This window comes from Lampris incognitus, chromosome 9 (genome assembly GCF_029633865.1).
Source record: "Lampris incognitus isolate fLamInc1 chromosome 9, fLamInc1.hap2, whole genome shotgun sequence".
NCBI classification, from domain to species: Eukaryota; Metazoa; Chordata; class Actinopteri; order Lampriformes; family Lampridae; genus Lampris; species Lampris incognitus.
Window position 1 is genome coordinate 14,376,294 of NC_079219.1, and position 144,179 is coordinate 14,520,472.

At 44.6% G+C, this 144,179-nt stretch overlaps 3 protein-coding genes across 8 annotated transcripts; all 3 read left to right on the forward strand.

The window, feature by feature from the left end:
• Window positions 1–1,883: 1,883 nt before the first annotated feature.
• LOC130117745 (endothelin-2) lies at window positions 1,884–5,721 on the forward strand. Its single transcript, XM_056285941.1, has 5 exons — window positions 1,884–2,014; window positions 3,197–3,356; window positions 3,855–3,968; window positions 4,705–4,770; window positions 4,911–5,721. Exons 1-5 carry the CDS (start codon window positions 1,960–1,962, stop codon window positions 4,984–4,986), a joined length of 471 nt encoding a protein of 156 aa, XP_056141916.1. The 5' UTR covers window positions 1,884–1,959; the 3' UTR covers window positions 4,987–5,721.
• A 29,683-nt stretch (window positions 5,722–35,404) lies between these two features.
• phactr4b (phosphatase and actin regulator 4b) lies at window positions 35,405–61,919 on the forward strand. 4 transcript variants are annotated; one of them, XM_056285936.1, is made up of 15 exons: window positions 35,405–35,474; window positions 42,556–42,687; window positions 43,704–43,748; window positions 49,473–49,643; window positions 51,470–51,550; window positions 52,221–52,727; window positions 54,290–54,634; window positions 57,077–57,611; window positions 57,755–58,053; window positions 58,189–58,387; window positions 58,603–58,658; window positions 59,722–59,783; window positions 59,900–60,037; window positions 60,198–60,274; window positions 60,364–61,919. In XM_056285936.1, the coding sequence occupies exons 3-15, from the start codon at window positions 43,736–43,738 to the stop codon at window positions 60,377–60,379; spliced, it is 2,499 nt and encodes an 832-aa protein (XP_056141911.1). In that variant the 5' UTR covers window positions 35,405–35,474; window positions 42,556–42,687; window positions 43,704–43,735; the 3' UTR covers window positions 60,380–61,919. The 4 variants fall into 4 exon arrangements, with proteins under 4 accessions (XP_056141911.1, XP_056141910.1, XP_056141912.1 ...); XM_056285935.1 differs by lacking the exons at window positions 35,405–35,474; window positions 42,556–42,687; window positions 43,704–43,748 and adding an exon at window positions 47,511–48,302; XM_056285934.1 differs by lacking the exons at window positions 35,405–35,474; window positions 42,556–42,687; window positions 43,704–43,748 and having other exon boundaries at window positions 49,362–49,643.
• Window positions 61,920–76,324: 14,405 nt separating this feature from the next.
• On the forward strand, window positions 76,325–93,895 carry rcc1 (regulator of chromosome condensation 1). Of its 3 annotated transcripts, none has more exons than XM_056286595.1 (10): window positions 76,325–76,658; window positions 77,428–77,519; window positions 77,657–77,844; window positions 81,207–81,386; window positions 81,717–81,813; window positions 81,915–82,037; window positions 82,220–82,360; window positions 86,756–86,875; window positions 92,481–92,633; window positions 92,921–93,895. In XM_056286595.1, exons 2-10 carry the CDS (start codon window positions 77,441–77,443, stop codon window positions 93,094–93,096), a joined length of 1,257 nt encoding a protein of 418 aa, XP_056142570.1. In that variant the 5' UTR covers window positions 76,325–76,658; window positions 77,428–77,440; the 3' UTR covers window positions 93,097–93,895. The 3 variants fall into 3 exon arrangements, with proteins under 3 accessions (XP_056142570.1, XP_056142568.1, XP_056142569.1); XM_056286593.1 differs by having other exon boundaries at window positions 76,325–76,654; XM_056286594.1 differs by having other exon boundaries at window positions 76,325–76,597.
• The last annotated feature ends 50,284 nt before the right edge of the window (window positions 93,896–144,179 follow it).

Sequence of the window (144,179 nt, forward strand, 5' to 3'; positions counted from 1 at the left end):
GATAAGCGGTTTGGGTAATGGATGGATGGATGGATAAAAACTGCTCAGAACTGATTTCACCTTCTATTGTGCCACAAATTATTTTATTGTTAATAGTAATAATAATAATTATTATTATTACTATTATTTATATTATTATTCATGGGCGGCACAGTGGCACATCGGTTAGCGTGGTTGCCTCACAGCAAGAAGGTCCTGGGTTCCAGCCCTGGAGTAATCCAACCTTGGTGGGTCATCCTGGGTCATCCTCTGTGTGGAGTTTGCATGTTCTCCCCGTGTCTGTGTGGGTTTCCTCCGGGGGCTCCGGTTTTCCTCCCACAGTCCAAAGACATGTAAGTGAGGTGAATTGGCTGTACTAAATTGTCCGTATGAATGATTGTGTGTGTGTGTGTGTGTGTGGGGGGGGGGGAGCTGTGATGGTCTGGCAGCCTGTCCAGGGTTTCTCCCCGCCTGCCGCCCAATGACTGCTGGGATAGGCTCCAGCATCCCCACGACACTGAGAGCAGGATAAGCAGTTCAGATAATGGATGGATGGATGGATTATTATTTATATTATTATGTATATTGTTTATTGTTTTCTTTTATTCTTATTTGTTATTTACTTTTCTTTTTGATTATTTGGTATTTTAAGCCTGTTCAGCATTTTGGTCAACTGTGGTGGTTTTAAATGTGCTATACAAATAGATTTTTGGCTTGACTTGACTTATCTAACAATATACATTTTCCTTTATGTTCATGAAAGCTGCAGATAAAGTTATAATCTAATCATGAATATATGATATCCAAATGATGACTGCATCTTTCGAACCCCCATGCCACAAACCCCAAAGCAAGATAGGAACCTACCAGTCTTGTATAAATTTTTAGAGGCTATTACTTACTAAAGGGATTACGATAGGGCAATATTCTGGTTCAAGTTCCTTGTAATGTGAAAATTTGCTTGGCAAATAAAAAACAGATTGTGAACCCTTAATGCAGCTGTTGCAGCTTTATAACCCAATTATAACTCAAAACCAGCTCCATTTTACGGAGTACAAAATACACTATAAACATTCTGATGCATCAAAGTACATTTGAAATTCGTGATTGTCTGTCAAACTGAGTCAGTCCTTGAATCAATTATTCTGTCAGTCACTATATAGAGAACATCTTCTCTGCCGTGACTTGGTTTTCTATGGCAAGGCTGTTCAATTTCATTTTGTTCAAATTAAAGAATGTCCTTTGAAAAACAGTTTATTGTTGCACATGTTTCCATTGTGTATTGGACTGCAACCAAATCATGCTCTCTCCGATCATTGTTTCCAGTGCATCCTGTTCCATGTGCTTTCCCTGTCGCATTTAATCAGGCCCATATTCAAATCAAGCAATTGACAGCTATCTCACTCCCTTTCCTTATTGGAGTCTCCCCCTGGTCACTGTCCTTATCTATGCTTCCTCCAGAGGAAATAACCACAACATCTCATAACAAAAAGAACTGATTGCAGACACAAAACTCCTTAAGGAAGACTGCATCTTTAATGTCCGGGTAACATGTCATAGGCAATAAGTGAACTACTCAGTTGTCTCCCCTCCCTCCAGCAGCCTGTGTTTGATGTTGTGGGGGGTGGGGGGTGGGATTGGGGTTGGTGGGCAGCAGTGAGGACAGTAGGAGGTGAATAGGGCAAAAGGGGAAGAGGTGCCTGCAGTGGGTTTTAAAGAGACCATGTTAAACAGCAGAGATTCCTGGAATGTTAAGATAGCTTTGACCGCCCCTGGGTTGTATAACTGGAGACCAGGCAGCCATGGGCAGGGCTTCATCCGTGACGTCATGGGAAGGAAAGGAGAGAGTTATAAAGTGGTGGTGACATAGCTCAGACACCTGCAGAAAAAGGAGGCCAGTGGCAAATAAAACACAGCTATAACTGTCCCTTGCAGTCCTGCAGATAATATAGAGCTCGTTTGGCTGTCATCCACTACAACATGTCTTCTCATACAGGCCTTCTGCTTATCATCACTGTCTGGGCTTCCATGGAAGGTGAGTCAGCTTGTTCATTTTTATGATAGAACAGATAAAAGCAATATGTGAGCACAATATAACTTGTTATATTATGTACACAGCATGTAACTGTATTTTGTTGAAATACTTACCTGTGTAATTTGTAAAAATTCATTGTGGATAAATTGTGCTTTACAGTATCTGATTGACACAATTGGTTCATGACTATTCAATCAATTTAAGGCGTTTCTCAGCTGAAAAAGGGGACAGAGTTTAATAAACACCTTGATAATAATAGTTTTTTTGTCTACAGAGCAATGTACACAATGACTCACTTTTGCACAGTAGCGTTAGTCTCCGTCAGCTATGCACAGAGCAGCAACAGTCATCCTTGCATGATGGTTGAGGCACATGTTTCAGCAAGTCTTTTTCTTAAAACCAGCCCTTGTCTAGTGAGTCCATAATATCAGACGTTTCCAGAGCCAGTTGCTCACCACCTTCATCAGTCATCATTTCATCTTAAAATTGTTCTTTTTTTCTATTCATCCAAGTTTTTTTTTAATTCAATTAATATTAAACATTGACATATGTATAGAATTGCTTTTCAAGGAAATCCAAGCCTAATCTTGCAGGAGCATGACAGCGTTTGCTCTTTAGTTGTGTAGACCATATATTTCAAACAAGAATAAGATGTCCATCTTTATTTTCTTTCTTAGCATATCAACCATTTGACTGGCCAGCAAAAATTCCATTATGACGTCAAAGAAGGTTGAATCGGTTCATCTGGATACAATGTTTATTGACAGATACGTTTCATCACTCAACTCAGTTGGGTGATAAAACGTATCTGTCAATAAACATTGTATCCAGATGAACTGATTCGCCCTTCTTTGGGTTTTTTACCTGGATTATTGAGCATGCACTAAGACATCTTTTATGACTTTGGCATGACTGTGCTCAAAGCAAACAAATTCTGCCATCCAGTGAATAAAGTCACTCAGTCACTGACCAAGAGCTCTCAGAGAAAACGAAAACGCTGTCTTGTGTGATAAATACTTGTACCCACTCTACAGAAGTCTTCAACTTATTTTAACACATCAATACTATAAATGATAGTGAGGGAGTTCACTTACTGAAAATTCTATGATGATGACAATGGGCTTTGACAGTATGTTTACCGGACTGGTTTGTACAGATAGCTGAGCAGTCTTTTGTCTCCAGGTTGGGGTTTCCCATTGACGAATGAGGAGAATCTGGAGGCCAGTGATCCGGTGGGCCCTGTGCACAGAGTGAGGACCAAGCGCTGTGCCTGTAGCAACCGACTGGACACTGAGTGTCATTACTTCTGCCATCTAGACATCATATGGATCAATACACCAAGGTGAGCGCTGACAAACACAACACACAGGTATATTCCTAGACCCACACAACCACAGATATCGAAACACAAATACATATGCACACACACACACATACATATACATACACATATGCATATATACAGTGCATGCATGCATCAGTGCAAACACACACACTCGGACAAAACACAGTTGTTATGATGACGCATGCAATCAATGGCATATGGTCCTATGAAATATATAGAGCATTAAGAAGGGAAAGTAAATATCAACTGTCCTACATGCAAAAAGCCATATAAATATCACAGTGATTGCAACAAACTAGCAATATCACCAAGCCCAGTTTCTGTGTGATTCATTTCATACTATCTATTGTTATTACGATGATTAATCTGGCAGTGATTGTACCAAAGAGCAAAGTCTAAAAATCTGTTGTCCCCCCCCCCCCATCAGAAAGCTGATTGATAATGGGTATCTCTCTTTCTCTGCTGCTCTCTCCACCTCTTCTTCTGTATTTACAGCAAGACAACAGTTTATGGCTTGGGCAGCCCTCTATCACGACGCCGCAGATCCACCGGCCGCTGTGCCTGCGCCAACCCTGACGATGACACCTGTACCAGCTTTTGCCGCCAAAGGTGAGTTCGGGAAAAGAACGTCTTGGAAACAACCAAAAACATGCACCAACTGCAGAATACCTTTACAAAGGTTCAAACGCAAGGGCACGAGGTGATACTGAGCACCGTTTTTGAGGGCAAGCATTCTTGTCCTTTATGAAGCACAAGGTGTGGTGCAGTGTCAGGGAGTAGTTCATTTCTCTCTGTTGCTATTATTAGCCGAAGATGTTGTTGTTGTGCACCTTAAGGCAAACCTGCCCTCTTTGGGAGTCATCATCAGCACAACGCAGCCAAAGCCTGAGGGAGTATAATAATCCCATACCAGTGCGTTAAATTAGGACAGCTTGTTTTGGCTGGGCCAAGAGGGCAGAGGAGTGAAGTATGCAGGAGTTTAAAAGCAAAGTCAGGGATTAATAGCTCCGAGAGATGACAGAGAAACAAATAATGTTACCACCTAGAGACGCTGACAGACTGACACACCACAAGGCAAACGTTGTGTTTAAACAGCGACATTATGTAGCTCATAGAAAAACTTCACTGGTATCAATAAAACGCTTAGTGAGTCAGTAAAGATAAGACCTTTGTAGGTTGCTGACTGTGCAAGAAAATATTACAGTGTTCTTTCTTGATGGGAATTTCTCTTATCAAGGCAATAGAAACATAATTTGAAGAATCATAAATCTGAATTTTTTATTTTATTTTTTTTTCATTTTAATGCCATTGGTTATCTGTATTGATTTTATGATTTTCTGTTTAGCCTTGAGATCGCTTCTCCAAAGAGCACCATGAGGAGACCTCGGATCAAGCTGTTCGATATCCTCAGGTAAGTTTTGAGGGAATTCCAATTTGCCTCGAGCGCTGACTGACTGAGTAACGCATAACCAGCGGCGGCTGTGTTAACCTGCTGGCTGTGGATATTTTCCAGCTATGTGCTTCATCGGGTCTTTTTTTTTCCTTTCACAGGGCTTTGAGCAGCCTAAACCCGGCTAGTTCAGGGAGAGAGGAGGGCCCTGTGGCCCGGGGGAAGGATGCACGCTAAACCGTGCAGCTCTCCAGGCCCGGAGAGCGAGAGGAGCGCGAGCACCTGAACAAAGGACACTCTTTTTGACAGAGAGGAGGAAAAACAAAGAGCCGCTAAAAGACGTGTCCCATACAGGAAGGCCACAGCGTCGCAAGGCTGTCTGTAGGCACCCTGGAATAGATGGGTGGAAAACATGACAGAGTTCTGCAGACAGGTCTGGAAACCAGATGTTGAGGATTAGCTTTGAGAAGGCCGACTATCACATTTGGAGACTGGTATGGCCGTGGTTTTTTGTTGACTCTGGCCCTTTGGTCTGCAGCAGTTGGCATGATAGTGTGTGTGTGTATGTGTGCATTGTCACTACACACTTCCTTATCTGACTGATTATCATCTACAAGAAGAATGTAGCAGGGGAAATAATGTACACAACTAGAAGTTTTGGCAGGATGTCTGATGTAATTGTTGTGTTCCAATTATTCTTTTGCAAAACTTGAGATGTTCTTTCTTTTGTGCGATAGTTCGACTGCTATGGATAATACAGTTTTACAACTTGAGATGACAAAGTCATTGGAGATCTACTGTACTTTTGATTTTTTTGGGATTATGATGCTTGTAAATCATTTACAATAGAAAAATTCATCCAATAGACTTAACATCAATGATTGACGGATTTTGATTAGAGCGCTTCTGCACTGGGTGTTAGTATGTAAAAAGTGGTGTCATAAAATGGGATAAATAAACTGAACTTCAAATCTAAATAATGCCAATCTTTGTCTCTTGTCTCATTCCCGTGCACAGTGGCAAACCACACCACATTTTTCAACCCTGAGTAAACACAATTCCGAGTTCAAATGGAGGTCAGTGATTAAAAAAAAGAAAAAAAGATCCAAGAACAGACGCCCAAATCAATGATAAATTAACCTGCCATTCAAAGGCAAGACAGCTCACGCTATTGTAAAGATCTGTGGCGTGCTGAAAAAGGATGCAAAGTTTTGTAACTTTCCTTAAATGAATGGGGGAGAGGAGGTGCCGCTCCGCACTGCAGGTACAAGGATGACCCGTCACCCCTTGTTCTTTCCCGATAGCTTGTACATACTCTCCGTTCAACCCTCCAACATGCAACCAGACAGACATGCTGTGGGCTGTAAAACCCAGTCATAATAACAGTGGGAATTTATCTCCATTGTAGTTTTCGTTTCACCGAATGAATCATAGTGGCAGCGAACTGACCTCACCGTGTAATAAGGCATCTGAGTTGCTCCGATGACTAACCCTGATCATTTTAAGCTGCTACTGTGGTTTTTATTGTGGGAAAGGACTATTGGAGGATCTTCTGCCCAATAAAACTCATTCCATTCCTAACATATTTCTTGGTTTACATCTCCTGGCAGGACGCCCTGTGGCCATGCTTTCTAGACAAGCCTGGGTACAGTCATGGGCCTACTTCAGTCAGTTTCAGGGATGGGCGGAATTACTAATTCGTCACTAGTCTACAATAGACTGACTGACAGTGTGGCCGCCTATCACACATATTCAGTCACACCTGACTCAATCCTGACATGTCCTTGTAAACACAATATTGAAACTAGACAATGCCTTCACAACAAGATCACCGAAACCAAAACGGCAAAGTGTAAAAGGTCATCAAAACAGACACAAACCTCACTGCTATTTTAAGATTTATGTCTTCTGCCAGTCTTAAAGTCATGCTTCATCTTTTCTAACTTACACACCTGAAACTCCCCCATTTCCTGCCTGGGTCACAAATTCTCACATCTGCAGCTTGTGCAGCGTGCAACTGCCAGGATTTTAAGTGGTGTAAAAGTTAGCTATAGAATTGATTCCCATAGTTCTTGTTTGTTTGTTTTTTTTTTGCTTTCCCCCCCTTTTTTCTCCAATTATATCCTGCCAATTACCCCACTCTTCCGAGCTGTCCTGGTCGCTGCTCCACCCCCTCTGCCGATCCGGGGAGGGCTGCAGACTACCACATGCCTCCTCCCATACATGTGGAGTCGCCAGCCACTTCTTTTCACCTGACACGTAGCACAAGGGAGGATCGCGCTATTCCCCCCAGTTCCCCGTCCCTCCTGAACAGGTGCCCCGAATGACCGGGGGAGGTGCTAGTGCAGTGACCAGGACACATACCCACATCCAACTTCCCACCCGCAGACGCGGCCAATTGTGTTTGTAGGGACCCCCGACCAAGCCGGAGGTAACATGGGGATTCGAACCGGTGTTGGTGGGCAATGTAATAGACCGCCATGCTACCCGGATGCCCCTGTTCTGCCAATCTTAAAGTCATGCTTCGTCTTTTCTAACTTGCACAACTGAAACTCTCTCATTTCCTGCCTGGGCCACAAATTCTCACATCTGCTGCTTGTGCAGCGTGCAACTGCCAGGAGTGGTGGAAAAGTTAGTGGTAGAATCGATTCCCATAGTTTACTAATCGCTTACAGACAATGTCATCTGACAGGCAGTTCCAACGTCTTGTCTATGGACAAAAGGTGATGCTCTTTTTGTAAATCAGGGGACCCGGACTGTGCATCGCCTGAGAACAAAGACTGACAAACTCGGCGTGTTATTTCATCACTCCTCTAAACTTGCTTTCATAGGCATGTATTTAGGCAAATTCCTCACTGTTGCTGCCAGCAGCAACATGTTTCTGATTCCTTTAATTCTTATGACGAACACAATGTACACTACGTAAAAGAAAAAGTTGAGTACTGTTTTCATCATACTCCAGGACATTTGCATGGGGCATGCTTAACACCTCTCGCACAATATATGTCACATTCTCTTTTCTATAATCTCTTTTAACTAGATCCAAACCAGGTTTGAATAGAGAGGTCCACTATGAAAAACAGGATACAGTTTCCACATTCCTGTCTGTCTACATACAGAAGGGATTAATAGCAGGATGTGGCAGGCTAGTTGCTGGTCAATCACAGGAAATGATATGAAGTAGTGGAGGGTAGATAATGGGGTGATTAATCTTAATCTGAGACATTTTATTCCTTGGTTGCCAAGTAGCACCTCAACAACAACAGAAAAAAAACAATCACTGCTATGCTGTACAAACCTTAATGAGCCAACGGGCCCTTTTACTCTCCACGTGAATATAATATGGAAAGTAAAAATTCTTTCGCCAATTTTAACACGGGAAAATGTGAACAATGCACCACCAGTCCAGAAAACAGCCATTTACAAAATACCTGGTGGTTTTGGATTTGGCACTCTCCTCCCTGGCATTACTCTGTCCATGGTGCTGGAACAGATGAGACATCAACCATCAACGTAAGATGCAGAGCCAAATACATGACCAAGCTCAGTAGTTTACTGCGAGCTTTTAGGTGTACCTCAAGTACCCCGTAAAAGCATTAATAATCTGCTCATCAAAATAAATCCAAATCAAGCGAACGTTTGGCCTACATCATGACAGCATAGTGGGTTTTCTTCCAAACACTAAGTTGTAACTTAGTGTATCAAGTAAAACTATGAATAGGAGTCCTAAGCCGGGGTCGCAAAAACGCTGTGCTTTCTGACACCAAGATTATACAAAATGCCAATAGCACCAGCAATAATATTAATAATGCTGATATTAGCAATACTGATCTTGCTAATGACTTAACAATCATTTTATCTCCGTAAGTGAAAATCTTTCCAACAAAATTAGCCAGCCACAGGGTGCCACTTTCAGTCAATATCTACAAAAAAAAAAAACCCATTTGAACTCATTTTTCTTGAAGCCAACTGACAAAAATGAAGTTTCTAAAATCATCATGACTATGAAAAGTTCACATACAGCTGGTGCAGATTAAATCTCTTGCAAAATTCTTAAAGCAATTGTGAACGAAATTGTGGAGCCACTTGTCTACTCTATTAACCTCTCATTACTTTGTGGGGTTGTGCCTAATATGGCAAAGATTGCTAGAATTGTTCCAGTCTTTAAATCTGGGGATAAAAATGATATGCACAACTACTGGCCACAATGTGCCTACAATATCCAAAGTACTAGAGATAGTTGTGTATAGCAGATTAAGTGACTGCCTAGAAAAATCTAATATTCTTGTTCCGTCTCAGTATGGCTTCAGGAAAAACAGCACCACATGCATAGCGATTTTGGAACTTCTTGAAAAAAATCAATGATGCTATTGATAAAGGAGACTGCGGCATTGGTATTTTTCTGGATTTGTCAAAGGCATTTGACACTATTGATTTTGAGATTCTTTTAAATAAATTGTATCATTATGGGGTCAGAGGTATAGCGCTTAACTGGTTTAGAAGCTATATCTATGGGAGAAAGCAAAATGTACTTATAAATGGCTACAAATCTTTATGTAAATCCATCAAGTATGGATTCCCCCAGGGTTCCATTTCAGGGCCGCTCCTCTTTATCCTGTATATAAATGACTTTGTAAATTCCTCTTACATTTACATAAAATATTGTTTGCTGATGATACAAATTTGTTCCTGTCACATAAGAGTCCAAATGATCTTCAAAAAATTGTAAATGAGGAGCTGGTGAAGGTGGACACTTAGTTCAGATGTAATAAATTATCCCTAAATATCAGCAAGACAAGCTACATTGTGTTCGGTTCCAACAAAAATCAAAATAATGCTGAGCATGTTTGTCTCAAAATTAATGGTCAGGATATTGAAAGAGTCAAATCCACATAATTCCTAGGGGTCCGTATTGACGAATCCTTAAATTTTACGTGTCATGTCGATGCTTTAACAAAAAAGATTATCTATATATGTTGGTCTGTTTTTAAGATAAGACCTTTTCTCCCACACGCAGCACTTCTTACATTGTACAAGTCTTTATTTGAGCCCCGTATTAATTACTGCAATGTTATTTGGTGCAACACTTTTCCCACTCATCTAAAAAAACTACAGATTCTGCAAAAGAAAGTTATACGTGCCATATCGTGGTCTGGGGTCTGTGCTCCCACGGACCCTCTTTTCCACAATTATTGTCTTTTAAGGCTTGCTGAATGTAAAGTTTTTCATAATGCTTGTTTGATGTACCATGTTATCTATGGGATCAATGACAGACTGTGTGGCCTCATTCACATTTGCCTCCCTCCGCATGCATTTAGCACCAGAAATAAGAACCTTATAGTGGGCAAGTGGCACAGGCTTAGATGCACGAGCCTTGGTGTGGCAGGTAAAGGCCCACAGGTGTGGAACAAGTTAAGTGACGATTTGAAAATGTCATCAACCATACATGTCTTTAAAAAGAAATTAAAACATAAATTAATTCAGAAATATACTGCTGACTGATAAACTAAAAACTTGCTAATCATAGGGCTAGGACTTTAGATTTATTTTTATTTTATTTTTCTTTGTAGGTTTTATTTCTTTTATTTTTCTTTCCTTTTATATCTGTTATTCTTTATGTAAATTACTTTGCTTAAAGTATGGGCCCCCATGCATAAGCTCTGCTGAGCTTCCTTGGGGTGTCCCTTTTCACACCATTTTGTGTATTATATATGTATAAATTGTGGGGGGGGGGTCATTTTTGTGTGAAATAAAGTTGAAAGTTGAAGTTGAAAGTAGGATGTAGACATGGCCAACTGTCTGGCTTAATTAGTTTTAACTTGACTGGGAAATGGAAAAGACAAACAGCTACTTTTGCATTCAATAAAAAATAAATGGTCAAAAATGTATACAACCAATCTTTGTGTGCCAAGTACCGCAGAGCAGAAGTCATTGACCAAGTCCGAATATTTTGCGCCAATTTCAAATAATTAACCAGTCTGGCAAAACATGAGTTTTACAAGGTGTGTGATGTCAGAGCAAGTCATTTTCTCTGCTCATTAATCTCAGCAAACGCAACGTCCACGTTCTGCCTATGGCACAGTAGGTCACGCAACGAAGGATGCTGTCACATCACAACTCACTGGGGCATTGCACAGACAACATGCCTCTAATCTCAGTGCTTTAAAAAACTATTGTTGCGCCGCTCTGGTGGCCGAGCGGAATAAACCGCCGTTCTTGCAACCCGCTCGTCATGTGGCTGGGAGGTTCGTAGCACACACACACACACACACACACACACACACACACACACACACACACAGACCCAGACTCGCCGTAACCGGTCACGGCCAGAGCGTCCACGGGGTAAGGCATTCATTAGGACACCCTTACCCGAGGGATAGTGGGTGTAGATCGGTGTAGATCGGTGTGGATCGGTGTACTGTTCGGGGACTCGTCGTTCTCCAGCGACCCCTCTGGCCCACCCGGGCGCCTGCAGCCAAGCAACTGACAGCATTCTCCCTACGCCTCCTTCGCGCCCTGAAGGTGATGCAATCCACGCGAGGCTTCAGCGTGTAAAACAGCGAGAGCAGCCGACACGAGTTTGAAGAAAGCTGGTGTTACGACTGTCTCCTTCCTGTGGAGACGTGAGCCAGGGGAGTTATTCGACAAGCGTTCCGGCCATATGCCATTGGGTTAATCGGGTGGGATAAGGGGAAAAACTAGAGATACATTTATAAAAAAGAAAAGAAAAACTATTGTTATGTACTGTCATGACTAGTTTATGGCAAGGCTTGAGTCCCTGAGCTATCCAGAATTCACGAGTCTGTCTGAGTACTAACCAAACCACCGTCCAGTCGACATCAGCTTCGATGCAGTGACATCCACAACAGGAAGGTCCACTTCCTCGACAACACAAACAAATAAACTCTCACATTTGCTCCTGGCCCCCATCTTAATCAGCCCACCTTTCTCCCATTGTCCTCGGTTTGGCTGCCATACAAACGACCCCTGTTACCCCAAGGAAGTCTCTTGAGGCCTTGCCGCACGCTCTTGAGTTGTGTCTGCAATTGTACCTTTTTGGCTCCATTTGTTGTTTCAATATACATGTAACGTGACTCCAGAGGGCATCTCTGGGGGACTGAGAGGTCTGCTGTATATAAGAAAGTAAGGGAGGAAAAGTTTGATACTTAAGAACAGCAAGTTTTATGGTCAAATTGATTTATATCAAATAGCATAATAAAGAAAACAATGCTATAATGGGGCAGCTTTATACTGTTTTTATTCAAATTAATGCGTATCGTATGGTTTATGTAAAAAAAATAAAAATATATATACACATACACACACACACACACACACACACACACACACACACACACACACACACACACACACACACACACACACACACACACAGACACTATATGGACACGCCTCTTAATCATTCAGACCCATTGCCACAGGTGTATAAAATCAAGCAGTTAGCAATGCAGTCTGCATTTACAAACATTTGTGAAAGAGTGGGTCGTTCTGAAGAGGTCAGTGAATTCAAGCATGGTACTGTCATGGGATGCCACCTTTGCAGTAAGTCAGTTCATGAAATGTCTTCCCTGCTAGATATTCCACGGTCAACTGTGAGTGGTATTATTGAAAAGTGGAAGCGTTTAGGAACAACAGCATCTCAGCCACGAAGTGGCAGACCACGTAAAGTCACACAGTGGGGTCAACGAGTGCAGAGGCACATAGTGCGTAAAAGTTGCCAACGCTCTGTTGACTCAATAACTGCAGCGTTCCAAACTTCCTCTGGCATTAACGTCAGCACAAAAACTGTGCGCCGGGAGCTTCATGGAATGGGTTTCCATGGCCAAGCAGCTGCATGCAAGCCTTACACACCAAGCACAATGCCAAGCGTCGGATGGAGTGGTGTAAAGCACGCTGCCACTGGACTCTGGAGCAGTGGAAATGTGTTTTTGTGTTTTGTGGAGTGATGAATCATGCTTCTCTGTCTGGCAGTCTAATGGATGAGCCTGGGTTTGGCAGATGCCAGGAAAACGTTACCTGCCTGACTGCACTGTGCCAACTGTATTGTTTGGTGGAGGAGGGATAATGGTATGGGCTTGTTTTTCAGGGGTTGGGCTCAGCCCCTTAGTTCCAGTGAAGGGAAATCTTAATGCTTCAGCATCCCAAAACATGTTGGACAATCCTATGCTCCCAACTTTGTGGGAACAGTTTGGGGGGAGGGCCCTTTACTGTTCTAGCATGACTGTGCCCCAGTGCACAAAGCAAGGTCCATTAAGACATGGTTTGGTGAGTTTGGTGTGGAAGAACTTGACTGGCCCACACCGAGCCCTGACCTCAACCCCATCGAACACCTTTGGGATGAACTAGAACGGGAATTGCAAGCCAGGTCTCCTTGTCCAACATCAGTGCCTGACCTCATAAATGCTCTTCTGGATGAATGGGCAAAACTTCCCACAGACACACCCCAAAATCTTGCGGAAAGCCGTCCCAGAAGAGTGGAAGCTGTTATAGCTGCAACAAAAAAAAAAAAAAGGGGGGGCCAACTCCATATGCTTATGGATTTAGAATGGGATGTCATAAAAGCTCATGTAGATGTAATGGCCAAGTGTCCCAATACTTTTTCCATATAGTGTATATATGCATGTTAGCTGGTATTCACAGATGCACTGAACTAAGGACTAAGCGTGTTCATAGAGTCTGTTTTCAACCAGGGCTTATCAAATAATCGGCTTAAGCAGTTAACATGTAAAAATTAAACATTTAGACAAACACCTGGAGAATTTAAATCACAAACAATTCCGAACAACAGTCTAGACACATGCATTTACAGAATGTATAGAGGCTTGGGCTAGATGGGAAAACAGATGTGCCCAAGGCCCCCATTGTCGCCAGCTTTTAATCCATTCTATGAATATCAATCACAGTGCGAGCCAATATTTAAGCTATACCCGAGGAAAAGGGTTCTGGAAACACTCCAAACACTGGTTATGTAACTGAAAGATATGTATACATTGTGTTCATGAGTCTGTGCCTCTGAAATACCAAAGAGAGCACTCTCCCACTCAGCCTTTAAGCAAAGCAGGCAGACCTCGACCCAAAATAGTCTGGATGAATGAATGCAGGTGCAGGATGAATACCATCTGGTTCTGATTTGAGATATATCATGCCTGGAGATTTTGGGGGAAAGCTGTGTGTGTGTGTGTGTGTGTGTGTGTGTGTGTGTGTGTGTGTGTGTGTGTGTGTGTGTGTGTGTGTGTGTGTGTGTGTGTGTGTGTGTGTGTGTGTGTGTGTTTTCCCATTAAGAGCTCACGATAGTCAGATACAATATGTTCCCCAAATTCCCAATGGATAGTTTTCTGATGTTGTGAATGACCATTGAAGGCTGTTGAAAGTTTCCTGCGTTGAGGGAGTATGGCTGAGTGGTGATCACATGCTTGGAATGCGAATCCTGAGTCATTAATATTGGGAGTACAATCTGTTGAAACAGTAATGACCCCACAACCCGACACATAAACTTTTGTATTGGCCCCTGTCGTGTATTTAGCCTGACATAATCACATTACATCAGATAGGCCTATAGTTCTTGCATATTTCACATACTCGGTACACTTTCAGTGACTTAGCTCTCCATGCTCAGATGTGCTGAACTTTTTGGGTCATGCATGTAAGGGATTATGCCCAATGAGGTGTCCATTATCAAGCATTAATGGACGGCCTCGAAGGGCATTATCCCGCTCATACCATGGTCACTTGCAAAAGTAATTAATTAATTAATTAATCAATTAATTAATTATTTAACACCATTAATTTATATTTTCATGAGTTTCGCTGTAAAAATCTAAAGTTTTTCGCAAGCCATAACCCGGTTTCCCTGGTGACGCCTGAGGGTTTGACTAATACCTGGAACAATCATTACAATCCCATGATGTTCTGATGCAATGGAAACGTTGTTCATACTCCAGTAAACAGGACAAACCTTAGCTACGACTTGGCAATGAGAAATATTTCTAGTCCGCTCCCCTCATAGAACCTTTTGCCTCAGCTATGAGTCAGAAAGCGAACGTTATGCAACAACATTGCATACGGTTGACGAACAATAAATATAATTTGACAGTATGTTTAATAGCAAGACTAGTCAGCTATCCACCCATGTCATTGTCCCCAAATCAATATCAAGATTTCCACAATCAAATGAATGATAAGCCAGGCGGCACAGTGGATCAGTGGTTGAGGCGGTTGCCTCATAGCAAGAAAGTCCTGGACTCGATCCCTGGGTTCGAGCAACCTTGGGGGTCATCCCGGGTCGTCCTCTGTGTGGAGTTTGCATGTTTTCCCCGTGTCTGCGTGGGTTTTCTCCAAGTGCCCCGGTTTCCTCCCACAGTCCAAAGACATGTAGGTCAGGTGAATCAGCAGTACTCAATTGTCCCTAGATGTGAATGTGTGTGTGTGTGTGTGTGTGTGTGTGTGTGTGTGTGTGTGTGTGTGTGTGTGTGTGTGTGTGTGTGTGTGTGTGTGTGTGTGTCAGCTCTTTGTGATGGCCTGGTGGCCTGTCCATGGTGTCTCCCCGCCTGCTGCCCAGTGACTGTTGGGACAGGCTCCAGCATCGCTGCGACCCTGAGTAGAATAAGCGGTTTGGAGAATGAATGGATGGATGGATGAATGATAAGCCACGTGTACTGTCGGCCACAGCCTGAAGTAGCGAGTTGAATAGTGAACGGGATGTGGGAAGCATCGTGCGTTTTCATGTTGTAGCCATGGGCTTATCAAAAATGTTGTTTTAAATAATACCCATTATAATACCTGTAATTCCATCTTGGCTTGTTGACATATTGCAATAACTTGTAAACCGAGGGTTTGACTGCGTCCCTGCTGCTATGGTTACTGATTTTAGCCAGCGTCACTGGAGCTACTTAGTAGGGCAGCCAGTCAGAATCGAGCATTCACCCAGACCATGGTATAAGTACAGGTATTGGTCTTGAGTGGTAGCAGCATGTACGTACTGACAAAACTGACTGGAATGGCTCAGCGAGACCAATATCAAGACAACAACGCCTAGCGGGCTGTTTACGTCAGCAGATAAAATCTATTAAATATGTGGCCATAAGCAAACAATTCATCCTGCTTCTCAGCTAATGAGGAACATGTAGAAGGTGAATGATAAGGACTGCTGTCTGCTATCGCACTAGTTCTGATGAAGTGAGACATTCAGAAATGAGAGTAGCTGCAAGAGCGTGCCGTACCACACACGAGCAAGTTGATCCTACAGCAAAACTATATTAATGCGACACAACCAGTGTGCGTCTGACGCTTCACCGCACATCACAATGCCTCTGTAACCCCAGGGCACAAGAACGTGTTTTCTCGGTCGTGTTCCAAAGTTATACCCACACTATGCTAACAATGTACGGTGTCCTCCGGTTGCTGTTGAGACTTTGACAATTGGGGTGTGACTGACATGGCGCAGAGCAAAGGGCAGAGGTTCATCTTGAGGAAGAACAAATAAAATCTGCGACTGTTTTATAAGCGCTTGGTAAATGAAAAATCATCATAGCAAAATCAGAATCAAAGAACGCTTTTCATCTCAGACTGCTTCTTATTGTCAGCGGTGAGCTGTTAAAAGGGAACGTCATGGTTGAATGGAAGATATAACTTAACTTTTGTAACTTTTGTTTTTTATTTTGTTTTTATTATTATTCAGTGGGTTTTATTTTCCATCATATGTTATGCATTCTATGTATTCTATTTTCATCTTTATTTTATCTTAATTTTATTATTATTTTTATTAAGATTATCAAGTGGGTTTTATTTTCCATTTTATTTCCCGTTAATTATGGCATTCTATGCCTGTTTTTATGTCCATTCTATGTCTATTTTTATGTGAAGCACCCGGCACATGTAATTTCTTTATTGTAGCGCACTTTGAGCTGTATTTCTTCTATGAAAGGTGCTATGCAAATAAAGTTTATTATTGTTGTTGTTGTGGTTAAACGTTTCAGAAGTCAAAATGTGAAAGGGCATTTATAGGTGCAGTTTGAAGCTGGGCATACCAAGTATGGTAAGGGCTTATGTACAATATTATGTAGTGTCTTTATGCCTGTGTAACCCATGATACAGATCAGAATCAGAATTATAATCCTTCAAATCCGCCATGTAAGTTTTCAAATACTGGGAATTTGAATTGATGTGCAGTTCATTGTGACACTAAGACCCAACACAAACTTGAAGAAAAGTTATATAAAAAGCAACAATGTACATAACATGTTAAAAGTAATACAACAATGTATATAAAGCAGATGTTCTATATTTATTACAATGCTAGAGATCTCTGTGTGTGCAAATACTAGCAAGACAAGTACAAGACAATGTCGATAAAGTCTACAGCATGCAGACAAGTAGATGCTATATCCAGATATGCCAAAGCTATTTTGATAAGCTTACATAAAATACAAATAATATTATACGTATAGTATAATGTGTTGCACTGCCTTGTATGCAAATCAAACTAAAACTAGTTAAATTTCAACTCGTCTTGGCAGATAGTGTTTACTCATTTCAGCAGGATCTTTATTAGTCAGTTATGGCAGTGGTTTTCAGATTGAGGTCCCTATAGCCAGGGGTCCGTGAAATAATGAGCTATAAATTATAAAATTGTGCTGTATCATTAAAAAAGTACATATCTACAGATGATATGTAGTTACACTACATGGACAAAAGTATTGGGACACACCTTTTAATCATTGAATTCAGGTGTTTCATTCAGACCCATTGCCACAGGTGTATAAAATCAAGCAGTTAGCCATGCAGTCTACGTTTACAAACGTTTGTGAAAGAATGGGTCGTTCTGAAGAGGTCTGTGAATTCAGGCAGGGTACTGTGATAGGATGCCATGCCGCCTTTGCAATAAGTCAGTTCGTGAAATGTCTTCCTTGCTAAATAGTCCACGGTCAACTGTAAGTGGTATTATTGAAAAGGAACAACAGCAACTCAGCTACGAAGTTGCAGACCACGTAAAGTCACACAGCGGGGTCAACGAGTGCAGAGGCGCATAGTGCGTAAAAGTCGCCAACGCTCTGTTGACTCAATAACTGCAGAGTTCCAAACTTCCTCTGGCATTAACATCAGCACAAAAACTGTGCGCCGGGAGCTTCATGGAATGGGTTTCCATGGCCAAGCAGCTGCATGCAAGCCTTACATCACCAAGCACAATGCCAAGCGTCGGATGGAGTGGTGTAAAGCACGCTGCCACTGGACTCTGGAGCAGTGGAAACGTGTTCTGTGGAGTGACGAATCACGTTTCTCTGTCTGGCAATCTGATGGACAAGTCTGGGTTTGCGGATGCAAGGAAAACGTTACCTGCCTGACTGCATTGTGCCAACTGTATTGCTTGGTGGAGGAGGGATAATGGTATGGGCTTGTTTTTCAGGGGTTGGGCTCGACCCCTTAGTTCCAGAGAAGGGAAATCTTAATGCTTCAGCATACCAAAACATTTTGGGCAGTTCTATGATTCCAACTTGGTGGGGACGGTTTGGGGGGGGGGGGGGGGCTTTTCTGTTCCAGCATGACTGTGCCCCAGTGCACAAAGCAAGGTCCATTAAGACATGGTTGGGTGAGTTTGGTGTGGAAGAACTTGACTGGCCCGCACAGAGCCCTGACCTCAACCCCATCGAACACCTTTGGGATGAACTAGAACGGAGATTGCGAGCCAGGTCTTCTCGTCCAACATCAGTGCCTGACCTCACAAATGCTCTTCTGGATGAATGGGCAAAACTTCCCACAGACACACCCCAAAATCTTGTGGAAAGCCTTCCCAGAAGACTGGAAGCTGTTATAGCTGCAAAAGGGGGACCAACTCCATATTAATGTCTATGGATTTAGAATGGGATGTCATAAAAGCTCATGTAGGTGTAATGGCCAAGTGTCCCAATGCTTTTGTCCGTGTAGTGTAGCTACACATTTGCGCCCATAAAACCAGCCTGCTGTGCCCATTACTGCCACCCGGTGGAAGTAAGTGGTATGTGTTTCTCTTTACTATGAAACAGGTCTGAAGTATTTAGGCTGAGAAGTTTAAGAAAACAAATAGCTCCAATAGCATCTAAGAATATAAATGGTAGGAAGCATATGCTTAACCTGTGTTATGATTATGAGGGGGTTCTTAGAAAATTTTCTCCCCTGTAAGGGGTCCCTGGCCCCCAAAGTTTGAGAACCCCTGAGTTAGAGAGCAATCATTCTAACCCATTACATCATTCATCTAATGCTTGGATTAAATTGAGCCTTAACGATCAATTAAGAAATAAACGTGTGTTATAAAACATTGAAAAGATTGAAAAATAAGTTATACATAATAACGTGTTTCCTCTTCTCACCCCAAACCTCCCCAAATTTACCAACATTTTTATCTGTAAATTAATACAACAATAAATGGCTCAGCCCCTGACTAGATTATAAAAAAATTCTCTTTAAGCAGAGTGTATTTTCTTTTTCAATAACAACACAAAACATAGCATTTTATAACTGGAAGGTTTTGCTGTGTTGGGTTAGTTTCGTTGATAACAATAGTTTTTATGTCGCACTGCACGCCTTTTCCACTCTTGATAAAAGTAAACGCCACATGCTATTACAAGCCTTTTAAGAGATAAAGTACCATGCCTGATGAATTTCATCATGGCAAATACCAACCTATTGTTTGACACAGGGCAATCTCAGGGCTATCTCAGGCATTGAGGAAATCATTGCAGGGAATTATGTCAGATAAGACATGGCTATGTTCGTCATTTGAGTTCATGGCACCATAAATCACAGCAAAAAAAAATATATAGAATTTGTCAGTAGCAGTATAACGTTTTTGTTATTGTTTTGACTTTTTAAAAGATTTGAAGTTTTTAGTTTTAAGCCCAAGGGGTTTCTGTGCCAACGTTTGTGTTTCCTTACTTACATTATGTGTGGTGATTATGTGACACTGCAGCTGATGTTTAAAATTGGCGACCTAATGAACGGCATATATTTAAAATATAAGCCATGCTTTTTTATGACAGATATAAACCTGTATTATTACATTGTAGTGACTTGCAGGTTAGATAGTCACCATGCGGGCCAGAAACGGTCCCTTTAAGACAGCGGGCGGGGTTAGCAAGGGGGGTAGACACGAGGCTGAGGTTTTGAGTATAATGAACTGCGTACTTGGAGTTAGGAGGAAATAAACGATCCTTCGGCTGTGTGCGCAAAAGGAGAAGTGGTCTCGTCTCCTTTCTTTCATCCTCCACATTGGTGACCCCGACGTGCGCCATGGAGAACGCAGCGAGCAGTGCAGCGGCAGTGGCTAACGCCGCCTCGCTCAAACTGCCCGACTTCTGCGGCAGCATGGCTCGCTCACATCGAAGCCCAGTTCGAGATTCGGAACATCACCGTGGATGAGACCAAGTACCACTACGTCGTGGCGGCACTCGGAACATCTACGGCGTCCCGGATATTGGGCCTGCTGCAAGCCCCGCCGCCCGCGGATAAGTACGGCACGATTAAGAGACACTTGCTGCAGGCTTCTGAGCCAGCAGAGGTGGCGCGGGCGGACTGGTTGTTTCCGCTGCAGGGCTTGGGACACGGCGAGCCATCGGAGCTAATGGACACGATGCTGAGTATGCTGGGTTCGTGCGACCCCGCCTTCCTTTTCGGCCAGCTGTTCCCCATCAGCTCCCCTCGCACGCCCGTGCTGCCTTGGCCAGCTCCAAGTTGTCCGCCACCTGCAACTTTCGGGAGTTGGCCGCGGAGGCTGACAGGATTTCTCTCGCCAGCCGACAGCAGCGTGCGGCCGCTCTGCTGCCTGCCCACGCTGTGCCACCACCGCCCGGCAGCAGGACTCAGGGGACTGTACATCTACCATGCTAGGTTTGGAACCAAAGCCAAGCAATGCCGTGCACCATGCACTTTCAGCAGGGCGGGGAAAGCCAGGGCCGGCGCTCAGTAGTAGCCCTGAGCATTGGCCAGGAAGGCAGGCTGCTGTTTATTCAGGACACCCTCTCCGGCCGGCGGTTGCTAGTTGATTCGGGCGCGCAGCGGAGCATCATGCCTGCGACACCACTGGACGCGATGGGCGGCGGATTCGCCCCCCCCCCCCCCGCTATGGATGCTGCTAACGGCACCCCCGTACGCACCTATGGCACGAGGTATGTGGAGATGGTTTTTGGTGGTCGGCGGTTCGGCTGGGACTTTGTAATGGCGAAGGTGTCCATTGCCCTCCTGGGTGCGGATTTCCTGCGCGCTTATGGGCTGTTGGTAGACGTTAAAAACCGCCGCTTGATTGATGCCGTCTCTTTCTGCTCCTACCCATGTACGCTGGGGGAGGCGGGTCCCATCGGCTTGTCCAACATGATTGCCACCGGGGGTGGATTTCAGCGTCTGCTCGCTGAGTTTCCGGACCTGACAACGCCCATCTTCTCATCAGCAGTCACCACCACGGGCCCCCCAGTCTACGCCCGTGCACGGCGCCTCGACCCAGCCAAGCTCGCCATCGCCAAGCAGGAGTTTGCCAACATGGAGCGCCTCGGCATCGTGCGCCGCTCCGACAGTCCTTGGGCCTCCCCCCTGCATAGGTCACGAAGGCTAACGATGGCTGGCGCCCATGTGGTGATTACCGCCGCCTCAACAATGCCACGACGCCAGACTGCTACCCCGTCCCGCACATTGAGGACTTCTCCATGCACTTGGTGGGGGCGGTCATCTTCTCCAAGGTGGACCTCGTGCGCGGATACCACGCGCGGATACCGTTTGGCCTGTTCGAGTTCCTGAGGATGCCGTTTGGGTTCAAGAGGGCTGCACAGACCTTTCAGCGTCTCATGGACTCTGTGCTAAGAGATATGCCGTTCCTGTTTGTTTACCTGGGCGACATTCTCGTGGCCAGTACGTCCGCAGCGGAGCACCTGGTCCACCTCCGGCAGCCGTTCAAACGGCTCAGCCAGCATGGGCTCGTCGTCAATCTGGCAAAGTGCCAGTTGGGCCTGCCAGCCATTGATTTCCTCAGGCACCGGGTTACAAAGGACGGAGCAACCCCCTTCGCGATAAGGTGGACGTCGTCGCCAGGTTCCCATGCCCGAACACAATGAAGTCCCTGCAGGAGTTCCTGGGCATGGTGAACTTTTACAACCGGTTCATTCCACGGGCGGCTCATCTCATGTGCCCCCTGTATGAGGCTCTGAAGGGTAAGGACCCCAAGGGCCCAGTGGACTGGTCGGAAGAGAGGAACCGGGCGTTTGAGGACACTAAGGCTGCGCTTGCTGACGCCGCCTTGTTGGCGCACCCATCACCAACTGCCCCAGTAGCACTCACCACGGATACCTCAGATTACGCCATGGGGGCAGTGTATTGGCAGTGGGTGGGTGAAGCCTGGCAGCTGCTTGCTTTGTTCAGCCGGCAGCAGTGAGAGGAAATGCAGTACCTTCGATCGGGAGCTTCTTGGCCTGTTTCTCACCATCTGCCGCTTCCGGTTCCTGCTGGAAGGCCGCCGGTTCTCTGTGTTTGTGGACCACAAGCCGCTGACATTCGCCATGGCCAAAGCCACAGAGCCGTGGTCTAGGCGCCAGCAGCATCAGCTCTCTTACATCTCAGAGTTCACCACTGACATCTGGCACGTTGCCAGCAAGGACAACTTCGTCGCCGACTGCCTCTCCCGGGTGATGTTGGTGGCCGTCCACTTGGGACTCGACTACGCAGCCATTGCTGCAGACCAGGCTGCTGACACAGAAGTGCAGGCCTACCAGACTGCTGACACCAGGCTGCAGTTGAAGGATGTGGTGTTGTTCGACAATGCCGGGGCCACACTTCTCTGTGACATCTCCACGGGTCAGCCCTGGCCCATGGTGCCCACAGGCTGGCGGTGACGGGTTTTCGACGCCATCCATGGCCTTTCACACCCAGGCATGAAGGCATCAATGAAGTTGGTGGGGGCCAAGTTCGTGTGGCATGGCCTCAGGAAGGACGTCAAGGACTGGGCAGGCACCGGCATGGCGTGTCAGCGCTCCAAGGTTCACCGCCACACCAAGGCACCCCTGGTGCTGTTCCCAGTGCCTGGGAGGCGTTTCAACCATGTCAATGTTGACTGAGTAGGAGCCCTTCCCTCCTCCCGTGTTTTCACTCATCTCCTTACCATAGTGGACAGGACCACTAGGTGGCCAGAGGCTATTCCGGTGTCAACCACCACGTCTGCTGAGGTGGCCTGGATATTCATCGGGTCCTGGGTAGCCCGGTTTGGCATGCCATCTGACCTCACTTCTGACCAGGGCCTGCAATTCACATCCAAGCTCTGGACTGCAGTCGCTGAAAGCCTAGGAATGAAGCTGCACCGCACCACAGCGTACAACCCGCAGGGCAACGGTTTATGTGAGCGGTTTCATCGCTCTATGAAGGCCGCTCTTCGGGCCAGCCTCACAGACAGTAGCTGGGTTGACCGGCTCCCATGGGTCATGCTTGGCCTGCGGACCGCCCCTAAGGAAGACCTCCAGTCCTCGTCGGCCAAGCTGGTTTACGGCCAGCCACTGCAGGTCCCGGGGGAATTTCTCCCAGACGGCGCGGCAACCTGGTCTGCTGCCCACCAACGGGCTGTGTTCCAGGACGCTGCCGGCGTTTTCACGCCAGTCCCAACTTCGTGGCACGGCCTCCCTAAGTCTTACATCCCCAAGGACCTGCAGTCGGCTGGGTACACCCCTGCGGCCCCCTTACGATGGCCCCTTCCATGTCCTGGCAGCAGGGGCTAAGAACTTTGTTGTGGATGTCGGTGGTAAGCAGGAGCGGGTTTCGCTGGACCACCTCAAGCCGGCTCACCTGGACTTGGACAGGCCGGTTCAACTGGCCCAGCCCCCTTGGCGTGGACGCCCCCCCTGCCCCTACACCTGTCAAGAGGAGCCGTTTTGGCCGCATTATTCGTCCCCCACCACGTTGATTTTTTTTTTGTCATGTGTAGTGACCTACTTGCAGGTGACGTATTCACCATGTGGGCCAGAGACGGTCCCTTTAAGACAGTGGGCGGGAGTTAGCAAGGGGTATTGTGGGAAGACACGATGCTGAGGTTTTTGGTATAATGAACTTTGGACTTAGAGTTAGTTGGAGGAAATAAACGACCCCACGGCTGTGTGGTCAAAGGATAAGTGGTCTCGTCTCCTTTCTTCCATCCTCCCCAATATTTTGTTTCATGGTTAACACCTTGAAATCTGTGCAGCAGAATGCTTACAATATATTGGCCACTAGATGGCCATATGTCTACCACTACTACTATTACTTCTACTACTACTACTATCAGCTGCTCCTGTTAGGGCTCGCCACAGCGGATCATCCGTTTCCATCTCTTCCTGTCCTCTGCATCTTCCTCTGTCACACCAGCCACCTGCATGTCCTCCGCATGTCCTCTCTCACCACAGCCATAAACCTCCTCTTTGGCCTTCCTCTTTTCCTCTTCCCTGGCAGCTCCATATTCAGCATCCTTCCCCCAATATACCCAGAATCTCTCCTCCACACATGTCCAAACCATCTCAATCTTGCCTCTCTTGCTTTGTCTCGAAACTGTCCAACCTGAACTGCCCCTCTAATATACTCGTTCCTAATCCTGTCCTTCGTCACTCCCAGTGAAAATCTTTGCATCTTCAACTCTGCCACCTCCAGCTCTACCTCCTGTCTTTTCATCAGTGCCACTGTCTCCAAACCATATAACATAGCTGGTCTCACAACCATCTTATAAACCTTCCCTTTCACTCTTGCTGGTACCCTTCTGTCACAAATCACTCCTGACACTCTTTTCCACCCACTCCACCCTGCCTGCACTCTCTTCTTCACCTCTCTTCTGCACTCCCCGTTACTTTGGACAGTTGATCCCAAGTATTTAAACTCATATGCCTTCGTTGCCTCTACTCCTTGCATCCTCACCATTCCACTGTCCTCCCTCTCATTCACACATGGGTATTCTGTCTCTCTCCTATTGACTTTCATTCCTCTTCTCTCCAGTGCATACCTCCATCTCTCCAGGCTCTCCTCAACCTGCTCCCTACTCTCACTACAGATCACAATGTCATCCGCGAACATCATAGTCCATGGGTACTCCTCCTGATCTCGTCCGTTAATCTGCCCATCACCACTGCAAACAAGAAAGGGCTCAGAGCCGATCCTTGATGTAATCCCACATCTACCTTGAACCCATCTGTCATTCCAACTACACACCTCACCACTGTCACAATTCCCTCATACATATCCTGCACCACTCTTCCATACTTCTCTGCAACTCCTGACTTCCTAATACAATACCACACCTCTACCATACACACGTCTACCACCTTTGCAATACTTGTAAAGTTTATGAGGGGAAAAGGTGATTGCTTGGTTGCCTAGAGATACTTTGAAAAGAATAAGGCCCCAAAGTTTCAGTGAAAATTATCCCCAAGCAACGTGCATCATACTAAAATATTTGTACAAAGGCCAAAGGATCTAAGGAAACAATCACAAACATACAGTAACTACAAACATTATAACACCTGCAAAGTCCTATATTGTATAGCCCCCAATGGTTATGTGATGTTTGTATCAAAATTGTTCAGTGGAAGGGCCAGTGATACTTTTATCACAAAAAACAGTGGTGTTGTCGACCACCTGATTCCAGGTGATCAAATTTTAGCTGATCATGGATTCCCCATCACAGATGTATTGCCTCCAGGAGTTACTCTGGCTCTTCTAGCATTTACACGTATGTGGTTGTAAAGAACTGTCTCAGCATGACGTTACAGAAACGCGTCGCTTAGCAAATGTCCGAATTCATGTTGAGCGTGCAATTTAAAGGTTGAAAGGCTTTAAAATGTTGAGTAATGTAATCCCTGGTACGGTAAAAAACGTTGCTGACATTGTAGGTATTTGTGCGGGGCTATGTAGCTGGCAACCTCAGTTAATTCGAAAGAAAACATGAAGAAGAAGCATCTGAAATGGATGAAGGTGAAGACATAGATGAGCAAGAAGGAGATTAATATGTATGGGACATTTCAGAGGACATTGAGGAAAACTATTAATGTTTTGGTGGTGACTATGATTGTGTACTCCATAAGTCCTTAGGAGAAAAGATGTGCACAAATTAGTCGTAGTTTTAATTCATTTTCCATTGTAGATTTGATCATTCTTGGAAAAGTACAGCAAAGCACTAACAAATGATGTTCAACTAAGCAACTTTGTTACAGATTTGTTCAACGTGAGGCATAAAAACTGATGTTATTCTGAGAATGCAAAAAAAGCAGTGACATTAATGTTTGTATAAAGCGCACAAAGACTTGGGGTATTAAAAAAATTACTGTTTCAGAACAGTAGAACTAAGGTTGTCAAACCAACAAGTCTGCTACATGTGAATGTAAAATGACAAGCTTTTGTGCTTGCAGTTAATTTATCATTGTAAAAACTAATTTTTCAAACACCATTTCAAGTGAATTTCGATGATTTTTTTAAGTCGACCCTCATTAAAGTCAGAAGAGAACTATTTGAGTCCACAAACTTTCATTACTCCACATGCTATTCTGGTAGCTGTTGCTGGTAGCAGATGCTCAGAGCAAACCTTTTTCAGGTGGCAGATTTTCTCCATTGTCCACTCTTGGTTGTATGGCACATCCATGATAATGTGTTCATTTGGGGACCATACCAGGAACTCACAACTTGTTTTGTTTACACAAGTAGTGGCCTAATCCTGATGCAGTTTCTCTAAGAACATATCTTAGGGAATATGTTCTTAGGGAAACTGTTTTAGTGTTGTCGTGTGGAGTGCGGGGAGGTGTGTCGAAGGTGTCTGGCTGGGAGAGCGGTGTTGGATCGACTGAGGGAGCTTGGTCTGCTGTGTCCGGTGGGCCCAGGGACCACGGCCCTGCCTGGAGCTGCACCCGAAGAGGAAGCACCGAGGGTGGGCGGTGCGCCCTCGACAGCGGTGCAGGCTAAGCTAACTGCTAGCCTATGCAGACCAGCAGTTCCGACAGTCATCCTGGCTGGCGTTCGCTCTCTGGACAGTGATTTTAAAAAAAAAAGGTTGTTTTTTTTGGACTGTGTTGCACTGAGTGGACTGTGTTGCGTGATGCTGTTTTTTGCTTTGTTCTCTTGTTTTTGTATGTTTTTGGTGGTGTCGTTTTTTTGAAGTTTTGGACGAGTGTTCTTATCCTTTGTGTCGCACTGCTGTAGGCTGGGTGAAACGAAAATTCGTTTCTTTTGTGTACGCAAGTACGCGAAAGAAATGACAATAAATTGTTCCTGATTCCTGATCCTGATTGATATCTTCCATTTATGTTTTACATATTTGTTTGATTCAATCATTTTTAGCAGACTGTCATCGTGTGCCTCAAGCTTCTTCGGTGTAAGACACTTAATCTGAAGGATGGTATCTGTGTCAGTGATTACATCAAGGCTAGCACCGAGCCAGTTTTCTTTCTCATGCATGAGACATGTAGTCTCCACTGTTTGCCCTGTGGTCTCCTCAAAACATTTTCTAGCCAAAGGCTCAGATGTTTAACCGTACCTAGGGGCTGTGCTTCCAGCAAACTTGCAGTTCAGTTTTCTTTCCACCCAGTTTCTTGGGTCTGCTTGTTTTGGCACTTGAGATGCATCGCTGCTGGTTATTCTAATTTTTCTCTGGTCTAGCCAAAATTGATAATTCTGCCCCTTTGCTTTTGTTTCTATTTGCTCTCATCTTTCCTATATTTGACATCTTTCCAAAACTACATGCCAGAGTTCACATTTGTGTTCAGCACACTGTGCATGACCTTTGGGAAGTTCATTAATATTTGCATTGTTCTGTGGCCGTGCAGTCAACACATGATGTAAAATGGTTCCAGGTATCATGGCTAAAGCAGCCATCTCAGGGGATGAAAAGTGTTGAATGACATCTGTATCCGTCTCGAATGCTGTAGCTGTACCCTTGTACATTTCCAAGGTCCATGGTCTGGCCCTTGAATGTTCTCAACTGTGTCTGGAACTCTATTCTTCCAGCTGGACTGGTTCCAGGCACACACTTTTGTCAGTGCACGCCATCCCTGTGAAGCCTTAGGTCACAGCATCTTTCACCTTGTGAAGTAGTGCCGCTGTATGACTGCAACACTTCCCTCTGTTGGCCATACAGTCAAAGTTCACACCTACAACTGTAGCCATCCTTCCTCTGCAGAGTTAATTCAACATTAAGCTAGTGGTTAATAGACTGTGAGCATTGGACAGGTCTTTTTAGAATGCCGTGCTCATCATCTAGTAGAGTGTCTGGCTAATTCTGTTTTTTTTGGGGTTTTTTTTGTTTTTTTTTCATTGTTCTTTCCATGACACCGAGTGGATTTTTTGGTTGTACGTAGCCTTTAGATCTGTTTGTTCTTGGTACATGACATTAGGATGTGTTTTTCTTGTTCTTTTTTTTTCTTTTTCTTTTTGCTTTCTCGTGTGTTTTTGATGTGTTTTTTTTTCTTTTTTCTCTTATTGTTCACAGTAGTTGAGTTCGCATTGTGCAACACAACTTGCATTGAATTTGAACTACACAGTACAGTGGGAATTGAGTTTAAAATGTATAGTAGCTGAATTAACTTAAGCATAAGTGAGAAGGGGTAGGAAAAATATTAAGTGTATACTTCCTCCTACTCCTTTTCCAACAAATAATCCGTAACAAATAATTTGATGTATATGGAGATTTGTTCGCTGAGTTTGATGTGTGGATTTGTCGATCACTTCAAATTATTGACAGTGGTTTATCTGTGTGTTATATCCTGCTGATTTACATGTTCGAAATAAATCATCATTCATTCATTCATTCATTCATTCATTCATTCATTCATTCATTCATTCATTCACTCATTCATTCATTCATTCATTCTCATTTCCAATTTCGCTCTCTGTCTCTGATGCAATTTCTGCCCTTACGAAAACATCCCAAGGACTGGGCAAGACTCCTACCAAGGTTCTCATCAATACAAGGACTTTAGTTAGATCCATTGTGCGCCTTTTTCCTTCTTCTTCTCCTTCTTTTTGATTTTTCTTTTTTTGATTTTGATTTTGATATATTCTATTGATCCCCGTAGGGAAATTATGCTCTGCATTTAACCCATCTTAGCTGTGTAGCTAGGAGCAGTGGGCAGCCACCATGCAGCACGCGGGGACCAACTCCAGCTCGCCTTGCCATGCCTCAGTCAGGGGCACAGACAGGAGTATTAACCCTAACATGCATGTCTGTTGATGGTGGGGGAAACTGGAGCACCTGGAGAAAACCCACTGCAGACACAGGTAGAACAGGCAAACTCCACACAGAGGACGACCTGAGATGACCCCCAAGGTTGGACAACCCCGGGGTTCAGAATCAGAATCAGAATACTTTATTCATCCCGAGGGGAAATTGGGTTCTATTACAGACACTCACACTCTAATAACTAAAAACTAACAAGATACAAGATAAGAAAATAGAAACAAATAGAAACAAGAAAAACAGAAACAAATAGAAATAGAACAAATAGAAATAAGGACAAAATATAGCAACAAGCATGGTACACATAACACCCTATCTACACTGCACTACCGCAGCACAAAACAAGCAGCACAAACAAATCCCGACAGGGCCAGTCCAATGACCATTAACTCCGAGTGTCTGACAGTCTGAGTCTGAGGGAGGAGTTGTAAAGTTTGATGGCCCCACACAGGCAGGAATGACCTCCTGTGGCGCTCTGTGGTGCTTTCCAGCAGAATGAGTCTATTACTGAACCCAGGACCTTCTTACAGTGAGGCGACAGCACTAACCACTGCGTCAGTGTTGTTGTTGTTGTCTTCTTCTTCTTCTTCTTCTTCTTCTTCTTCTTCTAGTTCTGCTGTGTATACTGATACCCTGTTTGAAATTCTCTTACCAACTCCTTTGTCATATTCTGAAATATATATATGCCAACTCCTACATGCTCATTATTTGAGTCTTCCTCTACTTCTTCTTCTTTCAGCTTGTTCCCTGTTTCCCAGGGGTCGCCACAGCGGATTTGATAGTTTCCATCGGTACCCTGTGAGGGCACAGCACCGATGGCGGTCTTGTCAATCCGTATAATGATTTGGCAAAATTTTATGTCGGCTGCCCTTCCTGACACAACCACTAACCCTATGGACCCATGCTCATTATTTGAGTAAAACAGTTTATATGTCCAGGGAGAGGGTAAAGGTCAAGTGTAGATCTGGGCCTTGCTGTCATGACTGCCACTCACACACAAACCTCAGACTGGGCACATGAGCGCACACACACACACGACACACACACACACACACACACACACACACACACACACACACACACACACACACACACACACACACACACACACACACGTCATTATAGTGGTTGAAATATAAAATATTCAGTACTTACACATCATCATTTTATCCTAGAAAACAAAACAGGGGGACAGCGAGTTATGGAGTTGATCATGCTCTCTACAACAGCACACATCTTGTAACTCTTCTCCATCTCTAACATTTCCATTCCACAGCATGCGAGCGTCCTGCTTCAAGAGCTTTCATAGGCGCCTCGGGATTTGGATGTTTACCACCCCATTTTCAGAACTATTCCATTTTATTTTATTCTATTTCATTTTATCTAATTGCTGGATTCATTTTCTATTCTACTGTTAGATTCACCGTTATTATCCTGTATTTATCTAATTGTTGGCGTCGCTCGAGCTAGGAATTTCACTATACGTTATACCGTGTGTGATTGTGTATGTGACAATAAAACATGAATTGATTTGATTTGATTTGAATATCGAACATGGCTCCTACACAAATGGTAAGTTGCTATAGTTCACATTCAACATGAATTATGCACTAACAGTATTAAGTGCTTTAAAATTGAAATGAAATCATTTGTGAAAATGATTTTCTGAGTAATTTCGGATAATAACATTCCACCATATTTAGTACTACAGCCTCTCCATCTCGCCACCAGCCTCGCCATTCCTATATTTTACAGGATTTTTATAAACAGAAATTGTGTCCGTGTCTAACTGTATCTTCAAACATCTTCAACCCTTTAAGTGGCATTGGCATTCAGTTTTTGGATGCTACAGATATAACTGACAATTACATACCTTGTTGCTTTTTTGGATCCTTTATGGATAGTTGGCTTGCTAGGTTATCAAAGTTAGTCTCCCATGCTTTCACATGTCAGCTCTTCAACAGAAAAATAAGTCAAGTAATTAGCCACCTTCAGTTATACTTTCTTTTTACTGTGATCATCCACATTTATCGTATCACTTGTCAGTGATGCACTGCCTAACAAACAATGTGTGTAATGACTGAATTAACCAGGGAACAACTTTGCTAGATACAAGCTAGCCACGTTATCTCGTGCTTGGGATACACTGAAAATGAATGGGTTTCAACGCTGGAACCATACACTGTTTGGAACTATTGGTCGGCCCACAACACGCATTACGTCAGTATTCTCCAATTACAACAGAGGTCTATGAGAGTGTCGCAACTCTCTTTCAACGGGTCTGGGTTGGACTGAAACAGGTACTCTTAACCAGCTGCCTGTCTTCTGGATTGTTACTGCCTCCTTTTAAGAGTAACTAAACTCCAGACCTTTTTTTTATTTTAGTTTGCTGACATCTACAGGTTAAAAACCATTTAAAGGTTTAAAACATGGCAGGCTGATACTCTGTGATGTAAACATAGCAAGGAAAACACAACTGTAGCTAATAAAATTATTCATGGGTCTGTTTGATTTAGGTGTGTCAGCACATCTATCAGCACTGACCTACAGACAGACAGAGCCAGCATTAACAAATGCCAATAGTACATTAATGCTGGTTCTTTGGCACACCTGAATCGAACAGACCCATTTTTAATGTAAATGACCCAGGGTTAATTTTAATGACCTGGGACTAAACACTTCCATCTGTGGTTGGATCTTGGACTTCCTGATGGGAAGAGCCCAGGTGGTGAGAATCTGCAACCACAACTTCCCCACACTGACTTGAATATGGGTGCCCCCCAGGGCTGTGTAATTAGCCCCCTCCTGAACCCCCTGTTCACCCACGATTGTGCTACACAAAAGCTCAAACTCCATCACGGAGTTTGCTGATGACACAATGATCCTGGGTTTCATCACAAAACGGTGGCGAGACGGCCTACAGGAAGGAGATCAGAACAGGATGGTGCCAGGACAACAACATGTCCATTATGCTCAACAAGCTTAAGGAGCTGATTGTGGACTACAGGAAGCAGCAGTGGGGTGGGCACACCCCAATATATATGGACAAGAGCTGAACTGGAAAGAGACAGCTGCTTTAAGTTCCTCTGTGTGCACATCACAGAAGATGTAACGCGGACTTTACGTACCAACACTGGTAAAATCGGCCCACCAGCGCATCTACTTCCTGAGGAGACTAAAGAAGTTTGGAGTGGCTCCTAACATCCTCACAAACTTTTACAGATGCATTATAGACAGCATCCTGACTGGTTTCATTACTGTATGGTATGGCAGCTACTCCGCCTGCTACTATAAGGCTCTCCAGAAAGTGAGGACAGACAAGAACACCATTGGCAGTGAGTGAGCTACCAACCTTACAGAACACTTTCCACACAAGAAAGCCTTAAGATGGCTCATAAAATCATAATGGACCTCAGCCGCTTACCATACAGACTCTTTTCCTTGTTGCTGTCTGGCAGGCAAAACTGGAACATCTGGTGCTAGACCTGTAGACTTATGAACAGTTTCTACATCCGCTCCATCAGGCTATTGAACAGTTAATAATATGACTATACCATGTCTCTATTCCTACATGTATCTACTGCTACCTTGCACCATACTGCTGCTGGTGTTGACTGCGCTCATTAGATTTTGCACTGTATTGCATTGAGATCTCCCTGTAGATCTGCACTGTATTGCATTCTGCACTGGGAATGGAACATAGCTTTTCAGCCCTGTAAACCCTCTAAATCACTGATCTTTGTAAATAACTTTATCTTTATTATTGCCTTACTTCAATACTTTTATCTTCTATTAATGCCTTTTTATTAATGTTATTACTTACTTGTCCAAACGTGGCTGATCTGTCCCCTCATCACAAGCGTTTCATTGTTAAGAATGACTCAGATATTTGCCCCAAATGTGAACTCCGACTGTTATTAGCTGTAGCTGTTCATCCTGTTTTGCTAACGTCACAGAGCACTAAGACCAGCCTGGTATGTTTTAAACCTTTAGATGGTTTTTAACCTATAGATGTAAGAAAACTCACTAAGATTATATAAGGTTTAGTTACTTGTTAAAAGCTCAATTACTGTGGCAGTCCACTAAAAGCCAAGTATCAATATGACAATATGATTTCAAGATGACAATAGACCTGTCATCCTCACCTCAATGGTCATGAAGACCTTCGAAAGACCCGCACCTCGCAGCCCACCTCAAAGCCATCACTCACACCCACAGGTCCACAGACTCAGGCTACAGGGCCACATGGACTTGCATTTTACCTGGTAAAATCTAAACAGTCCTGGAACCAAAGCAAAATCTCTATTTATTGATTTAAACTCTGCCTTTATTAATTTGAGGGCTATATCGGGGTATGTTGGTTAGCACTGTTGCCTTACAGGGAGAGGGATGTTGTTTCAGCCAAACCCTTCTGTGTGGACTTTATGTTTACTTGTTTTTGTTTGGGTTTCTTCTAGAAGCCCAGTTTTCCCCCCCTCAATTTTCTCCCCAATTTTATCTGGCCAATTACCCCACTCTTCCAAGCCATCCCGGTCGCTGCTCCACACCCTCCGCTGATCGGGGGAGGGCTGCAGACTGTCACATGCTTCTTCTGATACACGTGGCGTCGCCAGCCGCTTCTTCTCACCTGACAGAGAGGAGTTTCACCAGAGGGATGTAGCGTGTGGGAGGATCACGCTATTCCCCCCCAGTTCCCCCTCTGCCCTGAACAGGCGCCCTGACCGATCAGAGGAGGCGCTAGTGCAGCGGCCAGGACACATACTCACATCTGGCTTCCCACCTGCAGACACGGCCAGTTGTGTCTGTAGGGATGCCCGACCAAGCCGTCGGTAACACGGGGATTCGAACCGCCGTCCCCGTGTTGGTAGGCAACAGAATAGACCACTACACTACCCGGACATGCATCTTTTAGATGAATTTGAAATCTTGTGTTTTGGTCCTCTGATAGACTGGCAACCTGTCTAGGGTGTCTTTCTGCCTTCTGCTTAAAGTATGCTGCGATTGGCTCCTGCCTCCCTGTCGCCTTGAAAAGGAGTAAGCATGTAAATAGATATGGATTAATCAATGCAACACCATCACACTAGAGGTCGAACAAGCTAAACTTCCCAAGATGACCATGTATGATCCCATCTGTCAGTGAATCACTGGCTTTCGGACATACAGTTAACAGCAATGTATAACTGGGCAAATACACATTGGACACGCAAACCCTCAGCATAGGGTTGCATGCTCTAAAATTATACAGTCAAATCTCCAAGACTGCACTTAAGGAACCCTCTGTAAACCTCCTCAAATGTTTGTTTGGACAATACAATGCTTGTGGGCCTCATTAGAGTCAGCATTCAGACACAAGGTCGAGCAGCTGGTGTCCTCATGCAATCTGGAGACGTGATAATGGTGGAGGTGATTTTGGATTTCAGCCCCCCACTCTGTTTCTCCATAAGATCAGCAGCCCAATAGCTCCCACCGTGGAGTCATTCAAGTTCCTACATATCCCAGGACTTTAAGTAGAAGTAGAACATTGACTCCCTCACTGAAGCTGTAAGGCTCGGCAGAGGATGTACTTCCTCTAAAGGAATTCAGTGTACAATAGACTATAAAGACCAAATTCTACCGTCATCACCGAGTCATTCCTCTCCCCTTCTATTACTTTGCAGTTTGTGTCAACCACAACACAGCACAAGACTAGACTATGATCATTTACTTGTTTCTTTTACTCTATCTCAGGTAGTTTTTTTATTTCCTTTGCCATGTTTCATACACTAAATACTCTGTGAATTAATGACCTGTATACATATCTGTTCATGGTTTTTGTTTGCTGGCACCCTTGGTTCTTATCGTACCATCTCTCATGCTGAGACCATGTAGTACATACTGTGTAGAGGAGACCCTTTCTCTTTTTTCCCCCCTTCAAATTTCTCAGTTCTCACTCACATCATTTTTAATATTAACGTCAGTTTCACTATTTTGGCGTTGAGTTACGTGAAATAGAAATTCCTTGCATATGCAGATTTACTTGTCAATCTTTTAACTCTTAATTCTACCACTGTTTGACCATCTATCATGTTTCAATAGCTGCTAAATGTGCAGCCAACCATATGTTCACGTATGCTGTTATGACAGACGGTTGAGTTTAATATGTTATAGTTTACCTGACGGCATAAAAGGCAATGGTGAGAAAATATAACGGTATGCGACCCTAGACGAGTGTGTCGCAGTGCCTAGTGGGTATTGAAGTCAAACAAAACAAGGACCGGTTCTGTTCGCTCCGATCAATGCGCGGCTGCAGTTTCCGCTAAAAAACTACAAGTACCGAAATGCACTACCAACGGTTTCCGGTAAGTGCCTAAAAGTTTGGACCGGGGATGGGGGAAAAAGTGTTGGGATGAGAGGATGACTGGGCTGCTAATTTTAATCGGCTGTTACTATTTTCAATGCAGGTAGTGGAGGAGGGCAAACCCAGAGTCAGGAGGAGAAGAGGCACGCGAGCGCGTCCGCGTGGGAGCGGAGAGACTAGGTGATGCAATGGAAGACAGATTTCACTGTAGACAATGAAAGTTGTCTCCCAACTTCTTTGAGAGACGCACGGTTTCACTAACCAGAAATGGCACGGTATTGATCACTTGCACAGCCGCGGCGTTAAGGTTTTTGTTGTAGCCCAGCGTCACTACAGCCGGGGTTGTTTTTTTTTTTGAATTATTATTTATTTTTACCGCTGGAAGCCGCTGCTGGTGGTATTGTTCGCGTCCTGAAACTCCATTTTTCCCCACTGATGCTCTCCACAGACGTCCGGAGAAGGCAGACACAAAGGATACGCGTGATCTGCTTGCAGGTTTTTCCTCTCCTTTTGAGCATGGGTCTGTTTGCAGGGCGGAACAACAGCTCTGCTTTCTGGCTGTAGAAATACTCAAACGTTTCCTTTACGAAGCATCACGTAAAAAAAAAAATCAATCATCACAAGATGCACGTATTGCACATATGGTCTTTGCTGACTAGATGTCAGTGTGCATGGCAAGCCCATTGGGCAGCGTTGCTGTTATTAATTTGTAGCATAATTTCTTTTTTTTTATCGTCGAAGTTTATTCGGTGAAGAATACACACACGGGGGGGAGGGGGGGTCATTACGAACGCATCATGTGTTAAGGGGCAATGTTTCATGTAGCATATTAATAGGTTATGGTTGTGATAAAGGTGTTGCCAAACGTTGCCCTCTAGCGGAAACTGTAGCTTACTGCAACATTGTGTGTAACCCCCCCCCCCGGAACACACACACACACACACACACACACACCATCCCAAATCTCGACTGGCGCGAAATACACACGAAGAGAGAGGGTGAATGAGGGGACGTCTACACACCGCTGTCATGTCTCTTGTTTCTTCTTCCGGTGGATTTATTAGCCGTTGCATTCAATATTTGTGAGACGTTTTTTTTTGTTTTTGTTTTGTTTTTATTTTTTTTTTGTTTTTTTGAGGCGATAGGTTAAGATGATCTCCCAGGTAAATTTTTTTCGTTTATCGACACGGTTATTTCCTTTAAGTGATACGGGAGGAAGATCCCGTCGCTCCGTTTACGTCTAATTAGGGCCGTGAATTATGCTTCGAGGGCAAACATGGAAGGCGTTGTATACTCGCCTGTTCGTCTCTTTAAGAAAATGCTCTTTATATATATGTATATATATACATATATACATACATGCATACATACATACGTGTGTATGTGTGTGTGTATGAACAGTAGTTTGTGTGATCATAGCTTGCATTAATTGGAGATGGAGTAGCTGTTATTGCTAAATGCTCTTCCCAGTTTCGTTTTCAGCTTTCATTCCATTTATCCTGACGAGGGGGACTTGATTTTTTCAAGGGCATGAAGGTTTATTTGTAAAGGCTACATACAGCAAGTGTGGTTGATAGGGTGGAAATGCTCATTTATTGAGATGGGTTGCATCAAACCAAGGATAACGAACCTCTCACAGTGGTTATTTATGGGAGATCTGACATTTTATTCTGGGTGAAGGGTAGTGTTTTCAACACGGTGTGAAAAGATTGTGTGTGTGTGTGTGTGTGTGCGCGCGCATGTAAACCGCTCTTAATTACAACGATCTTGCAGGTACGGTGTTTATTTTCATTGCATACTCTGGGATGTGGTCATACAAACCCCGTGGATAGAACGTTTCTTCCTGGTTTCTTTGATCCTTGTGTCCCCTCTGTGCCTCTCACACAACTTTTTTTTTTAATCTCTTTCCTGAATCTGCATTTCTTCTGATTCTGTTAATCTCACTTAAGGAAGCTTAAGAACTTTTGAAGGCAATATGCTGTTCAGAGAAACTGCTGCGTCAGTGCTCTTCTAGCTCTTTCCTCTTCCTATTGAAAGTCCTGTAATAGGCCATTAAGAACCAGCTGAGACGGTTAAGCCATCCGCTAGGCCTGATTCAGTTAGACAACAGATGAGACTGATCTCTGCCTGAGAGTCCACTATAACTGAGTTGATGTCTCTACTCGCACCCCATCACTATTCCACCCCAATCCTCACTTTTCAGACTTGCTCCATTGGCAAGGGGACAGACGCCGACAGCTTGGCTTCAAATTGTAAAACCTCAGACGTACGTGTGATCAACACAGTGATAGGCATTACGTGCATGACATCTTATTTCTTTCTTCATTTTTAACAAATACGCAGTGTCGAAGGACAGTGAGATGCCAAGGTCCAGCGTTCTGTAGCACATTCTTGCAGAGGCACTGAAGAAATAAAAGTTTTGCAAAGGAGACAAGCATTTTGGGCTCCTTGTAAAAGTGGGCCATTGGTCCCTGCGGTGAGTGATGCTTTTCTGGGGCAGGCTTGGCAATGACGCTTAACCAGCCCGGATTGGGAACACACACCCCAGTCCATCCATTTTGGAGTTGGGCGGGGTAACCGTTCTGATTGAAGACAGAAAAAAAGGGCCAAGGCAGAGAGACTGCAGGGCTGCTACTGCATTTCCTGATGCTGGAGACCTTTTGTGGGAGTTGAAATCTAGCATTGAGGCTCTTCTGGCTCAGCCCTGTGAGTATGTTTCAGCTAAGTCCACCTGTTTCAAGATGTATTTACAAAATCTTCCATCATGGTGAGGTGTGAGAATTGTAGTTATTCACCCTTTGTGCTTGCGAATGGGTTATGAGTTAGGCTAGGCTGTTCTGTTTTAGGCCGAGGTCAGCTTTAGCAAACTAAGCGTGGAGATAATGATTTTCTTTCACTGAGTTGGCGGTTGTTTGTGCCCAAACCCAAGCCCTCCAGTGAGAAGCGAGCTGCTATTTAAAGATGGCATAACCAAGCCAGCTGCTCTCGTTTCCGCTCCCGTCGTAATTGAATCATCGCTAGGAGAGTGCGCCAGTTAGGGTGTGTGTACGTCGCAGTAGATTATACCACTGGAACTTCAGGCGGACTGCAAGGGCTTCTTTTGCATACCGGATTGATGGTCCCTGACTCCTGTTCCTGGTGAGTGTGTCTGGGATGAAGGATGGGAGCACTGGTTAGGGCAAGGGTGGGTTGGAGGTAAAAAGACAGCGTCAACGCAGGTGTCACAAAACTGTCAATGATGCAAAGTATGGGGGTTAATGACGTGAGCTGTTAAAAAAAGAAAAGAAAAGGTGGTTTGCATGGATTGAATAGCCTTTTTGTGCCAAATGATACTGATGGAAATGTAAATAGCAGGTGGGATGGTAAGTCAACAAGGATTGTTTTTTTTAGAAATAATTAATTCTAATGATGGAGTCAAGCTGCTCACACCTCGGTTGAAATATTTGTGCTGTAATTGTTGAGCTATCTAATATCATCGAAGGTGTCGCTTGTGCTTTCTGCTGTCGACTTGAAGCTGAGATCATCTCTTGGTTGTTGATGCGGTGACAGCTGTCAAAGGCTTCTGAAATGTAGTGAAGATATAATAAAGAGCAGGGAGAGGGTTAATGATTTAAAAGGGAACTGGGCCTTCCATATCCCTTTTTCACGGGCACCATCCTGAGTTAGGGTGGGCTGTGGGGACGTGACAAAGAGCCAACCACACAGCCATATTTGAACGCTCAAGTATGTTCGTTTAGAGACCCGTGTTGCAAATAACATACAGCAATGCACACAAGTGTTATGCATACGTAATAGACTGTGGCTGATGTTGTTGAAGATCCCCCCCATGTAGGCATCTAGACCCTATCCGTGTTTCACAGCCTCTCCTTCAAACACCATACAGATACTTCCTTCCTGAGCTAGAGAAAATGCTCACCGCTCAACTTGTTTATTTTGTGAGTCTTTTGGTCAGGGAAAGAGTGTAGCATACTTTATCACCAACCTCAGATGCAGCGACGCTTCTCAGTGGTGTTGGGATTCTTCTCAAGTCACCGTGTTAGAAAAAATACTTAAATTGACTTTTTTTTTGTTGGAAGTACTCAAGGGAGGGCTTCGGTTTAGGCAGAGTTATAGGTAGTATATTTTATACTGTTTTAGGTCTGTATTTGTAGTCTCGTCACTCAAGCTTCTTCTTTTGACTGGGAAGTTCACATTTGACCCTGCCAGTAGATGGGCTCTGCAAGAGGAACATAGTGGGCAGACAACAAAAGAATGTAAAATGGAACAATACTCAGGTGGTTGCCACTTGCCAATCTAGGGCAGTCAAAAAAATGTTGGCATCGACGTTTGACACATAACATGGTACAACTGCTCCCGCCCTTGGCAGATTGGTTCTTTTCGGTAGGACATTCATTAAATGATATATTAATAGTCTTGTCAGTGTTTCTTGGGGTCATTGGCCTGAATACCGTCACATGGTCGAAAATGACTTTTGCCTTTTTCCCCGGGACAGCCCATGAAACACAACTTAGTACATAGACATAACTAAAACGCAACATATGAAGAAGGGCTATTAGGTCAGAATACAACAAGAATATGCACTTTAACTCGTCAGTAATTACAGATCGGTGCTGGCTGTTTTCTCAGTTATTGCGTTGCGTGTCGGTTTATCGCCTACTGTTCACTCCGCGGTCAGCTTATCGGATGTGAGGTCATTTTTGTCCTCTTTATTTTCCTTATTTGGTTCTCAGTCTGTTGTTTAGTGTCCTGGGGTTTCATTGTTTCGTTTTTGCTGTTATCTCTTACTATTAGAGAATGAACAGAGTATCCGGGGACTGTGCATAACAATTAGGGCTGGGATGATATGCTTATCTCCCGATTCGATGCTATCACCATACTTGGGTGCCGATTCGATATATATATATGTTGTGATTCTACAAGTATTGTGATTCAATATTAGAGTTTATTGTGAGTTTCATTTGCTTTTTTTAACACTAGAGCACGGGAAAAATGTTGAATCGTACACTTCTAGAGACTGTCTCCCATCCATAGGGCTAGTGGTTGTGTCAGGAAAGGCATCCGAGGCAAAATTTTGCCAAATCGGTATGTGGATTGACAATACCATACCGGATCGGTCAAGACCCACATTAACAACGGCCAGCATTGGTATCCTGATGGAAACTGTCAAATCTGCTGCGGCGACCCCTGAAAAACAGGGGAAAAGCTGAAAGAAGAAGACTTCTAGAGACTTTATATCATGAGTCATATTTCCAAAAGCAATGCACATCACACGTCAGTCAGTCTTTCTGAGTTTTGTTGCAGCTGCATCAGTGCTGTACTGCATGTGAAAGTGGTTAATAAAACACGTTTTGAAGTAAAGCGCTACATTTAGCCACTCCTGCTCATCAAGCTAGCGCCATAAAACAACAAGCCCTTACATTAACAGCTTTCACATAGGAAATTGAACTTGAAAACTGTCCTTTCAGGAATTTAAAAAAAATCACAAAAAAAGAAACGCAATACTTAAGTGAATCGAATCGACCCCCCCCCCCCCCCGCAATACCAATTGAGTTTAGCCTAGTAAATGGATGCTGCATTCTGGACCAGACATATAAAGATATCGGACAGCTCAACTCACCCAAATTCTCTGTACCATCCTAAAGTGCAATGCCAAATGCGCAGCAAGAATTTGTGTCTTTTCTTCTTTCATGAATGAAAGGGCAAGAATAAGAGGTTATTTTTAAAGGAAAGTTTCATTAAGTTGAAATAGTTTGGAATTGCACGGACAAAAATGTCGGCGTTCAGTGTTGGGAAGCCACTGTGGCCGTCATTTAAGCGTTCCAAAACCACAATCCTTCTGGAAAACAGGGAGCTCACAGCACAGTCTTAAAATCAATTAAATAAAAAATTTATGGAGATTTTATTTTTGCACATCCACAAATACAATTTTCCTTGCTCCGTCCATGTTTTTGGAAGAACATGACTATGTTGTTCGAGATAAAATCCAGTTTTGCTCCTATTCAAAACATATCCAAACCTAAAATGAGTCGATCTACATGTGACTTGACTGTGAGCTTCCCATTTTAGAAACGGACAAACGCCACGGTTTTTGAGAGCTTAAACGACTGGCCATTCGACTGCGTCGAAACCCCAGCTGGAAGACTCGGCAAACGGGTGAGTTTCTTAACACTGAAGCGACCGGGGAAGTTTTTGTTTGTGTGACTCTAAATAGGCTCGGTAGGAGTGGTACGCCTAAGCATTCCCCCATAGTTTAATCGGAGATAAACATTTTCCAGTTCAGCGGATGAAGCGACGCATGAGGCACATAGCATCTGGAATATGCAAAGCCTAGCCTCCTCTCTGATTTGAGCCATCACTTTGTGTAATTGACTCTTGCTTTTTTTTCCTCATTACGATGCTCTCTTACCCCGGGCTCCAAGTCTGCTCTTTTTGACCCTATGCTCCAATCCGACTCCAAAAACATGACTTTGTGTCTCACTCCTAGTCCAAATGCTGAGCTATCAATAGAGTTACACGTATGTGAAGACTAGACGGTGTGTTACTTAGACCTTGGACTTATTCTGTTATTGTATTCCTGTTTCCTGCTTTATCACCTCACTTTCTCTCACTAGCGCGCGTTCACATTCACCCAGTTTCACATCAGCACCCAGGGAGTGGTACATGGGCATTCATCTCAACATGCACCCTCCCTCCCTCGGTATCTCTTTCTCTGCACACACATTAAACACTTTGCCTTTGCGCATGTCCTTCCTTGTCCCTGCAAGAAATACCCTGTTACAGCAGATCTGCTGGTGTCACCAAAAATAAGATGCAATCATGTTTGTGCTCTCTTCATTGTTGCCCCCCTCCGCCTCCCTTTGGCCATGGCATGTCTACACCTTTAGTTAGAAGTAGTAGTAGAGGAGACTGGAGGCTACACGTATGCAGTGTGTGCTGTTAAGACCTCGCAGTAACCCCGTGTTCTTGATGAAATGGCTGCAAGTCACTACATGACAGGCTGAGAACGTGAAACGCTCCCATCGCACCGGCTGTGAAAATCATTAAGCAAAATTGAAGCGTGAATGTCCTCTTTTCCGCCGTGGTTCCTACTTCCCCTACTCCAGACACGCTTATGTAAATATTTAATGGTGCTGTTTGTGGTTGGCTCTCCAGCGTGTTTCTGAGCCCATTGCTTCCCATTAATCTTTGATGGACTTGCTGTAGCCGTTGTGTGTGAGTGACTGTTTTTGTTTTCGCTCTTCCTTTTTTCCTTTTTATACAGGGGGATTAAGATGGGAGAGGTTGAAATCTTCACCCTGCTCGAGACCTGAAAACTCACACAAGACCCAAAAACCCACAAGATCCACTGTTGCTCATGACTTCGACCCTCCCTACCCCAATGACTTTCTACAGCGTATGTCTCCACCTTTTATAGACATGTTAAACATTAATGATGCAGCTCACTGTAAAACAAAGGCAATCTGTCGTCACTGTGATTTCACATATATCCCGAATCTGTGCCATATTGCATACCTTGGAAAATACAGAAAAATAACTGAGCGCCCTTTAAGAACCCTGGACCATACTTTAATGTTTAAACGACAATGTTTCTGCTGTTACAGCCTTCAGTAACAGGACTGCATGCTGTGCAGGTTTAGAATATCCTCTAAAGATCTCTAATGGACCGATACAATGCCAGCATTTACAATCGCTATCACTTCACTTTGATAAAAGACAACTAACATGGCGTCCAGGTGGCGTGGCTGTCTATTCCGTTGCCTACCTACATGGGGATCGCCAGTTCGAATCCCCGTGTTACTGCCATCTTGGTCGGGCGTCCCTACAGACACAATTGGCCGTGTCTGCGGGTGGGAAGCCGTAAGTGGGTATCTGTCTTACTCGCTGCACTAGCGCCTCTTCTGGTCGGTCGGGGCGCCTGTTCGGGGGGAAGGGGGGAAGTGGGGGGAATAGCGTGATCCTCCCACGCGCTACGTCCCCCTGGTGAAACTCCTCACTGTCAGGTGAAAAGAAGCGGCTGGCGACTCCACATGTATGGGAGGAGGCATGTGGTAGTCTGCAGCCCTCCCCGGATCGGCAGAGGGGGTGGAGCCGCGACCAGGACAGCTCGGAAAATAGGGTAATTGGCCAAGTACAGTTGGGGAGAAAAAGAGGGGGGGGAAAGCCACCAAAAAAAAGACAACTAACATATTTTAAATTTTGATTCCATGTGTTTGATTTAATGAGTGTGTCTTGAGCATATCTTTTTAGGACTTACTCTTTCAGAATTTTAACCTTTTTTTTTGTAACTTCAGATGACTTTTTTATGGCATTTTCCCCTGTTCTGTTTTCTCTTCTACCTTAAACTAAACTTTTGTCTTAGCATGTCTTCAAGCTCAAATCCTTGTTAACTATCGAAATGTTGTTTTTCAGGAAGAGTCGATCGGTGTGCCTGAAACTCTGTAATGGAAAATCGTGGTGAGTTTTAAGTCCCTCGTTGTGGTTTTGTTAAGTGCAGTGTTTAGTGTAATGGGCCAGGATGTGTTTATGGGGTCTGTCTAGATTCAGGGGTTTTATTGGTCATTCAGGAATACAGCCATAGCTCCTCTAGGAACTTGACGCTTGATTTAAGGGTCACTTCACCGTCCCGAACCCTCGCCTTTATCGGTCGGTGTGAAAACTGAGCTTTCATTAGCATGTGAAAACATGCTGCGCTCTCATCTGCCATGAATGCTTGCAGCAGTGACTCAAAGCTTCATAAGGTGACAGGCCTTGTAGAATGGGGCTGTGTGTGTGTGTGTGTGTGTGTGTGTGTGTGTGTGTGTGTGTGTGTGTGTGTGTGTGTGTGTGTGTGTGTGTGTGTGTGTGTGTGTGCGTGCCTGTCTCTCACAGTCTGCCTGCTTGCCTTCCAAAGCGGCCTGGCCCAGTCTGTTATCCAGGTCAGGCCAACAGGTTCTGGGCTCATGCGGATTGGCCCAGCTCTCTCTGGAAGCCAGCCCGGTGTGGAGAATATATATGGGGCACGCGGAGAGAAAAGGAACGCTGTGTAACGCTCGAGCGCCATCTGTAGAGGCAGCGGAGAGGCGGCTGAACGCTGAGGAAAAACTCTTGCCTGTCAAGGCATAATGACACAGCTCGGTGCTCCAGTTTCCTCTGAGGCGCGGCACACAGCTCTGAAAAACACTCAGGACCCCTTGAAGAAATTAAAACGCGGATTCTTTGGGACCAGACCCGGCCCCTGCTTCATTTCAGTTTGAAGAAAGTGGTCTCGCACTCCCTATTTTTCTCTGCCTTCCTCAGTTTTGGCCCAAATAGCACAGCTCTCCTTGGCAAACACATTTCAAAGGTGCGCTAAATCCTCCAAGCCTGTTCAAATTGTGATAAGAGTCTTCAAGGTGGACAGAGAAGGGTCTCGATAGGCATGTGGAAAGGCCAGTGGGATGAATTCTCAAGAAAACAGCATGGCCTGCGAATTGCATGTTTCCTGGAGATAGACATATGCTGCAACTTATGGTTTGATGGGTCATTGTGCACTCCTTCATTCCTCCTTTAATGAATTTACTGACACCCCCCCCCCCCCCCGCCACAGTAAGTAGCTGTAATTCTTCTGCTAGAACGCTTCAGGTTTTGATGTTCGACTGTAGTGGACGCAACAGTAAAGCGGCAGCATCATCTTTAACAAGCTGACCTTTAAAGCGCCCTTAGAGAGCGCGAGCCGTGTCTTTTATCTCATCTTGTTGTTTGATTGAAGGAGGGCATGGATAAAGATATGCCCTTCTGCCCCCCCCCCAGCACCCCCCCTCACTCTACCCACAGCCAGATCCGTTTAATTGCATTTGTCTAATCTAGGGGTGGCTCATTTCAGGGGCTGTCGGTTTGGGATTTTATTTGTTTATTTGTTTTTAATCGGTTTATTTGTTGAGGCCGTTTACCTTGTCGTCCTGCTGTGCTGTGGTCCGCTTTGAGTCCCAAGTTCTAGGTGTTTCGAAAACCATTTAACTTTTTGATCTGGGTGTGAGCGTTGAGATCTGATTGAGTTGAGTTATTCAGGCCGTGTTGACATTATTATTCTTCTGACTCCTCGACATAACTTACGCGCATTTTCAACACGCGCCCGAGACACCGCGGCAATGAGCTCCGACAGTATTACGCTGCACCGTAGACACAAACTGCATTGCAAACATGCACAGCAAGCTGCTGCACAACACAATAAATTGAAAACATAACTAGTCTTCCCCCCAGGAATGGTAGGCATCCTTCAGTAAATGCTGACCTGCTCTGTGAGCCAAGGAGGGAGGGTCGACGAGTGAGTGAGAGGGAGTACAGCTTCTGAAGGGAGGGAAGGTCTTAAGGAGATTGAAAGAGGGAGGGAGAGAAAGGGGAAGGAACCAAACTGAGAGACAAAGAGGAAAGAAGGACAGATAAACATTTGTATACTAGAAAAAGGGGACCCACGCCAGAGGGAGGCCAGCGGACATTGTTGAATGTGGAGCAGGGCAGGTGTGCCCCTCTCCTGTCAAGATTAGCTTGCGCATTCCTCGGGTAGAGGGCAGGGAGAGAGGCCCCTCGGGGGCTGGATCATGGGACAGAGCCTTCGTCTGGAGACCCCGGCTCAGCACCCACAACAACACAGTGAGAGCGGTGAGTTTGCCCCTTGGACTCACTCAGACATATGCGTGTTCATGTAGTCCTATGTGTCTTTGAGCAGTTGTACATTTTCCGGCCTGTAAAGGCTTACGCTGAGCAAAAAGTGGTTAATTTCCCTATTTTCTAGCTCCCTGAACCAGTGTTTTTCATTAGGGGGAAGGGTAGAAGGCGAGGGTTGAGACTGCAGATTGTGTAATAAACAACACTGTACATTGTTCCCCCCCCTTCCCTCCCTCCCGCCCATTCCTCTCTCTTTCCCCACCACAGGGAATGTTAAATCACCGGGATCAGGTGCAGGAATCTCAGCTGTGTTTTGGCGCACTCATGAGCATGTGCATGTGTGGCGCACTTACATGTCTGTATGTTGGGGATGCACAGGATAATAGTTTCGTACATGGTGAAATGAGACATTTGTTTGGTAAAATGAGTTATTGAAAAGGTGTTTTTTTTTTCCCCCCATGGGATTGCCTGAAATAGGATTATGTTCGCCTGTGTGGCATATTCACTATTCTTGGTGCCATTTACAGTTCTGTCTGAGATTATAGTTTTTCATTGCACGGTGCAAACCTACAGTATGCATCGATGCTGAGCTTGCAGATGCAGAGCATGAACTGAGAAAGTTTGACAAACTGGCAAATAATGACTTTACATCCTGCCGTAAGAAAGATTCCTCAACCACAGCAGTCACTCGCTGTCAGTTGACTTTGGCAGTTGTATGACTGGATGATTTTGAGAGTACAGAAGAGTCCATAAGAAACAGTCATTGCTCTGTGAGATCTTTGCACTGTCCTATGAAGTAGATTGAATTCCACAATCTGCCTGGAGGCATTTGCCAACTGTTGCAACCCCTGGTTGGCAAGCTCTTATGTAAGCGATCAGGCTGCCCCATACAGCAGACTTGCTGTAGGCTAAGGCCCATAAAACAACAATCCCCCTTTACCCACATGCTCACCTGACCACCCCTGTCATGAGTCATTGAATCATGGGGCTTTAGAGTGAAATGTAGCCGCCCTGTTCTGTGAGAGGACTCGGTATAGGGTGTAAGAGATGTTCAGCTGCAGGGTAGGTAGGTGGAGCTTCAGGCATGCACAGAGAGGGGAGGGAGTACGTTAAACCTCGCCCCACCCCCACAATGCGCCCATCACTCAACCCTGTTTCCTGATTGGTAAGCCTTATCGAGGCAAAGCCGCTGATTAGATAGCACAACTTCTGATTCTGGTTCTCTTGTCCCAAATGCAACCTCTTTTGTTTTTATACTGCCTAGACAGAGTAGAACATAATGTTGAGATAGTCAGTTAGACAGAGTTCATTTTTTTCTCTTAATATCTCGTAACAGGCAGCTGCTTTGTACTTAGCAGTGCCATTCACACTGCCTCCATGAGCGGTACAGTGGGCTGTGTTGTTGAGTGTCAGGGGAAGAGGTTGTCTTTGTTCTCTGTCACAGTTAGGATCAGGGTGGAGTGCTATTTCCTCCCTGTGTTTCCAGGCTGCCCCCCCCCTCCAATAACTTATGTACTTTTTCTGTCTTTGTAGCTCTTTCTCTCCCCACCCCTCCTACTCCCCATCCCGACTTCCCGAATCACACAGCTGCGACGCATACACTCAGCAGACCTCTCTACTCACTCCTCTTAAAACAGTGACGGGATGGGAAGCGCCTCTTTGTATCAGCGAAGACTCTTTTTTTTCCAGATAATTTTGTTTTAATTGTAGAACCTCCTCGTTGAGTCGGACCAGTTGTTCCTTCTTAGCTTGGGCTGCTGTAGCTATTGAATTGGGCAGTGTTTGCTGATACTGTACTCTCTCAAGAATAAGGTAAACTGTCCTTCTCCATGTGGATTGTTCACCGTATGGGCTGAGTCTTCTGCGATTGCCATCTCGGCGGTGCTTTGGAGCGTGATAGCCGAGTAGAGTCGGGTCTCATCCTGCCTCAGTTGAGTGGCTATACTCTCCATGTCAGAAGCAGCTCTGTCAGCGCACTCTGCTGTGTGTGTGTGTGTGTGTGTGTGTGTGTGTGTGTGTGTCTATGTGTTTGTGTGAACCTGGGTTTTCATTGATCAGAGGGAATTGCCTCAAGCAATGCATAATCTGGATGTTATGGCAGCTGGTTTGAATGCCCGGATCTCAGCCTTACCAACAGAAGCAGGATTTCCATGATTTGGACATGGTTGTTGGGCACAGACCTCCTCTGGATGCACGGTAGTTGTGGAAGGACACTGGCTCTCACTTCAATCAGTCACTCTGGCATCTTCTTTCTAAATAATTTAACCATTGGGCTCTATTCGGGATAGTAGATTTTTGGGCTAGCGAGTGACTTTTGCTTGCCAATGGCATGCTGCCTCAAGTCCCACCATCATGGAAGCTGGACACCGAAAACCCCTCTTCCAGGTAGACCAGTCGCACACTCGAAAAACATCAGAGACCATCACTCTGTCAATTATGATGACCGCTGTTTTTTTTTTTCCTCCTAAAGGGTTAACTTTTCAGGATGTAAGAAGCCTTAGCGACAAAGTGAACCATTGCTTTTACTGAAATTGTAAACAATGTGGAATTCAACAGTGGGTTGTGGGATTCTTAGACTCAAATAAAATCTGGAAAACACCAAAATAAGGACAGCAACGTTTTCCTCTGACAGCAATCTTGTGTTCTTAAGGCCCGCTCTGGACTGATAAACCATGTCGGCATTTTAGGTATTGTGTGTCACAAGCATATTGTTGTGGGAACCAGATTGCAGTGAAGTATTGTTGCCAGGACATCCTGTGTGTACATGGAACTGCGTGTTTTTGTGTCGCACCCTATTCTCTCTCTACTGATAAATATTGTGTCTGCTACTGCAGTTCTAGCTTTGGGAGAGCTGGTTCTTGGAGCCAATGTTCTCATTGCCCTCCAAAGCTCAGCAGGCTGTCAGTTGGCCTGTCAATCCCCCTCACCCAGAATATACTACTATGGCAGCAGAGTGTCATTCAAGAGAGAAGTGTACGCTTCAGTGGCAAATGGCAAGTAATTGGTGCTTTGCAAAAGGTGATGTTTTTTGATTGGCAGCCATATTGTTTATATAACTATATTTGTGTTCTGCCATCATGTGATTATACGGTATACATCTGCATGTCACTCTATGAAGCCAGCTAGTGGTGAAAAGCAGATAAGACACACAAGGCCAGCTCAGAATTCCCATCCAACTGTGGAATTTGACAGTGGGAAGCTCTGGCTAGACGCCAGAGCGGAACCTCTCTTGTTGATTGTGGATACATGGAGGAGGCCATGAGCTCTCAGCATCACCCTGCCAAAGCACACTCAGTCCCTGAGAGCTAACAGCTAAAGATAATAACAGCCTTGATTAGTGCAGCCTTCCCCTCAACAGCAAGGGTAGCGGGGCACGAGGTCAGCTAGCCCAGTTAGATTACAAAGAGTTCCACTGCTGGGATAGTACATCAGCTGTTGGCTGTACCCTTCTATTTTGCATGACACAAGCTACCATGTCTTGTTTCATCTCATACAAATCAGGCCGATGCTTTGAAACTGGCGCTTTTATCTTGAATCATTTATTTCCACTTCCAGATGATGAAGTTGAGCAGCAGCACAGCACAACAGGGGGAGAGGGGAGCAGCACGGGGGACAGCACCCCTCCCCCCAAGCGCAAGGGCAAGTTCTCTACCCTCGGCAAGATCTTCAGACCGTGGAAGTGGCGGAAGAAGAAAAGCAGCGAGAAGTTTAAGGAAACTTCAGAAGGTCTGTGTTCCAAACTTACAGCGTATATAGTAGAGTTGCCTAAAGTCTCAGTTGGGCTCTACGTGTGTTACATTCAGCTTTCATCAAAATTCCTTAGCCTGTCTTTCCCTGCTCACCCAGGTCATTTAGTCCACACAAAGAGGCACCAGGTAACTTTTTTCCTTTAACATATTATCATTAAATTCATTTTGATGACATAGTATGATGGCTGGGTGACACAGTGGCCCAGTGGTTAGCGCTGTTGCCTCACTGCAAGAAGTTCCTGAGTTCGAACCCTGGGGTTGTCCAACCTTGGGGGTCATCCCAGGTCGTCCTCTGTATGGAGTTTGCATGTTCTCCCAGTGTCTGCGTGGGTTTCCTACAAGGACTCCGGTTTCCTCCCACAGTCTGAAGATATGTAAGTCAGGTGAATCGGCTATATTAAAATTGTCCCTAGGTATGAATGTGTGTGTGTGTGTGTGTGTGTGTGTGTGTGTGTGTGTGTGTGTGTGTGTGTGTGTGTGTGTGTGTGTGTGTGTTTGTTTACCCTGTGATGGCCTGGCGGCCCGTCCAGGTTGTCTCCCCACCTGCCGCCCAATGACTGCTGGAATAGGCTCCAGCATCCTCGTGAACCTGAGAGCAGGATAAGCGGTTCAGATAATGGATGGATGGACATAGTATAATGGCTGGGCAGCACGGTGGCCCAGTGGTTAGCGCTGTTGCTTCACAGCAAGAAGATCCTGGGTTCGAACCCCGGGGTTGTCCAACCTTGGGGGTCATCCCAGGTCGTCCTCTGTGTGGAGTTTGCATGTTCTCCCAGTGTCTGCGTGGGTTTCCTACAGGGACTCCGGTTTCCTCCCACAGTCCAAAGACATGTAGGTCAGGTGAATCGGACATACTAAATCAGGGGTCCCCAATTACTTTTCATAGCGGGCCACTTTTAGGGCCACTTTTAAAACCACGGGCCACTCAACCTCCAGCAGCAGGTTGTTCGTTAGTTTTGTTTTGGTGTCGATACGTTGCAGGTATTATAATTTAAACAGAGGTTTTTCATCTATTTTTCGATATATTACTAGTCTTACTTTTACTAAGAAATTAAGTTTTGTTTTTTTTTTGATAGGGAAATAAAAAAAATTCTTCCTTCTGGCATTTCTCCAAAAATTCTCGCGGACCATAAATCAACCCGTCACGGGCCGGACGTGGCCCGCGGGCCGCCTATTGGGGACCCCTGTACTAAATTGTCCTTAGGTGTGAATGTGTCTGCACTGCGATGGACTGGCAACCTGTCCAGTGTGTTTCCCCACCTTCCGCCCAACGAATGCTGGGATAGGCTGCAGCATCCCATGACTCTACTCAGGTTAAGCGGCTTGGAAAATGGATGGATGGAGTATGATGGCTACGGGAGAATGTTCAGATCATTTCCCTAAAAAGCATTGTTTTCACAGTGTATTTTGTCTGGCACAAAACCTCCCAGGAAATACAGGGGCTGCTTTAAGTATGGCAACATTACTTGACCTCATCTGTGAACATGGCTCCTCCTCTTCCATCATACCCTTTTGAGCTACGGCTTGTGAATAAATCCACATATCTTGTTTCGACGCTTCGGGGGAAACAAAGCCCCTTGGTTGTCTTTGCTACAGTTGAAACAAAAGATTTTGCCAAAATCCAAAACAGTTACCTGGTGCTGCTTTAAGTCAACAAAAAAAAAAAGTTGCATTCACAATTCCCTGCTCATTAAAGATCTGTGAACACAAAGACACGCTAACATTATTCCCACCTCACGGAAACCGTGAGAGAGGATCTGCAATACGTAACATGCTGGTTTACGTTGTGTGTGTTGATGTCAGTTCTGGAGAGAAAGATGTCGATGAGGCGCACGAGGCAGGAGCTTATAGAACAGGGAGTGCTGAAGGAGGTCTCGGAGAACGGTAAGAGCCCTGCCGTGATGTCATTCATCCAATCTCCCCGCACGACTGTGTCTGTATCTTGACAGTAGCAGGCCCAGGGCTATCGCACCCACACAGACAGCGCAGTTAACTCATCAGTACATCATGATAGAAACACCATCCTACCCACCAGGTGTCAGAGAGCCATTTTTAAACAAAATAATTTCACCTTTTTTTTTGTAAAGCAATATATAACTTAATATTTTGAGTGGAAAATAACATGCTGCTTGCAGGAGCTGGAGGAAAGTGGAGCAAATTTTGTCCTGCAGCAAAATAGCTTTGAGACTGGTGTGTGCGATCGGTCTGTTGGGCCCACTGTGTCAGAGGCCCATTTATTAAACTCGCATCTGCTCCCTTATCACACAAACAATCCCACTTGCTGTCCATGGACTCCTAGGTTAAGGGCACCTTCCTTTGATTTGAACACTTTGACCATAATAAAATTGTACCCCAATGTGCCAGTTCAGTAACACACACATCAGTTTACACATTTTATTTCAGACTGAGTATTACAACTATCAAGTATGTGATATCTTACTAACATGCTTGCTCAATGACTCAAAGTAGTGCTACTTTATAGATCTTCTCAGTTTTCACAAGTATTTGTGGCCTTTGTTTCAAACTCGTGTTATTGTGTTTGTATCCATGATAGAAGCCGAAGACATGCAAAACCTCAAGCAGCCCTATGTGAAGAATGGCCACACTCTGCCCGTGAGCGGTGGGGGTGGGGGAATCGGCACTAACCGGAGCCCATGCAACCAGGGCAAACTCCCCCCAGAGTCGGACTTTAGGATGAACCAGGCCTGGCTCCCTCAGTCAGAAGATCGCAGGGGGCGCTACCCCTCGGATGGAGACCGCCGTGGGGTTCAGGGCTCTAGAGGTGGCGGGCTGCACGAAGAGGGACGGAGAGGGGGCGGGGGTCTGCCACTGATGCACAGCGAGGGAGAGTGGAAGTCTAACGTCCCCTGGCAGGGACAGATCCAGGGCCAGTTGGAGGACGGGAGGCGTGGGGGCAGGCTCCACCCCGAGGAGGGTCAGAGGAGGCCTGGGCTGCAGAAAGTCCAGTCTGAGGATGGCAGAAGGAGTCGGCCCACGGAAACAGATTGGAAGCCCACTCTCCCTCGTCACGCATCGGCCGAGGAGGGAAGGGCTCGCAGAGGTGAGCTGTTCAAGCACCTTCACCTCATCCACACCCGACTCTTCAGCCCACAGAAATTCCCGTCTCTCATGTGTTTTAATCACCGTTTGAAAGCTGGTGCATGTTCCATGACCAAACCTCCATCCATACATGCTTAAAGGATATTTGCAGCTTGCTCTATCACTCTCCTTTATAGCCCCCCCCCCCGCCCCGCCAAACACACACACCATCTCCTTCCTCCCCATATTCTATCTTCCTAGATCTAGAGAGGCTCCTGTCTGCTCCCAGGAGCCCTGCTCCAGCTTCTCTTCTTATTCAGGAACAGGAGGGAATAGCTTAGCTTCTCTTCTCCTCTGCTAATTAATGCGACACCATCTGAAAACCCATTACTGCCCTTTAATGCTAACACTGTCTGTTCAGTCAAAACTTGTGGAGTGCAAATTGATTTCACTTAAACCGTTACACTTTGGAAGATAATGGTGTTTCTACATCACACTTGGGTGTCACTGTATGATATTTTGCTTTATTTGCACACATCCGGCTCACTTTGTCGCATCACTACTGTTGTACCTGTGTACTTGAAATGTGTCACTGTTTGTCCCCATGTACTGGCTCCGTTGTCTTCTGGCTATGCTGATTAGTTTCCCTCTCCTCTCTCTCGCTTCTCACCTTCTCACTTGCCCTCTGTGCCTCCGTTACCTTGACTTTTCTCTCTCTTGTCACCTTCTTTTTTGCATTTCTTTCTTTTGACTCCCTTAAGACCCAGATGCCGTTTCTGTCCCACATTTCTAACCCCATGCTTTTCACCCCCTCTCAATTGGCCCCTCCCTCCCTTTGCTTGCCACATCAGTTTATCCTCTCCTCTGGGCAAATTTATCCCTGCCTATATGACATCACTGTGATGAACACTTGTCTGTTAGGGGAAAAAAACCCAACTAAAGCTCAGAGGAATTGCATGGGAGCAGTGTTGTGTGTAGGCGGGGGGGGGGGGGCTAATTACAGCCGCCTACCCTGTTTATCTTTACAGCTGATCCCCAGATAATGCAATCCTCACTACAAGTGCTATCATACAGAGAGCTTAGAGTGGTGAAGTAGCAGAAAATGGCTCACTGCTCAATCCCCTGACTGAAACATTTATAGCTACTATGTGGGGCGGCATAATGTGATGAGATGTGACTTGTTCAATATTAAAAAAGGTACAAGCACACTTCACAAAGGATTTCCACATTGTAGAGGGCTTATGTTCACTGCGGTCTGATGATGAAGGCAGTATAGTGTAAATTAAAAGTTCTCTGGTGTGGTGTCTGTGTTTCATCCAAAGGAATTGAATCGAGTGCAACTGGACTTGGTATATATCCGTGAAGACGTCTTCACGGATATATACCAAGTCCAGTTGCACTCGATTCAATTCCTTTGGATAACCATGACCTGGATGAATGAGAACATTCACAGACATGTCTGTGTTTCAGTTCTTCCATGAGCCTTGGTGCATGGAAAGTGGTTCATGAAAACATGAACCGTATTATCTCTAATCTGCTGTCACTGTGTAATGCCCCCCTGTTCTTCTGTGTTTTGTCCCCTAGAGTCTGATAGCCATTTTGTCCCTGATCCAGAGGCACTGCGGGACACTCTCCGGGAACCTCTGCCCCCCAAGCAGACTGTTATGCCTCCCAAATGGTTGATGAGCACCAACCCCGAACCCAGCAGTGAGGGTTCGCCTCGCACTCCGTCCAATGCCCCCGCAACCTTGTACTCTTCTTCCTCCTTGGCCAAGCCTGCTAGGACAGTCTCCTCCGCGGCTGCCAACCCCCAGCTATCATCCTCAGCTGCGGTGTCCCTCGTCACCCCGATCTCCACCCCTCAGGCCACCAAGCAACCTCCCTTGCCCCCACCTAAACCAATGAACAGGAGCAACGTGGCCATGCTGGGTGAGTGTCGCCAAGTGTCGTAGCCTGCAGGTACTTCTATTAACAAGGGTTGCTGCATTTACGATGATATAGAGGGACATACTGATATGATCGGGTGCAGCCTGTACTAAAACAAGTGGCTACTTTTGCATTATGCATAGCAAAATGTTGGCACAATTAAGATGTAGTTGTTTGCCTGCTGGCATGTGCATGGTCTGCATACAGGACATGCAGTAATGAGTCAGTGTAATGATGGGGAATAGACATCCTCTAGGCTCACACCTCATACAACACAGGACTACCTTTGGGATTGAGGTATCTAATACACACTTGCATGCTTACACACACTCGCCTGTGTAGAGATACACACGATGTGGAACGATGTTATCTGTACAGCTTGAGCTGCTGTTCCCAAGCTAATTACTTAATAAGCCCGGACTATTTTAGCAGAAACTGTTCTTGGGCATTGCACTCGCTGAGGAATACAGGGATTCTGGTGGTTCTGATGTGCTGCCGCAAGCGCGTCGTCGGTGTTGTTGCTGTTTTTGTTGATGATGTTTTGCTTGGGGCTTGTCTCCCCAGGGATCTTGACTTTGTTCCCTCTAGTAAATAGTCGTTTCCTTCAATAGTAGTTTATCTTATCAAAACATCTGATAGTTCTGGTGCTTTACGACTGTTTTATACTCGTGATATCTCCTCTGTCATTATATTACTGTCATCAGGGGTGAGCTGGAATGTGCTGTGGTTTTTGAGTAATAATATTTCATCAGACGTTTCCTTTACATTTAAATAGTCAGTCCTCTGATATCCCCATTCTTGTTTGCAGTCCTGACTGGTCAAACTGTGCAAATGTATTTGATGTCTGGGCTCTGACTTGCATCTCTTGCTTATCATTAGAAGCAGATTGAGTGCAAACACCCATCTGCTACAGATTTTCAAGAGCTGGCTGACCACACGCCTCTCCTTTTGAGAATGAATAGCTTTTGAAATTACTGTCGGGTGATCAAAAATAGTTATTGATAAAGGTGCAATATGTAACTGAATGTTAACAAATTAAAAAGATAATATGCAAACTGGGCGGTGGTGATAGACAGAGCAGAGATGAAAACTGGTGAACCAAAAGAGAGGATGATAAGCTGTGGCAGGGAGCACCCCACCTCCCATCCCTGCAAACCGTAAACTCACACAAGCTGAAGGCCTCCGTCTCGTCCCTGTCAGCCTCTGCCTTGCAGGGGGGAGAGAACGCCCAGCTTCCGCTCTACTGGTCCTGCTGGAAGCGAGAATGCGACTATGATGTCTACCTGTCCCTACCAGTCTACCTGTGCCGGCGGGCCGGGGGCCTGCGCTCAGGTAAAAGGATGCCGCCTGGCATCATCGTGGCCAGGGCGCCCGCTGTCTGGAATGCCCCCCCTTTCCCCCCCTCTGAGACTGTGTTGTTCATTGTGTCAACTCTGCTCTGTCAACATATTGCCCGTCAGTGCCCTGGATGCTATACTTATAACTTGTTCGCTGGCCTTGATTGCTTTTTTACATATGGCACATAAGAGCTGCATGCGCGTAAAAAGCACTGAGTGTGGTTGCTTTGTGTGTAAGAGAGTGGGGAAGCGTTTGTGTGAGTGATAAGGTGAGTGCATTTTCAGTAATACCACTACTTTTGGCATGAAAATGAGGGCAATGCCACCATAGGGTTTGACTTATGGCCCGTACTACCATCTAGTGAACCCTATAAGGTTCATCTTGGACGCATGGATTTAGATAGAAAGGGGGAAAGGAGTTGTGTGTATGTCTAAAATAAGGGCAAAACTGTTGTGGGAAATTCATAATCTAATTCACTTGGGTCTATTGCATGCTTCAGTTCTGGCATTTCTGATTTATTAGTCCTCAGTAGCACGGCTATGGCTTTCAACACTGATTTGTCTGTAAAGCTACTCCACATTAACCCATTGTTTAGAGCCAGGAATATACGTTAAAAATTGTACAAATGTGCATGTCCCTAATTGCAGTGTTTACGTCTGAGCTTTTTTTCTTTTACATTGTTTTATTGCTGGCTATTTGCCATGAGGAGATGCTCATATCAGGTTTTGATATAAATGTTTAAGATCTGACTGTGTAGAGCATGTAGGCTATGCTTATTCACTCCTCACTTTTCTGTGACCTGGCATGGTCACATTGGTGCACTGGTTTCTAGGTCTGTATGTATCTATTAATGTGGACCCAGTTGTGTGACCTGAGTCAGTATATGTATGCATTCATGTATACTCAAACATGATCTCTTGTATATTTTTGTGCAATCATGTTACCTGGACATGTCATACATGTACGCCTAGAGTTGTTGCATATGTACTCACATCGCAGTTGCAGCCAAAGTAGAAAAATACAGAAGTTACATTCATAAACAAACAGCTTCATGCCATGTCATCATAAATTTTGAACAGGTTGAAGTAACTGTATTTCCATCTGCAGGAGACCTCACCCAAGCCACTGGGGGCACCAGTCTTGTGCAAGCCAAGCCCTCCCCACCCATGCCCCCTAAAAGGACCACCCCTGTCACCAAACGCAACACGGAGGACACGTCTGCAGCTACTCAGTCCGTCCCCAGTCCTTCTCCGCTCTCCCAAGAAGACTATGGCAGCCTTCCTGCAGGCTTTCCACTACCTCCCGCTCCCCCATCCCCACCCTTGCCGACTCACATACCACCTTCTCCACCCCGCCAGCACATACACACCCACCACCTCCACCATCAGCACTCCTACCCTCACCCTCTGCCCCAGCCTATACCCATGCTCTTTGACCCACCAAGCCCTCCCAGTGAGCTTCCTCAGCGCCCGGCACCCATCCCACTACACATCATGATTCAGAGGGCCCTATCCAGTCCGGGCCCAGCTCAGCCTCATCCAGACAGTGCACAGCGTGCACACACCCTACTCTTTGAAACGCCTCCAGAGTACCAAGGAGATCGTGGTCGGCCCTTGCCTGTCAGCATCCAACCATTAAAACTGTGAGTTCCCCTGAACCCAGTCTTTTCACTTGGTATCTAATCTTGCTTGGCTCATTGATGAGGCATGAAGAGAGGCTTCATCTGTGTCTCTAAAAGTAGCAAAAATATGCCCATTCAGTTGCACTGATGTCTCTTCTCTTTAGCGCTGAAGATGACTACTCAGAGGAGGAAGAGGAAGAGGAAGATGACGAGGAAGAAGAAGAGTATGACGGAGAAATCCCTCAGCCAGAACTGGAGCCGAGAAGCCGCCGGTGCCTGGTGGGGGAGCCCGGTGTCTGTGTCATCCCAGAGGGAAACAACAGCAGTGAGGAGGAGGAGGAGGAAGAAGAGGAAGAGGAAGATGGAGAGCATGACATGCAGGGGGAGGACAGTGACTCAGATGGTCCTGTGCTGTACAAAGACGAAGATTCGGATGAAGATGAGGAGGATGAGCCCCCACCCAGTGAGTGCCTTTCATTTATTTTCCAAACACGACTACTCCCAGTAAATTGGAGTTGAGACTCCCCCCCCCCCCTCCCCCCATGCATTTGTATTTTGATATCCCTGGATCAGATCTCTCTGCTTCACTATTACTCAGGTGCCCTGGCCAGCAGAGTCAAGAGGAAGGACACTCTGGCTCTAAAGCTGAGCAGCCGTCCGTGTGCCCCAGAGCGGGACAGGTTTACCCAGGAGAGGAATGCCAGGGACGAGCAACCTCCAGGGCAGACGGGACTGACCTGGCAAAGCAGGGAGCAGTGGGAGGCCATCCGCACACAGATTGGCACGGCACTCACAAGGTAACGACAGATGTTCTCGTGTTCATTTACATATGCTAATGATTGGACATGTTTTAAACTGGAAATAGACATTCTGCATTTCCTGCAGACACCAAAGGATTTTTTTCTTACATTTTTGTCCTACTTCTTGCCTGAATGACAAAGTGATGAGAGATGTAAAAATAGTGTGACTCTTCTTTTTTTTCTTCTTCTTCTTGTTCTTCTTTTTCCTTCAGACGACTTAGCCAGAGACCCACTGCTGAAGAGCTGGAGCAACGAAACATCCTTCAGCGTTAGTAACCATTCCTCCTACCTTTCTTATTCTTTTTAAGCTTTACTGTAACATGAAACATTTCAAATACAATCAAAACTACATGCAACGGGCGTCCAGGTGGTGTGGCAGTCTATTCCGTTGCCTACCAACATGGGGATCGCCAGTTCGAATTCCTGTGTTACCTCCGACTTGGTCAGGCTTCCCTACAGACATAATTGCCCGTGTCTGCGGGTGTGAAGTCGGATGTGGGTGCGTGTCCTGGTTGCTGCACTAGCGCCTCCTCTGGTCGGCCGGGGCGTCTGTTCGGGGGGGAGGGGGAACTGGGAGGAATAGTGTGATCCTCCCACGCGCTACGTCCCCCTGGTGAAACTCCTCACTGTCAGGTGAAAAGAAGCGGCTGGCGACTCCACATGTATCGGAGGAGGCATGTGGTAGTCTGCAGCCCTCCCCAGATCAGCAGAGGGGGTGGCGCAGCGACCGGGATGTCTCAGAAGAGTGGGGTAATTGGCCGGATACAATTCGCCCCCCCCCCCCCCCCAAAAAAAAAAAACTCCATGCAACAACTCTTTTTCTACTGTATGGTAGATGGCAAAAAATATTATTGGATAGTTTTTATTCAGTATTAATGATAATTTAGTTATTTAAATGTAGAATACATTAACCTCCAAAATACTTAAAAGTGATTTCTTTTTCTTTGGTCCATGTCACCAGTTCATTGTTTATAAATATCAGCTGATTTGATACACCAATACTTGGCCTACTGTGTAATCAGAAAGTCACGTCACGTGACATATCAACATTTTGATTGTCTTCTGTATGAAACTATTACAAAGAGTTCAGTGAGTTTCAACTCCATGTGAACTGCATAAGGTGCTACACAGTGAAATTGAAATGCATCTCTGTTGCATAAAACCAAGTCACATGAAAACTTAAATGTAAAACATTGGCCTTAAAGACTATTTAAAACATTAATTAGAGCTTTGATGGCTAATTTTGGAAATTGCTACATTTTCAATGTTTTCTACAGTTGAAGTCAGTCTTTCATGTTGAAACTAAATAAAGATCTGTGTTCTCTCCTCAGCCAAAAATCAGGCCGACAGACAAGCTGAGGTCAGAGAGATCAAACGGCGGCTGACAAGAAAGGTAATGGCAATAAACACGCACACACACACACGTAGGCATAAAGAATGCCACTAAGATGCTCTAGTTAGTTGTTTTATGGAATATTTAACTAACACACAACTTTTCTTTCTGTATAGCTGAGTCAACGGCCAACAGTTGCGGAGCTACAAGCTAGAAAGATCTTGCGATTCCATGAGTATGTGGAAGTCACAAATGCCCATGATTATGATCGCAGAGCAGACAAGCCATGGACCAAACTGACTCCTGCTGATAAGGTACATCCTCTCTACCATGGCCTTCAAACGGTTGACTTACCTGACGAACATCATCTGTCCCTGATGTAGATGGCATGGTATGATAGCTGTTTTTGTTTATCACTCTCTTTTTAGTCCATATTTAAGTATCCCTTTCCTGTCTCTGTTTTTATTCTTTTAGGCTGCCATCCGCAAAGAGCTCAATGATTATAAGAGCACTGAAATGGAGGTTCATGAAGAGAGCAGGATCTACACAAGGTACGTAAGTATTATTCACCTTAAATGATTTTTGTGTCAAAATAAATTAATGTATATTATGATTCAGTTGGCTTCCTTAATCTATTCAGGTTTCATCGGCCTTAGCATCTCCCCTCCTTCTGGATAATGAAGCACTTAATTCACCGGCTGTGGAGACTCTAGCGAGGAGCTGCTCCCAATACAAACTACCCTTTTATGATTCTGAATGTACTGTACAGATAATCAGGGAAAACCTGGAACTGACTAAATGGAGGGGCGCTCCTTCCCTTCACTCTTATCACCCTCTCACTACATTGCTTTCACTAATCTGAGGTGGCGAGGATGAGGACCGGATGCAGTATTTCTCCCTAACACTAGGGGGAGCCACGTGCCAACAAGCTGGAGAGAGGTGGCAGAGGCGTACACTTGCTCTGCTATTATGTGGTATCCCTCAGGGACTTGGTTCCAGTCACAACCTTTAATGCAGCCACGTTCTGTGTTGCCTTTTTTCCCCTCTTTGACTCTGACAAATTAACTCATGCTGTGGATGTAAGACCATACAAATAATAACAGTAATAACAATAATGACAACAGTAATAACATGCACAGTATTAATAGCTAATGGAAACGAAAAGCTACTGTAAGAGTGAGCCGAAGGATGACGACTGGGCTTTGTACCATTGTGGGACTGGACATGCTCTGGGATATTGTGTGTACTCTGTATAACTCTGTACAGACTGCTGTGATACCTTACAAAGAAACTTTCAGAGATCTTATAACAAAATATTCTGTAATGCGCAAGATATTTTATATTGTAATTTTGATCAAATATATAGCGACTGCTTTTACTTGAGCTTTTTTTTTTTTCATTTGGCTTTGCCTGTATTTATGGTTGTGATGTGAGGTGGCCATTTAAGCTTCAGTCTATTCATAGGAAAGTTCAAAATAATGAGGCAGTTGGTCTCTATCTGTGCCAACATAATCTCTATGCCTAAAGGACTGTAGAATGCTGGTTTTCATATCACTGATAATTGCAATCCACTGCATGAGCCAATACAGATTCCAGTGCCACTGGATCTGGATAATCTCTCTTCATTTATAGTTTTTTTTTTATGAGTTTTTGTACTTCCCTTTAAAGATAAAAAAATGCAATGCATTCTGTAGCCATTTTGAATAAGGTTGTGGTAGTTGCAGCTATACTATAAGTTAAACGTTGCTGAAGTTGCAGAATGTCTCAAAAGTGCTGTGAGTGTAGATCAGGGATTAATCAAAATTGAGAAAATTAATTACTGGTCAACAGGGAGTCATTTTGGAACATTGTGAATCGCAGAAGGTGTTTTTATCATGTTTTCGTCCTCTGGCCAGTAGATAACAGGGTTCTCTATGCTTTGTACAGGTTGATATAGGTTGAACAGATGCTTGTGTATATCTTGTCTTCCTAATATTTGAAAAGAAATTTTAAATATAATTAAAGTATTATAGGTTGTTATTTTTTTAAGCACAAAATATTTGTGTATGATTATATGCTACAAGAAGGATATGTAAGTGTACCTTTTCTGTAAAACTAATTTCTTTTTTAATTGAAAGTGGCATTCTAGTAGCTGACTGTTATTTTCTTTTTAGCTGTAAATAGTCACATCTGGATCTAATTAAAAACCTTATAATTTCCTGAGTCTTGTGTACAATATCTCTTGGCCCTGTTCCACTACCTTATATGTAGAGGACTTGAAAATATTGGGTTATAAAAACACACACCCCTCTTTCATTTTTTATATTTACATATCAGGTTCGTTTTCACTAGTCACTGATTAGATCCGCAGTCTAGTTTAGGCGCTATTACACAGTTAGTCCTGTAGATGGGGAACTACGCCCACAAATGGAAGGGTTCTAGTTCTGGTTAAGTGCGTAGGAATCGTGAGAGATCGCCAGAACATTCTGCATATCTTTATAAGTCGGACCTCCATTTGTTTGCTCAGGTTCGTACACTAAAACTCGCGTATAATCATTCACATGTTATCCAATGCGTAGACTAATTCAGACGCTATTGTAGTGAATGTAGAAACTTAAGTGGCGCGAATCACGGTAAAAATGTGTTTATTCAGTGAGCTAAGGCACCAATGTCAGTACGCTAGCTAGCTAACAGTGTGACAAGTAAAGTATGCTAGGAAATTAGCCATTACGTGGCAGAATGGTGTAGCTGTGGTTGTACGTTGTAGCAATAGAATGTTGAGTGTTTTGGAAGCATTATTTTGATTTTTAGAAGGCTAATTTGTATTGTAACGTGCATGGATAAGTAGACACGTTAGCCCTTGGCTAGCGGGTCGGACCCTTTGGTCGAGCGGTTAGCGATGTCGCCCGCGGTGCGGGAGATACGGGTTCGCGTCCCGGCTGTGGCGGTCCTATTGTATTTAGAAATCACGTCAGGACACAGCGCTGTCGCTCGACACAACCTCTCCGTGGTATTCTTTATTTAGACTGACACAGCATCAAAGGCAGACCCGATCAAACAACCCAGAGCCCGCAGGCATCACCAATCGATCCCAGCACAATAGAACAGCACCAAATCAAATGCAGCACTGTCGATGTGTGCATACATAACATTCCCCCCCCCCCCCGGCAGGATTTCAAACATGAAAGGTTGACACAAAGTCCTCTAGGTGGCCAGGGCGTAAACGTGTGCGAACAGGTCGCGGGGCGGCCTGAGGCTGGGCAGGCCAAGGTGGGGAGGGAGATGGCAGGGGAAGCTGAGGCCCAGAAATGTCTGGGGCCCGTGTAGGAGCTGCATGAAGCCCCGGGGCGTCTCGCCATGCTGAGGGAATGGCTATGGTTGTGTCACCAGCTGTGTGTGGCGGAGCTGACACCTTCCGTAGACGACTGGAGTGCCACCGAGTGCCATCGCTGAGGAGGTAAGTGGCTGGGCCCAGCTGACGGGTGACTTGGAGAGGAGAGGACCAGTATGAAGCCATTTTATTGTCCCTGTGGGGCCTGCGGACCCTGACCCAGTCTGACACATTGATGTCTGGCACCCTGGTTTGTTTTGACTGGTCAAACCGTTGCTTCATCCGCGTCTGCTGACGAGTGACTGAGGCTCTGACCCCAGAGGGAGGTGCCTGAGGTGTGGAGGGGCGGAGCCTGTCAAGGGGCATGCACAGTTCCCGGCCTAGCATGAGAGAGGCTGGGGAGACGCCTGTGGTCGAGTGCTGTGTGGCCCGATAGTGCAGCAGAGTGTGACGGATGGCCTGCGTGAAAGAGCACCCTTGGGCCATGTGTGCTCTGAGGCCGTTCTTCAGTGACTGGTGAAAACGTTCAACGCCGCAATTGGCCTGGGGGTGGTAGTACGCAGTGCGTATATGACGGATGCCCTTGCTTTCGAGATAAGCAGTGAACTCAGCAGAGACCAGCTGAGGGCCGTTGTCAGTGGTGATGGCCTTTGGGAGGCCCCAGCAAGAGAAAAGAGAGTCCAGGAAGTCGATGATGATCTGTGAGGTCACAGTGCCGGAAGTGGTGAGTTCAGGCCATTTTGAGTGTAGATCGTAGGCGACCACCATGAAGCGTTGGTGGTGGGGAACTCCATGGATCTCACCACAAATGTCCAACTGCAGGTGTTCCCAGGGCTGAGAGGGCCAGGCGAGAGGTTGCAGGGGTGGGGGAGCCTGGTGGCCAGTCTTGCCACTCACAAGGCAGGCAGAACAGTCCTTCACCAGAGCCTCAATATCTCTGTCTATCCCCGGCCACCACACCAGGTCTCGGCAGCGCTGTTTCAGTTTCACAATGCCCAGGTGGCCTTCATGCGCCGTATTCAAAACACGTGCACGGAGAGCAGCTGGGACCACTGTGCAAAACCCACGTGCCACGCAGGTGTCGTTCCAGCAGGAGAGCTCCTGTCTGACTCGGGCGAACGCAGCCAGCTCCTCTGGGACCTTGTGAGGCCAGCCGTTCTGGATGTAGGTGCGGAGCTGGGAGAGGACAGGGTCCTGTTCGGAGGCTGCCCTCAGCTCCTGCAGAGAGACAGTGGCCTGGAGGGGTGTGTGTAGCATTTGGACAATGTCCTTTTCCACACAGTCAGTGTCCGTCTGTGGAGCTGGGGTGGAGACAGAGCGAGAGAGCAGGTCGGCGACAACATTGTCTCTGCCTGGGGTGAACTGCAGGCTGAAGTTGTACTGGCGGAGGCGGTCAGACCAGCGGTGCAGCCTCAGGGGTTTGTGGCCTGTCCCAGATGTGGACAGCAGCGCTGTCAGGGCCTGGTGATCTGTCCTGAGGGTGAAGGAGCGGCCATAGAGGTAGAGGTGCCACCTTTCACAAGCCCAGATACAGGCTAACGCCTCACGCTCACCCACGGAGTACCGCTGCTCGGTCAGGTTGAGGGCACGGGAGGCGAAGGCAATGGGCTTCTCCACACCGTTCTGGGTTTGAGACAGCACGGCCCCTATCGCTGTGGCTGATGCGTCACAGGTCACAAAGGTGGAGCTGGAGATGTCGAAGTGAGCCAACACTGGTGGTGAAGTCAGTTGAGTCTTGAGATCACGCACAGCGTCACTGCATGCCTTTGACCACACCCATGGCTCGTCCTTACGCAGCAGCTGGCGCAGGGGGGCTGTGGTCGCAGAGTACTGGGGAAGAAACCTCAGGTAGTAACTTGTCATACCCAGGAAGGAGGCGACCTGGGCGGCCGAGCTGGGCTCAGGGATGGCCTGAATGGCGTCCACGTTGGATTGTAGTGGAGTTACACCGCTCGCTGACCGCCGGAACCCCACGAAGTCGATGGCTGGCACAGAGAGGACACATTTCTCAGCATTGAGAGTTAGCTTGTGCTTGGACAGGGCTGCGAAGACCATGTTAAGGCGCTTGTCGTGGATTTCACTGGTGGGCCCGTGTACCACTCTATCGTCCAGATAAATGGCCACGCCCAGAATGCCAGCCAGCACGGAGACCATGATTTTCTGGAAGCAGCTAGGGGCGGAGCTGAGACCGAAAGGCATCCTGGTGTAGCGAAACACTCCTGCATGTGTCACAAAGGCTGTGAGGTTTCGGCTGCTGGGGTGGAGGGGCACCTGTAAGTACCCCTGTCTGAGGTCGAGCTTGGAGAACACCTCAGAGCCATAGAACTGAGCAGTGAGTTCTTCTGAGGTGGGCAGTGGATACTTATCAGGGACCACTGCCTTATTTACTGCACGTAGATCGATGCAGACACGCAGGCCCCCCGACTTCTTCTTAGCCACCATGAGGTTTGAGACCCAAGGTGACGCGTCCACTGGTTCAATGATGCCAGCTTCCAGCAGTTGTTGCAGCTCGGCGGAGACCCCATCATGGAGAGCCAACGGGATGCGGCGCAGTGGTTGGATGACAAATTTCACAGCAGGGTTGAGGAGAGGTTGATGGGTGAAGGCGGAGAGGCAGCCCAGCCCCATAAACAGCGATGGCCACTTCTGCTGCCAAGGTGTGGCGACAGTCAGGATTGCTGCCCCCCTTGTGTCTAAGAGGGAAAACCCCAGAGCGGAGAACAGGTCCAGGCCCATCAGGTTGGCCCCACGGCGTGCCACATGAAAAACTGCATTGGGCACCAGCTTGGTTCCATAGCGGACAGTCAGTTGGAGAGAGCCAACCAGATCGATTTTGGAGTCACCATACCCACAGAGGACAGCTGAGGGTGCGGACAGTGGCAGTGAACCGAAAAATTGACTGTAGGTATCAACATTCAGGAGAGACACACTTGCACCGGTGTCCAACAGCAGGGGGATGCACACATCATTAATGTTGACTGTGCATGATTTGAATGACACTGGCCCAGAGCTCACCTTGTGAATGACGGCGGTTGAAGACTGGGGGGTGTGGCCCTCTGACCCAGCCGGGGAAGATCGACAGACGTTGGCAAAGTGATTGTGCTTACCGCAGCTACGGCATGTCTGGCCACGGGCAGGGCAGTTCTGAGCCCTTGAAACATGAGACCGAGACCCACAGTTACCACAGGACTGTTGAGGGCGGGGCCGAGAACGCCGTCGTTGCTGTTGCAAAACGTCCCCAGTGGAGTCGGCGCCCGCCTCGCTCTGGTTGGGTTGCGTCCCGAGGGGCAGCCGTGAGTAGAGGGAGGAGTCGTTGGCAGCTTGACTGAAGGTGGCCACTTGCTGTGTATTTAGCATAGCAGCACACTCAGCTGCTCCCTCAACCTGTAGTGCGATGGTAATTGCTCTGGACAGCAGCAGATCGTCTTTTTCCAGCAGGAGAGTCTCACGCACCTTTGCGTTGTTGGTGTGTTCGATTAGCTGGTCGCGAACCATCTCGTCCTGAAGCGCGCCAAACTTGCATGAGCTAGCTAGCCCTCGCAAATTAGCTACGTACTGCCGCACAGACTCACCAGGCAGTTGGTGTCGCTGACGGAATATAAATCGCCGAAGGAGGGCACTCTGTGGAGCAGCGAAATGGGTGCTCATAAGTCCCACAGCTTCATCAAAGCTTGTGACGTTCCCCAGAGACCCGAGCACACGATGACCCTCTGCTCCCAAGCAGTGAAGCAACAGAGCCGTCTTCCTAGCCTGGCTCACGTCGTCGAGCCCTGAGGCGATGATGTAATTTTCAAAACTATGTAGCCAGCGAGTCCATGGTACCGGAGGCTCGCCAGGTAATGCCAGGAAGGGGGCAGGTGGTGGGAGAGAGATATCAGCCATCCTCGTAGCCAATATTGTATTTAGAAATCACGTCAGGACACAGCGCTGTCGCTAGACACAACCTCTCCGTTGCATTCTTTATTTAGACTGACACAGCATCAAAGGCAGACCCGATCAAACAACCCAGAGCCCGCAGGCATCACCAATCGATCCCAGCACAATAGAACAGCACCAAATCAAATGCAGCACTGTCGATGTGTGCATACATAACAGGTCCCCCCCCCCCCCCCGTAATTCGCTACAGTACCCTGTCATGCAGCTAGCGAAACTCCGTTTCCTCGGTGGCCGGCACGAACTCGCATGTTGTGGCCAGCAGAACTACAGCATACACCGCGTGAATTGGGGTCGTGTTTAGCTCAGTAAGAGACAACATACAAAGTATGAAGTTGGTAATGTGTATGGTTAATTCTTACTATGTTTATGTGTGTGATTAATTTCTGGTGCGTTTGTGTGTTCATTTAAGTAACAGTCATAAAGGAGAGACAAATGGCAACTAATGTTTTACACGATATATTTGTTTATTTCCAATATATTTGAGTTTGGTCATTTAAGAGTATGCTTATTGATTACTAGAACGTTCTCATAAATACTTACCAGTCATATTTGATTTTACCTGTTTAATTAAAGCCAGAACATTCTATACATCTGCATATATCGGACTTCCATTTGTTTGCTCAGGTGCCACTTTCCTTTTCAGACCAGTAACATATACCTGCAGGTGTGTTTAGCCTAATGGCATCCACAAGAAATAAGGACACGCTGTCCTGAATGCCAATAAGGGCTACAGCTGTTATTGAATCTAAATGGGGGAAATGACTGGGTTAATCTGCATTTACATTTTACAATATGCGGTCAGTAAATTTAGGATGTGTATCCACCGGGCATCTGTAAAAAAAACAAACAACAAAAACCGCAAACTGGTGGCGTGGCGGTCTATTCCGTTGCCTACCAACACATGGATCGCCGGTTCGAATCCCCGCGTTACCCCCAGCTTGGTCGGGCGTCTCTACAGACGCAGCCCGCTCTGTGCGTAAAATAGTGCACTGACGTAAGTTTATAGTTAAGTACTGGAAAATGGCGGCGTGAGCTCACGTTTGCAGCGGCCTCCCCCGGTTCCGACGATGCAGCGTCCTTATCCATGTCTGAGTTTGTGTGTCGTCGTGTGAAGAATTATGTCTGTGATCGTCGATGTCGTTTGATGGCTGGGAGAGCTTGGTCTGCTGCGTCCTGTGGGCCCAAGCACCACGGCCCTGCCTGGAGCTGCGCCCGAACAGGAAACACCGAGGGCGGTCTGACAGGACGTGGATGGAGGGCAGGCTAAGCTAGCTGCTAGCCCATGCAGACCGGCGGTTCCGATGATAACACCGAGGGCGGTCTGGCGGCGGCTTCGCCTGGTGTCAACTGTGCAGTGTTTTTGTCTGCGTTTGTTTCGTCGTGTGGAGTACGGGGGAGGTGTCTGGCTGGGAGAGCTGTCGTTGGATCGGCTGAGGGAGCCTGGTCCTGCTGCCTCCGGTGGGCCCAAGGACCACGGCCCTGCCTGGAGCTGTGCCCTAAGAGGAAACAGCGACGGCGGTCTGACTGCACGTGGAAGTGGGGCAGGCTAGGCTAACTGCTAGCCCTTGCAGACCGGCGGTTCCGACAGCCATCGTGGCTGGCGTTCATTATCTGGACAGTGACATTTTTGGACTACGTTGCAAATTTACTGAATGGACTGTGTTGTTGACTGTTTATATATATATATATTTTTTTTTTTGCTTTGTTCTCTCCATTTTTGTATGGTGTTGTTTTCTTTTGGAAATTTGTTTTTTGTCTCTTGTGTTGCACTGCTGTGGGCTGGGAGAAACGAAATTTCGTCTCTTTTGTGTATGAAAGTACATGACTGAGATGACAATAAATTGTTTCTGATTCTGATTTTTGATTCTGACTTCCGGTTTTTATTGCAGCGGTCACACCAGTTTCCTGTTTGTTGGCGTGTGGCATTGACAATGGCATTTTTTGCGATGTCTGGAAGATTTACCATGGATAAACGTCAAGAACACAGAATCGTCGACAAACTTTCACCTGCACCTACCAGCAAACGGGTGAAAAGTTACGTCCACAATAAGGATGAACGGACGGACGGAATTGTGGACGTAACTTGATATTGTAAACTACTAATAAGACACGTTAGCCCCTAGCTAACGGGTCTGACCCTTTAGCCGAGCGGTTAGTGATGTCGCCTTGTGGAGCAGTACACTCCGTATCGAATCCCGCACCGGGCAAGAAAATAACCGGTTACTTTGGTGGCAGCGGTGGGATCCGGAAGTGTGCAGATCCTCAGAAGTCTCTTCGGAGCGCGGGAATAACAAAGCGCGAGGGCGCGCTTCCGGGGAGGGTGACGACTGTAAACTACTAATAAGACACGTTAGTCCCTAGCTAACGGGTCTGACCCTTTAGTCGAGCGGTTAGTGATGTCGCCCTGTGGTGCAGTATACCCAGTATCGAATCCCAACCGGTTACAATAAGTGCAACTTGAAACTTTTCTCCTGTTTGCAGGTAGTTGCTGGTGAAAGTTTGTCGAAAAGTCTGTATACAGTTACATCCATTCTCCTCGGACATTTATCCATGGTAAATCTTGCAGGCATCGCGAAAAATATGCCACTGTCAATCGCACATGCCAACAAACAGAACACTGATATGACCGCTGCAGTACAGACCGGATGTCAGTGGACGTTGGTTGGCTGTGTCTGCGGGAGCTATAACTGTCTGCGGGGGAAGCCAGGTGTGGGTATGTATCCTGGTCGCTGCTCGGGCGGGAGGGGGAACTGGCGAGGAAAGGCTTTGTTGACATAGTTCAAGACGTTATTAATGTGGTCGCTAAACATGGCATATTTGATGTAAAAGATGTTTTGCCTCACCCAACCACTGTAGCCAGACATGTGGAGGGGAGAGCTCAGGCACTGCAGGCGTCAGTGGCAACGGAGATAACGCCCATCATCGAAACATGGATGTGCCATCACAACAGATATGGACTGGGGAATACCACAAAACATCATTCATATCCAGCACCATCCATTACACAAACAACGATTTCGGTCTCTTTTCAAAGGTGTTGTTTGCGGCTCCCTTCGAAGATGGTGTGTCAAAACCAGGAGAGAACATCAGGAACCCGCTGTTTGGGAAACTCCGTGCGTTTGCGACAGACGCGTCACTGCTTAGCTGGCCGTCTTGTGTTTGTCGCTGACCGTGGAGCCAACATAGTTGCTGCCCTTGTTTATTTTTATTTATTTTATCTTTTATCAGCTGAATACAAAACTTTGTTGCAAAGCAATAGATTCGTTTTTCGGCTGCGTTTAATGGTGCGATATTTTTGATAGTACATCAATGTGTCATGTATGAATGCAGAGGAGGAGAACAGAATAAAGGAGCGATACCCCTGATCAGTACGTTAAAAGACACAGGGAAACGTAAAACAACCTCAGCAACACAAACAACATAGATTTTAAAATAAATACAGCTTAACTTTGCCCTAGAATATGTGTACTTATTGCACTGGAAGATCTGTAATTTTGCACTAGTACCAATGTAATTATGCACTAGAACGTAATTTCGCTCCGTTATTACCGACAGGTATGCATCCCTTTATTAATAGTACACAGTAAAATCACGTGTTTCCCCTGTGGGGCGGGAGAAGACACAAAATCGTTTGAATTCTACTGTGCGGGCCCGAATGATCAGAACGTTTGCGGGAGCGGGCGGGAGTGGACAAGCACATTGCGGGAGCGGGCGGGAGTGTAACATGCACCTTGCGGGTGCGGGCGGTAACGGTCCAGCGGGAGCGGAATTAAGAAAACACTCCCGCGCAGAGCTCTAGCGTGCAGCTTCACGTCCACCACAGAAACTTCATGGTAAATTACAATTCCCCACATTAGTTCGTGTTAACATGTCAAAGAGCGTTTACTTGCTTCAGTCGCTGAACTTGGGTTTGTGCAACATTAGGTAGCAGCAAGCTACTGCGTCAATAGTTAGTTAACTACTCTATTGCTGGAATGCTCTGTAGCTTGCTGGCTAACGTTAGCTCGTTCTCACATACAGTTGCTAGCTTTTTTGAGGTTGTGTGGAAAGAAGTGGAGAAAATGGCTGTAAATGTGAAGTCAGTTTGGAAAGGATTGAGAGGAGGCAGCCAAAGATGACTAGGAGGCTATGTGATTACATAATCACTACATCAACTGGTGAGCATAGCGTTGACAAAGATGACAGGGAAAGCTTTAAAAGACATGTATTCTATCCAGTGCTTGACTCAATTACTGGTGAACTGCAAAGGCGTTTCCCTAAACCAAACTGTAAAATCATGAAGGGAATCCAAGCACTCCACCCACAAAGCAGTACATTTTTACAGGGAGAGGCTCTTTGTTCCTTTGCTGAGATTTTAAGTCAAATGTTGATGACTTGACACATGAGCTGTATCATATCAAGAGAGTTTTGGAGAGGAACGAAAAAAGTGGAATGCAGAGGTTCACTACTCTTCTTGAGTTTGTAGTATTTGTAGAACCTTTCAAGGGGGTATTTCATGAGATTTTCATGCTAGGCAGGATTGCCATTGTAATGCCTGTCAGCAGTTCTTCATGTGAGCGAAGCTTTTCAGCCCTAAGCCTTGTTAAAAACCACCTGAGAACAACAATGCAAGATGAACGTTTGAGTCACCTTGATGTCTTGAGAAGTGAGTCCAGACGGGCAAAGTCATTGGATAAGAATGAATTTGTGAGGCGTTTCAGGTCCAGTCGCAAAAACCGCAGAATTGTTTTAGTTTGAGATGAGCAAAATGTACATTATGCAATGATTAGTCGGTGAATCGATTGTGTCAACCATAAAATTATTAACTATTATTTTATATCTGTATATACTGTTCTACTATACATTACCTGTTTTTTGTTATGTGTTACATATTTGAAAAAAAAGTGTTATGTGTATTATGTTTTCTATGCACCCTAGTTTAAAAATGAAATAAATATGAAAATTAAGGATGTTTGTTTATTTTCTGTTTTTTTTTAAGTACATAATGTTCTTGAACAAGGCACAATTAGCAAAATATATTCAATGGTGTGCCTCTTTGTTAACCCAGCCACTGAGGATGCACAAGCCAGTGCATTCTTAGTGCCGGTCCCAAGCCCGGATAAATGGGGAGGGTTGCGTCAGGAAGGGCATCCGGCGTAAAATCTTTGCCAAATCAAATATGCTCCATACCGGATCGGTCGAGGCCCGGGTTACCAACGACCACCACCGGTACTGTTAACCAGCAGGGTGCCGGTGGAAACTATACTACTGTTGGGCGAAGGAGAAGGAGAGGGGGAAGGCATGTCCAAAGGCAGCGAGAGAGGTGGAAGGTTAGGTGTGTGGAGGTGAGAGTTGGAACTTTGAATGTTGGCACTATGACAGGTAAAGGGAGAGAGCTGGCTGATATGATGGAAAGAAGAAAGGTAGGCATACTGTGTGGGCAAGAGACCAGGTGGAAGGGGAGTAAGGCTAGGAGTATCTGAGGTGGGTTCTAACTCTTCTACCATGGTGCAAATAGGAGAAATGGGGTAGGGGTCATTCCGAAGGAAGAGTATGTCAAGAGCGTGCTGGAGGTGAAGAGAGTGTCAGACAGAGTGATGAGTATGAAGCTGGAAATCGAAGGTGTATTGCTGAATGTTATCAGCACATATGCCCCACAAGTTGGGTGTGAGATGGAAGAGAAAGAAGAATTCTGGAGTGAGTTGGATGACGTGGTGGAGAGGGTGCCCAAGGAAGAGAGAGTGGTGATTGGAGCAGACTTCAATGGACATGTTGAAGGGAACAGAGGTGATGAGGGGTAGGTATGGTGTCAAGCAGAGAAATGTAGAAGGACAGATGGTGGTGGATTTTGCAAAAAGAATGCAAATGGCTGTGGTGAATACATATTTCAAGAAGGGGGAGGAACACAGGGTGACAGAAGAGTGGAGGAAAGTGCACACAGGTGGACTATAGCTTATGTAGAAGACGCGATCTAAAAGGGATTGGAGACTGCAAGGTGGTGACAGGGGAGAACTTAACTAGTTAGCATTGGATGGTGGTCTGTAGGATGACTTTGGAGACCAAGAAGAGGAAGCGAGTGAAGGCAGAGCCGAAGATCAAATGATGGAAGTTGAAGAAGGAAGACTGTTGTGTGGAGTTCAGATAGGAGTAAAGACAGGCACTTGGTGGTAGTGAAGAGTTGCCATATGGCTGGGCAACCACTGCAGAAATAGTGAGGGAAACCGCTAGAAAGATACTTGGTGTGTCATCAGGACAGAAGGAGGAAGACAAGGAGACTTAACACCAGTATCGTGCACAAGATTATGTGAAACTTTGCACAAGATTGTGTTGAACAATCTTAACTAGATTGTTTAACACAATCTTGGAAAGTGAGAGGATGCCTGAGGAGTGGAGAAGCAGCATACTGGTACCAATTTTCAAGAACAAGGGCAATGTGTAAAACTGTAGCAACTACAGAGGTGTTATGTTCCCCGTTAAAGGTCCAGGGGATGAGGAGAAGTAACAAAGAAAATATAAGTGTCCCGGGGGAATAGGAAAGGTGGGAGGTGGAACCAAGTGCAAAAATAAACAGATTTATTAACAAAAATTAACCTTCAGTCAAAATATAGAATAAACAGGCAACTAAAGATGCTGGCTCTTAACTAACCAGGCTTTAACAAAACAAACTCAGAACAAAAAGAAACCAACAAAGAAACGAACACCAAGACAGATTTGACTCTACTTCTCCAGGAGTAGAGTCTTGACACAAGAGCTTGCTCTCTGGTTGACAACAATGGCCCCCTGGCAGTTTTTCTCTCATCCTGGCTGCCAGCAATGGCCCACTGGCACTGTTGGGCGTCTCTCTCCGAGTAATATACCCAGCTGATAAGCAATTTGGGTCACCTGGGCTCAATCAGCTGTTCCACAGGAGGCAGGTCATTACCTGGAGAGGGAAAATTAGACACGCGGCACTAGGGCCGTAACAAGAGGTATAAAGTTGATCAGCGACAGCATGGAGATATGGGAAAGAGTAATAGAAGCTAGGTTAAGAGGAGAGGTGACGATTAGCGAACAGCAGTATGGTTTCATGTCACGAAAGAGCACCATGGATGTGATGTTTGCTTTGAGAATATTGATCGAGAAGTATAGAGAAGGCCAGAAGGAGTTACATGGTGTCTTTGTAGATTAAGAGAAAGCATACAACAGGGGGTCGAGAGAGGAGGTGTGGTATTGTATGAGGAAGTTGGGAGTTGCAGAGAAGTATGTAGGAGTGGTGCAGGATATGTATGAGGGAAGTGTGACAATGGTGAGGTGTGCGGTTGGAATGACAGATGGGTTCACGGTGGAGATGGGATTACATCAAGGATCGGCTCTGAGCCCTTTCTTGTTTGCAATGGTGATGGACAGGTTGACGGACAAGATCAGGCAGGAGTCTCCATGGATGATAATGCTCGCGGATGACATTGTGATCTGTCGCGAGAGTAGGATGCAGGTTGAGGAGAGGTGGAGGTATGCACTGGAGAGAATAGGATGAAAGTCAGCAGGAGCAAGACGGAATACCTATGCATGAATGAGAGAGAGGACAGTGGAATGGTCAGGATGCAATGAGTGGAGGTGACGAAGGCATATGAGTTTAAATACTTGGGGTCAACTGTCCAAAGTAACGGGGAGTACAGGAGAGAGGTGAAGAAGAGAGTGCAGGCAGGGTGGAGTGGGTGAAGAAGGGTGTCAGGAGTGATTTGCGACAGAAGAGTACCAGCAAGAGTTAAAGGGAAGGTTTACAAGATGGTTGTGAGACCAGCTATATTATATGGTTTGGAGACAGTGGCACTGACGAAAAGACAGGAGGCAGAGCTGGAGGTGGCAGAGTTGAAGATGCTAAGATTTTCATTGGGAATGATGAAGAAGGACAGGATTAGGAATGATTATATTAGAGGGACTGCTCAAGTTGGATGGTTTGAAGACAAACCAAGAGAGGCAAGATTGAGATGGCTTGGACATGTGTGGAGGAGAGATGCTGGGTATATTGGGAGAAGGATGCTGAACATGGGGCTGCCAGGGAAGAGGAAAAGAGGAAGGCCAAAGAGGAGGTTTATGGCTGTGGTGAGGTAAGAAATGCAGTTGGGTGTGACAGAGGAAGACGCAGAAGACAAGAAGAAATGGAAATGGATGATCCGCTGTGGCGACCCCTAACAGGAGCAGCCGGAGGTAGTAGTAGAGGTGTGCCTCTTTGCTCAAAGCTATAGAGCCAACAGCAAACAAGGAATGACCAGTGAAATATATATACACCTTACTGAATAAGGAATTGTGCATGGATGTTGGACATATTCTTGGCCCCTCTGTGTAAAATGTGGCCCCTTTCTGGCCCCTGCTTTAGAAAAATCCTAGATCCGCCCCTGCATTTAGATCTATGGGAAAGACATTAGTCAATGGGGTTGGAAATTATGGTCGAAAGTGCACGTTCACTGACTATGATGGTCGTACATTAATTAGTGCGATATAAACTCGCAGTCTCTAAACGTTTCGCTCAACTAGAGACGGAGGACAATCTCCCATTTTTCGTTGTTAAAACTAGGTGGAAACAATTAGAGTTTAAAAAAAACTGCATTGCAAAACGAATCCAAAGTCTTTAGGGCAGTCCTTTGTGACATTCATTTAGGGCGATGACATGCAGAAGTCGTGTGCTTATAAACGCTGTCGGGCCTGAAGAGCGTACATTGTAGGATGGCTCAGCAGCGGTCACCCAAGAAAACGCCTTCGAAGTTTGTTGCGTTTGCGGTCAAACATATTCATCGGTTTACAAAAAACAACGACAATCTTTTACTAGGACATGATTCACCCGGCCGGCCGGACTACACATCTGCTTTGGAGGACATGAGTTAGATTTGGAGACGGCATTGGCTATATTTTAGCCAACACATCTTTCTTGTCCTGGGTTAAAAGTTTTAAACAAAGTCGATCTTGATTGCACCAGTCTTGCGAGATAAGCGCACATTCGATTAAACGGAATCAAATAATCTCACGTTGTCCGGGACATCCATTGTCAGTGTTTAAAAAGCTCGCTCCGTGTTACAGAGTGACTCGCAATATCTCCAGTTTGTTTCACTACGGAGGAGGAGGATGGGGAGAGAGAGAGAGAGAAGCGAGAGAGAGATCATTTCTGGTGAGGCGTGTCCTAGATTTCCAAAGCAGTAGGCGTATGATTGTTAGTGTTCGTAGTGTAGCAACTATGCATCATCCATCCATCCATTCTCTGACCCGCTCATCCTGCTCTCAGGGTCGCGGGGACGCTGGAGCCTGTTCTCGCATCTAAAATTCATTGGGAGGCGGAGATCTCAGATTGCCTGGTATCGCGAGACTATTCCATGTATTGCCAATCTGGTTAGTCGCCCCAAAGTTGAGGGTACTGAATTTAAAATCAAACATATGTTGCAAAATGAATGCTTCAAAATTATAATTTGCGCAAACGTAACCGGGATTGTTTTCGCATTCAGGTTGTTCACGAATGTCGTCCAGAGCGTGTTTTGTTTTTAGATTTTTTTATTTACCGACCGCAGCTTCTGCGCTCTGACGTGACGCGACTTTTACAAGGGATCCTGGGAAGCTCCTACGCGTGGCCCATCTGAGCTCGGTGTGGACCGGGAACCGCTTTCACCAGCTAACTCCACAGGTCTTGAAGTGCGAAAGTTAACCAGCTGAATAACTCTGCCTCTTCTCTGGGTAACCGGCAAGTACGACAGGCGTGCGCGTTTACAGGCGACCTATTCGAGCCAATTTATCGAACTCTTCGTTTCATTCATTCGAAAACGGCCGTTAGCCTTTAGCTAGCTGTAATTTAACGACACCCACGTCAGCTTAGCTGACGTTCGCCCGCCTCGGTTATTTTGCAAGCTAATTCTAACTTAGTTGGGCATGTGCAGGCGGTGTGTTTACTTTACATTTTTGTCGAATCTGTCTGTTTTGAGCGTTACCCGTAGCTACGCTCTTTTGTGGCCGGTCTAGGTTAGCTACCGGAGCTAGCCGGTTCGCTAAGTTAACCGGAACCCGAAGTTAGCCAAGATACACACACTGCGTTTAGACGGGGTGACTCGTGCTGACTGGTAACCTGAACGCCAACGTCTGGGTCGTTCCTTCCGAGGGGTTCGACTAAGTGCACACAGCCTTCACACGACCTTCACACAGGATAGCGTGTCAACAACAAGCTGGTCCCAATCCAGTGACTGAAAGTGGCTCCCCGGTTGGCTAGTTAACTCTAGTGTTAGGTTTTCAGAAGATCTAGAAGACGTGCTAATCATACGTACTCTGCAGCTCTTGCACAGCAAAGATTGCCAGTAGGTCTTTATTCTGAGCTAGTCGACAAGAAACGTTTTACATAACGAGTCTTTTAACTGCAAACAGTTTAACTGGCTTTCGGTTTAGTAGAATCTTTTAATTACACTGATAAACGAAGTTATTTCTTGGTGTGATTTTTAAAATCCTCAATTTTATGCTGTGCTCCAGGTCTGTTGGTGTCATGCCTGGCAAAAAGACTCCCAGTAAGAGGAAGCCAGAGAGAAACTTGGAGGATGAGAAAGAATCTAAGAAAGTGAAAGGTTTGGCATTCTCATTGAAGATTTGTTGAAAATGACATCCATGTGTTGGTCCTAATGTCCCGATACATCAATAGATCGGTCATGGCATAAACAATGAATGTGTCATGATTTCTAGCTCAATTTTGTTTGTATGCCAGTGTTCCACCGCAGTCATGGGAAAGAGACCGGGCAGGTTTTGGTGCTAGGCCAGGGCGATGTTGGACAGCTTGGTTTGGGAGAGGACATCATGGAGAGGAAAAAGCCGGCCTTGGTAACCTTACCGGAAGGAATTGTACAAGTCGCAGCTGGTGGCATGCACACTGTCTGCCTCACCGACAGTGGCAGTGTGAGTAAATTTCAATGTACCTTTTTAAACAAAGCTCTATTTATGCAGCACTTTTTGAAGAAAAAAAAGAATTCACAAGGTTCTTCACAATAAAATAAAGAAGGCACAATGTTGATGTTATACAAGAAAAGTTAGTGTGGCATAAGGTTTTTGGTTTGAACAGTGTTTTGGAAGGGAGCCATAAAGGTGCAGATAGGAATCCAATCCTTGGTCAGATTAAAGGGAATCTTTGCCCCTCATAATGTGCACATCCAGGAAGTACCAATGTTCTATATTGTGTTAAAACTTGAACCACTTTGGTGTTACTCATATCTACAGACACAGTGGTCTTTTCCTGTTCAGATAGCCTGTCCCGCAATTGCTACGTGTACCACCAGCAAGTGTTGCGCAAGGACACAACCTTCTAGACATGCTGCTACAGCTATAATGTTTTTTTTAATATGCCCACACTCTCTCTCGCTTGAAAAACAGTCAAGTTTATTTGTATAGCCCAAAATAACAAGGTAGTCCAGAATGGCTTTGCAATCAGTGCGGTATACAACACCCTCTTATCCGTGGACCCTGGACACAACTGAGGAAAAACGCCACACAACAAAATTTTATCAGGAAAAAAAAATGGGAGAAACCTCAGGAAGAGCAACAAAGCAGAGAAGGGATCCCTCTTCCGAGACAGACAGACATACAATAGGTCTTGAATGTACAGAATACACAAAAGGAATAGAATTATAATGTATCATAGGTTATGCACAGAGTGAGGTAATGTAGAATATATACAGTTCATGCATAGAATTAGCCAAGCAAATTTAAATGTACTGGGTAATAAAGATTGTAAGGCATATTTGGTGAATCTGACCATCCAAGACAACACCAGATAACCCCACAGATGCAGATAAGAGCCAGTGGGACACTGTGCCACAAAACCAGCTCTGCGTAGCCCTGCAGAGAGCATAGACTTCACATGCACACGAGGCAGACTCGGACACATCATTCACTCGATCCATTTGTTGTTATGGTTTATTTATTTAATGATTGAACTCGTGGAAACAGGGTTTCAGTTTCTGCTGGTGTTGTAGGACAGTTGTAACGTAGCACCACCAGTCGCTGAAGGTTCTCGGCGCCTCCAACTATTCCTTTCTCCTGCTTGCTGTTGCTGTCTGCAGTCATCACAGCAGCAGCCTCCACCTCTTTGTTGGATTTCTTAGGTGCTGTATTCTGGTTCATACAAGTATGGTTAAATGCTAGATTCTTCCAAAATGTCATCAGTCATCTAAAAGGTTTTCGCTGGAGGCAAGCCGAGATAATTTTGCTGTCTAAACTATTTCGGGTACAACAGCTGACTGTATTGCTGTAAATATGGCTGCTTTTCCAAGAGACACAGGATCCGCTCTCCACTGACTGAGAATCAAGATCGAAACATAGCTCTCCATTTCTCGGTAGTAGTTCTTCTGCCACATGGCAAAACATCGTTGGACCGCAGAAGTAAGCGCGGTTTCTACAGTTGGCTTCAGCAATACAGAGAACATTAGAAAGTCTGCTGGACGTTACAGGCATGGAAACCCTGTGACTTATAAATGTAGGTATGGTTGAAAATCAGTGTAGGTTATTTTTTTTTTTAATGGTCATTGTCCCAGCATGTTATTGAGTATGATTCACGAACACCAAGAACCTTTTGTGTAATCTGTTAAACGAAATATTTTTTTCATGGTTTGAAATAAGATTTCTCTTAAGTGAATGAAGGTGGATTGTCTTAAATGTTTATGGTCTGCAGAACAGGTGCAATCATGCTCTTCCAATACTTTCTGCTGTTTTTTGTGGTAGTGAAATGTTGGATAATTTTATCCAGCTGTTTGTATTTTTATTTTATTATTTTTACCGCATTATTGTAGAACTCCATAAAATGAGTATTCTGATTTGCCATCCTGTGTGAGTTAGTTGCCATTTTTGTGTTCATTTTGTAAAAACATCCAATTCACTGCGTCTTGTGACTTTCACATGTCCCGTTTTGAAAAATAAAAAGGAACATGAGCTGGACATAGATATGCACCAATAAATTGAAAAATTAGCCACTAATTTACACTACATGGCCATGGATACCCAAACATCACACCCATATGTGCTTGTTGAACATCTCATTCCAAAACCATGGACATTAATATGGAAGGGCCCCCCCCCCCTTTACTGCTATAACGGCCTCAATTCTTCTGGGCAGGCTTTCCACTAGGTTTTGGAATGTGGCTGTGGCAATTTGCTCCCATTCAGCCACAAGAGGGTTAGTAAGGTCGGGCACTGATGTAGGCCTGGCTCACTGTCGGCATTCCAATTCATCCCTAAGATGTTGGATGGGGTTGAGGTCAGGGCTCTGTGCAGGCCAGTCAAGCTCTTCCACATCAAACTCGGCAAATCGTGTCTTTATAGACCTCGCTTCATGCTGAAACAGGGAAGGGCCTTCCCCAAATTGCCACAAAGTTGGAAGTACAGAATTCTCTAGGATGTCATTGTATGCTGTAGCATTAAGATTTCCCTTCAACTTGAACTAAGGGGCCTAGCCCAAACCATGAAAAACAGCCCCAGAGCACTATTTCTCCTCCACCAAACTTAACAGTTGGCACTGCGCACTTGGACAGGTAGCATTCCTGACATCTGCCAAACCCAGATTGATCCGTCAGACTGCCAGATAGTGAAGCGTGATTCATCACTCTAGAGAACATGTTTCCACTGCCCCAGAGTGCAGCAGGGGTGTGGTTTACACCACTCCAGTCAGTGCTTAGTATTGTGATTGGTGATCTTGTGTGCGGCTGCTCAGCCTTGGAAACCCATTTCATGAAGGTCCTGATGAACAGTTCTTATGCTGACGTTGCTTCCAGAGACTGTTTGGAACTTGTTAGTGAGTGTTGCAACCAAGGACAGATGACTTTTACACACTAAGTGCTGCAGCACTCGGCAGTCTCGTTCTGTGAGCTTGTGTGGGTTACCTCTTCATGATTATACCGTTGTTGCTCCTAGACATTTCCATTTCACAATAACACCACTTGCGGTTGACTGGGGCAGTTCTAGCATGGCAGAAATTTGATGAACTGACTTGTGGCATCCTATGACAGTGCCATGCTGAAAGTAACTGAGCTCTTCAGTATGACCCAGTCTACTGCCAATCTTTGTCTATGAGGATTGCATTTCTGTATGCTTGATTTTATGTACCTGACAGCAGTGGGTGTGGCTGAAATGCCAAACCCACTAATTAAAAGGGGAGTCCATATACTTTTGGCCATGTAGTATATCCAGGTGTCTCCAAAGTAAAACAGTACCTTTGTGACCGCACTATAAGTTCAATTGTGTAAAAACCAAAATGTGCTTTCTCTCTCTAGATCTACACATTTGGTTGTAATGATGAGGGTGCCCTTGGTCGAGAGACGACAGAAGAGGGGACTGAGATGGTTCCAGGGAAGGTGATTTTGGAGGAGAAGGCTGTTCATGTGTCTGCTGGGGACAGCCACACAGCAGCACTCACAGAAAATGGAACGGTGTTCCTCTGGGGTTCCTACAGAGTAAGTACTACTGCAGCCAGCTAAGCTTGTGCTCTTCAGAGTGTGTTTGTGTTGTGTTGTGTGTATCTGCTAATGTTTCTATAAACAAACATTTGAAAAGATAAAAAAAAAAGAAATGATAATCAGTCACATTTTCATTAGGTTTTTAGTGATTATTTCCTTGCACACTTTACTATCTGATGAAAAGTAATGAAGAGAAACTGGATTATGGAAAATTTATAATGCTGTCTTTTGTCCTAGTCTTATTGAAATGCCTTAATAAGAGTTCTGTGTATCTTACACTTCACATTTTTAGGCCAGCATATTTTAACTTTTTTTTTTCTGTATTAGGATAACAATGGTGTTATTGGTCTTTTGGAACCCATGAAAAAGTGCACCCGTCCAGTCAAAGTCCCCATAAAAGAACGTGTTATAAAAATTGCATCAGGTAAGAAAGGATCTCCCTAAATGGCTCATCTTAACAGGTGCTTGGCACTCTGCATATTAATGTCCGTGTTTCCATGTCTTGCTTGAAAATGTTTTCACCAGGTAACGACCACATTGTAATGCTGACACTGGGAGGGGATCTCTATACATCAGGCAGTGGAGAGCAGGGGCAGCTAGGAAGGGTGCCTGAGTGGTTTACTGACAGAGGAGGGAGAAAAGGCCTTTGTAAGTAGCCTCAGCCCTGGTGGCACTAGAATGCTCAACTCAAAGACTTTCACATACACATTTGCTACCCACTACCATAGGTGTTAATAATAGATTCTATTGACTACTATTAGGTTGTCCCAAAACACAATGATATGGCTATCTGGCTATATGTAACTTTTTTTTTCTTTTTTTTTTTTAAGCCCGGTTGCTAATACCACAGGTGGTAAAAGTGAAGGGCAAAGTTCACTTCACAGATGTCTTCTGTGGGTCCCACTTTACTTTTGCTGTGTCCAAAGAGGGCTATGTGTATGGGTTCGGTCTGTCCAACTACTACCAGCTTGGTAAGTGTTACACAGTAGTGGTATTGTTTTCTTCACCTGTCTTTCTATTTTGATACTGTAGATTAGGGCTGTCACTATACCAACATTTTGAGCTTTTATATAATACTAGTTAAAATTTCAATATTCAATATCATTTTTGATACCACAGTAAAATATACAACCTCAAAATTCCACAAAGTTCAAAAACAATTTTACTTAACAATTTGATACTGAAATTGAAAAAGCATAGACTAAAGTTTTCTGTCCCACGATGGAGAATTTAAGGGTAAAGTGCATCCTCATATACTACCCACAGGTACAACTGTCAAGACTGTAGTAAATTAATGTCTGTCTGAGTTTAGAGCTCGTACTCTGGCTCGCTCTGCTGAATGCTGTTCAGTGCAATGATTTGTAATGCAGGCTGTTGAGTTGTAGGGAAGCAGAATCATCTTGAGGCTACAGTTTTCCACAATGATGTGAGCAGTGGGGGAATAAGAAGTTATCACTTTGCAACACAGTTGGGGAGTATGGACAGTATTTTAGGTACCATTTCCATTTAATGACATGAGCATTTCATGAACTGATCCTCAGATTAGCTGTTGTTTGTCATCCAAGTTTGTGTTGTTAATGGGCTTGTTGCACCCTGAATACTACTAAGACACATAATTGACAACACAGTGGTACCTCTCATTGTAACTGTCCTGAAAATGCTGCTTAGAATTTCTTACAAAAATGTTCATTTGCTCCCAAGTTTTTTTTTAGACTTAACTGGGGAACCTATTGGGCAGTAGCATGTTTCAAAGTCATATGCCTTTGAATTGATTAACAGAACAAAAAAAAGTTGCCGAAAGCAAGATTTTACAATGCTTATGTTATTGGTTAGGACTTCTTGTTGGCCTGTCAGTTTCAGTTAAAACTCGCATGTTAACTAGAAATGTAAGTCCTTCAATTCTAGTAATTACTACTACTTCTTTTGGCGGCTCCCGTTAGGGGTCGCCACAGCGGATCATCCATTTCCATTTCTTTCTGTCCTCTGCATCTTTCTCTGTCACACCAGCCACCTGCATGTCCTGCCTCACCACATCCATAAACTTCCTCTTTGGCCTTCCTCTTTTCCTCTTCCCTGGCAGCTCCATGTTCAGCATCCTTCTCCCAATATACCCAGCATCTCTTCTCCGCACATGTTCAAGCCATCTCAATCTTGCCTCTCTTGCTTTGTCTTCAAACCGTCCAACCTGAGCTGTCCCTCTGATATAATCATTACTAATCCTGTCCTTCTTCATCACTCCCAATGAAAATATTAGCATCTTCAACTCTGCCACCTCCAGCTCTGCCTCCTGTCTTTTCGTCAGTGCCGCTGTCTCCAAACCATATAACATAGCTGGTCTCACAACCATCTTGTAAACCTTCCCTTTAACTCTTGCTGGTACCTTTCTGTCGCAAATCACTCCTGACACTCTTCTCCACCCACTCCACCCTGCCTGCACTCTGTTCTTCACCTCTCTTCTGCACTCCCCGTTACTTTGGACAGTTGACCCCAAGTATTTAAACCCATACGCCTTTGTCCCCTCCACTCCTTGCATCCTTGCCATTCCACTGTCCTCTCTCTTATTCACATATAGATAGGTATTCCGTCTTGCTCCTTCTTTCATTCCTCTTCTCTCAGTGTATACCTCCACCCCCCCAAGGCTCTCCTCAACCTGCACCCTACTCTCACTACAGATCACAGTCAGTACGTTTACATGACACTTAAAAAATCGAATTATTGCGTTAGTCCGACTAAAACCGGATTTTTAAAATGCATGTAAACATGTTAGCTCGACTGAAATCGAAGTTGTAATAGTCGGACTAACACACCCAGATAATGCGATTGGAAGTCGATTTACTTCTGCATGTATACACCTTAGTCGGACTGGAGCTGGTCGAGGCGATCTGCGTACGCACTAACTTTCCGCGCGCCAAGTCTGACCCGGAAGTCGAACAGTGTAAACCGAAGAAGAGTGGGACACAAGAAGAGGAAGCCAGTAACTGCAAACATGGCGAAAACAAAGAGAGCTCATTTTTGGATGGATGAAGAGACGGAGTATATGCTTACTCAGTTGAAAGAGCTGAACATTTTAAAATGCATGGAAGGGAGGAAGACAAGAAATGGCGACTTATTCAAAAAAGTAGCCGAGCAGATGGTCGGGGCAGGGTTTAAAACGACGCCGGAGCAGATCTGCGTTCGGTGAAAGCACCTTAAACAGGCGTACTACAACACCAAAAAAAATAACTCTACCAGTACCGGTAATGGCCCAATACAAACAAGCTGAAAGAGTGCATATCGCCACCTATCGTAGCGGAGCCCACATGACTCCCTCAGTAAATCGATTTCCCTCCCGCACATGTATACTGGGACTAAAGTCAGTAGTCGGACTAATGAACTAATCGAGCTATAACCATAGCTCGACTAAACTGTGCATGTAAACGTACTGAGTGTCACCCGCAAACATCATAGTCCACGGAGACTCTTAAAGCATGCCGGGACTGTATTGGGACAGTGAGAGGTTAAATATAGTTGTGAAGAGGTAAGCCAGCTGGTCGGAGCATTCCTGGAGGACCCGACCAGGTATGCCGTCCAGTCCGGCAGCCTTCCGTTTGTTCACTTTGCACAGTGATTCTCTGACCTCTGCGATCAATAGTGAGCACCTGGTTTTCTGGATGGGCGGGGATTTTTGTGGCTGGGTCAGTATTGTCCTTGTCGAAGCAGGCGTAGAAATGATTCAGCTCATCTGGGAGGGAGGCATCATAGACAGTAGGACCACTGTTGGCGCTTTGTAGTCTGCGATAGACTGAATGCCTTTCCACATTCGCCAGGGATTGGAGTTATTATGAAAGTGGTCCTCTATTCATAGGGAATAGTTACATTTGACTGTTCTGATGCCCTTTTTGTGGTTGGATCTGGCTGTGCTTTAGGCCTTGCAGTTACCTGACTTGAACGCTGCATCCCGGGCTTTCAGCAGCTGTCGGACCTCACTGGTAATCCAGGGTTTCTGGTTTGGAAAGGTGCGGATTGATTTTTTTGTTGTGACACTCTCAGTGCAAAAGTTCATGTAGGATAGCACAGCAGATGTCTGTTCATTAATGTCTATATGGGAGCCATGGGTGGCTGAATGTGCAAAAATACTCCAGTCTGTGTTGTCAAAACAGTCCTGGAGTTCAGAGACTGCTCCTTCCGGCCAGACAGTGATTGTCTTTACTGCTGGCTTTATCCGTTTTATGAGGGCTTTTATTTGTAGGCTGGGACCAGGAACAGGCAGAGGTGGTCAGACTGCCCCAGGTGGGGGCAGGGAGTAGCCTTGTATGAGTCCTTAATGTTAGTATAGAGAAGGTCCAGGGTGTTTTGTCCCCTAGTGGGGCATGAGACATGTTGATGTAATTTGGGCAATACAGCCCTGAGGTTAGCCCGATTAAAATCACCACCTATGATAAAGGCATTGTCCGGGTATTTGGTCTGTTGTCTGCTGAATGGCACATTGTAGCTGCATAAGTGCTTCCTTAGCATTAGCATGTGGGGGGATATACACAGCAGTGATGGTAATGGCCATTAGCTCCCTAGGCAGGTAAAAAAGCCTGAATCATAAGAAGCTAGAGATCAGCAGAGCAATGCCTTTCAATGACCTTTATATTGTCGCACCAAGAGTTGACATAAATACTCAAATTTCCTCCGCGGATCTTGCCGGAGTCCGCTGTCATGTCGGCATGGAAGGCTGTGCGGTCCGCTAGCTCAACAGCCAAATTGGTTATGTTGCTGTTGAGCCAAATCTCCGTAAACATCAGCAGACAGCAGTTCTCCAGCCTTTTCTGAGAGGATAGCCTGAGTCTTATCTTGTCCATTTTGTTGGCTAACGATTGGACATTAGCCATGAAGATGCTGGGGAGGGAAACTTTGAAGGAAGCGCTACTTAGCTTTGCATATATCCCGCCTCACTTCCCCCTTGTCTGTTTGCATTGCCGACGGGGGCAGCATTTCCACTGCGAGAACGGTGAGCGGATATCGAGTGGTAAATTGTCCGTGATGGTAGAGGGAAGTGAGTAATCCGTTCTGACGTTTAAAAGTTCCTGGCGGCTATAGAAGATTGCATAACCTACACTTGTAAATAAACTTAAAACTAACATAAAAAACAAAGAAAACCTAGCAATGAACAGGGAGCCACAGTAGCCACTGCGTCCAGCATGCCGCCATCTTTGATCACAACCCATCGTCCTTTACAGTTTTTTGCCATCGTTCTGTCCCGGGGGGAATCGAATTCTGATTTTTGTCGTCTTACCATGGCAATGATCGAATACTTTGAAGCATTCAGGTCAGCCCTAGACAATAGAGACTTTTTATGCGGTCATGTTAGTGTCCAACAACCTCTGTTTTAATCCATCCAGGGACTGATAGCATCAAGACGTGTTTTACCCCTGTGAAACTGAGTTGCTTCAAGAACTCGACCACCTCCTGGGTGGGCTTCTCAGGAGGACAGCACCACACACTCTGCCTTGATGCTGAAGGTAGGCTGCAGCTGACAGAGAATATATTCAATTCATTAATCATTACATATTATTTTACCATACTCCAGATTTAGCATTTACACTAAATGCTGATTCAGTTAACAGGCCATAGACCAACGCACACTGATAATGGTTGTAACACTACTATTCCATCACATGAACAAGCTCATCCATCAGAAAATGCTCTCATGAATTCTCAGGCTACAGGCAGAAGCATTTGTTTATTGACCTACACTAGCTGTTGCAGGGTTTAACAACATCTGGGCAACTTCCATTGTTACTGATTTGCAAAATTAGGCCACAACACCACAAGAAAGTTGGGAGGATGTTTCTAGACCCTCACCCTGATAGTCTTTTCACAAACTTGACCCATCTGTAATAGAGTTGGGGAATGGTGTATGTTTAGGCATAGTGTGTACATACCACCACGCTGTACTGCCATCTAATATCATTTCATCTAGACTTAGAACTTTATTCTTCTGGTTAGAATGGAAGGGTCATGTGGTCATGACTCTTGCATTCTACAGTAATAATATACATTCTATTACTACAATCAGGGGTTGACATTCAGGTAATTTTTCCATTGGCCATCTGGGCCAGTGGAAATCAAACTGCTGGCCCATCACAAATCCCATTTTGATGCTGCCAATTTAGCATTCTCATTTAGATATGTCTAAACAACAACTTGTAATGACTATTACTGTATAATGACAATCAACAGAGAATGATGCGCATGTTCTATATCAATTATAGATGTTTTTTCTATTACATTTTATTGCTAGGTACCAAACAAAGCAGGCTTACATGACCAAGTACTGTTGGCTATTTTATATGTTGGGTTCCAAAGGGCATACTTTGTCTACTCGAATCTGTATCTTCATGTTACATAATAGGACTAAGCCAAACTATTGTATTTTGAAATTTGCAAATCTGTTGGTTTAATGTTTAAATATTAGCTTGATTTTTTTATTTTATTTTTTACATGGTCTCAATCAACAATCAAGCTAATCAATTCATGCACAGGTGATGAAATATTTATGTTGTGCATGTATAACATGATGATCTCAATATTGGGCAAATGGAAAAACACACATGTGCGTGTGCACACAGAATTCCCAAAGGGGAGGCAATCCAGAAAGACTTGATAGAATCCTTTTGTCGGTGACCTTTCACTTCTGTAGCCTCATTCTTCTAACTTTTCAGCATAAGCAGGAAAATCCGCATATTTTACAGAACAACCCATCTTTAGCCACGTCATGCACGAACTGTGGCCATCATTTTGGCCAGTGAGGCTTTCTTTGCCTTATTTTTGTCATTTTCTGTTTCCCGCGAGTCTTCATCCAATGCTTTCTCTTTTTTTCCTTCGCTCCTGGCCAGCAGATGGAGGCTTAAGAAACATAGCTTTGCATGTGTGAGAACAGAAAGCTAGCTAACCATATACAAAGGGTACTGATTTGTGCACTGTGCCTGCTCATCTTAAGACCCTCTGTGAACCCACTGAAAGAGCAAGACAGTGCATGTCATGTCTTGTGCAACTGGATTGTCAGCAATCTTGCACATTTAACTGCAAAAGGTATTTATCAAAAAGACAGTCATAAATGTCAACTCATTTCACAGTCAAAAATATATTTTTATTTTTGTTTCTTTTTATGGCAAAATGGGCCTCTGAAAATCGATAATTACTAGCCCAGAGGTCTGAGAATACACTGTCTTGCCAGCAGGCACATAGAATTATCAAGCCCTGTACAGTTTAAGATGGACTATTATTTCTAGTCAAAACAAAGTGATTGCTCAAGGATCACTGACCTAAATTCTGACGAGATTAACTTAATTGAATAACAGGAACGCAGTTAAAAAATAAATGTCAACTGCCTAATATCTGAGGTCGTGTCATAATTCTGAATGAAAATCAGTGGGACATAGTGGACAAAACGTGATGAGCATCTCAAATGAACTAGTACAAATGCCCTCCAATAACAAATAGGAACATCAACAAGCTTTGGATTTACAAATATATCGAGTCTACCCAGTGATTGATTGATGTTATTTATTTATTTATTTATTTTGAGGAAGAGAATTTGAGATGCACCAAGGGTAGAAGTATACTTTCTAAGACCTGGTTTTAACAAGTGTAACAGTTGGATTATCGCGTAAAGAATAATAATGCTTCTCAAAGCTGTCTCTTGACCGATTTTCAAGTAAACACAACATTAACCAAGCTTTTCAGACCAGAAGAGCTATGGCTGAGACAGATGAAAATCTAGTGCTAGATCCTTAACAACTAACAGACCTAGAGAACCGTTCACAAGAGTCCAGACACCATGAATATTGCTGCTAGAGTGTCATGGATTGATGATTGTTTGAATGATTTGATTTGATTGACAATACTAGCAACATTGAACATTTGATTAACAATCTACTTCATTAATTTTGCATAGCCGTACTCATTTCAGCACTTTTTGGTGGATGTTTTTGGGAAGTAAGATTAGCATTTTTCTAATGGTTACACTATAGTGTCCAAGTCATGTCTCAGCTATAAGTTTGGTCACAAAGCTGTAGGGCATTCACCACTGCTGCATTTTAGTAGTCAACTACTCCCAAAAAGTACCAAAGTAGTCAATTAATTGCAGGAGATGTATCTTTTTTTTCACCCAATAGCAACGGTCAACTCTGGTCAAAAAGGTCTCAAATAAACCAGTAAAGGGTTAACTAATGTAGGCTGGAGAAACATGGGGGTAGATGAAATAGAGTTCTCAACTGGCTCTGAGAGGCTGTTTACATATGAGCCACAATCTGATTGGACTAAACTTCCAGCAAGCTTGTCTGAGCTGGAGATACTGTTTGACTGCAGTAACAACATGACCGCCTTTTCTGTTTAATTGGTGACCGTGTTAACTGGTGACTTTCAGCCGAGTGCATCGATGGTTGTCGTGAGGGCAGCCATTGAAAATCTTAAAAGCCTTAAATTATCTTAAATTGAATGTTCAATACAATACATATTTGTCTGGTCCTTTTTGTCCTACATTATGTAAATTAAACGGTGTCGCCAACAAGAAGCATTCACATTTCTTGAAGTTAATTTGTGGGGAAAAACATTGATTAGCAGAGCAGCTAGCATCTGAGGAATTTGACATTATAGAAGAAAGAAGAAAGCCAATTATTTTGTCATTGTACAGGTTACAATGAAATCTGTCTTCTGCATTTAACCCATCCTATTGTATAGGAGCAGTGGGCAGCTGCAGTGCCCAGGAACCAATTTCAGGTCTTCTTTCCATTGCCTTGGTCAGGGGCACAGACAGGAGTATTAACCCTAACATGTGTGTCTCCACCCCTCCCCCTTTTTTTCCCCCCTCCCCAATTGTATCTGGCCAATTATCCTACTCTTCTGAGCTGTGCTGGTCGTGCTCCACCCCCTCTACCAATCTGAGGAGGGCTGCAGACTACCACATCTCCTCTTCTTTTCACCTGACAGTGAGGAGTTACGCCAGAGGGACGTAGCGCGTGGGAGGATCTCGCTATTCCCCCCAGTTCCCCTTGAACAGGCACCCCGACCAACAAGAGGAGGGCACTAGTGTAGGGACTGGGACACACACCTACATCCGGCTTCCCGCCCGCGGACACGCCCAATTGTCTGTAGAGACTCCTGACCAAGCCAGAGGTAACACGGGGATTCGATCCGGCGATCCCTGCGTTGGTAGGCAACGGAATAGACTGCTATGCTACCCGGATGCCCCTAACATGCATGTCTTTTTGATGGTGGGAGGAAACCCACGCAGACACAGGGAGAATATTCAAACTCCACACCGAAAGGACCTGAGACAGCCTGGGTTTCGAACCCAGGACCTTCTTGCTTTGAGGCAACAGGGCTGGGCCACCGTGCCACCATAACGTTACAGATTAGATGATTGAATATGAGTCACTCTGTGATTGAGGTTAATGGTATAAGATACTGCTGCACTGCTAGCTGTGAGTTGTTTCCCACATTATAAGAAATGCTGTGAGAGGTGAATGAGTCTTGCTGAGCACAATTTAACTTACCTAAATTGTTAACGTAGATATTAAACACATGAGTGTGTATTTAAAACCGATTAAAGTAAATTTAAAGGTTTTTAGGAGGACACAAGTGGTTCTGTTCGTGTTTGACAGCTACCATCACTAAAGTCACCAGTTAACATGGTCACTCGTTAGCTTGAAACACAGGGATAGCGCGAGTCCTTCCTTCTCCAAATACCTTACATTCTGTTTATTTAACATGGCATAACGTAGATGGCATAGAAAAACGACTGGTCAGACAAATCTATGTTCATCAATAACCAAAGTTATGTCCGGCTTCGGTCGTTAGGCCATCTCAAAAGCTCTAAATAGCCTATTATGATGCACTATGATTACATGCTCAAACAGTTTGAAATACAAGATCAACTTCAGATATAACTTGTGAAACTACTGTAGCAATCTCACCAATAAAGACAAATATCCACAGGTGGCAGAAAGTTTACTAATATGTTGGTTTAATGACACAAACATTATTGATAGTGACTGACATATTGACACTGAGCTGTCCGAACACATTCAGATTAACATACATTTTACTCAAACGCTTAGCGTAAAGAGAAAAATACACAGCACCCCCAGCTGCACATCTGCTGTAGGTGCATTGCCACTGCTTGGTTACTGCACCGTGCCCAAACCAAAGATGAAGGGTACAACTATGCACAGTGTTGACTAATGGTTTTGATAGTCGACTGTTCTGTGAACCTATAAAGCTGTAACTTCTTTAACTCAGACTTCATTTTACTATATTTGTCTTGTCCTATATATTTTGTCAGGATTCATAATATCAGGGGTCTGAGACCCATTCAAATCTTTAACTGTGTGGCAAGTCTGTTGCTACAAGAGGGTTTGGACAGAGGCAGATGTCATTAAAATCACGTGTGTGTGTGTGTGTGTGTATATATATATATATATATATATATATATATATATATATATATGCAGACCATACACAGAGTAGACAGTCCCACACAGATCTCACAGGCCTGGGGAGCTTTCCCCACTCTTCCCTGGCATACCTCGCACCCCTCCTTTCCATTTCCAGCCCTGCTCCCTTTCGGCAGTGGCCATGCCAGGCGCACCATGCTGCCTGTGGCACACGCGGAAACTCCCTGCCCACGACCTAGCACTCCCTCACGTTGTTGGTCAGCTCCGGCTCGTCCTCTCTCTCCGTGCACGCCAGGCTGCCGTTAAGATCCCTCGTCTGTCTGTATTCGCCTCTGCCCAGGGTGGTGGTAAGGCTCTGGCTGGTATGGTGGTCCAAGTATCTGCTTGGCGGTGGCTCAGTGGAGAGGATAAAGGCTTTGCAATCAGGCCAACTCGCCTCAGGTGTGTCCTCCCTGCTGGCTTTATTGAACCCCACCCCCACTGCCACAAACTTCAACAACAACTTGGAATCATACTCATTGTTCTTTGTGTTTTTCTTCTTCAGAGAAAACCAAGGCATCGGTTTAATCTTTGACTGACTGTTTTTTGTTTTGTTTTTTTGGATTGACTAGACTTGCCTTTGGTCCTGTCTATGACAATAAAACTGTATCTGGATTTTTATCTTTAGGACAAGTCTACAGCCTTGGCAGGGCAGAGTATGGCCGTTTGGGCCTAGGCCAAGGCGCTGAGGAGAAGAGCAAGCCCACACTTGTTGCTGGGTTGGAGCTGGCTAATGGAGTGAATTGTGGTGCGTCTGTTAGCTATGCTGTTACTAGAGAAGGTAAGAACAAATGCAACATGTTTCGTTGAAGTCTGTTCAGTGAAAAGTAGTTTTGGTTGAAGTTTTGTAACTGGAGTAGTGGAACTTTTATATTGCATTACCAAACTCAAGCACTACTGAGTCTGTCGTAAATATCCATTTTGACACAAAAGAAAGTTTCATCAGGTTTTGTGTTGGTACTTCAGATACTTTATACAACCTGTCCCTGTGTTATGATTTTGCTGTCAAGAGCTCATCATTAATGAAAGGATGCACATTCCAATAATTGCTGGCTGCATCTACTTCAGGGTCTCTGTATGCCTGGGGAATGGGCACCAACCTCCAACTTGGCACAGGGGAGGAAGATGATGAGTGGACTCCTGTTAAAATGACGGGCAAGCAGCTCGAGAACCGCACAGTACTAATGGTATCCAGTGGAGGTCAACATACAGTCCTCTTGGTCAAAGACAAACAAGAGAGCTGATATCCTCCTCATGGTCAGGGGTTGATGCGTAATGTGTTGGACTGTTGCCATCGAGGGTTCTTTGTGAAGATACCTTTATCTGTGGGGAGAGGCTTAGCCTTAATATTACTTTCTGTGCTGAGCCAGGCAAGCCTTAAAGGTGCAAGGCAGTGGAGGAAAAGGGGAGATTAGGCCCCATTTTAGAAGAGCTCTCTACTCAGAATGGGGGGGGGGGGAATGTCCTCAGATGTTTTCTGTAGCTCATTACTTAAAAAGAGAGACTTATTTTTTTAAATCAAGCTGTATGTGGATGTTTTTTTTTAAAGTATGAGGGTGTGTGTGCATAAGGGAAATAATGGGCAAGCCTTTGTGTGAAATTCTGTGCCACTACCTTTGCAAAGGTTTCCATTTGCTTTGAAGAAATAAAAGTCCATCTCTACGTTGTTTAAAATGATTTAACTCAAGGACCCTTTTTTTTTTTGTCTGAATTTGTATTTAGCTTTAGCATAAAAAAACTGGTACTGTTTGGACATTAAAGCACCATTTCATACAGTAACACGCTGTTTTTGTTTGCCCTATCTGAATAAAGATAAAATTTTAATTATTTGAACTATCTTGTTACTTAATGCTTTGCAGTATCCCCAATCCAGTTAACAGTATGCAGTACTCACAGTATTCCACGGATAGCATGCCTGCCGGGGGGGAAACCCACCCAAAAGCAAAATTCACTTGATTGCACTAATCTATGAGAGTTTGTTGAAGGTAAATTTTGCTGACAGATAAAATTAACAATAAATGCCAAGACTGTAGATTCAGTTAATAAAGGTTCTCTTGTCTGTGAATGAAAGAAAACACAAAGTGTCCCATGTGTTTCGAGATTTGCTCTAGCTCATGCTTTTTGAAATTTCATTGAAATAACCTTTGTCAGATTGTTTAAAGCAGCGGTAAACAGGAGTTTTAAAGAAATTAACATAGTGTGACAAGATGATGTGGCGAACTCATTTCTGAAAGCTTTATATTCATGCTTGGGTTGGAGACAGCATGACCATAGAAACAAGGCCCTGCTGGATATATCAGGGTCGTATGGTAGTTGCGTGTCATCTTGGCTGTTAATCCACCTGGATGTGAGTGAGTCCATCTGATCAGTATAGCAATTTTCATTCGCTTGCTTGAGGGCTGACACCATACCGGATCTGGATATGTGCTGTTGGCTAATCCAAGGAGCGAGACCAAAGACACCCCCACCCCCCCAGTGTCAAACCCTGAGCTCTGGACAGACGTCAGAGGTAAAAGAAGAGGCAGATACAACAAGCAAAGTTCCACTAATAGAATAATAAACCTGTAGGGGTCCGCGGTGGTGTAGCGGTCTAAGCGTCGGCTTTGTGTCGATGCAGTTGCCCACTGGAGACCGGGGTTCGCGCCCCGGTCTCGTCAGATCCGACAATGGCCGGACTCGATGAAGCAGCAATCATTGGCAACGCCGTCTTTGGGAGGGGGGCGGAGTCGGCTTGTGTTCGTCACGTGAATGCGTCTCTGTGTGTGTCGGAAAAAACAGTGGTTCGGCCTGGAGTCGCCTTGTCACGGAAGTGGCGAGGCGTCTCCTTCGAGACTGCCGGCCGGAGAGATGCAGTTGGCGAACGCACGCAGTACGAGGGTGGGTGTTTGAATTAAAATAGGGATCGATTGGCCACTAAATTGGGAGAAAAATCAAAAATAAATTTATATAAAAAAAGAATAATAAACCTGTTCTCCAGCCGATCCTCTGTTGAGACATTAGTGGAACTTTGCTTTAATTATTAATTATTTTTAATTGTTTTAATTGTTTTAACTTTGCATAAAAGAAGAATATAGGAAGGCTGAATGCAGATGGAAAAAAACTACTCTTGAAGTTCATCGACTCCATATGAAGGAGTTATCTAAATTGAATCAAACTATTAAAGAGTCAAGAATTGCTTACTTCTCTGACTTGATTGAGAGTAATAAACATAACCCTAGGTTTCTGTTTAGTACTATCAATCAGCTTGTGACTCCCTCTCTTCCTACCATTTCTGCCTGTTCTGCTAATGACTGAAAATTTCTTGTCTTTCTTTGTTGACAAGATCGATGGTCTAAGGTCCAATTTTACCCCCACTGCCCCCCCGCCCCTTTCAGCCATCCGATTTAATGTCGGAATTTGCTCCTGCATCTCTACAGTTCATGTAGATCTTGTGCGTCACTCCTCCAGTCCCTGTGATATGGGAGGGTTTCCGTGCAACGTCATCACAGAGATGCGTGCGCAACTAGGGGGCAGAAAGCAGCTACAGCACAGAGATTTCAACCAAGATAGAGCTCAGATACAGCAGAGATGACACGCAGTTGTTGTGCAATAAACTGCACAAACCGCCAAAAGGATGGGAGGTAAATATTCAACATTTTCATTGTTGAACCGCTTTGGTAGCTCTCAAAAGATGCATCTCATAATCTTTTGAGAGCTACCAAAGCGATTTTGCCCCTTGGCTGCGCACGCACCCAGTAATGTTTGTAAACAGGAAATCTGTCAATAGTTTCGACAAAATTTTTTAAATCCATCCTCCCTGGTTTAGGTCCCAGCCTGCTCTCTATCAACAACTGTTCACTCACATCCGGGTCTGTACCTGACTACTTTAATTGCCTGTGTTCAGCCCCTCCTCAAAAAACCCTGTCTTGATCTGGCATGGATAGAGAATTATATACCAATTCACCCTTCGCTAAGCCACGCCCCCGAAACGCAGACTGGCCAGTCACAGCGCAGCATAGGACAGGCTCCGACAGAGGTCCGACACTTTCATGGCGGCGCTCCGTTGACTCCGATGCAAAAGTTTCAGATTTTCTTCATTTCCGAGCTGGTTTTGTGGACTTTTTAGCTAGTTATGGTTAAACGTTGTGCCTGGGGCACTTGTAACAGTGACACTCGATACCCGGAGAGGCTGGAAGGAGATGTACGTTTTTTCCCCTTTCCAAAACCAAAATTAAACACTGAAAAGTGTAACCCCTCAGAGATCACCAAGCACAGCTTTGTCTGCTCCAAAGCAAGTAATTACTTTTATTAACTGTAAAATCATGTTAAAGCTTGACGGACTTAGCAACAGTAACTAAGGGGGGGGATCCTTGAAAAAAATGTTGCTGACGAAATCCTGCAGCTGACTGAGGGGCATAACATTCTCAATAAATTTCAATCCGGGTTTTGTCACAAGCATAGTACTGAGACTGCATTACTAAGAGCGTCTAATGACATTCTAATGCATGCTGATAAAGGTGAATACTCTATCGTTATTCTCCTAGATTTAACTGCTGCCTTTGATACCATCGATCATGCAACCTTATTTGATAGGTTGGAGAACTGGGTTGGCATTTCTTGTACAGCATTAAATTAGTTTTGCTCTTATCTGACAAATAGATATTTTTATGTTTCTATTAACAATCTTGTATCCTCGTCAGCTCCCCTACTGTGTGGAGTCCCTCAGGGGTCTGTCCTTGGGCCAGTCCTCTTCTCTTTATACATGCCTCCTGTGGGTCATTTGTTTAGTCACTTTCAAGACATGTCATACCACTGTTATGCCAATGATACTCAGATCTATTTCTCTGCCAAACCCAATAACCTGAATCCACTGTCTTCCCTCCATGATTGCTTAGCTGCCACCAAAGACTGGATGCCCTTAATTTCCTCCATCTAAACCCCAACAAAACTGAAGTTCTCAGTTGGTCCTGAGAACTTTGCCACTGCAGTTGATCAGTTTATTGGTCCACTTAATTCAAAAATCAAACCTACCGCTAAAAATCTTGGTGTCATCTTTGACCTGAATGTCTTTTGATCGTTATGTTACTAAACTTGTCCAATCCTGTTTTCTTCAGCTAAGAAATATTGCTAAGAAATATTGCAAAAATCAGAAATATTTTATCTTTTAACGATATAGAAACATTAATTCACACTTTCATTTTCTCCCGTCTAGATTACTGTGACTTCCTCAACTCTGGCCTCAACCAAGCTACTTTAAATCGTCTACAGTTGGTTCAGAATGCAGCTGCTAGACTACTAACTAGAATTAGCCAGCCATAGGTCCCATGTTACCCCATTTCTTGCATCCCTCCATTGGCTTCCCAAAAATTCAGAATAATCTATAAGATCTTATTGATTACATTTTCTGATCTTCTTATTCCTCATTCCACTTCCCGACCCCTCCGATCCTCACACCTCGGTCTTTTATCCATCCCTCACTCCAACTGCAAAACAAAACCTGACCGCGCCTTTGCAGTTTTAGCCCCAAGTCTCTGGAATAATCTTCCCCAATCCATTAGATTTGCTGAATCTTTGGACTGTTTTAAGCAGCTTCTAAAAACCCATCTTTTCAGGCAAGTCTTTCTGTAGATCCCCACACCTGCCTTCTATTTTGTTTCGTTTTTAGCTTGGTCTGTTACTCCCTATGCCATGTCTTATATTCATTCAATTTATTTCATGTATTTATTTGTATTTTGTGTATTGAGTGTAAAGCACTTTGTAACTGTGTTTTTAAAAGTGCTATATAAATAAAATTTTGCGTGCTTGCTTGCTTATCCCAGAATTGGACAGTTTGCCCTCAGGCTCCATCTCACTCCTTGCTATTAGAATAGAATAGAACTGTATTTGTCATTGTACAAGTGCAACGAAATTTGAAAATGCAGTTCTTATCAGTGCAAAGATCAATACAAAAATAATAAAAAAAAACATAAAACACACACATTCATTTCTACTATGGAGAGATGGCAATTTAAACCCAAGTCTATTTGTCTAACTGAATGACTTATAAGTTGTATGCTTAGTCATAAATCTGTTATACATATAATGAAAACGCATTCCCCACACATTATCCATGAGTGTAAATTATCAGTTCAGGATGCAAATGATGACTATGAATACATACATCAAAGCCATATGCCCCTTTTGTGTTAAATCTTAATTGAAAAGTATCGGGTCCATAGTCCTCATCTCTCGCTTTGATCTGACCAAAATGACCCATGGTGAAGTATTTGGGATGGTCAGATGAAAACCTCTTGTGACACACTTCTCGGAAAGCTTTGAAATGCAAAAGCGTCTTTTAAAATCAGCTAATTGATAAAGCACAAGGCCCCTTTTTCTAGTCTATGGCTGTTTGTTCTCTGACAAAGTAAAATGTCAAGAATAAATTTGGTTCAATTATGACCGCGGAGGGTTTCAATGAGGGTGTCTGGTGTGTCAAGTGACCAGAATACAAATCCTCATTCAGATGTTGTGTACTGTGTTTTACTGTTTTCAGGGGTCCTGTCACTTTGCTGTGAGGGAAAGACATTGACAAAGCATGCATTTGGTTTGGTTCTCTTGAAAAAAAAAGATAAAAATTCAATCACGCCTGACAGGTACTCTGGTTCAGCCTTCAGAAATCCTTTTTTCATATGAAATCATCTGGTGTCAGGAGCACAAAATAGTAGGACTCCTGATTCTTTAATGGTTTTTTGGGAGGAATAATAGAAATAGGAAAACCATTGTATTAAAAGAAAAATATTGTTTTAGTCTCAAATGGAGATCTAGCACAAGGGTGATAAAAATTTCTATTTCATTTGGATCATTTCTGTCACATTTTGGATTCCGCCGCAACCAGGGAGAACAAATTGCAGTCTGTCTTGTTAATGCCGTCGTCATTGAAAAAATTAATTACACATAATTGACATAATTGCTGTTGAAATGTAAGCGCATCATTGGGAGGTTATTTTAACTTGTTTACCAAACACCAAATCTAATGTGCTTCTCAAACATCCCCCCCCTTTTTTTTTGAATGGATAGCATCTTTCAGTTGCAAGTGACCATAGACCATCGATGACCCTCCGTGATGGATCTGTCCTTAAATATTTTGATGGCTCTGTGTACATTTCTTCATAATGCTGTCAAAACAATCAAGGCAGAGCTAGAGTGATTATACGGTCACTGTGATAATGCATCTTTTTTTGGTAACAATGATGCAAATAGTTGTTCTTATTGTTTAAGGTGACTGTTGTCGACATACCTCTACTTAGAAAAAACCTGCACCTCGATCCAGGGTCGCTTTATAAGTATCAACCAGTCCCTAATCTTCTATTCTTTTTCTGAAGTACTAGAGAGAGTTGTGTATCAACAACTTTTGACCCACATAGAAGAAAACCATCTATATGAACCTTTTCAATCAGGTTTCAGGACCTGTCCCACCACTGAAACTGCTCTGACCAGAGTGGTGAGTGACCTTTTACTAGCTATGGACTTTTATTTCAGTGGTACGGTGGTGCAGTGGTTAGTGCGGTCGCCTCACAGCAAGAAGGTTCGAGCCCCGGGGTAGTCTAACCTTGGTGGGTTGTCCCGGGTCATATTCTGTGTGGAGTTTGCATGTTCTCCCCGTGTCTGCGTGGGTTTCCTCCGAGGGCTCCAGTTTCCTCTCACAGTCCAAAGACATGTAGGTCCTGCGACCCTGAGAGCAGGATAAGTGGTTAAGATAATGGATGGATGGACTTTGATTCCAGTTCTGTGCTTCTGATACTGGACCTCAGCGTAGCCTTTGACACCGTTGATCACTGTATACTATTAGACAGATTAAACTGTAATTTGGTGTCGCTGGTTTAGCTCTCTTGGCTTCAGTTCTACTTCTCTGGAAGAACACATTGTGTCTGCTATAGTAATATTACATCAAAATTTTCTGATGTTAAATATGGTGTACCTCAGGGCTCAGTTGTCTTGAGGCATGCTCAATAATTCAGGTAAGAAAATCAAAGAAGGTTGAATCAGTTCATCTGGATACAACGTTTATTGACAGATACGTTTCATCACTCAACTAAGTGACCTGTTCAGTCTATACTGACTGCAGGTATCCCCCCTCTTATAAACGATACAGTGCCTAACGACCGAAACCAACGACCAGTTTCATATGCAAATATGGGTGTGACCTTTAACTAGCGTTTCAAAGGCCATGTGTACTGTTCACAGAGGATTAGGAATTGTTGCAATCACAGCATTGTATGATGGCGACAGATGTATAATGACCGAACCCAACGATCAGTTTCATGTGCAAATATGAATATGTTTTCATGTTTTCATGTGCATATATCTTTCAGGGATGAGAATGTGCACATCCTTGATAGGGAGGAACGCTGGTTTGAACAGGGCGTCAAGGAGGCCATCTATGTTAAGAGGGAATGACCAATGGTGAACCCGGGAGGGGGGGGTAAGAGTACATCTGTCGCCATTTTACAATGCTGTGATGCAACAATCCCTAATCCTCTGTGAATAGTGCACATGGCCTTTGAAACTCTAGTTAAAGGTCACACCTATATTTGCATATGAAAAACTTGGTTTTGGTCGTTAGGCACTGTATTGTACTTTATTGATTATAAGGGTGGGGATACCTGCATTCAGTTCATACTGAAGATGTCACATAGTTGAGAGATGAAAGGTATCGCTCAATAAACGTATCCAGATGAACTGATTCCACTTTCTTTGATCAGGGCTCACTTCTTGGCCTTCTACTTTTCTCTCTTTATATTTCACCTCTTGGCCAAATCATATGTAGTTATGGAATTAATTTCCATTGCTATGCTGATGATACTCAGCTGTATGTGCCTATAAGGGCTGATGATCATACTCAAATGACTAATTTAGAGGCCTGCTTGCCTGCTGTTAAAAATTAGATGTCACTAAACATTTTGCTTTTAATTTCGGATAAAACTGAGATGCGGGTCATCAGCCCTGCTAGACACAGACACCAATTTGATCAAGTTACGATAACGATCGACAGCTCTGTGATTTCACAAAGTGTGGCAGCCACAAGTCTTGGTGTTACGTTTGATCCCTGCCTTTCCTTTGATTAGCACATTAAAGAAATCTCCAAGACTGCCTTTTTTCACTTATGTAACATAGCTGAAATTCGGTCTTTTCTGTCCATGGCTGATGCAGAGATTCGAATACATGCATTTGTTTCATCCAGACTTGATTCCTGTAATGTTCTGTTCTCAGGTCTGCCACATTGTAGTACTAAAAGTCTTCAGATGGTTCAGAATGCTGCAGCTAGAATCATAACCAAAACTAGAAAATTTGACCATATTACATCAATTCTTGCCTCCCTTCATTGGCTTCCTATCCATGTTAGATCAGACTTCAGGGTGCTTCTGCTGACTTGTAAAATCCTAAATGGTCTTGCCCCATCCTACCTGTCTGATCTCCTGAAACTGTACATTCAATCTGGAGCTCTTCGCTCTCAAAATACAGGGCTCCTGTGTGTACCCAAAGTTAAAAACAAGTCAGTTGGTGGCAGGGCCTTTTCCTATCGGGCCCCGTTCTTGTGGAATAACCTGCCTGCTGCCGTCAGACAATCAGTTTGTTGAGTCTTTTAAATCCAAACTTAAAACCCATCTTTTTCCCTTAGCCTACAATTAGTTTCCTTTAAGTTGAGTGCTTAACGACCTGTACTGCATGGCGGGTCAGTTTCTGTCTCAATGTATGTACCAAGCACCGTTCTGCTGATGAGATTATAGAGTATAGATTATTGATTATTCCAAACTGTTCTCTTCTCTCACATGTCTTTTCTCTCTCTGGATGATGTCTTCTCCTTTCTCTTCTTCTGTGTGTGTGAATGGTGTAATGTGAGTCTCTCTTGGGTGCATGTGCAGTCTGTCCTCCTCCCAGGTCTCCATGGTGATGGTGGTCGCCACCTGGACACTGCTTGGCATCCCCCTCATCACATTTTCTTTATATATATATATTATAAAAACATATAATTTTGTTATCCTGTTTTAATGTTATCTCCTCTTACTCAGACGTGGGACTTTTTTTTTTAACATGGTGATGGCGGTCGTGTGGCTCGGGTCCTGGGCTGTTCCGGTGGCATCTGGACACTGCTTGGCATTGTCCTCATCATATTCTTCATATATTTTATAATTCCATTATAATTCTATTATCCTCTTTCAGTAAATTAAATTGTGTAAATTGTGTAAACACAACAGCCATTGCATGTTGTCCATGTCGGGAGAGAGATCCCTCCTCTGTGACTCTCCCTGTGGTTTCTTCCTATTTTTTGCCCTGTTAAAGGTTTTTTTTTTTTTAGGGAGTTGTTCCTTATCCGATGCGAGGGTCTAAGGACAGGATGTTGTGTCGCTGTAATGCCCCCTGAGGTAAATTTGTAATTTGTGGTATTGGGCTATACAAATAAAATAGACTTGACTTGACATACTATCTTGTGTTTTGATTAAATACTGAAATTCAAACATCGCGTTGGTCTAAAACCTACAGAACGTTATGCTATTACATCATCTGACAGACTGTACATAACAGGTCGACTGGTCTGAGGGCAAAGTCTTTGAGGGCTTTTCAGATGAGACTGAATTGCATGAGGAATTGAGACCAATAATTCCCCTCAAGCCAGACGTCCTTTAAACAGTTTTTTTTGACAGAAAAAAGGCTTTTCTTATGCAGATAGGTAGCAATGGCAAGATAGTAAAAGATACAGGGGTTTTTCATAATACCCCTCGGTTCTAATTCCCCCACCCGCTAAACTCATCACAGAGGAGACAGAGAACCCTCTCAAGCACCTGGAACACAGCACAAGCTCTCTAATAAAGGAGAGGGTGGAATTAATTGCAGCAAATTGGCTGTTCTGCTCAGAGGTTTACATAACACTTTCATAACAGTCATAATATAGGAGCACGTTCCCCATAATGGGTTTACTGAGCATATTGCTATCATGGTTTATGACATGTTTCATGGTGCACTTACCATAAACATCAAATATTAGCCATTTGTAGTGGCTATATGCGGTGAACATTTTAACGCTGTGCTATCTAAATTGCTTAAAAGAGAACAGGTTGCCTATAATTGTGACTGGGCTATGGCGGTCCCTCGAGTCATCCCTGCTACTTGTTACGTTGAATTTGTTGTTTAGAGCTGTGTATAATCACAATGTTTAATCTATCAAAATCCTTGTGATTGGAACAAATGCTACAGCAAGGTTTTATTTAAAGTAAATAAAATGCATTCATCATTATCTAATTCAAGAGCAAAAGATACTTGGGGACCTGATGCTGTTTTTGGTGAAAAATATAAAGATGATTTAAATAGCCCTATCACTCATAGTATAAACCAGGCACTGGACAAAAGCATAGTTAAGCATAATTCCTGTATACAATCAGGTGACATATCAGTATACTACCCACCATTTCAAAAGTTGTTGAAAAGGTTGTTGCTGAACAACTGGTAGTTCATCTAAATAAAGAAAATCTCCTCCATTCTATGCGATTTGGGTTTAGAGCAAACCATTCCATTGAAACTGCATGTTGCTACTACCTTGAAGTAATTTAGGCTAGCCTTGATAAAAGAGGGGTGGTGAGTGCTGTATTTCTTCAACCTGCGCAAGGCTTTTGATACAGTCACTCACTCAGTACGCCTCTCTAAATTGTCTAAATTCAAACTTTCTGTCAATGTACTAAATTGGATTCAGTTTTACCTACTTTACCGCTCTCAGTGTGTCCAGATAAAGGATAAAACATCATAAGAGCCTGCGTTATGGGAGTGCCGCAAGGTTCTTTCTTAGGACCATTGTTTTTCAGCGCATACATCAATGATCTTCCATCTGTGTGTGACGGTGTAGAGACCCAGATGTGTGCAGATGACTCGGACTTATAGGCATATGGGAAAGACACTGACCAAGTTGCTGTGAAATTGTTGTTAACAATGGGAAAAGTTGCAAAGTGGCTCAGTTACTCGTCTCACTTTGAATATTGAGAAAACAGTAACCATGTTTGTTTTTTTTAACAAACAAACATACAGTTTTCCCAAATATTTATGTAAATGGGCAAAAGATAAAAAATGTTGATGAGTTTAAGTCAAGTCAATTTTATTTTTAACCCAATATCACAAATTACAGGCAGCTTTACAACAACACAACATCCTGTCATTAGACCCTTGTATCAGATAAAGAACAACTCCCTTAAAAAAAAATCTCTGTAACAGGGAGGAAAAAAATAGGAAGAAACCTCAGGGAGAGCAAAACAGGAGGGAGTTTAAATACTTACGTGTTATTCTTTCTACTCTTACATTCACAAGGCTTATTAAAAAGATGTGCCAAGTATTGAAATATGACTTATTAGGAATTTGCTAACAGTTGAATCCTCTAAGATGTATTTGCAATGATTTTTTTTTCTTGTTTTTGTTACTGCATATCATGTTGGTCTTGGAAAACAAGACTGCCTTAAAACCAATCAGGTCACTTCACAAACAAGCCCTAAAATCCAGGACAGGAAATCAAGACGGTATCATCATTGTGATATAGAATCAGAATCAATTTTATTGGCTCAGTGTGCCTATGCTTATGAGGAATTTGATTCCAGTACACACCAGCCTCTAGCACTTGCAGAATCAGTCACATGAAAAAAAAAAACAAAAAAACAAAAAAGAAGAAATAAATCGAACAACAGGATATCGGAGGCAAGCATGTATGCACAACAGGTATGTCACTACTATACAGAGACTTGTTATGGTTGGTTGAATTATCAACAATCTATGCCCATATATTATGCCATATTGCTTATATGCAATATCAATGCACCAACCATGGTATCATCACGTCTGGGGGGGGGGTGGATTCTGACTTAGAGGTGTTCAGTCATAATCCCACAGATGGTAGCCTTGCACCATTGGCTCCTCAGCCAAGCCAAGCACACACCAAATATTTGAACCTACAGTTCCTCTCATACTGAGCAGGATTACTATTGCAACAACACAGCCAAGGGAACAACGGGCTTGGCAGAATCAGCGGGGAAAGAAGACTCTGTTAAGCTTGACTCTAGTCTGCAACTGTGAAGAGACATGAGAGGCGTACAATTAGTGGGAGGCGAGCCCTGAGCAGGCTCTCATTTCTGGCGTCAAACAGCTGGCCTCCGCCGATCGCGACCCGTTCCGGGGACAGTGACAGGTGGGGAGTTTGACTGGGGCGGTACACCTGTCAAATGGTAACACAGGTGTCCTAAGGTGAGCTTGAGGAGGACAGAAACCTCCTGTGGAGCAGAAGGGCAAAAGCTTGCTTGATCTTGATTTTCAGTATGAATACAGACCGTGAAAGCGGGGCCTCATGATCCTTCTGATTTTTTGGGGGTTTTAAGCAGGAGGTTTCAGAAACATTACCACAGGGATAACTGACCTGTGGCGGCCAAGCGTTCATAGCGACGTTGCTGTTTGATCCTTCGATGTTGGCTCTTCCTATCATTGTGAAGCAGAATTCAAGCGTTGGATTGTTCACCCACTAATAGGGAACATGAGCTGGGTTTAGACCGTCGTGAGACAGGTTAGTTTTACCCTACTGATGGGGAAGTCTAACCTTGGGGGTCGCCCCAGGTTAGACTGGGGTCGCCCTCTGTGTGGAGTTTGCATGTTCTCCCCGTGTCTGCATGGGTTTCCTCCAGGTGCTCTGCTTTCCTCCCACAGTCCAAAGACGTGTGTGTGTGTGTGTGTGTGTGTGTGTGTGTGTGTGTGTGTGTGTGTGTGTGTGTGTGTGTGTGTGTGTGTGTGTGTGTGTGTGTGTTTTGTTATATCTGGTTAGGTAGTGTTACGTCCGAGTCTGACTTGTATGGTTAAGCACTAGCAGTTACTGTGCCTTTAAGAAGGGCAGGGGGCAGTGTGAATTACGTCAAGGTGAAAAGTGTTGTGAGTTGATGTTGGTTAAGTTAAAGTTATAAACGTGGCTCCCGGTGTGGTCATTGACTGAACATAATATGTGTATTGGCCCTGTGATGGACTGGCGGCCTGTCAAGGGTGTCTCCTCGCCTGCTGCCCAATGAATGCTGGGATAGACTCCAGCATCCCCGTGACCCTAAGAACAGGATAAGTGGTTTGGATAATGGATAATGGATGATGTGTTGTTGCAATAGTAATCTTGCTCAGTAGGACAGGAACCGCAGGTTCTGACATTTGGTGTGTGTGCTTGGCTTGGCTGAGGAGCCAATGGTGCGAGGCTACCATCTGTGGGATTATGACTGAACACCCCTAAGTCAGAATCCCCCTAGACATGACGATAACCGCAGACAGTGTGAGGCCGGTAACGGCCCTCGTCGCACCGGGGTCCAGCCTTCTCGGAGTCGGGTTGTTCGTGAATGCAGCCCAAAGCGGGTGGTAAACTCCATCTAAGGCTAAATACTTGCACAAGACCGATAGTGGACAAATGCCATAAGTGAAAGTTGAAAAGAACTTTGAAGAGAGAGTTCAACAGAGTGTGAAACCATTAAGAGGTAAACTGGTGGGGTCTGCACAGTTCCGCTCGGGGGACTCAACTTGACAGGTTCAGGTATGGCGGCGTGTGGGAAATCTCCCCACCCTTCCCTTCAGGGTTGCAGTGTCGCAAACCCCCGCCCGTGTCCAGTCCCCGGCAGGCACACTTCCTCCGTTGCAGTGCACCACGACCGGCTCCGGGTTGGCAAAGAAGGGCCAGGGGGTGAAGGTGACCAGCAGCTCCAGCTGCTTGCTTTACAGCACTCCCCCTTGCCTGGATTGTGGCGATTCCCAGGGCCGCAGAACAAGTGCACGCTATGCCTTCTCTCCGGGTCAGTTCACCTCTCCTCCTCTTCGTGGGGGGGTACCAACATGTACCGTGGCTCTGCCAAATGTCGGAAGCTAAGCAGGTATGGGCTTGGCTAGTACTTGGATTGGAGACTTCCCTGGAAAACTAAGTTGCTGCCGGAAGCCAGAAGTGGAGATGGTGGACTAGCAGGGGGCAGTCTTCCCTCTGGTCCCTGGTCATAATAAAAAAAAAACCCAATAAATATCAAATCCCAATGCCCCAGTGCAGTGATGGGGACACTGTGCTGTAGCAGATGCCGTCCTTTGGATGAGACGTTAAACTGAGGTCCTGACTCGCTGCGGTCATTAAAGATCCCATGGCACTTGTTGCAAAGAGTAGGGGGTTCCCCGGTGTCCTGGCAAAATTCCCAACCTGGCTCTCCATCTGGCCACTTAATCATGCCCCCATGTAATTGGCTCAATGATTCCTCCCTCTTCACCTCAAGCTAATGTGTGGTGAGCGTTCTGGTGCAAAATGGCTGCCATGCATTACCCAGGTGGGTGCTACACATTGGTGGTGGTTGAAGTGAGTTACCCGCTTCAATGTGAAGCGCTTTGGGTGTCTAGAACAGCTCTATACAAATCTTGTTATTATTATTATTATTATTATTGTTCCAATGCCTGCCCCCCCCCCACAATACGCATGAGGCTTCGTCGTGAATTGACATTTTTGTCTAGCTTTTGGCCACAATTTTACGCTACACTTTTATTAACAAGGTAAAACATTTTTTAGTCATCGGACCTTTGGATCTTAAATTATTAGTAGTTTTCAGTTGGCTATCAGTTGGGGAGTCGCCGGTGGAAGCCAAGAGGTAAGATGCGTCTCCTTATCGCTCATGAGTCAGTGACCGAATTTATGTATTTAACCTTGCAAACTTCACATATTTTCATCTGGTTGGATGTCTGGCGAGACCTCTTGGCACTTCCTGGCAAATTTGAGCAGTTTAATTTTACGATGACATGTGGTCTACAAGAGTAGGCCGCAATGAGCCTGTGCCCTCTCCTGACCCATCCTCGCCACCGGATGCTGCAGCTAATGTGGACCCCGCGCAGTAACAGAGGATGGGCTCTCTCATATCCGACGTTTTCGGTAAAATAGACTCTCTCTCCACCAATATTAGGCCAGAGATGTCATTGATTAAAGACGCTCTCAAAAAAAAAAACTATTGAGAATTTGCAGGATAAGCTCGACGTACACGGAGTAGCCCGATCAGAGCTGGAGTGCGGAGATATGGATCACAGCACACGTATTAGCGAGCTAGAGGCTAATGTTGGTTCATTAACGACCAGGGTGGCATACCTGGACAACAGATGCAAGGACCTGGAAGCAGAATGCCTAGGAACAACATTCGTCTTCTGGAAGTACCGGAGGGAGCAGAGGGCCAACGACCGACGAAGTTTGTAGCCCGGCTGCTTCAGGAGCTGCTCAGCCTGGATGAGAAGCCGCTGCTTGACCGGGCCATCTGCACCCAGCGTAGCCGAACCTGGGCTGGAGAACCCCCGCGACCATATGTCATCAGGGTGCTTTTTTTTCATGTTCGCAGTGACATACTGAGGAGATCTGGAGAAGCATCCCCTCTTCTTTACATCTGACAGCATGGCTGAGAACATGAGGCTGAACAGGGTTGGGGCAAGGACACAGCCTTTCTTTACTCCGTTAGAGACGGAATGGCTCAGATGCAACTCCGTTGTCTTGGACTCTGGCTAGCATGCCATCGTGTAGCTATTGTACGATGGTGATGAACTTTTTTGGACGTCCGTATTTTGCCATGATTCTCCAAAGGTCATCTCTGCAGACAGTATCAAAGGCCTTGGTCAGATCGACAAAAGTGGAGTACAGGTTAACATTTTGTTCCTGTCATTTTTCTTGAAGCTGGTGGGCAGCAAACACCATGTCTATGGTCCCACATTCTTTCCGGAATCCATAATGACTCTAAGGTAGAAGTCCTCTCTCTAGGTGTGCGCTGAGGTGATTTAGTAGGACTCTTGCAAGCTTCTTGCCTGCAATGGACAGCAGGGAAATTCCATGGTGGTTATCACATGATTAGTGATTTCTCCTGCGTTTATAGAGGTGGATAATGGAGGCATCTTTAAAGTCCTGAAGTACTGTTTCAGTTTGCCATATGAGGTGAAACAACTGATGAAGTTTCTTAGCAATCGCAGGCCCTCCTTCTTTATAAATTTCAGCTGGGATGGAGTCTGAGCAAGGCGCTTTTCTGCTTGACAGCTGTCCGATTGCCTTAAGTGTCTCTTCCATTGTTGGAAGGGCACTCAGCATCTTATTAGATGGAATTTGGGGTAGTCGATTGATGGCTTCATAGTTGATGGTAGAAGGGTGATTCAAAACATTGTTGAAGTGTTCAGCCCATCTTTCAAGAACCTCCCCTTTTGTCTGTGATTAGTGTTGTCCCATCTGCACTAAGGAGCAGGGATGAGCCAGCGATGGTAGGACCGTAGATTTCTTTCAGGCCATTGTAGAGGTTTTTCATGTCATTTCTGTCTGCAAAGCCCTGTATCTCGTCAGCTTTGTTGCTCAGCCATGAATCCTGCATTTGGCATAATTTTCTTTGGATAGAGCTGCGGATGTTCCTAAGTGCATCTGTCTTAGCCGTTGACTGGGGGTCTTCAATATGAAATTTGTAGGCGCAGCATTTCTCTTCCAACAGCTGGTTTATCTCGGTGCAGTTTTCATCAAACCAGTCTTTGTGTGGAGGGGCCTAGACACTCCATGACTGTGTTACACAGTCTCACGAAGTGCGGTCCAAGCAGCCTCCACATTCTGGCTATTCAGCACATTAACCTCCAGTCGTTCCTCCAGAGTGTCTGTAAAAGACTTATTGATGTCATTATTCTTTAATTTTCTGACATTTAAATGTTTTTTGTGCTTTCATGCCTTGTGAGCGTCTCTTGGGCTGGATTTGGCGATTGACTTTTGAAACAATGGAGGCAGTGATCTGTCCAGCACTCTGCCCCACACATAGCCTTTGTAACTCTTATGTCATGCCAGTCTCTTTTCCTGACAATGACATCGTCAATCAGATGCCAGCTTTTGGACTTTAGGTGTATCCAGGACGTTGTGTTGCGGAAGGGGAGCTGAAATACTGTGTTTGTGATCAGAAGCCCATGTTCTGCGCTGGTCTGAAGAAGTAGCAAACCATTGCTGTTGCAGTTTCCAACTCCATGCTTTCTGATCACGCCTTCCCAGGAAATGCTCTTGCATTAAAATCACCGAGAATGATGAGTTTTTCAGCGCTGGGAACATCGGCAATGACAGTATTCAGGTCTTCATAAAATGTATCCTTGATCTCGTCCAGTTTGGTCATCGTGGGTACATATAGGCGCTGACAATGGTGACAAATTTATTTCCCTGAGAAAGGGGGAGGAGTCTCAGCATCGTTAGGCGATCATTCACGCCTTTTGGAGGCGTGGCCAGTTTGCTTATTAAAGTTGACTTGACCACAAAGCCAACTCCAGCTTCACGTTTCTCCTCAGGTCCGCGCCCACTCCAGAAGAAAGTGTCGTCTGCGCTTCTTTCACGAATTTCACCCTGTCCTGCCAGCCTGGTCTCACTCAAGGCAGCAATGTCAATGTTGTACCTGTTTAGTTCATTTGCAGTAAGTGATGTGCATCTCTTTGGCCTTTCTGCATTTTCCCTGTCAAGAAGAGTGTGAATGTTCCATGTGACAATTTTAGGTAACGGAATAGACTGCTACGCTACCCAGACATCACTGAATTTATTTTTATGGATGAGGACATGTTAGAAAAAAATAAATAAATTGGCGATTAGCATAGAAAGACAAAATAAAATTCAAACAAATTCTATATTTGATCCTTAGAGAAATAACATTGTATAATTTCATTTACATTAGAATGGAGGTAAAAAAGAAGGTAATTTTGTCCATATCCCTGCTTTTTGTTTGAAAAATTATTCTCTGTACAAAAACACTGCAGAGTATGAGTTTGGATATAAACGTTTATTGATGTATCACAAAGCAGAATTGTTTGAAGAAAATGTCTTGAGACTGGGTTGGCTTTTAGTTGTTCCACCAAAAATACAAGCAGGATGGTGAACTGGATTGGATAAAGGGATAAAAACAACCGTGAAAACATAATTATTATGTAGGTGCATCGTAGTGGACTATTCCTATGGATGACTTTTTTTTTCTAAGGGATTCCTTGTACATATGATGGAGGGAGAGAAACAGGACTGGTAATGGATGACAAGTTACACTTCATTTGATGGTGTAATGGGGAGGCTGGTCGTTCACATTCTTGAGTGTGTTTGAGCATTCACTATATCTGTAAAACAACACAATGTAATTTGGTTTGTAAGTCTTTACCAGTTTTGAAGTTTTAACACTGATGTGATTTAACACATTAGCAACAAACCTCATTGTTGTGTGTAGCCACCAGTGGCAGAACTAGAGTTTTTTTTAAATTTTTTTTACATGGGGTGGCCAAGGGGTGTCCAAGGCTATTCAGGGGCGTTCATGATATTATGACAGAAAATTAATGTGGAGGCTAACCCTAACCTGGCGTCTTAGGAGCATTAATACCATAATTGCTGATTAGAGGCGTATGAATGAAGAAACATGCTATCATTTACCTTTATTTAACCAGGTTAGTCCCATTGAGATTAAAATCTCCTTTTCAAGAGATACCTTGAAATGTACTGCTGAAACTGATGTATAGTACTGCTGCCATTCTTGGCAGGAGTACTATACATCAGTTTCAGCACATACTCACATGAAGACAACCATCGATAGCCAGTGTCTCCACCTTGGAACTGCAGCTCAGTTTCTTCCTCTCTTTTCTCTCTCTTTCTCACACACAACACTGTACTCGCATACTGTACTGGAGAGACTAGGGTCACAGTTTTCATGGATACACAATCTGGGTCTATGTCTTGAACATCCTAAATATTTTCAGAAAATAAAGCTCAGGCATCAATGAGATAAGATAACAATTGATTTGTGTGTGACACTTTACAGTTTATTTAGGAAAGTGCTTTGACATACCAGGCATGACCAACTTGTTAAGTCAACAATGTTTTTGTCTGTGTGACTGAAAACACAAGATATGCATGAACCAACTATTTAAACAGAAATGGACTGGAAATAAACTTTTATTTGTCAGTAGTTATACAAAGGTACAAGTTATAAAGCTTCTGCAGGAGGCAAAAAAAGATTTTACAGCATTGACAAGAAAAAAAATCAAACAATATCCATAACGGTGCACATAAAACACAAATCTTGCCTTACGTATATCAGTGCACACATCATAGCCTTAAGATTATTTTTGAGTCCAGACCATGTTTTACAAGGCAATTGATGATCATTTTTGAGAGACCTGTTTACTAACCTTTACAATGATGTCCAACTTGTAAGGATCATGCATATGTTGAATGAGCCATGTATCTGCATGCCCACCTCCACTATCGCCATTATTTTCAATTGCAATATCCTGTAGCAGTCTCAGAACTGCTGGACGCCTGTCCCTTAGATTGTGACATGCCATGTATTTGCATGCCCACCTAGTATCAGTTAGTCTTTGTATTGTCTGGGCTGCTGCTGAGGATAGAGCTCTTTCTGAACAGTAAGCCAATTGAGATGCACATACTATGAGCCAGATACAGAATTATAAAGCTTCTGCAGAAGAGGAAAAAAATTAACTGCCTCGGGCACAGATTTTACAGCGTCAACAAGAATTAAGTTCAAACAATGGGCATTACAGTGTACATAAAAAGCAAATCTTGCACTACTTTTGATCTGTGCAGCCACACCAGAATGCTTACCACTCATGACCGAAGCACCATCATACCCTTTACCCACAAGATCATTTCTGTAGTCTAGTCCATGTTTTCCAAGGCAATCAATAATAATTTTTGAGACCTGCAGCATCTAAGCTTTCAGCGGACTTAAATTGTAAAAAGCTCTCGTGGATGGTCCCATTGTAATAGTATCTCACAACTAAAGACATTTGTTCCTTTTTCTTCAAATCTTTTGTTTCGTCTGCAATTACACTGAACCCTTCACTTGATTCCACTTCTCTCATTATTTAACGTTGTACCATCTCAGCTAATGTCTCAAGAACTTCGTTCTGTATTAGGTGGCTTGTGTACTTGGCATTGCCAGTTTCGTTCATCCTCTTCTCTATGAGAGGGTCATGCTTGGCTATTTCTTCTAAAATTGTTAAAAACCTGCCCTTGTTGTGAGAGTCATCATCAGACTCTCGATGACCTCTCTGCACTATATTTGAGTTAATAGGAGCACATCTGCGATAGTTTTCATGTAAGTAGAATTTTCCTCAACTTTCTTTTTACGGTCCTCATTTATGCTATCCATGATTGAGGAGTTGCTTTCTCTGGCCCTTTTATGTTGATTCCATGCATACATTGCATGGAAGTTTGTTGTGAAGGCAGATTGAGGTGTATTTGGCTGCAAAAAATGCCTACAGGCAAAACAATAGGTTAACTCTTGACTAACAGAATATTCAACCCATGGATTTTCTATGTACTAAGAGCTGTTAAAACCCCTCTTCCTTTTACCATGCTGCGCCCTAGGAAATGACTTCAAAGATGGCTGTACAGGACCCTCGTCTCTGGATCTTGATATGTCTGGAATACACATTAAACAATGTGTCATATCTCTCAGATCCGACTATGGCCGGACTCAATGAAGCAGCAATACTTGGCAGCGCTGTCTTCGGGAGGGGGGCGGAGTCGGCTTGTGTTCGTCACATGGATGCGTCTCTGTGTGTTGGAAAAAGCAGTGGTTTGGCCTGGATTCTCCTTGTCACGAAAGTGGCGAGGCGTCTCCTTCGAAACTGCCGGATGGAGAGATGCAATTGGCCACTAAATTGGGAAAAAAGGGGGAAAATCTACGGAGCCCCTAAGGGGACATGGACGATTTTTTTAACTCTCTCGTGCTCACGAGATACTAACTGGTGCGCACGAGATACTAACTCGTGAGCAGCGCACGCATTACCACCTAGCCTTGGCTCAGCTGAAAGAATGGCAGCAGAAGTGGATTTATTGTCTTTTCTGAAAACCCGAAATATACCTGATAGCATCATCAACCAACTAAAAGATGATAAGGTAGGCTAAATGGTGCCGCCGTTCTCTCATTGCATGCTTTGTAGATGGGCTAACGTTTAATGTTTTAATCCTAGTCTAGTTTCGCTAGTTTCTGTGCCTGGGATTTTCAATTTCCTTTTTAAAAACACGTCTTGACATTTTCCCGGCTTCTTATAGATCGACATCAGTGTCATAAACGTTATGACTGATGAGGAATTGTGACAGTATATCATAAGATATGGGGACCGACTTGCACTCCGAGTATTTTGTCGGCAAACAACTATGACAAACGAAACGTCAGGAGCTGGCAGGTCAGTGAGGTCCGCTCTCATGCAGCCAGTAAGAGACAGACTACTGGGGGCTCAACAGAAAACTCCTGTCGACACAGCAGCAGCAGCAGGCCCTGGTGCTGGGAATAACAACGCAACGAAGGACACACGACGAGTTGAAATGGGATGGCTCCTCTTTGATAACGGCACTTATCATCAGGTCAGAACAAGAAATGGAGGCGGCACACGACACCTTGTCTGTCCAGAAAACAGTAACTGTGGGTGAACTACTGGAGAATGGCAAAGACTTGTTTTTTTCCCCAAATGGACATTCATCCAAACGACGGTGGAAGACTTCCAGTTAGATATCGGTGATTTTAGGCAGAACACCGTATCCCATGACGTCACGGTGAGCGAGCTGCACGAGCGGAGTAAACTACGAATGCTGCGCGTCCACACGAGCTCCCAGGCTAAAGACGTCCCAGCGATTCTTTCTGACACGTCATCGGACTTCGAGCAAACAGACAAGGGGCCAATGAAGAAGGTAATTTATCTTCTGTCACATTTGTGTTCTCAAAACATTGTCGTTGAAAGCCGGAGACACGTAACTAAACAGAACAGATGACAAATGTTCGCTTGTAACGTGAAACTTTTAGTCTATGATTTATGTCGTCTCTGTTTATGTGTAGGTGTGTTATTGTATCACTGAATCAATCTAGTTTTGCCTTCATGGTTGCATAGAACAACTGTCAGTAGCCTATAGCCTAGCTTACTGCTATTCATGAGCATAATTAACACTGTTGGTAGTATCCCCACGTTAATGTAGTGTAACCGGTCATTTTCTTGCCCGGTGCGGGATTCGATACGGAGAGTACTGCACCACAAGGCGACATCACTAACCGCTCGGCTAAAGGGCCAGACTCGTTAGCTAGGGGCTAACGTGTCTTATTAGTAGTTTACAGTAGGATATGCAGCGATTATGAAAATTGACACTATAGTTCACGCATTTATCCTTACAGGTATGTCATAGGCTTAACACATACGTAGACCATGAAATAAACACAAAGAGCCAATTCACAAAATAACAGGGCAGCTATTGCTCTCTCTTTTGGCAAGAAAGTGTGTAGAAGCTGAAATTATAAAGTGTTGAATGTGTGTATCAACCAGGTTAAAATTAATGTTTTTATTTTATTTTGTTTGAGTATGAAATATCACCAAATCCTGTCTGTGTGCTGTTATTTGTGTTTACTACATTTTGTTTTATGTCATTATTTACTTTTATGTATGTTTTACAACGACCGTCATATACGTGTACTGTCGCTTTAAGAGAGAGAGGTCTTGAGGGTACACGGAAGAGGGAACGCGGGAGAGGCCATTTTTGTTTTGTGGGAGGAGTCTCAAGCAGAGATCGAGCCGAGCCACGCGTGTTTTTTTACCGTAGCACAGGTTTGCTGATTGAGGAGAACGTAACTTTGAGTATCCCTGTAAGAAGATACTGCAAGCTGTGGGATAAAATACTTGTTTATCCTTTTTTTACATCGGAGTCCCGTGGACGGTTTCTCCTTCTAACGCACACGAGTGAAGTCCGGACAGTGGTTGAGCTTCGACCCCACGTCCGTAAGAAACACCGCTCCCGCTGGAGGACTGGACGTTTGTCGAAGGGTTTGAAACCAAAATAAATGGCAAGGTGGGCCAAATAGAGTCCTGTTTGTCCCCCCCCCCTCCTTCTTTGATCATGATGATGATGATGATGATGATGATGATGAGAGACTGAGGGCCCCCCCCCCAACAACACCCGGGGCCCCACCCAAAATAGAACACAACGCAGAGCTACTGATGAGAGTGACGGGCGTGCAGCAGGCTGACCAGCATAGAACAGCATAGGACTGCCCCCGTTACATGTACAAGGAGAAAGTCTCATTTAGCCTACCTGTTTTACTGAGTGAAAAGGCTAAATCAATAGATGATCAAATTGGCTGTATGAGTGTGTGTGTGTTTTTAAACAGCACAGACATCATAGCAGCAGACTAACGACATCGCGTTTGCACCAGCATATTATTATGCAAAATCTTTGGGAATGGTGTGGACAATATGACATTAAGCAGGGGCAGATTGTGAGGGTAAACGCTGCACAGTTCATGTGCAATCTATTTTTTGTGGATCCGGCCCAAAATCTCTTTGTAGAAAATCACCTCTCTTGCTCAGACCTGGGTGGATGGGACCAAGCTTGCTATCAATAAGGCACACCTGACCCAATCAGCAGCCACACTTGGACTGATTGAAAGGCCCGATGATAGCTGTGTTGGAAATCATTCACTCATTCACTATTCCCTACATAGTGTATGTCATATAGTGCACTATATCCGTGTTAATGGACGGGTTGGAACACAGCTGTAGTGTCTGCTTCAGTCTCTTCTCTGGGTGAGCTGTGGCCTGCTGAGTTGCGGTTCCTTATGTTCAACCCTCAGGTGCATTATTTGAGTAAGTGTGGGCATTCTTTACAGTTAGGATTGTTTCCCTGATTTAGCTGCCTTTTAGTTGCATCTGAGTGTCCTAGTTTATTGATTAACATTTTTCCATTACCCTTTAGCATTTAAATAATCTGAGTTACCATAAACTAACTACAGTCAACTGTTTGAATGGAACCCTGTGAGAACAAATTAACTGTTGAAAGATTTTCCTCCATGTTTTGATCAATGTGCCAATGCAGATGCTCTGAGTATAACCCAGCCATCAGAAAGCAAGTTTTTACTTTTTCAGTATTGCAGCCATATGTCAGCATATGTTGTTTATCTGTCTTTCTCCACATAAAATTCCATAACTAGAATTAACCACTTCATTTATTTTTGGTGTGAATAATGTCTATCAAACCTGTCTCATCGGCAATGAGTACATCCTATGTTGTAAAAAGGAATGCATTTAATTCATTTGGACTAATAGCAGAGCTGTGCAGCTAAATCCCAGAGCTAAATAGAGAGTGAAACTTAAAATGAAAGTTCAACTTAAAATAGCCTGAATGCCAGAATGAGGTTGGAAAAAAAAGACAATTTAAAATGCAACATAACTTACTGAAAAGACGCCTGGTGTAGCTTGAGGAACAATGCTGGGTTTGGTCTACCTCTGCCTTTGAAGTCTTTCTTTAAGGTCTGACAAAGTTGCATCCAGAACAGTCACTTCTTTCTTTTTTTCTGTCGCACTTTTGCGGTAGGCATTAGACTTTGTGAGCAATGTGAAGTTCTGCTTTCTTTCAGCCTTCTCTGCCATTACATCTGCCTCTTGTTGCATTGCTTCGATGCTGGCTATTATTTTCTGTCTCTTGGTGGCCACTTTTGTGATTTCAGAGCTGAGCTCTTTTCTTTTCTTGTCGTTTGCAGATTCCTCTTTATTCTTTTTTTCATCCCCAGTTACTGAAAATATCGCATTCTGGCATTTTTGCAATGCTGCATGAGGGGTCTTGGTAGTACTCCTTCCAATGAGCCACCAGTCACATAATCTTTAATCATGCGTAGTGATGTCAGAGTCTTCTCTTTCAGGTTTCCAACCAGCATGTCCTTGTTAACCGAGAATCCTGTTTCAACTGCTGCTTGACCATATGACAGTGTGAATAGGCCTTTCAGTAGCTTCCACAGATTTGCATACTCTGCTTTACCATTTGCAAATCTTCCTAGAAATGTCTTTACTCGGCAGGAGCCAGTTCTGTAGACAAACTGCTGGAATTCTTCTTTGTGGTGTTGAACCATCTCAGTCAAGAAAATGTGCTCACTGAGGATTTGGTCACAGTCCTGTGCAGTATGCCATTTTGGCATTGAGAAGCAGCTGTAGGAGCTTTTCAAACTTGGATATGGCACTCTTCTCTTCATTGATCATGGTGACTGAATCAAGGGAACTCATGTTTTACAGCAGCATAATTCAGTGGGCATTTATACAGTAGTTTCTTTGCAGTTGCAGAGAGGAAGGCAACACATTCTTTGACTGTTGGCCCAGCAGTTTCATGGAGCTTCTCAGAGGCTCTGTTCAGAGCTTGTTTAGTGGCAAAGCCCATGTCAACCTTTTAGTGGCACATGCATTGCTTTGTCAAGTACATCAATTTTGAGCAATTGGAGGGGTGTCTTGATGTTCTCGAGAACCTCCTCCTTCATGAAACATGAAAGCAAGCTCCTCAGAATGGATTGAAGCTTTTTTGCCAAAAAAAGGCACCATAGGGTCATCGGTTTGAAAAGCTTCAAGAAATGGTTTGAGTTGCTTTGCCACATAGGCAAAAAAAAAACCTGTAGCTTGGCTTCAAAAAGGGGGTCACCGACAGCCTTTCTGACCACGACATACGATGCTGACATTGGCACCTTGCTCTCTGGGAGTTTCTTGTAGCTGTCAACAAATCTTTGAACAGATGGCCAAATCTCGATGGCCTGCTCTGCCACTGCCAAGTCCTCCACCCACATGTGAGCACAGAATTTGAGGGGGAATGTTGACATTATGGTGATTTCAATGAAGTCATCCCGCCTGGCTGGTGAAGAAGCTGCCAAAGGGCTCTTAGGAATTCACCTATCTTCCATCTAGTCTCCCTCTCACCCCGTTGAAAACTCCGATGCACAGTATGTAGACCACAGCCTCCTAGTTTTACTAACCCTCTAGCATTTGGGTCCTCCTTGCTCCTGTCCTCCTCAAATAATCTCAGAAACCTGAGGTTCACACCTGGGCCATCTGTGGATATTTGTAGGAGCTTGTTTGGCTCCAGTGGAGATAGATAATTCTTCATTTTCTCTACCAGCTTTTCTGCTTGGGTTTGTCCCATAAACTGGGAGTCCAGGTAATGGACAACCACCTTCTCTTTGCTCTCACTCCAGTATCGGACCACTACATCCATCTGCTCGGTCTGCATGACTTCATTGAGTGATTCATCAAAAGAGATCATGTAGCAGTCTGATTTTCTGATGTCTTTCACGGGCGTCTCTTTGAAATATAGTGCCAGGCCAAAACAAACCAGATATACTGCTTTGGTTGAAAAAGATGCAAACTTTTTGGCTATCTCACTGTCAGGAAACATTTGCGCAAACACTGTAGCCATATCCGAACATGAGTTAAAAGAAAAACGGACAGGGTCATTTTATCACCCAGTGGATCTCTGCCTCTAAAACAGCTTCACTGGAGAAATTACTTCCAATGTTGGGTGCAACCTGGAGTTAGACTCTGAGAAGTTGATGGTTGGACCTGTCTGCTCCCTTGACTCCCTGCCAATGTTGCCTGTCTGCCAGCTTCAGAATTTGGGGTGGGAGGTTGACTGATGAAGTCAGTAATTCGTGGCCCACTGACTGACGTGACCTTCTTGACATGTCCCTGTCCTTTGGCATGGCTTCTAACAGCAGATATGCCCAATGTTGCTTACACCAAATATTTTTTTTTTTTTGCATATCTTGCAGTATGCATGGTGTTCATCACCTGCCGCATGTCCTATCCAGTCCCTGAACTCAGGATTTGCCTTCCATTCCTCCTTAAACTTAGACCTCCTTGACATTCTGCCCTGCCTCACTCACTTCTGTAATTAGAAATAAATAATCTGAATTAACCATTATGATATCATATTTCCTACAACATGTTCTATTGCCATGGCAAAGTTTCACATAGATGTAGCCCGTGGAATTAGATACCACACAGGACACAATTACTTCCGGGGTTCTTGTAGCTTTAATTTTATTGTTTGAACCTTCGAATGCAGATCGTTTTACTGAGTGCATACATTCCTGTGTCTTTCGAGCAAACAGCTCATAAATGCTCACAGATGTGGCAAGTTTAACAGAAAAGATTTTAAAAAGGGAAATAATAAATACAAAATACGGTGCAAAATACGGCAGTGGACTATGTACGTTAAACAGGGTTTAACAAAGACATGTGGAACTTCCTGAAGATCGCGCAACTTCTCACTCTGTCAGTTACCTTTAAACAGAATTAAAATGCATATAAAACCTTTACATCCCAAATACAATGGCATGGTGTGGCTTTATTCACGCCAACATTACCTTGTCATGCCTGCAATGGCGAACAGCGGTCGACGGCTCGCGCCCAAAATCACCGAACATCAACTCCAGTAGCGTCTAAATCAAACCATCTTGTCAAATTACCGACATACAATATTGTTTGGAATAATGTTACAGGTATATTTCACAAGATATTTACCCTTACTACGGAGTCAGAGCCTCGTCACACCGCAATCTTCAGGCGCTCCACACAAGAAAAAAAGAAAGAATACCCAAGATGCACTTGGATAACTTGCACGGAGTTACAATAAAAGTCCGCCACTGCCACTTACTGGTCAAAACATGCAATGACAACCAAAACTATAAAAATACACTCACAATCTGCCTCACAATTTAAATACATCAAATGACATTTTATATGGCTTGACAGTGTAACAATTACATATATTAACAGTTAAACTATACTAAATTTAAGTGGAAAATCATTTAACATATTTAACAGATTTACCACCCGGCTACATACTCCCCTGCAAATATAGTCAACGTCCTCGGTGACTACGAAACATGAACTGACTCAAATACTCCCTGCAAGGCCTTTTCAAAGAGAGCAGCACCCAAGCTTGTCAAAACCGTAGAGACCATGTCTGTGCTGACTGAGACTGCATTACAGGCTGACTTTGGCAGATGAAATGGGTTTGAATGAGATCCAGCCATTTCCCGCTTGCTTTTCCTAATGGCAGGTTTAGGTGCATAGGTTCTACGTCCTGCTCCACCAGCATCCTCTGTTAGTGCGGGCCTGTCCCTGTTTTCAATAATGGGCAAGTCACTGTCGCTAACGTTTGGATGCACATCATTAACACATTCTGTTTCTGTGCCACAATTTCTCATATCTGAATAACCTTCCTCAGGTCCTTCACCGTCACTCTCATCTGTGGGTGCTGTCACAGGTAAACTAACACTTTCTGCTGCAAGAGGCAGGTTAGGTACTTGCACAAGCCGGCGAGGGATGACTTCCTCAACAATAACAAAATCAGCCTCAGGTGACTCAGGCTCATCCTCAGCTACAGGCTGTGTAGTGGTCTGTAACCTAGTTCTAGTTCTTGGTTTGGGAACTGGTTTCGCACAAGGTCGCAACTCTGACCTATGAACTCTTTTAATGGGACCTCCCTCAAAAGGTTCAACAGTGTGTGTGGTACCCTGGATGTCAACTACCTTGTAGACTGTTGAGGTCCATGTGTCCTGAATCTTATGTCTACCTGGGGGTCTGTGACGTAGGAAAACCAACTGACCAATGTCCACAGGAGGACAATACACCTTCTCATTTTGCAGTGAGATCCTCTCAGCTGCCTTCTGCTCTGAGTACTCTCTGGCTCTCTCATGTGCCTGTCGGAGTCTCTCCTGATGAACAGACAACCAATCCTGTTTCCTGTCTGACACACACTCACGCCCTAATAAAGCATCTACTGGGAGATGTGGCTGTACCCCGAAAAGCAAATAATAAGGCGAGTACCCTGTGGTGGAATGAGGAGTGACATTATAGGCATATACTACTTCAGACAGATGCTCTGGCCAACGCTTTTTTTTCTCTGGTGGGAGTGTCCTTAACAAGTCATGGAGTGTGCGATTGTATCTTTCACACTGACCGTTTCCCTGTGGCCTGTAGGGAGTTGTCCGTGTCTTTTTAACCCCATAGAGTTTGCACAGCTCTGCTATAATTTCACTCTCGAAATTTCGACCTTGGTCTGAGTGCAGTCTCTCTGGGACCCCATATTTCATGAACCACTCCCTGAGCAAAACTTTAGCTGTAGTGTCAGCCTTCTGGTCTTTGGTAGCATACGCTTGTGTGAACTTTGTAAACACATCGGTCACAACAAGGACATTTTCACGGCCATCTGAAGCTGCCTCCAACACTGTAAAATCAACAGCCACCACTTCTAGAGGTCGGGAGGCCAGGAATGCCTGAACTGGAGCATGGATTTTTGGCTGAGGCATCTTGGTCAAAATGCACCGCTCGCAGTTTTTAACCCAGCTTTCAACATCCTCGCATAGCCCTACCCAAAAACACCTCCCTCTTAGCAAGTTTACAGTGCGCTCTATGCCCTGATGTCCCATGTTGTTATGTACATTTTCTAGAACTTGGTCCCTCAAACAACTAGGCACAAGTAACTGCCACACTTCTCCATGACGTGGGTCTGTGATAACCCTGTACAACAACCCTTCTCGTTGTTGTATGCATCTCCATTGTTTCAACAATCTTTTCACTTGACTAGACAGGGCTGCTCTCTCTCTGGGACATGGCCTCCTCCCCTGATCCCAAAATGCCCTAAACTCTTTTAGGGTGGGGTCACCGGCCTGAAAACCTACCAGCTCCTCTCTGGTATAACCTGGCAGTGTGGGGGTGTTGCCCTGTTTAGTACCTGTCTCACCAGACCTCGACTCCCCAGCACGGATCTGTCTCACTTTGTAACACTCCAGACCTCTAGAGACAAGACCAGGATCCAGAACTGTTCCTCGCTCAATCAGGTTACACACAGTGATACAGTCGTCAAAATCCGAGTCAGGGTCTGTTTCAGGCTCCCCTGCAAACTCCTGCCTAGAGAGAGCATCTGCGGCGGCATTACTGCAACCAGGACGGTACTTAACCTCGAAATCAAAAACAGACAGTTGCGCTACCCACCTCTGCTCTATAGCACCTAACTTGGCTGTCTTGAGGTGGCAGAGGGGATTGTTATCAGTCAGGACAACAAACTTTGAACCAAGCAAGTAACCCCTGAATTTTTCAGCAACTGCCCATTTTAAGGCAAGCAACTCCAACTTCATGCTACTATAATTTCGGTCATTCTTCTCAGCCTGGCATAGTCTGCGGCTAGCATATGCTAGGACACGTCTGGTGTCACCTTGCTGCTGACACAATACAGCGCCTAATCCATGCTGACTAGCATCTGTCTCAACTACAAATGGTTGTGTGAAATCGGCAAAACCCAAAATGGGAGCAGAGGTAAGTTTTTCCTTTAACTGCTCAAAGGAAGAGTCACACTCTGGTGTCCACATATTACAAAACTGGTGACCTACTTTCCCTGTTTTTTTCACACCTGAACATTTGTTGACTAGGTCATGCAGTGGCCCGGCAATCTGTGAGAAGCCTCGAATGAATCTCCTGTAGTAACTACAGAAACCCAAGAACGACTGCAGCTCTTTGGCAGTGGTTGGGACCTTCCAGTTCTTAACAGCAGAGACCTTGGAGGGGTCAGTTCCTATACCTTCTGCTGACACCTGATGACCCAAAAACTTTACTGACTGTTGTAGAAAAGCACACTTCTGCAACTTCACCTTAAGGCCCGTCTCTGCCAGTCTCTTAAACACAGTCTCAAGTCTCTCCAAATGCTGCTCAAATGTCTCTGAAAAAACCAAGATGTCATCTAGGTAGACCAGGAGTATCTGAAAAATGAGATCATTCATAGTAACTTGCATAAGTCTCTGAAATGTAGCTGGACCGTTACAAACACCAAAAGGCATTCTCACGTACTCATACAGACCAAACGGTGTAGTAAATGCAGTCTTAGTCCGATCCCTCTCATGCATAGCTACCTGGTGGTATCCGCTCGCCAGATCTATGGTCGAAAAAAAACTTTGCCCCTCTCAGCGCATCAAAACTCTCATCAATTCTCGGGAGCGGGAATGCATCACGTCTTGTCTTTGAGTTGAGTTTCCTGTAATCAACACATAGCCTCAGACTACCATCTGCCTTTCTCACTAGTACTATGGGCGAAGCATAAGCACTAGAGCTTTCTTGAATGACCCCTTTTTTAAGCAGCTTGCCAATATGTTCCCTGACTTCACTGTACTGTGTGGGTGGGATTCGTCTGTATGGCTGTGTTACAGGTATGTCATCTGTCAGATGGATCTCATGTTGTACTTTGTCAGTGTGGCCTAGATCTTCATCTTCTGTTGCAAACACAAAAGAGTACTTCTCCAGTAACAAAGTCAGCTGTGCTTGCTGTTCTGGGCTACCACAAAAATTGAGCTTGCCGAGAATTTCCTGCACATCTGTCGGTGTTTCGGGGTGTTCACTGATACTCACTTGTTCAGTGTCCGCTGAGATTCTCTGGAACTGTACCTCACAAAGCTCATCACTTTTCACACAGTCTACCTGAGTCAAAACCCCTAGTCTAGTCCGTGGCCCTAGCCAGATATCTTCATCAGACATGTTCATGACTCGGACTGGAAAAATGTGATTGCCCGATGAAACCAAAGTAGGCACAACAACCAAACCTCCAGGAACGGGGACACCCACAGACTCCAGCAACAAAAAAGAACCATCCTCACTCACGGTCCTGAGTCCCCTGGCCATAACTGTAGCAGCAGATGAAGCAGGTACATGGACTACATCCTTACCAGCTACCCTAGCGAAAGAGAGTCTGTCTGTTGCATGTACTGCATGAAGATGATTAAAAGCCTCTCTCCAGTTTGAGTCAAACCTCTCCTGCAGTGTGGTGTCAAACTCAGTGTGTACTAGCTCTCTGCATTTTTTGACAATGTTCATCCCTATTAGACCTGGAACAGAGCAAGAGTGTTCAGAATCTTTAACTATCAGAAAACCTCGCTCTGGGATAGTCAGACCCATGGCTTCTACATCAAGCTCCACATAGCCCATATAGGGTATGTCTAATCCATTAGCTGCAGTGATCTTTAACCACTCAAATGCCGGGTGAATGTCTTCACCTTTCACTGACAGGTGTTCCCTGAAAAAACTCTCAGAAATTGTACTGACCTGGCTACCAGTGTCAAGTAAGCAGGACACTGTAACACCTCGTAGTTTCACCTCAACAGTTTTACATTCTCCGACTGCACGCTCTAAGATCCTGCTTCTGTCTGGAGTCTCTTTTGGTGAGCCAGCTTCCTCCCCTCGAGTTGTGTGGCTCATGACAACTGAGGGTGCGAGTTTTCCTGCACTACATAAGAACTAGGTGTTGCGTCCCCTTGACCCCCTCTGGCCTGTGAGCATTTTCTTGCAATGTGACCTATGCCTCTACACTTGAAACAGATAGGCTGACCATCTGGTGTGAACTTTGGCTGGGGTCTAGGTCGTGGCTTGGGCTCTAGGAATGTCTGTTGAGTGCTGCGCTTACTCAGTTCACCTACAGCAAAGGCTAGATCAGCGAGTGTTTTGCCTAACTCTGCTAGCTGTTTTTCTTGATGGGCTACTGCTCTCCGAACATCATTTAATGCAATACCTTGGTCATTGTTTGTTTTAATAATAGAGCACTGGGTTTCCGGAACCTCTAATGTAACTTGGTTGCTCTTTATGACCCTGGGACGATGAGACCTGCTGTCCTCCATCTCCCACAGGAGGGCCTCGTTCCTCACATCTAGAAGACTGCTCTCTGGTTTGTCCCTAACCATTTTCCTGAGTTCACGCCTGAGTGCTGCTTCTCTTAAACCCTCAATAAACCGGTCTCTGAGCACAGTTTTCTCATTAGGTATTACATCTGTGGACTGTTTCACTACAGAGCTCAAAATCTGGGATAGTGCATGGGAGTAGTCACGGAGGTCTTCTCCATCAGTTTGGTTACGGTTGTAAAAGGTCTGCAAAAGCTGTGTGGAACTGCGCTTTTCCCCAAATGCATTGCTCAGGTAAGAGTATAAATCACTGGGCCCCACTGACTGACCCCTCATGCATAGTCGCACCTCTTCCAATGCAGGGCCATGCAATAGAGATAGTATATAGTCACATTGTTCCTCTGTTGTTTGCTCTCTGTATCTTAAAACCCTTTCAACCTCTTCAATAAACTCTTCGACAGATCTCCTGTCTGTACCACACTCCCCACTAAATGCTTGGATCTGGCGTTCTCTTGGAACGTAGATGTATGAACGTGTGGGTGCACTGTTATCACTTGCTCTCTGAGCCCTTGCTTCACCATTTAACCTGGTGAGCTCATCTCGCAGTCTGGCAAGCTCTTGCATGGTGGTCTGCATTTCTTTTGTAGCACCTTCACCTATACCCATTATGCCACCTGAGGTGTGGCCATTATCATTACGTGAACTCCCTTCATCACCAGAATCACAAGACATAATGATATATTAATCTTTACTCAGTCCAGTATAAATGAGGATATTTAGTTCAAAACCTGGTTCAAGGATACTACAAGGACAGTCTTTAACTTGGAGCCTTGCTGGATCTTGGTCTTTGTAGCTGAAGTTAGCGCTGGAGTCCTCTGCGCTGGTACGGCTGAGTCGTGTGAAACAGGAAGCACCAGAACCTCTTAGATGCCCTCACGTCGTCTCTCGCTGGTCACCACCTCCACAGCAGGATGGCTTCAGACTCAACACCAACGGACGTCACCAGCAATCTTCACCACTGCCGTATTTTTTTTTTTAAGTAAAAATAAACCACTCTGTTGCCAATTTTAAAAAAAATGTTTTAGCTACACCCCACTCCTGGTACCAAAATTATGTAGCCCGTGGAATTAGATACCACACAGGACACAATTACTTCCGGGGTTCTTGTAGCTTTAATTTTATTGTTTGAACCTTCGAATGCAGATCGTTTTACTGAGTGCATACATTCCTGTGTCTTTCGAGCAAACAGCTCATAAATGCTCACAGATGTGGCAAGTTTAACAGAAAAGATTTTAAAAAGGGAAATAATAAATACAAAATACGGTGCAAAATACGGCAGTGGACTATGTACGTTAAACAGGGTTTAACAAAGACATGTGGAACTTCCTGAAGATCGCGCAACTTCTCACTCTGTCAGTTACCTTTAAACAGAATTAAAATGCATATAAAACCTTTACATCCCAAATACAATGGCATGGTGTGGCTTTATTCACGCCAACATTACCTTGTCATGCCTGCAATGGCGAACAGCGGTCGACGGCTCGCGCCCAAAATCACCGAACATCAACTCCAGTAGCGTCTAAATCAAACCATCTTGTCAAATTACCGACATACAATATTGTTTGGAATAATGTTACAGGTATATTTCACAAGATATTTACCCTTACTTACTACGGAGTCAGAGCCTCGTCACACCGCAATCTTCAGGCGCTCCACACAAGAAAAAAAGAAAGAATACCCAAGATGCACTTGGATAACTTGCACGGAGTTACAATAAAAGTCCGCCACTTCCACTTACTGGTCAAAACATGCAATGACAACCAAAACTATAAAAATACACTCACAATCTGCCTCACAATTTAAATACATCAAATGACATTTTATATGGCTTGACAGTGTAACAATTACATATATTAACAGTTAAACTATACTAAATTTAAGTGGAAAATCATTTAACATATTTAACAGATTTACCACCCGGCTACATAGAGTTAAGTGCAAAAATCTAAATTTGAAGAAACTTGCATAATCTGTACATTTTCGGTACACACACACATAGTGCTAGCACTTAGTCCATTAGCTCAATGCTAACACATAATGGGAGATACCATTAACGCGCTATCGAAAATTAGCATCGCGATCGCAATAATATCTTTAACAATCTATTTTACTTCGCATGCTTAACGTAAAATGGCATGTGTGCTCATACTGATAGGCATATATTTATTTTGCACTGTGGAACTGCTGACTTCACACTGCTAACACCGTGTGCTGGCTTCACGGCATCCGGGTAGCGTAGCGGTCTATTCCGTTGCCTACCAATACGGGGTCGCCTGGTCGAATCCCCGTGATACCTCCGGCTTGGTCGGGCGTCCCTACAGCCACAATTGGCCGTGTCTGTGGGTGGGAAGTCGGATGCGGGTATTTGTCCTGGTCGCTGCACTAGCGCCTCCTCTGGTCGGTCGGGGTGCCCCCCATATCAGCAGAGGGGGTGGAGCAGCGACCGGGACGGCTCAAAAAGAGCGGGGTAACTGGCTAGACACAATTGGGGAGAAAAATGGGGAAAATTGAAGCAAAGAAAAAAGTGCTGGCTTCAACACGCCACACTGACCAGCTACAGCAGCCCCAAACGGTCAAAACTCAAAAAACTAAAAATGCCCAATGGGTTTAAAAACATAGTCAGCTACTAGGTGGAGACATTGTGTGACAGGAGAGGGTATACCTGTCATTCAGCACAGTTTATCCTATAATCCAGAGGTGCCCAAATTCTTTTCTATGAAGGCCAAAAATTATGATCTGAGTGAGGGGCTTAACACAATTAAAATTGTCCAGGACAACATAGATTTTCTTCCAGGATATTTGGTCATTTTAGTAAATTTTCCAGGTTTTCCGTGACTGGAAATCTAGTCTCTGAATTTCCAGGTTTTCCAGGATGACCGGGAACCCTGATAATCATTTAATAAACTAATCGGTGTCAAATTATCTATAATTTATCTTTATTGGGTTTTGGAATAAGTGTAATTACTCCTTGTTTTAATGATGCTGAGAGTTAACCAATTTCAATCGATTCTTGAAACATAGCTCTGTACTGAATGTTTTATAAAACTCACCCGTCAACCCATCATCACCTGGTGATTTGTTATCTTTAAAGTGGCGGGTAACTGAGCTCAAATCTGTGTTTTGGGATACCCATACCCCAGGCAAACATATCAGTAACCACCCAGCCAATTCTGTATGATTAAAAATGTTGCGAAGTACACTCACCGGCCACTTTATTAGGCACACCTGTCCAACTGCTCGTTAACGCAAATTTCTAATCAGCCAATCACATGGCAGCAACTCAATGCATTTAGGCATGTAGACATGGTCAAGACGATCTGCTGCAGTTCAAACCGAGCATCAGAATGGGGAAGAAAGGTGATTTAAGTGACTTTGAACGTGGCATGGTTGTTGGTGCCAGACGGGCCGGTCTGAGTATTTCAGAAACTGCTGATTTACTGGGATTTTCACGCACAACCATCTCTACGGTTTACAGAGAATGGTCCGAAAAAGAGAAAATATCCAGTGAGCGGCAGTTCTGTGGAAGAAAATGCCTTGTTGATGCCAGAGGCCAGAGGAGAATGGCCAGACTGGTTCGAGCTGATAGAAAGGCAACAGTAACTCAAATAACCACTCATTGCAACCGAGGTATGCAGAAGAGCATCTCTGAACGCACAACACGTCGAACCTTGAGGCAGATGGGCTACAGCAGCAGAAGACCACACCGGGTGCCACTCCTGTCAGCTAAGAACAGGAAACTGAGGCTACAATTCGCACAGGCTCACCAAAATTGGACAATAGAAGATTGGAAAAACGTTGCCTGGTCTGATGAGTCTCGATTTCTGCTGCGACATTCGGATGGTAGGGTCAGAATTTGGCGTCAACAACATGAAAGCATGGATCCATCCTGCCTTGTATCAACGGTTCAGGCTGGTGGTGGTGGTGTAATGGTGTGGGGGATATTTTCTTGGCACACTTTGGGCCCCTTAGTACCAATTGAGCATCGTGTCAACGCCACAGCCTACCTGAGTATTGTTGCTGACCATGTCCATCCCTTTATGACCACAGTGTTCCCATCTTCTGATGGCTACTTCCAGCAGGATAACGCGCCATGTCATAAAGCTCGAATCATCTCAGACTGGTTTCTTGAACATGACAATGAGTTCACTGTACTCAAATGGCCTCCACAGTCACCAGATCTCAATCCAATAGAGCACCTTTGGGATGTGGTGGACCGGGAGATTCGCATCATGGATGTGCAGCCGACAAATCTGCAGCAACTGCGTGATGCTATCATGTCAATATGGACCAAACTCTCTGAGGAATGTTTCCAGTATCTTGTTGAATCTATGCCACGAAGGATTAAGGCAGTTCTGAAGGCAAAAGGGGGTCCAACCCAGTACTAGCAAGGTGTATCTAATAAAGTGGCCAGTGAGTGTATATAAAACAAAGCTTCAAAAATGTGTAAAAATCTGCAGCGTCCACTGGCATTGCCTATAAATATCATCATCATCTGTCATTTGTTCAGTAATATAGTGTCCAAGATATTTCACCTTATTACATACCACAAGATTATTATCAGACAAATTAAAATCAGGAAATTTTAGGTGATTGACCTCTTTGGTTCTGCGGATCATGACAACACTCTTACTAGCATTGTATTTGATATCGTGCTCCACACCATACACAGAACATATATCAAGGAGCTGCTGGAGACCAGCACTACAGGGACTAAAGATGACAAGGTCATCTGCATACATAATATGGTTCACCAAGGTATTACCAATCATGCACCCACTGTTACAGGCTTTCAGCTGCTTGGACAAATCATTAATATATAAATTGTAGAGAACTGTAGACAGAATTCCCTCTTGTCTGACACCATTGCTGACCCCAAATGGGGCTGAAACACTATTACCCAATTTCATTTGCATAGTCTGGTGGGCATACCAATAAGCCAGAATTCTCACAATGTATTTAGGCACCCCTCTTTGACTCAATTTAACAAATAACTTTCTATGATTAACACGGTCAAAAGCTTTAGAAGCATCAATAAAACACATAAGAATCGATGAGTTTTGGCCTCTGTATTTGTTTACAATTTCCTTTAAGGCATATACGTATACATAAGTCAGTGCCATGTCTAGCTTTAAAACCAAACTGGTTATCTGTGGAGTTGATAAATTCATACACTCTATCCAGCAGGATTCTTTCTAGGACTTTTGACAGTATGCTGGCTAGAGCTAGGCCTGTAGTTATCTAGGCTGCATACTTACCAGCTTTGTCCTTAATGACTGGCACTAACGGTACAGACAACATTGAGTCTGGTAACAAGGCACGGACCATAAAGCCAGTAAAACAGATAGCAAGGAGAGGAGCTATCCTCAGACTGGCATATTTAAGGTGTTCAGCAGTAATATGATCTAAGCCACTTGTCTTGTTAACAGACAGCTTGTATATAGATTGGTACACCTCGTGTGACATGATCACCATTGAATCATCACTCTCAATATTGCCCACCTAATACAGATCACTCTGGACACAATTGAATAAGGTACTATAATGCTGTCATCATAACTCAGCCGTTTCGTCTGTACCGGAGATACCATCAACAGTGCATGGTAGAGATGTTTGGCAGTTGTTGAGAGCTCTCACTTCTTTCCAAAAATTAGCCGGATCATTTCTTAGCAGCTTCTTAGCCATGGAATCTGCCCTCATGGCTTGCTCATTTTTACAGATGAAGCGAATGGTATACTTGTATCTTGCATTAGTGAGCTTCTTGTGTTCAAGCTCAGGCCCTTGTCTGGGTCTGCCTGCCATAGCCCATGATTTAAAGGCTTCACGTGCTTCTTCATGATACCCAGCTACATACTTGTTCCAACCAGGCCTGATGTTATGTGTCTTATTTTTATACTTGTAGTAGGGCTTACTACCTTCATACAGACTACTACTACTACTTTCGGCTGCTCCCGTTAGGAGTCGCCACAGCAGATCATCCGTTTCCATTTCTTCCTGTCTTCTGCGTCTTCCTCTGTCACACCAGCCACCTGCATGTCTTCCCTCACCACATCCATAAACCTCCTCTTTGGCCTTCCTCTTCTCCTCTACCCTGGCAGCTCCATATTCAGCATCCTTCTCCCAATATACTCAGCATCTCTCCTCCACACATGTCCAAGCCATCTCAATCTTGCCTCTCTTGCTTTGTCTCCAAACCGTCCAACCTGAGCGGTCCCTCTAATACAATCGTTCCTTGTTCTTCTTCGTTACTCCCAGTGAAAATCTTAGCATCTTCAACTCTGCCACCTCCAGCTCCGCCTCCTGTCTTTTCGTCAGTGCCACTGTCTCCAAACCATATAACATAGCTGGTCTCACAACCATCTTGTAAACTTTCCCTTTAACTCTTGCTGGTACCCTTCTGTCGCAAATCACTCCTGACACACTTCTCCACCCACTCCACCCTGCTTGCACTCTCTTTTTCACCTCTCTACTGCACTCCCCGTTACTCTGGACAGTTGACCCCAAGTATTTAAACTCAAATGCCTTTGTCACCTCCACTCCTTGCATCCTGACCATTCCACTGTCCTCTCTCTCATTCACGCATAGGTATTCCGTCTTGCTCCTACTGACTTTCATTCCTCTTCTCTCCAGTGCATACCTCCACCGCTCCAGGCTCTCCTCAACCTGCACCCTACTCTTGCTACAGATCACAATGTCATGCGCGAACATCATTGTCCATGGAGACTCCTGCCTGATCTTGTCCATCACCGTTGCAAACAAGAAAGGGCTCAGAGCCGATCCTTGATGTAATCCGACCTCCACCTTGAACCCATCTGTCATTCCGACCGCACACCTCACCATTGTCACACTTCCCTCATACGTATCCTGCACCACTCCTACATACTTCTCTGCAACTCCTGACTTCCTCATACAATACCACACCTCCTCTCTCGGCACTCTGTCATAAGCTTTCTCTAAATCTACAAAGACACAATGCAATTCTTTCTGGCCTTCTCTATACTTCTCAATCAACATTCTCAAAGCAAACATCGCATCTGTGTTGCTCTTCCGGGGCATGAAACCATACTGCTGCTCGCTGATCATCACCTCTCCTCTTAACCTAGCTTCTATTACTCTTTCCCAAATCTTCATGCTGTGGCTGATCAGCTTCATACCTCTGTGGTTGTTACAGTTCTGCACATCGCCCTTGTTCTTGAAAATCGGTACCAGTATGCTTCTTCTCCACTCCTCAGGCATCCTCTCACTTTCCAGGATTGTGTTAAACAATCTAGTTAAAAACTCCACTGCCATCTCTCCTAAACATCTCCATGCCTCCATAGGTATGTCATCAGGACCAACTGCCTTTCCACTATTCATCCTCTTCATAGCTGCCCTCACTTCCTCCTTGTTAATCCACTGAACTTCCTGATTCACTATCCCTACATCATCCAACCTTCTCTCTCTCTCATTTTCTTCATTCATCAGCCCCTCAAAGTATTCCTTCCACCTTCTTAGCACACTCTCCTCGCTTGTCAGCACATTTCCATCTCTATCCTTGATCGCCCTAACTTGCTGCACATCCTTTGCAGCTTGGTCCCTCTGTCTAGCCAATCGGTACAAGTCCTTTTCTCCTTCCTTAGTGTCTAACCTGTCATACAACTCACCATACGCCTTTTCCTTTGCCTTTGCCACCTCTCTCTTTGCTTTACGCTGCATCTCCTTGTACTCCTGTCTACTTTCTTCATCTCTCTTACTATCCCACTTCTTCTTTGCCAACCTTTTCCTCTGTATAATTTGCTGTACTTCCTCATTCCACCACCAAGTCTCCTTGTCTTCCTTCCTCTGTCCTGATGACACACCAAGTACCTTCCTAGCTGTCTCCCTCACTATTTCTTCAGTGGTTGTGCAGCCATCTGGCAACTCTTCACTACCACCCAGTGCCTGTCTTAACTCCTGCCTGAACTCCACACAACAGTCTTCCTTCTTCAACTTCCACCATTTGATCTTCGGCTGTGTCTTCACTTGCTTCCTCTTCTTGGTCTCCAAAGTCATCCTACAGACCACCATCCGATGCTGCCTAGCTACGTTCTCCCCTGTCACCACCTTGCATTCTCCAATCCCTTTTAGATGGCGCCTTCTACATAAGATATAGTCCACCTGTGTGCACTTTCCTCCACTCTTGTACGTCACCCTGTGTTCCTCCCTCTTCTTGAAATATGTATTCACCACAGCCATTTCCATCCTTTTCGCAAAATCGACCACCATCTGTCCTTCCACATTTCTCTTCTTGACTCCATACCTTCCCATCACCTCCTCATCACCTCTGTTCCCTTCACCAACATGTCCATTGAAGTCCGCTCCAATCACCACTCTCTCCTCCTTGGGTACCCTCTCCACCATGTCGTCCAACTCACACCAGAATTCTTCTTTTTCATCCATCTCACACCCAACTTGCGGGGCATATGCGCTGGTAACATTCAGCAATAAACCTTCAATTTCCAGCTTCATACTCATCACTCTGTCTGACACTCTCTTTAACTCCAGCACGCTCTTGACATACTCTTCCTTCAGAATTACCCCTACCCCATTACTCCTCCCATTCACACCATGGTAGAAGAGTTTGAACCCACCTCCGATACTCCTGGCCTTACTCCCCTTCCACCTGGTCTCTTGCACACAGTATGCCTACCTTTCTTCTTTCCATCATGTCAGCCAGCTCTCTCCCTTTACCAGTCATAGTGCCAACATTCAAAGTTCCAACTCTCACCTCCACATGCCTACCCTTCCTCCTCTCTAGCTGCCTCTGGACATGCTTTCCCCCTCTCCTTCTTCTTCGCCCAACAGTAGCATAGTTTCCACCGACACCCTGCTGGTTAACAGTACCGGTGGCGGTCGTTGGTAACCCGGGCCTCGACCGATCCGGTATGTAAGTCTTATTTATGATCAGCATATTTGATTTGGCAAAGATTTTATGCCGGATGCCCTTCCTGACGCAACCCTCCCCATTTGTCCGGGCTTGGGACTGGCACTAAGGATGCACTGGCTTGTGCATCCTCAATGGCTGGGTTACTACCTTCATACAGAGCTCTAACAATATCATCATACATGCAGCAGAGATCTCTCTTATGCCTCATATCCTTACAACTAATGTCTCTGCACATAACTGCATCTCTAAGCAGATGTATATTACCCAAGGTTTCATCTGTACGGGCATGATAGGCTAAGATGTCCTCCTTTGTAAGAGTTGACCAGTCCAACCTTTCTGCATTATCACTATCTCCATTACTAGACAGCACAGACAGATGTTCAACATTTATAGCCATAGTAAGAGGTATGTGATCAGTTGTTGCTGCCCCATACATAATACCCATACTCCCCAGCGAGGCATGTGCATCAGCAGTGCAAATACAGTGGTCCAGCCACGACGTAGTGTGCCAGGCCTCACTTATGTATGTAAAAGTATTTGTAGGCAACAAGACTTGGCTTGACAATAGAAGATTATTATCTTGACAGAACTGAACCATGTGATTAGCAAATAACGAATTCCTGTCTGAGATATCAGCATTCAAATCCCCAATGACATACACACTGGAAGAAGTATTATCTTGAATAAAGGAATTGATGAATGCAAGCCTATTTAAATGTTCATCCTCATTCTGCTGGCATTCATAGGGTGTATACACATTTAGGATAAAGAATTCCCTGTCATTGTGAGTAAACTGTATTGCAATGAACCAGTCAACACCAAGCCCAACCACATTTATCAATGAGTTGAGCTTCTTATTCCATAGAATAGCCACACACCCTGGTATCCTGCCTCTGACTAGTCCCACGCCAAGGTCAGTTGTAGACTCCCCAGCCCCATGAAAGTTCTCATTGAGGAGTTTAGTTTTTCCAGCTCTTGCTTTGCTGAAAATATCTCTTGCATACATAATATGTCACAGTTCTCCGAAAGGTTTTCAACGACTATGTGGCGAGCTTAATCCTCTGTGCTCTGGCCCAGACGCAGGCCACGACAGTTGTATGACAAAACCTGAATGTTCGTTTAGCAAGACTAGTGAGTGATCATATCACCAGCAGGCATACTCACCCCCCCCCCCCCGCAACAAAAGCAGTGTTTGACCCGATAACTCCACCCCTGCGTGGCTCATAATAGCTTCGGACAAGTGCCCCTTCAGGCCAGAGCTCCGGATTGTACATTTCTCCAACCTCGCTGCATTCGGCAGATATTTTAAATGAGCCGAATCTGCGGTGTACAGAGCCAATCTTTTGACAGATAACATCATGGCCAAGTTTATCTTTAAGATACCCAGACAGAGTGTCAGCATCTCGGTCTGGTGTGAAGGGTCTCTTTGTTGGGTTTATTTGACTTTTCATTTAAGCTTTTATTTCCAGGTTTTTGCACAGGTAAAAGAAATTACATTAATTAAATGTTATGAGTTCATAGTGAAATAGGGTCAGATGGTGTCAGCCTATATACATTTAAACAATTTAACAAGGAAAATAAGTAAGAAAAAATACACCATACCATATTGTATAACCTTTTTATTCTATAACATTTAATAAGTTTGTACCATTCTTTCAAGACATAGGCTACTAGATTATTTCATTTAGTTTATATTCAGTTTAGATTCTAAAATAAATAAATAAACAAACATGGATTATAAAAACATAAAAACAGGACAATCGAAACCATCAAATATAGCAAGCTCAAAAACTCTGTGTGTGTAGCAGTTAGTTAGCCCACATCTCAAGTAAATCAGTTATGCACACACCAGTGCTGATTTTAAAGGTGCCACTGTAGGGGAGGGTGGTTTGGTCCCCAGCCCATATACAGCCTCTTGGAGGAACTCCTAGGCTGAGGCACAAGATTTTGGAAAATTGATGTCAAAAACATAAAATGTTTTAAAGCACACATCCACTGTCCCTGGCAAAGAGTTCTCCTCCACTGCTTGACCCACAAGGACAACAAAAGATTGTGAGCAAAAACCTTCATCTCCTAGGGCAAGGACATAGGGGTATGGCCTGTTGACCTCCGCCTGTTGGAGGTACTCCACCATACTGGTTCCAACCTGCAACACAAGGACAACCAAAATACAGAATAAGGATGGATTCAAAACTAAATCAGTTATTTCTTAAAGAGGTGTTACTTAAGGTTACGGTTATCATTTCTTAAAGAGATGCTACTTTCTAAAAGTTATTTACAGGCTGGAGGTCAATGAAGGCCTTCCTTGCCTATTGAAGAGTTGGGCGCACAGCCCCCCCCCACACACACACACACTTTATGCAGCGGGGGTGGCAGGAGAACTGGCAATAGCCTCAGTGCCAAATCTCCTTTGGCATCTGTAAGAAGGAGAAACCAGGAGGAAAAAGGGGGCAACTTACTAAAGGGAAGACTAATCTGATGAAGAGCTGATTGCTCAAAACATCTATTTTAGTGTTGATTAAAAGCATTGGGGGAGATTAATAACAGTGTGTTGAGCAACTATTTCTTTTTGTTTTTTTTTTAAATATTGTCTGTCTGCTTTCAAGCTAGTGGGTTTTTTTCTTCTTTCTCTCTGGAAAACAGTCATACCATGTGGCATTGTGTCTGTGTCCAGGAGAAGTTTCCTGTCCCGCCTTGCCAGGTGGACGACTTTATCTGCATACATGGGAAGCCACTGCTCAACTAACTTTGGTGCAGCCTCTTCATATAACATTTGGAAGTCCTGAGAAATCTAACAAAGACAAATCAGAATTAGGTTACGCTTACCTGCCGTTTAGGGTTACCCTCACCTACAGTTTAGGGTTACCTTCACCTACCATGTAGGATTACCCTAACCTATCACGTAGGGTTACTTCGCCTACCATTTAGGATTACCCTCACCTACCATGTAGGGTTACCTTACCTACCGTTTAGGGTTACTCTCACGTACAGTTTAGGGTTACCCTCACCTACTGTGTATGATTACCCTCACCTAACAATTAGGGTTACCCCCACCTAACGTTTACCCGTACCTTTACCCTAACACCTACAGCTCAGGCGGAACTTCTCCTTACTGGGTGACGTCATCCTTGTACTGGGATGAGGCTGTGTATCATAGTGCTACTGGCAAATGTTCTGCACTATGGACAAAGGTCAGCCGCTCTACAATAGCATCAGAGTACCTGGAAGAGGTCAGCAGTAAGAAGTTGATTGTTCCTACTGTAACCAGGTGGAACTCATTCTATGAGGCATATGCCCGCATTACAGAAATGCCCCTCACTGTCATCAATAACTTCTGCACAAAGCTTCAGATTAAATGTATGAACGACAGGGAGTACCAGTTTCTAAAAGAATACTGTTCTATAATGAGACCTTTCACAGCTGCTTTAGACATTTTGCAGGGCAAGGAGAATTGTTTTTATGGAACACTTCAGCCAACATTAGAAATTCTTATGGCCAAAACCTTCGCAATTAAATATGGCCTATCGCAGATGACCAGTGGACTGCCAGACATCATTGTGACCACAATCAAAAGTCGGTTTGCAACAACTCTTGACTCTAAGGAGGCTTTGCTGGCTGCTGCCTCGCTCCCCAAGTTTAGGCTCCACTGGTTGAAAGAGGAAACGAGAAAAGACAACATTAAGCTGCTGCTCATTTCCTTTGATGCAGAAGCCAATGTAACCAGCGCAGCTATGTCAGTGGAAACGGAGGTGGCGGACTATCTCAAATCTGATCCTGTGATGGAAAGCCTGCACAAGTTTCCACGAATTAAAAAAGTGGCACTCCGCTATAACACAGCAACACCATCCAGTGCACCAGTGGAAAGACTTTTCAGTCTTGGGGGACTTGTTCTCACTCCAAAGAGATACCGTCTCAGTGAAGCACGCTTTCAGCGCCTACTCCTGCTGCGTTTTAACAAGTTCTTTAGCAGTATGTAGTAAAGCCTTAGGTCAAGGCTAATTGCCTTCTATAGTTTATTTTTATTTATAATTTATTATTACTATCGGCCTTTATGAGGCTGCATCTTTCCCTTGCTTGTACTGCAAGTCTACCCTGTTTTACTTGTAGTGTTTTTTTTATTTTTATAATAGCCTACACTACAAGCTATGAACTTGTTTATTTAATGAAGTTGAGGTTATGTATTGTTTTTTTTCTTCATCCAGGACTGAAATGAACCATATTTTATAATTAATGAATGATGCACTAATATTTGTTGCTGTTGGTCCCATACTATTTCAGGGATGGAAAAAATGAATGCCCTTCCGGTGGCTGTACGTTTAGTGACGCTCTAACATGAAGTTGTTGAAGTCCAAGCAATTAAAAAAAGCATAGAAAAAATATATTTTGTGTCTTGTCATGTATTTGTTTGTTGTGATGTAATTCTGTGTAATCAGCTCCAGTTAATCTGAGCTTCTGTGCTTCCATTATTCGCCATGAAAGAAGTAGTATGTGCTTTGATTTTTTTAATGCCTAGGTTTCGGTGTTTAGGTTGGTGAAAGTAACTCAAAGTAATATGTAATCAGTAACTAATTACGCTACACAAAGTAATATTGTAGTGTAACTTATTACTTTTAAATTAAAGTAACTAGTAATATATTACATTTTGGAAGTAACTTGCCCAACTCTGTTGGCTCCCTCTGATCTGAATCGATTAGACTGGTGAGTAAACGCTAATTCACACTGAACAATAAACCCACGACATAAGTCGAAATCTCCCTCGAAAGATTTAGGACTAGCAAGATCGGGTTCCCTGCTATCTAGAGCTGCTGGAGAACTGGGCGCTACAAGGAGTACGTCACCTGACTGAGGGTCGTGATCAGGAGCGGGGGCTATTGTGGAGGCGCCACCTGGCGGGGACTGGAGAGCAGGTGCGGGAGCTTGAGCCGAGGCCGTTGAGGAAGGCTACAGCTCTGTCCAGCTGGTTGGGCCTCGTTGTAACCTGAGCAAAAGCTGTCTCGAGGTGAGCTGTTAGGCCGGTCAGGATTGTTTCCTGTTGCTGGACCGTCGTGAACCTTGGGTCTTGTTGAATTATCTGAACTGCCAGGTTCCATCATGGCCAGAATGAATGGCGACGGCCGGAGCGGAACCAAAAGAGGCAGTTCAGAGGTAGCGGAATCTTTAGCCGCCAGGAGGGCGGATTTATTAACAAGGGGAAAAAAACACAAGAATATAAAATGTACAGTCGTCTTGTTTGTGGGATGTGTGTAAGTATTTACGTGTGGTGAGGTATGTAAATGGCGTGTTCAATGTATTGCAGCGAATTCAGGGGGCCGTCGCCACGGCCGGGACGCGAACCTTAGTCTCCCACTCCGCAAGCGACAACGTTAACCAGTCGACTAAAGGCTTCGACCCGTTAGTCAAGAACCAACGTGTTTAGTTATCCATGCACGTTACACTATGAAACGTGCGTGCAGGCAAAGGTGACCGTGAGAGTTCCAAAACCAAAGCCGGGAGTTCCAAGTGAGAGGTTAGGGTCCGTGGGGGAGGGCAGAGTTTGAGGGGGTTCTTGAGGAGACAGGGAAAACGGGATTAAAACAGGGCACCAGAAGACACGAAGGAAAACTTGGGTTGACAATTACACTAGAACGCACGAGTAAACTAGGTAGGCTAGACAACGTGAACCGACTGTCGCTTAGGCACGTTCTAGCGACGACACAATGGGTTGGCTGGGGTCTTGTAGATTGGCGATGCGCTGATCACTCGCAGGTATGGTGGCTGATTGTAGACGGGTGCGTTGTTGACTGTGTCTACGCGACGCTCTATGAGTGCGTTCAGACGTGCCTGGTGTTTCAGAGACAGATGGGAGATGTGCTTCGTCACCTCACAGTGGAGCCAGAGGGCCGAGCAGAGGGTTGAACCGCAACATTGTCACCATGACAACTAACAACATTCGCCGTTTTCTTTTGAACAACGCAAATGACCACAGCAAACGGTTCAATGTCCATTCCGCTCTCGTTCAATCTCTCTCGTCAAAAAGGAAACGAGAAGTCGATCGTATTTCACAAATCAGCAAATCATTCACTTCTCAGCACAGGAGAACTGGAGGAACACTGGATGAACCAAAAATAATAACTTATGTGTTTGTGCTCGCGCATGGGCGACTCACATCTATGGTTGACTCAGATCAGGCAGCAACCTGGTCAAAATGTTAAAAGAATTTTGATAATCCAAAAACTGCAAATGTTATAAAGGAACAATTTCCTCTAGGTTGCGATCAAAATAGGAAGTATTGCCTGTTCTTGTCGCTGCCTGATCTGAGTCAACCATAGATGTGAGTCACGCAAGCATGAGTGTAAATGGTTTACCCAGCTTTATTTTATTATGAAAATAAAGACAGGTTTAGGGTTAGACCAAAATGGTCATATAACAAACCTTTTCTTTTTGGAAAGGCCAAGTTCATATTAGACTTGGTGGCATTCATGTGAGGGTCCACCTAGGAGGCTGCACATCCACAGACTGACAGACCAACATTTTTATTAGACAGATTTTTTAGCTTGAGCACTGCATATTAAAAATGTTTTTCCCCCATAGTTCCTGTTCAATCAACTTGGGCCCCCTTCCATAGGGATTGTGGCTGTGTCAGGAAGGGCATTCGAAGTTACATTTTGCCAAATCATTATGCGGATTGACAAGACCATACTGGATTGGTCAAGGCCCGGGTTAACAACAGCTGCCACTGGTGCTGTGCCCTCACAGGGTACCAAAGGAAACTAAAATCCACTATGGTGACCGCTGAGAAACAGGGAACAGGCCAAAAGAAAGAAGAAGAATCGACTTGGGCGCTATGCAAAAGTCTTATAATGGTAGTAAAAAAAACACTGTTCGCGTGTGCGTGTATCTGTCCACTACTAATCTTGCATACTACTGGGGCTGTCAGCCTAATAATTTTTGATCAAGGACCTCTCGCGGTTGCAGCGATTCAAAACCTTTGTAAAACCTGTTTTATACCGCGATGAGTGCTAACTCCTCAGCTGGTTTTTCACCTAAGTACGAGCAGCAGAGAAGGGGAGATGCACCTTGTGGAGATCTAAACTTTACTGAGTGCACTCTTTTAGTTTCTTAGTTATTTTCTTGCTGCTACCAATGAGCCAGGAGTGCCAGTCATGGTTAGACATGGTTAAAGCAAAAGGCCTGTAAACGGGTACAAACAGCTGCTATAACTGCTGTGCAGTAGAAGGGGGGGAAGATGCCCCTTGCTGTTCCTAATTGCCGGCAAGCTAGAGAAATAACAAATGTCTGAGTTCAGCTGTTGCCATGGTATATTAGATGTTGCTTGCCATTGTCCTTTGGAAAGCCCTGGATACTAAGCATTTACACCGAGCAAACATAAACTGAGGCTTGCGTGTGCACAGGAAACCAAATAGAGCATTATTTAGAAATGAATAAGCTTTGTTAACATTGTTTCTCCCTTGCATGAAAGCTGCTGGTCCTCCATTGCCTGTGGACCATGGCTGTAATTACTGAAGATTGCCTTGATAGATTGGTCTGCCTCATCCAGTGGCTGAAGGCTTCTTATGCTGCTGTGAGCCTCGCTGTTGAGAGCCAGCAGCTGTTGGGGGGCCTTGTAAAACAGGGCAATCTCTTAAAAGGATGCATGACTGCAATTCTTTTTTTATTTCCCTGCATGTTAACAGGCATCAAGCTACAGTCATGACACAAAATTGTGTTTATTTGATTCATCCCACGATGTGACTTTTCTTTTTCATGCTTTGACCTGACATCCATGTCGGAGTATTATTAATTCTGTCCAAATTATTTGCGAAACCTAAGCAATAACACATAAATTTCTTTCACATAAGACAAAGGAGTTGGAAAAACAAAATGTCACTCTGTGAGATTCAGTGCATATAAAGATGGATAAAGATGACCCTGCAAAGGAAGTACGTTTGCCAACCCCACCTCCTGTGACCCCAACAGAGCCTCTCAACTGGCAGATGGCACCCAGTTTGAATGCCTGTCTGTGCTTCGCAGCAGGATAGGGCCGACTGTTTGGTGCATTCTGAAACACCCAGTCAACCGCGCAGGGAATTTTTTGCGCTTCTGGTTTTATTACATAATCACCTCAGTTAAGTGTGAGGTCTAATGATCTGTCTGTCTTATGGCTAGATTCTATCAGTGAACGCAGTTTTCCAAACAACATCAGACTCTTTGCATAGCGAATCATTATGGCAATAACTGACTTCGTTCATGCATAAGACCCTTTTTCCTTTCTTCGGTTTTTGATAACGGGGCTTTGATTCTGCACCGCCAGATGCTCAGCTGTCGGATGAGATTCTGTACCTCTGGAATGAAAAGCTTCCTGCTGCAGGTGTCTTTTGTGGTGGATCTAAAAATGACAGACTGTTTCTTTCTTTTCAGATGAGAAAAGCCTTTCTTGCCCCTAGCAAGAAGGCACCCACTTAGTGTAGTGGCTCAAGACTAGGTAATCTGTGATTTACAAGGTGGTGGCTAATATTACTGCCAAACAGGACCTCATACTCTGTTGCAGCTGCCAAGAAAGATTATTGTGTTAGAATTGGCCAGATAACACATCTGTTACCACAGTGAACTGAAAAACAAGACGTGTGTGTGTGTGTGTGTGTGTGTGTGTGTGTGTGTGTGTGTGTGTGTGTGTGTGTGTGTGTGTGTGTGTGTGTGTGTGTGTGTGTGTGTGTGTGTGTGTGATATATATATATATAGAGAGAGAGAGAGTGAGAGAGAGCTAGATAGATAGATAGATAGATAGATAGATAGATAGATAGATAGATCACTCCAAACATAATTTTACCAAATTTTCCTTTGTAAGACATGAGCAGGGGAAGACGGATAAGAAACATTATGACTTGGAGAAATGTAGACTCTGAATAAATAAATAAATAAATAATCCTCCCAAAAGGATTTGAGCTTTGAGCTTTTAAGGCCATAATAGGGAATAGTAGCATTGCAATATTCAGAGCTGCTATGAATACTTCAGTGAGATTCTTTCTGCCCCTGTCTCTTTCTATACTTGCTTGGATTCATTCTTTCACTTACTGGCTTACTCTTACTACCTTCATCTTTCTTTCTTCCTGTCTTTTAATTTGTTGCAAGTGCATGAGCATGCATTCATTAGGGTCAGAATTTGAAAGCGTTTAATTATCTGCTTACACCTCGAAAGTAGCCAGTAGTAGCACCTCCATTTGCAGACCAATATATTAATGATAGCCGTCGCTCAGGGTCCCCGTTACATTTTTCTGATTTAGCTGATGCTTTTGTACAAAGTGACTTCACAATGAGAGTCCCATGTGATAACCCGCCAGAGGCAAACACTGGGGCTTTGTGAACCTCAGCAGCATATATACATACATATATATATACACTACTTTCGGCTATTCCCAGTAGGGGTCGCCACAGCGGAGCATTCGTTTCCATTTCTTCCTGTCTTCTGCATCTTCCTCTTCCACACCAGCCACTTACTTGCATGTCCTCTCTCACCACAGCCATAAACCTCCTCTTTGGCCTTCCTCTTTTCCTCTTCCCTGGCAGCTCCATATTCAGCATCCTTCTCCCAATATACCCAGCATCTCTCCTCCACACATGTCCAAACCATCTCAATCTTGTCTCTCTTGCTTTGTCTCCAAACTGCCCAACCTGAGCTGTCCCTCTAATATAATTGTTCCTAATCCTGTCCTTCTTCGTCACTCCCAGTGAAAATCTTTGCATCTTCAACTCTGCCACCTCCAGCTCCGCCTCCTCTCTTTTCATCAGTGCCACTGTCTCCAAACCATATAACATAACTGGTCTCACTACCATCTTGTAAACCTTCCCTTTAACTCTTGCTGGTACCCTTCTGTCGCAAATCACTCCTGACACTCTTCTCCACCCACTCCACCCTGCC

Excerpts from the sequence above, each read along its gene's own strand:
- LOC130117745 (XM_056285941.1), top strand. The coding sequence starts at position 1,960 with ATGTCTTCTCATACAGGCCTTCTGCTTATCATCACTGTCTGGGCTTCC. Across the intron at positions 3,357-3,854 it reads ATATGGATCAATACACCAAG|CAAGACAACAGTTTATGGCT; the intron begins GTGAGCGCTGAC and ends CTGTATTTACAG. Across the intron at positions 3,969-4,704 it reads ACCAGCTTTTGCCGCCAAAG|CCTTGAGATCGCTTCTCCAA; the intron begins GTGAGTTCGGGA and ends TTTTCTGTTTAG.
- phactr4b (XM_056285934.1), top strand. The coding sequence starts at position 49,376 with ATGACACAAGCTACCATGTCTTGTTTCATCTCATACAAATCAGGCCGA. Across the intron at positions 49,644-51,469 it reads GTTTAAGGAAACTTCAGAAG|TTCTGGAGAGAAAGATGTCG; the intron begins GTCTGTGTTCCA and ends TGTTGATGTCAG. Across the intron at positions 57,612-57,754 it reads AGCATCCAACCATTAAAACT|CGCTGAAGATGACTACTCAG; the intron begins GTGAGTTCCCCT and ends TCTTCTCTTTAG.
- rcc1 (XM_056286595.1), top strand. The coding sequence starts at position 77,441 with ATGCCTGGCAAAAAGACTCCCAGTAAGAGGAAGCCAGAGAGAAACTTG. Across the intron at positions 77,845-81,206 it reads GCCTCACCGACAGTGGCAGT|ATCTACACATTTGGTTGTAA; the intron begins GTGAGTAAATTT and ends TTCTCTCTCTAG. Across the intron at positions 81,814-81,914 it reads TGTTATAAAAATTGCATCAG|GTAACGACCACATTGTAATG; the intron begins GTAAGAAAGGAT and ends TGTTTTCACCAG.